Raw genomic sequence first — 127,221 nt, 5'->3', positions numbered from 1 at the left:
TAGGTGTTTGGAAAACTTGGGTCTGGGAGTTGGAGGACCCAGGCAGGTGCCAGAGTTGTGCTGGATTCAGCAGGTCCTGGGGACCCTGGCATTGATAGGTGGAAGAGAGCCAGGAACATTGTTGGTGCTAGGGCCAGACAAGAGCCAGCGTGGTTGGGTCCTGGGATGCCAGACCACCTGGCTGGGCATGCCAATAGCCCAATGTCATCATACTCCCTCTTTTAACCTCTTGACCTATTGCAGCTCCAGTCAGCCCCAATGAGGCACAGTACTTATAGAGCTGGCAAGAGGCATACTCTGTCCTCTAAAACCTATAGAGGCTGAGTAGGCTATCTGCAAAAAGGTAAGCTGATTGGTTATGAGTGATAAAGTGGCCAGCCATGTTCATCAGGCCTAGCTGGCCAGGGCCAGGTGGATCAGCATCAGATGGTGGGTTCTGCAGGCTGGAAATGAACTGTGTGGTGGGATATGCACCTGCCTGGGTCCTCTTCTATTTACTTTTAGCCTCCATTTGTGATGTATAGCTTTCTTCATCCTTTTAGGATCCACATTCATGTTTTTGTTCATAAGGTGAGTCTTTGTAAACAATTTTAATTGTAGAGTTAAGATAGTTTATATTCAGTATTGTTATACAGATGATTATTGACTGGCAACTTACTTATAATGTTTAATTCAAAATTAATTCTCTTACTTAGCTACTCTTCTAGATTCATTATTTTACAGATGTAAATTTGCTTTTAATTTCACTTACATATGATATTTCCTAAATTTTTTTCTATATCATTTGTCATTTTAGTTTTTTGTTTAACTTGAAAGAATTTTATTTCTCCTTTAATGGTGAAGGAAATATTTGCCAAATACATCCATCTTGGGTGGCAATTATTATCCATCAGAGCTTTTTATACATTATGTTAAGCTCTTCTATCTTTTAAAGTCTGGATTGAGAGATTAGCAGTAATTTGTATCGGCTTTCCTCTAACAGCAACATTCCCCCCCCATAGCTTTTATTTTTTTTTTATTGGTTGTTCAAGACATTATAAAGCTCTGACATATCATGTTTCATACATTAGATTCAAGTTGGTTATGAACTCTCCGCCATAGCTTTTAAAATATGTCTTCATTTCATATATTATTTATTTTGTATGTAATGTGTCTTAGAGTGTATTTTTTAAATTTTGTCTATTGGGAGTTCTAAATGCCTCTGCATTTAAATTTTTATCTTGTACTCAAGCTTTGAAACTCCTTCTCTTGATATATATCTGAAAGTTTTGTTTTGTCCATTAGTTTTTGTTTCAGTGTTCCTTAGTGCAAATTATTATTATTCATTCAACATCTTAATGTCTTATATAATTTTTTGAATATTTTGTTCATGGTCTCATCATCTTTGCTATGTTGCTCACTGAGCTTTTAAAATTATGCACATGTGCCTAAGAGTTAAAATGTCCATTATTTAGTGATGTTATCAAGGGAATTTTTACATTTTACTTTTGAATTGTTTTATTTCCAGAATATCTATTTTGTTTCTTTTCATAATGTCTCTTTATTGAAATATTTCATCATTTGTATTTTTTCATCTTTTATTTCTTAGATATTTAATTAATCAGTATAAATATCAATGTAGGATTTATGGGATTTTATTTATTTCAATATCTGAGGATTCAGTTGATAATAGATTCACAGAGTACATCATTCTTACTCAGCTTCTCATGTTTCCTAAATTTATATGTTAAGGTATGCTCAACTTGTAGAATAGATTTTTGCTGTCTGAAGGACTGCATTTGTAGGTCAATTTCATTTTACTGTGTGTCTCAATCCAAAAGTCTAGCCATATTTTAGTCAGCTTTTTATCATTGTAATCTAAAGACCAAATAATAACAACTCAAAAAGGAAAAGATTATTTGGCTAATTATCCAATGAGTGAGTCCATTGATGGCCAGCTATATTGCTCTCAGTTCAATATGAGACAAAGTAATGTAATGAAGGATATTTCTAAATGTATGACATCCCAGAAGTAGAAATAGAAAAAAAAAAAGGTGTCCAGGACAACATACAAACCTTATGGGTAATATCCCAGTGATCTACTTCCTCCAGTTACTGCATATAGTTACCTATTTGCATATAATTACAATAGTTAACCTGTTCAAATTGATTAATGCACTTATTATTCATTTTCTAATAATTATTACACCTCTGAAAATTATTGATTAGTCTAGTAAGCTTTAGAGCAACATCATATACCACTCCTGATCCCCAAATTTATGCTCATCTCCCAATGCAAATTACATTTCCAAGAGTCCCCTAATTTTTTTATAGTTTAAACATTGTCCCAAAGTACAAGTTGAAAATCTTATCTAAGACTCAGTAAAACTCTTGATCGTTGGTTCCTTTAAAGACTTTAAAAAAAAGTTACATATATCCAATATGTAATAGCTAAAAACAATTTAATTCTTAAACAGGAAAGTTAGAGTACAACATGAAGGGATAGAAACAAAGCAATACTGAAGTCCTGCAGGGAAAACAAGCCTGGTAGCTTCATGACCTGTATCTGTGGCACATTCATTCTGAATGAGAACTTGTGTAGCTCTCCCCTTATTATCTTGTTGGTTGCAGCACATACTCTTTCTCTCCTGGCTTGTTTCTTCTTGATTACTGCAGTTTTCTTAGCAGAGAATCTACATTATTATAATATCTTAATTTTGAAAGTGTCCATAGAAACTTCATCTTCCTCTCACATCTTCATGCATAGCCTTCTGAATGATTGACTGCTGGCACTCCAAACTATATACTTTGGCCACCTTTGATATCTCAGTGGAAACTTCCTTAACCACCTAAATCTAATGATCTGCATCCTTATAGAAGAAGCACCATATGAAAAAAAACAAGATCTACTGTCTTCTTGAATAATAGCAAGCATCTTGGAACCATGGCTTCTGTAGACTCCCAGTGCCTGAATGACTGAATAAGGTGGAACAATTTCTTAGACTTCATTGTACAAGAGGGTGCTCCCATGTCTATTCTCAAAGGAATTTTGCTTTTACCCTTGAGCCTGTGAAAGTTGTAGTCTTCCAATTTCTGAGATGCCCTTAAATCCTCTTTCCTCTTACTTACCACTTCTTTAGTGACTGTAAACCCTTCAACAACTACAACTTACCTGGATGCAGTTTTATACACATATTTTTAAGCCAACTTCAAAGTTTTTCAAATCTCCTCAGCAATATGCTCTGAATTATTTCAGTATATTTGGTTGAAAGCTGTCAGCAATATCCATGCCACTGTCTGAATTTTTGTTTCTTTAAAATATTCCCTGTCAGACCAATTATTTCATCAGAGTGAAACCTGAATGACCTCTAATTTCCATTATATCCTTACTTCCTCTCTGGTGCCTCTAGAGCAGAGTCTGGATTTATGAGCACCACAAGACTGGATTTATGAAATGAGAAATTATACCCCATCTGATTCAAATGTATGATATGTCAAGATCATAATGCTGCAATGTGTAACTAATTAAAACAAATTTTAAAAATTAAAAAAAATAAAATAAAAAAGACTGGACTTATGAGTAGCATTTTGAATTTATGAGTACCCACAAAATTAGCCAATTCTCCATTAATTGTGAAATAAAACTTTGCTGAGTATAGCAATCTTGGGTGGCAAGGTTTTCTAAGGCTTTCCTAGCTTGTTGGTTTTAATATATTCCAAACTCACCCCAAACCAGGTCCAAATTTTTTCTGACTATGTTTCAGTTAAATCACAGCAATGACCAACCTCTTGATAGAAGTTTCTATTTTAGTCAGCTTTTCATTGTTGTGACCAAAAGACTTGACAAAAAAAACTGAGAGAATGAAAGATTTATTTGGGTTCATGGTTTTAGAGATTTATCCATGTTCAGCCAACTGCATCATTCTGGATCAAGATGTGGTAAAACATCATGACAAAATTATGCATCAAAGGAAAGCTGTTAAACTTATGACGTACAGAAAGTGGTGTGTGAGGGGGTGCTGGAATATAATGTAAACCTCAAAACCATATCTCAGTAACCTACTTCCTCCAGCCAACTCTACCCACCTATGCTATCACCCAGCTAATCCATTGACCTATTGACTATATTAGAGCTCTCATAATCTAATCTTCACATTCTTGAATAGAAAGTTGCAGAAGATTTTCTAAAAACCTCATATTCAAACCACAAAAATCTCCATTTCAAATGAACTGTTGAACTACTTGTAATACCTTCATCAATTTCCTTACATCTCCCCCTGAGAGAAAATGAAGATCAACTATAACAGCAAATATTTAAGAGCAAGCCATATACCAATAAATCTTAAAATTTATTTTAAAAATAGACTCTTAAAGCACAATAAGTAAAACCAAAAATCATTGAATAGAATGCTATCAAATTAAAAAGCTTTTGCACAGCAATGGAAACAAGAATTTGAAGAGAGAACCTACAGAATAGGAAAAGATCTTTGCCTTCAAAAAGAGTGTAACTATCCAGAATATATAAAGAACTCAAAAAAAAAACAAAAAGGCCATAAATTGGCAAAATAACTAAACAGACATTTCTCAAAAGAAACACAAGTTTCTAAATGTGACTGATAATCTTCTCTTACAGTTTTAATATTCTTTTCTTATTTTCTGTGTTACATATTTTTATTTGTTTACGCTTTTCTTGGATTTTTTTTCTTTAAGCTTGTCTATTTGAGGGTCCTGTATGGATACATTCTCAATTTGTGTGTGTAGTTTTCTTTTTCTATTCATTCTTTTTAGTTACACATGAGAGCACATTTTGATATATTTATACAAACATGAAATATATCTTATGTATCTAACTAATCCTTTATATCTATATACATATATATCTTATATATCTATATCATACAAATATATCATGACATATTAGTATCACAGTCTTGTGTGTGTGTGTGTGTATATATATATATCAAACTATATTATGAAATGTATTAGAATCACTGTCTTGTGGGTGTATATGATATTGAGATTCACTGTGGAGTATTCATGTGTTTATATATGTCAAGAAGAAATCATGTTTAGATTCATACCACTATAATTCTTATTTATATTTTTCTCCCTTCTCTTCATTCCCCCTTTTTCTAATCCATTAGACTCCTATTCTTTTGCACCCTCCATGTTGTGTGTTAGTGTCCACATATCAGAAAGAGAACATTTGACCTTTGTTGTGTTTTTGTTGTTGTTGTTGTTGTTGATTGGCTTATTTCATGTAGTATAATAGTCTCCAGATCCAACACTTACCAGTAAATGTCATAAAGTCATTCTTCTCTATGGTTGAGTAACATGTAATTGTATACATAAACCATTCATTTGTTGAAGGGCACCTAGTTGGTTCCATAGCTTAGCTATTGTGAATTTTCCTGCTCTAAACACTAATGTGGCTGATTCTATTATTATTTCTTACTAATTATATTAATATGTAATTACAAATTAATCATATCATTATTTAATATAATTGATATATAATTACTTAATAATTATAAGTAGCTTACTATTACATTATAATGATTACTATACTTATTCTGCAATTATTATTATATGCTAATTTTAAATCCTTTGAGATACACAGAGGTGTGAACAAAGCTTTTTCATGTTATTATTGTTCCATTCCTTACAGGAAGAGAATAAGAATTAAAAAGAAAAGAGAGAAAAGAGACAGTGAGCACATAAGAGAGAATCAGAAAAAGATACAGTCAGGAGAGAAACATAGAACAAATAAGTTCAATTAATACAATGGTTATAGACACATTTCTTAATAAAGACCTGGGGGTTCTACATGGATTTTCAATTAAATCAAGAGCTGGGGAAATATAACCTTGGGGCTAAAGGGTGCTAGTCTACACAAAAAGACCCTATCTCAACAGAAAAATTTGAAGTTTCTAAGAATGTGGCTCACTAGACATGCATCTCTGGGATAAACCTTCACAAAAATGAAAACAAAAAAGCACAATTAATTATCATTATATGGACATTTTATATGAATTAAATATGACTTTTTATGATTGATTTTTTTTCACACATATTAAAATGTATTGATTTACCATGCACTTTTGATTATTTAAACATCCTGGACTATGATTCACTGTGGAGGGGACTAGAAAATAACTCATGATTTGAATTTTGTTTTGGGGTTTTACATAATATAATACCAGTAAACATAGAGAATAAAAGGAACATAAATCTCCTTATAGGCAAAACATCATGATTCCAATCACTGATATTTGAAAAAGAACCTCAACACTAATTATAATCATGACTTATTATTTAGGAATTTTTGAAGCTTTGTGTTTTTATTTTTAACTTTAATGAATGAAAAAGACTCACTCATCTCACTCACCTCCTTTTTAATGTTAAGAACATTTGTTTTACATTGCTCAGATTCTTTAAAACATATTGGAAAATGGTTAACTTATCACAGAGGCTCTTGTGTCAAAGGAATGATGCAACTTTCCAAGTTGTTATCTTGTAACACAAGACAAAATTTTAGTGTGAGCCCTGTTATTATTCCACTTATTATTCCACTTAATGTTCTAATTTATTCCATTTGTAAGGTTTAAATTCATGTGCCATGGTTTATGAAAGTAAGTGAAGAAAGTATAAGGCAAAAATTAATCTTAAAAATTTCTTGTCAAATAAGATTATTCAAGAGTAATATTGCTGCTTCATGACTTACCATGTTTTATTATTTAATATAAAGGTTCCCAATAAACTATAAAATTTTTTAATAACTTCATATCAAAGACAAAAAAAGAAATAAGATATTTTCTTATAGTGATTTAGCATTTTCATAGTTCTGGTCTTGTGAGATTTATTTTTCAAAATATGTATCTCAAAATGCCAATTATTAAAAAAATACAAACATCGCATTGTATTTTTGAGATTGTTGAGACATTAAAAATAAGAAATGTATCAAAAAACAAAACAGTTTTCCAGAAATTTAAAAATAAAAATTGCCACAAAATTGAATTTGTGTGATTTAAAATAAATGTGTTCCCAATTCATCTTAGAGCATTCTTTTAATACCACATATATGTTTCTACAAGACATGGCATTTGATTGTCCAACACATTTTAATTTAAATACAGCATAATATAAGGGGAACCTTTAGAATAAATGTTGTACAACATTAAAAAGTGTTTAACTCCAAGTTAGACAAAAGAATGAAAACTATAAAAACTGAATAGTATTAAATTTGATAAGGGCATTTGTTTACTCATAATACTGGAGAAATACTTTGAGAGACAAATAATTGATTGTTTTTATATCTAATATTTTATACCTGTAGACCATTTCCTAAAATAGTAAAAATGAGATATACTTAATCCCAAAAAGCAAGAAGAGTCAAATGACAAGAATTCTAGAAAATAGAATAGCCCTCCTTATAGCCCAAAATAATTAGCCAAAACATATTATATCTATTTTTTAAGTTTACTTTATTTGTAAATGAAATCATTGTACAAAAATGTCCTATAAATGTCTTTTTTCTTCTTTGAAAGGATTTAAAGGGTTAATTTTCTAAATCATCAGATGAGATTGCAAACAGGGTTATTCATACTTTATGACTCAACTAAGAAAAGGCAAATAGAGAGATCCAACATGGCGGCAGGCGAGGAGAGATCAAGTCTCTGACCTCCTTAGCTGCGTGGGCATAGGGAGTCGTAAACCATCTAAATGCTGTTTTCTCAGGATCACTGCCTAGGATCAATATTACTCTTGAATGCTGAGCTGACCTGGATCTGGGAAGAATAGTCTGGGCCTCTCAGAACACACACCGAGCCCGGATCAGCTGAATTCAAGCTCCCATTCACCTGCTTCTCGCCCACAAACTGCTGCAACTCAGCACTAAATGATCCCGCTTAAACAACTGGTCAGCCCTTCTGAACCTGCAGAGGTTAATGCCAACTGAGCCTTCATATGCAGTGGCCACAGGATTGAGACGGGACTTGGGAGAGCCAGTCAGGACCCACCTGTTGCATCGGTCACCAAGCAAAGGGAAAGAACTATCCCCATTTGCATGGGATACCACCAAGGCAGAGAACTGACGTCACCAGAATGTGGGATAGGAGATAACTTCATTGAAACGAGTGGCGACAGGTGTGTAACCCTCTAGCCTTCCTTCTCCACACAGCAGGGAAACTTTTTAAGGGCCCCTACCTCCTCCCAGTTCTCCCGTGAGCACAATAGCCAGACCGAGGGAATCAGGAGTGGCGGGACCCGCAGCGCAGAACTCCCAGCTACCACTCCCACCAGTGCTGACAACTGAGGTCTCTTGCACCAGCTACCTGGGACATGGCTACCGGAGGGCAAGCAAAATTCTCTGAGGGTTCTCAGCCCCAAGCTCCACAAATTAGGGTCTGAGGGAAGGCAAACAGGGAGAGTGTTCCCAGTCGCTCATGAAAATAGGGCTCCCGGGAGCCGCAGACCTGGTGTGTAGCCAGTATTGTGGTGAGTGTCACCAGTGAGCAGGGCCTGGCTTGAGGAAAAGTGGGGAAGTGACTAGACACAAGAGAAGGCCCTAGGCACTCAGGATTGGAGAACCGCCCAGTCTGGGAGGAAGAGCTGCTGCCCAGTGATTGGTTCCCACCTACTGAGAGGAGAAGCTTGGCCCAGTGGGCACAGCTCCACCTACTGGAAGAGAAGTGATCAAACTCTAAGACTGCATTTATTAGGGTTTTTTTATTATTTGGGTTTTATTTCTTTTTCATTTTTTTAGTTGTTTTTTAATTTTTTTTAAATTTTTTAAATTATTTTTTTAATTTTTATTTTTTTTTATTATTTTTTAAATTTTCTTTTCTTTTTTATTTTCTATTTTTTTACTTTTGTCTTTTCATTTCTTTTCAATTTCCTTATTCCCCCTTCCTTGAATTCTACCTGCTTACTCTCATTCTCTTTAGTGACTCCTTCCTGTCCCTTCTATTACCTTTCCTCCCAAGCATCAAATAAATTTATAGGAGTAAACAGTAACTCAGCAGTCAAACAGAACAAGAAGTAACATGAGCAGCATGAAAAAGCAAGGAAGAAAAGGAGTACAAAAAATGCAGGACAGCCTAAATATTCAGGAGGACCTAGAGGCATCAGAAAAATGGTCAAATAAAGAACTCAAGGAATAACTTAGACAGATGGAATGGAACCTTAAGGAGTATATGAGACAGCAAATTCAAACAGTGAAAGAACACATTGAAAATGAATTACATAAACAGATAAAAGAAGAAATTAAGCATCTTTATCAGGAGATAGAGATTATGAAAAAACCAAACAATAATTCTAGAAATGAAGGAAACGATAAACCAAATTAAAAACTCAAATGAGAGTATCACTAACAGAGTGGAGCAAATAGAAGCCAGAACGTCAGATAGTGAAGACAAAAATATATCATCTTGAAAAGAGTCTAGCCAACTCAGAAAGGCTGGTAAAAAATCACAAGAAAAACATCCAAGAGATATGGGATAACATAAAAAACCAAACTTAAGAGTCATCGGGATACAGGAAGGTATAGAGGTTCAAACCAAGGGAATGAGTAACCTGCTCAATGAAATAATTATAGAAAACTTTCCAGAAATAAAAAAGGAAATGGATATACAAATTGTAGATTCATATAGGATACCGAGCACACAAAATCACAGTAGACCAATGCCAAGACACATTGTTATGAAGATATCCAATATACAGAACAAAGAGAAAATATTAAAAGCTACAAGAGAAAGGAGGCAGATTACATTCAGGGGTAAACCAATAAGGTTAACAACGGATTTTTCATCACAGATGCTGAAAGAGAGAAGATCCTGGAACAACGTATTTCAAACACTGAAAGACAATGGATGCCAACCAAGAATTTTGTAATCAGCAAAATTAAGCTTCAGGTATGACAATGAAATAAAAATCTTTCTTGATAAACAAAAGTTAAAAGAATTTGCAGCCAAAAAAACAGAATTGCAAAGCTTCTTGAGCAAAACACTACACGAGGAAGAAATGAAAAACAATAACCAAAACCATCAGTGGGAAGTGCCTCAGTAAAGACAGAGGGCGGGGGGAAAGCTAATCATGGAGAAACAAACTAAATTTTTTTAAAAAAAGATAAATAATCAAACATGGCTGGAAGTACAAATCATATATCAATAGTAACCCTTAATGTTAATGCCTTAAACTCACCAATAAAGTGACACAGGCTGGTAAGCTGGATTAAAAAAACAGATCCAACAGTATGCTGCCTTCAGGAGACACATCTGATTGGAAAAGACATACAAAGACTGAAGGTGAAAGGCTCGGAAAAAATCATTCCACGCACACGGTACTAGTAAGCAAGCGGGGTGGCCATCCTCATATTGAATAAAATCAACTTCAAGACTAAGTTAATCAAAAGGGATAAGGAAGGACATTATATACTGTTAAAAGGAACCATTCACCAACAAGACATAACAATTATCAATATTTATGCACCAAATAATGGTGCTGCAACGTTCATAAAACAAATTCTCCTCAAGTTCAAGAATCAAATAGACCACAACACAATAATTATACGTGACTTCAACACACCTCTCTCACCACTGGACAGAACCTCCAAACAAAAGTTGAATAAAGAAACTATAGAACTCAATATCACAATCAATAACCTAGACTTAACTGACATATATAGAATATATCAACCATCATCAAGTGGATATACTTTTGTCTCAACAGCACATGGATCCTTCTCAAAAATAGACCATATATTATGCCATAGCACAACCCTCAGTAAATATAAAGGGGTGGAGATAATACCATGCATTTTATCTGATCATAATGGAATGAAACTGGAAATCAATGATAAAAGAAGGAAAAATCCTACATCACATGGAAAATGAACAATATGTTACTGAATGATCAATGGGTTACAGAAGACATAATGGAGGAAATAAAAAAATTCTTAGAGATAAATGAAAATACAGACACAGCATATCGGAATCTATGGGACACAATGAAAGCAGTTTTAAAAGGGAAATTCATCGCCTGGAGGTCATTCCTCAAAAAAAGAAAAAAACAACAAATAAATGAGCTCACACTTCATCTCAAAGCTCTAGGAAAAGAAAGAGCAAAACAACAGTAAATGTAGCAGAAGGCAAGAAATAATTAAAATCAGAGTAGAAATCAACGAAATGGAAACAAAAGAAACTATTGAAAAAATTGACAAAACTAAAAGTTGGTTTTCAAAAAAATAAATAAGATAGACAGACCCTTAGCCATGCTAACAAAGAGAAGAAGAGAGAGAACTCAAATTACTAACATACAGTATGAAAAAGGCAACATCACAACAGATACTATAGAAATACAGAACATAATTAGGAATTATTTTGAAAACCTATATTCCAATAAAATAAAAGATAGTGAAGACATCAATAAATTTCTTAGGTCATATGATTTGCCCAGATTGAGTCAGGAAAGTACACACAATTTGAAGAGACCAATATCAATGGATGAAATAGAAGAAGCAATCAAAAGACTACCAACCAAGAAAAGCCCAGGACCGGATGGGTATACAGCAGAGTTTTACAAAACCTTTAAAGAAGAATTAATACCAACACTTTTCAAGTTATTTCAAAAAATAGAAAAAGAGGGAGCTCTTCAAAATTCATTCTATGAGGCCAACATCACCCTGATTCTGAAAACAGACAAAGACACCTCAAAGAAAGAAAACTACAGACCAATATCTCTAATGAACCTACATGCAAAAATCCTCAATAAAATTCTAGCGAATCAGATACAAAAACACATCAAAAAAATTGTGCACCATGATCAAGTAAGATTCATCCCTGGGATGCAAGGATGGTTCAATATATGGAAATCAATAAATGTTATTCACCACATCAATAGACTTAAAGATAAGAACCATATGATCATCTCAATAGATGCAGAAAAAGCATTCGACAAAGTACAGCATCCCTTTATGTTCAAAACATTAGAAAAACTAGGGATAACAGGAAATTACCTCGACATTGTAAAAGCTATCTATGCTAAACCTCAGGCTAGCATCATTCTGAATGGAGAAAAATTGAAGACATTCTCTCTAAAATCTGGAACAAGACAAGGATGCCCTCTATCACCACTTCTATTCAATATAGTTCTTGAAACACTGGCCAGAGCAATTAGACAGACGAAAGAAATTAAAGGCATAAAAATAGGAAAAGAAGAACTTAAACTATCACTATTTGCAGATGACGTGATTCTATACCTAGAAGACCCAAAAGGGTCTACAAAAAAACTACTAGAACTAATAAGTGAATTCAGCAAAGTGGCAGGATATTAAATCAACATGCATAAATCAAAGGCATTTCTGTATATCAGTGACAAAACTTCTGAAACGGAAATCAGGAAAAACACCGCATTTACAATATCCTAAAAAAAAAATAAATAAAATACTTGGGAATCAACCTAACAAAAGAGGAGAAAGATTTATACAATGAAAACTACAGAACCCTAAAGAGAGAAATAGAAGAAGATTTTAGAAGATAGAAAAATATACCCTGTTCATGGATAGGCAGAACTAACATCATCAAAATGGCGATATTACCAAAAGTTCTCTATAGGCTCAATGCAATGCCAATCAAAATCTCAATGGCATTTCTTGTACAAATACATAAAGCAATCATGAAATTCATATGGAAGAATAAAAGACCCAGAATAGCAAAAATAACTCTAAGTAGGAAGTGTGAATCAGGCGGTATAGCGATACCAGATTTCAACTATATTACAGAGCAATAGTAACAATAACAGCATGGTACTGGTACCAAAACAGGCAGGTGAACCAATGGTACAGAATAGAGGACACAGAGACTAATCCACAAAGTTACAACTATCTTATATTTGATAAAGGGGCTAAAAGCATGCAATGGAGGAAGGATAGCATCTTCAACAAATGGTGTTGGGAAAACTGGAAATCCATATGCAACAAAATGAAACTGAATCCCCTCCTCCCACCATGCACAAAAGTTAACTCAAAATGGATTAAGGAGCTTGATATCAAATCAGAGACTCTGCGTTTGAAAGAAGAAAAAGTTGGCTCCAATCTACATATTGTGGGGTCAGGCTCCAAATTCTTAATAGGACACCCATAGCATAAGAGTTAATAACAAGAATCAACAAATGGGACTTACTTAAACTAAAAAGTTTTTTCTCAGCAAGAGAAACAATAAGAGAGATAAATAAGGAGCCTACATCCTAGGAACAAATCTTTACTCCTCACACTTCAGATAGAGCCCTAATTTCCAGAGTATACAAAGAACTCAAAAAATTAAATAATAAGATAACAAATAACCCAATCAACAAATGGGCCAAGGACCTGAACAGACACTTCTCAGAGGAAGACATACAATCAATGAACAAGTAGATGAAAAAATGCTCACCATCTCTAGCAGTCAGAGAAATGAAAATCAAAACCACCCTAAGATAACTTCTCCTTCCAGTAAGACTGGCAGCCATTATGAAGTCAAACAACAAGTGCTGGCGAGGATGTGGAGAAAAGGGTACTCTTCTACATTGCTGGTAGGACTGCAAATTGGTGCAGCCAATTTGGAAAGCAGTATGGAGATTCCTGGGAAAGCTGGGATGGAACCACCATTTGACCCAGCTATTGCCCTTCTCGGACTATTCCCTGAAGACCTTAAAAGAACGTACTACAGGGATACTGCCACATCAATGTTCATAGCATCACAATTCAGAATAGCTAGACTGTGGAACCAACCCAGATGCCCTTCAATAGATGAATGGATAAAAAATGTGGCATTTATACACAATGGAGTATTATGCAGCACTAAAAAATGACAAAATCATGGAATTTGCAGGGAAATGGATGGCATTAGAGCAAATTATGCTAAGTGAAGCTAGCCAATCCCTAAAAAACAAATGCCAAATGTCTTCTTTGATATAATGAGAGCAACTAAGATCAGAGCAGGGAGAAAGAGGATGAGGAAAAGATTAACATTTAACAGAGACACGAGGTGGGAGGGAAAGGGAGAGAGAAGGAAAATTACATGGAAATGGAAGGAGACCCTCATTGTTATACAAAATTACATATAAGAGGTTGTGAGGGGAATGGGAAAACAAACAAGGAGAGAAATGAATTACAGTAGATGGGTTAGAGAGAGAAGATGGGAGGGGGGATAGTAGAGGATAGGAAAGGTAGCAGAATACAACAGTCACTAATATGGCATTATGTAAAAATATGGATGTGTAACCGATGTGATTCTGCAATCTGTATTTGGAGTAAAAATGGGAGTTCATAACCCACTTGAATCTAATGTATGAAATATGATATGTCAAGAGCTTTGTAATGTTTTGAACAACCAATAAAAAAAGAAGAAAAGAAAGGCAAATAGATTAAAGCAGATGGAGGGTCTAAAAAAAAAAAAGACTCAACTAAGATATGTATGCAGGGAAAACTGAAAAAAAAGAACCACATTTTCCTCAGTAATATTTATCAAACATTATACAAGCATATATTATGAATTATAATTAACTTGCCACCTATTAAGCATTCTGTTGATCATATTCACTTTCATGTGAAATGATCCTCCTCAAAAAGAGTAGCTTCTGCTAAAAATCTTTTATTCAATTTCCTTTAAATAGAATTTTCCTTAACTATGAAATTCATCAGCAACATATTTATAAATATATATAAAATTGGGGATAAATTTGTCATTAAAATAATGTTTAAATTTTAATCTCTTCATTTTATCCTTTATAACTGTCCAATTTCTTTTTGTAATCTTTAACTTGAGAGATTTACTTTACTTCATAGGGAAAATTTACTCGCTTAAATTTGGGGTTTATTTTTATATTTTAGCTTTAAAGTTGCATATAATATTGGAAATCATTGGTATAAATATGAAATTTATCACTAGTATACTTTTTAAATAATCTTAGAAATTTTTTATATTCTTTAAACATTCACAGTAATATTTACCATATGATTATAGTAGGAAGAGTAGAAAAAAGAACTACTTATGGAAAATGTTCCTCGTGTACTTTTTATGCTAATCTGTCTACATGTCTATTATTGTCTTCTTTTTACAGATGAGAAAACAATGGCTAAGACTAAGAAAATTTTCAGTGATCCTTAAACTATGAAGAAAAATGGAATTAGGAAACACATAAATCTAGACCTCTTTATTCTTAATACATTGGTTTTCATAAGCATTTTTTCTTCAATCATCAAATGTGAGCCTTTTGTATAATTACAAATGCACTTAAACAGTTTCTTAGTTAAAAATTTAGAATCCTGTAGTAATACTAATTTTATCTGGATGTATTTTTAGCTTTTCATTTATTGGCAATATTGATAGACAACTCACCAGCTAATATTTTAATAAATAAAATACAGCAAAATATAAGTAAGTTCATGAGCTCTAGAAAGGTACCTTAAAAATAAAGTATGATTTATAATTTTCTTAGAATTTTGTGATTGTTTCTTTAGTAAAATGAGGGAGTTTCTAATATGAAGACAATAGAACTAGATACAAAAAGTTTTTTGAAAGAAAAGAAATGAGTAATTTGGTTCTTGAATGAAAGAAAGTAATATTGAGTTACAAGTGCATGGATGAAAAGCAACTTACTATGAAAAGGTTGGAGTTATGATGTAGATGTTTGTAAATAATAAAATACATTCTTATGGATAGTGGGTTTGAAATAAAGTCCCTTGCCTTGATGTTGAAATCACTAGTAAAAGTTTTTGTACTGTGATAATCTTGAGCTCATGGTTACTTGAGCAGATGGGGTCAAGAATTGTCATTTATTACCTACATTAGACACCAAAGTGCTGATAAAAAAAGTGTCCATAGCAAACAAAAAACATCTTCAAGCAAAGTAAAAACACGAGCCACAGTTATTCAAACATTTTAATACACAGAAGCATTGATGTAGCAGCTTCTTAAAAGTATGTTTGAATGTATCTGCATGTGTAATCAACTAATTTGCTGACTTAACTATAGTGCAATGAAGATACTTTAGCTTGTTGAACATATTATTATGTATAATGAAAGACTATATGAACTAATCATAATGTACAATCTGAAATATAATCATTCTTGCTAAAAATTCATGATACAGAATATTTTAGTCATACTCTAGCAATTTATTTTTCAGAAATCATGATTGGTTATTGTAGAGGTTGTGAATGATATAAATTGAGCACATACATGAAATAAATGTAAAGGATTCAATCCCTTGGATGTCAAACAGTTATTCTAAATACATTCAAAGGTATGTGCATTTCTTTTTCTTTTCTTTTTTTTGTAATTTTTCATCCTTTGCATTGTACTTGTTTGTTTGTGTTTCATTATTTTTTAAAGATAGAAATTTAGTTCACTTTTCTAACAATATTTACTGTCAACAATTATTACTTCTTTAGCTTCACCATAAATAAGATGTTTATTTCTTAAAATATTAGTGTTTAACGAATTCGTATTTTTAAATAAATACCATCTAGAATTCAAACAGGCTTTTTGAAATATATACTCACAGGACATATTCATTATTCATCAACTGAGATAAACAAAACCTTTACATGGGAATTTGTGGCTTTGAAAATCATTTTTTTTTAATTCTAGAAAATACTAGTGTACTTAATACTAGATCCATCCCCTAGATATTTTGTTCTTTTCAAAAATTCAACCATAAAAAAATTTTAGAATAGAAAAAAATGTGAGTTTAGTCCTCATATTAACAATATTCATATAATTTTCATGATAAAACCTTTTTAGTTAAATTTTAATTATTAAAATATTTGTTACTACAATGCATATCAAAATCTATGAAAATATTAAAAAGATAAAATAAAATAAAATATTTGTCACAAAGTGTTGTGACTAGAACATGGCCACATTTTTCTTTTTATACCAATTATATAATTTTTGAAGTAATTAAATATATTTAACAAAAGAATAAAGGAATAAAGATGGCTTCTTTCAGGAAAAATTATTTAAAATTTATTGATTAAAAAACCACAGAATATTAGTATTGTTCTTTCCTTTGCATTCAATTTCATGTTTTGCAATGTAGACTGTTTAAGCTCATATTATTATTCAAAAGTAATAACTGAAGTCAAACTAGTTTGCAATATACAAAACTAAATCCCTGTCACACTTTACTTCTTGATTCATTTTGGCAAGTTCATGATTTCTTCTCAAGAAATTAACCTTTGTTTTCAATATTATTAATAAGAAAATGTCCTTTGGTTCTTTAATCTAAAAATCACAAAGTACTATGCAGTAATGGATAAATATTTTGAATGAAGTCACTTCAAAAATAATGTTTCCATTATTTTAATAGCAACAGACTAATACTGATCATATATATTTTGGCCAGGAATGCTGGTACATATTTGTAATACCAGAGATTCAGGAAGCTGAGGCAGGTCAACTGCCATCAAAGGCTAACTTAGGCCACATAGATCCTTTCTTAAAATTATATTTGTTTATTTACTTTTTTATTTAAAGGTTTAAGAACATAGCTATCAAATGGCCCTGGGTTTAATTCCCTGGGCCATACATACATACATAGAAAGAGATTATCTGTGTTTTATTGAGCATTATATCCATTTTGAGAAGAGGTAAGAAGTGGGTTTTGACTCACATTTCAGAACCATCAAGAAATGGGGACCTGGATTTTGTTTGCCTTCCTGTTTGGAACAGCCTTCACTATGCCTGTGAGTAATACCACTTTCATATATCAACGAAATCATAAATTTTGGATTAAAAATCTGTCCCATAAATGGTAAATGTTATGTTTTAAAAGAGTTTAAGATCAATGTAGAAAACCTTAATGAGATAAATAAAATAATAGATTATGTGTACATTTTATTTCTCTTAACATAATGCTCTCCAAGTCTATCTGTTATTGCAAGTGATAAGATTTTATTCATGTAATGGCCTCACAGTATTCTCTTAATTAACCTAATAATTCTGCATTGTAAACATCTATCAAAATATCACCTTGTACTCCATAAATCTATGTAATTACTACTTATCAATTCAAAGTTAAATAGATTGTTATATGCTCCCAACAATGATGATTCAGTAAATCTGGGACATATGAATGTAGGAATCTACATTTAACAAACACCCCCAAGTAATTATGTTGAGACAATCAGTTTATAAATTACAAGGATAATATTTTTATATTAGGAATTCACTTCTTGGAACATATCTGTTTTTATAGTTCCTATAAAAAAGTATATTACCTAATCATAGGGGGTTTAGGTTTTTGTTTTGTTTTTGTTTTTGTTTTTTGGTATTATTATTTTCTGGTATCCTGCTTGTGTGTATATTACATTACATTCACATATATCAAATACCAACTATTCTTTTGAAACTCAGATACTTATAGAAAAAGAGTTTACCTCACACGCAGAAAAGCAAAATCCATTTTATTTTTGATGGCATGAAGAGCAGTTGATACAACCAGAAACCAGTAAACTTGTATACCTGCATCCTCTTTTCCTCTCTCAAGAGATCAAGATGCTATGACCGGCCTTCCTGACCCTGCAATGTGGCAACTTCTAGTTTCCTATAGGATCCCCTTTTTTCCATTCCACATTCAATACTCAGAAGGCTTAATATGAAGATAGTGTAGGAGAGACAGTTACCTCAGTAAAACAATTCACAATGAAAATGAAAGTTACTAAAACTTCTCATAAAATATCAGCTTTTTGAAAGAAAAGAATAGAGCAGATTCTTAATTAGTGCCCTATCAGAAGGACATTTTCTGCATGGGGCTTTCTTCTCTCACCTCCACATTAGGGCTATCCAGAATTCAAGGCAGGTATCAGTCACTTTTTCCCCTCTTTGGAAAGGACAGATAGTTATGGCATACATGATTATTCAGATTGCTTTTTATTTTGAGCTTTAAACTTTGTGCCTTAAATATACTAACAGAAAATAAAAAAGAAAAGGCCTAAGTTTCATACATAAAACTTTCCATTTTACATGGGAGGTGTTTATTGCACCATTTTACTGTATTCATCTTATTTTCACCTTAATCAGTAATTTCCACCTAGTTGTACTTTTTGTTACAGTTGATGTGTTACTTAGTTTGCATTCCAAATATGAATGTACTTAAAATTTTAAGCACGTGGTCTGCAAGGTATCTTTTATATTCTTTCCTTTTTTGGTATTTTTAAATTGCTTAACAGAAACATACTTCTCTCTTCCCATCATGGTGTGAGTTTGAAATACTAAATTGATTGGTAGTATATTATAGGATTACTTGACATCATGGGGTAGATGTTCTTGTCTCAGTACCACTGGAAAAATAAATTTATGCTGGTTGATGCCTCTATGTCTCCTTCTGTAAAACTATTATATCAGGGAAAAATCATTTACCTGTTTTGAACCTCTCTGAAATAAGTTTACTCCAGCTGGGTGTGGTGGCAAATGCCTGTAATCCCAGTGGCTTGGGAGGCTGAGACAGGAGGATTATGAGTGCCAGCCTCAGCAATGGCAAGGCAGCAAGCAACTCAGGAACCCTGACTCTGAATAAAATACAAAATAGGCCTATGAATGTGGCTCAGTGGTCCAGTGCCCCTGAGTTCAATCCCCAGTATCAAAAGTAATAATATTATTAATAATAATGTCTCCTCCTAAACAACATACATATTCGAACTAATATGTGTGTGTACATATATACCTCAAATATATCTTTTACTGTGTAGATATTTTTTGAAAAATAGCTTCAATTTCCCTTAATGTGAACAATTGAATATTGACGTAACCTGTTCCTTTCTCTTTCTCTCTCCCTCTCCTTTTGCCTTCCAATCATTCTCTTTCCATTCTGTTTTTCCTCCTTATAAAAAAAGCTACCACCTCATCCTGGGCACCCTGGTTATATCAACTTCAGCTATGAGGTAATTTTTCCATTTACCACAGCATTTACTATAACATTGTTTGATTTAACAATGCCCTGACCTCTGCAAAGAACAGTGTATTGATTTTTAATTCAACCTATTTCTTAAATATTCCTACTTTTCTGTTCCCACCAAGTTTTCTGGTTTAAACCCCCAAAGAAGGCCTCAAGCAACTTATTATGTGCCCACTTTGACTGCTTCTGTCTTCTTAAATATGGCTATCAATGTACCCATTATGAACTATATGTAGTAGGGCAAAAGATGAACTCAGCTGGAACAGTATAATTTTATCCCAGGCCATAAAATGTGAGGATTAGGTTAAAATGTTACTTAAGGTTGTTTTCCGAAATTTATAAGATATTCATACCATGTGCATATCTCTTATTGTTTCATTGAAAGATTAGTGACTCAGTGCTATATGAAAACTGCAGAGAGATAGAAGATTATGAATTATGAAAGTCATGTTTGAGGTTCTATTCAATCCCATACTGACCGCATAACATTGGGTAAATTATTTTCTCTACCTGGCACTATGATTTCCTTATCTAAAGATGTGAAATAATGATAACCAAACTATAATTTGGGGAGAAAAATTATTAATGAATATAACAAATGCTGTGTCACATATAACTTAAGCAAGGTTAATAATTTCTAATTGTATTATATATAATATATTAATATTATATACTACTATATCAAGAAAGTCTGATTTCAAATCTAAATAAATATGTATTGCTCATAAAGACCTGAAATGTTTGCTTCTTCACAGGTTCAGGTAACAATCTCTGAGTCTGTTTTCTCATACAAGTTGAAAAAAAAACGTTAGAATTTGAGACAAAATTTTCTGTTAACCTTAAAAATCTGATAAATATGACCAAAACCCCCTCATTTATATAATGAGTTTAGCTTCTCTTCTTATGAAATCAAAGAATATCAAAAATATTAAAGTAAAATTAGATTAAATTTTTTGGTACAGAATAATGAGCATGCCCTCTGGAAGTAAACATAATTACTATTTTGATAAGCCCAGTGAGGTTAATGTACTCTTTTAGTCTTAATTACCTTGTTTATAAAAGTGAGGTGATGATACTCCCCTCAGATCAAGTGAAAAAACATGAAAAGCATATGTGATGGGTGTAACACAGTACCCATTAAACAGGAAGCATCTGGTGAATGTAGTTTACCTTCTTTCTTTTGTTAAAATCATATTATCAGACTAATGTTTTCAAGATTTCATTAGTTAGTCTATATTTCATCTTTATTAGTGAGTGTATATATTGGATAAAACAATTATATTAAAAGCATTAAAATGTTCATTTGTTTTAAGGTGCTTACTCCTTTGAGGTGGTCCCAGAGCATGATAAGGCAGCCGGTAGGTAGACATTCTGTTCTTTAATCCCATAAAATATTTAGATATGCACTTAAATTCCCTTATTAAGCAAAATATCATGTCTACTCCACATATAAACACTTACTGTAATTTTAATTTATAAAAGATTCTATCTATATACACAAAAATTCTTGCAAAGGAAAAAATGACTAAAATATTCATATGGTCATAATGACAAAGAAATCATTGCTACTTCTCCAGTTGGAAGTCAACCGAGCCGATGGTAAACCTGACTCTCTGTTTCTCACCAGTATCCTTCCTATGGTTACGAACCTATGGGTGGATTGCTGCACCACCAAATCATCCCTGTGCTGTCTCAACAGCATACCCCGAGTCACACCCTTCAGCCTCATCACCACATCCCAGTGGTGCCAGCTCAACAGCCCGTGGCCCCCCAGCAGCCAATGATGCCCGTTCCTGGCCACCACTCCATGACTCCAAACCAACACCACCAGCCAAACCTCCCTCCACCTGCCCAGCAGCCCTTCCAGCAGCCCTTCCAGCCCCAGTCCATTCAGCCACAGTCTCACCAGCCCATGCAGCCCATGCAGCCCATGCAGCCCGTCCAGCCCCAACCACCTCTGCACTCCCTGCATCCCCTGCCACCACAGCCACATCTGCCTCCGATGTTCCCCATGCAGCTGCCCCCCCTTCTTCCTGATTTGCCTCTGGAAGCTTGGCCAGCAACAGACAAGACCAAGCGGGAAGAAGTGGTGAGTATACACTGAAGCCGCTAAGAGACAAATCCTGGGAAACTGGATGTTTTTGGTTCCTTACAGTTTGTGATTCCATTAGTTCATGAATTAAATTTTTATTAAATAAATGAGTTTATTTTTACATATCACATATTTATGCTGGATTTAAAACTTACAACTACTTTGAGTTCCATCTATAAAAAATTAAAGAAATTTATTCACTTTAGAAATAAAAGTATAAGATAAATTAATTCTCTTAAATTTCAATGATTTGGAAGGAACAAGACAAACTCATACTGAAAAAAATTAAAAAGTGTGATTTTGAGAGGATGGACATGCTTACGTTTGGAGAGTCTAAGAAAGGTAGATGGAAAGTCATTTTAAAGTAGTAATGCCTGTCTAAAGTTTTTTAGCATGAAGGAAGCTAAACCAGCTTCTAAATTCATTCTCATTGCTTAGATTTATCAGATTAATCTTTTGAGAATAATTTTTCACAATTCATAACAAAAGCTATTTCCATTAGAGATTTTTTTTCTAAATTAGTAGGAAACAGTCAATAGATAATCTTTGTTTCTTAGAAATCCTCACATTTTTATCTATATGAGCACATAATTTTGCAACTTATAAATTCTATTAATGATTTGTTACTGAGAAGTAAAAAGATTAAAATAACATGCATGAAGTATCAAAATAATCTGGATTCTAGTTTTGATTTTGCCTCCCCAAAAGACAATGGTATTATATAAATTATGTCAAATTTATGAGTATATGATTTTATATTTTAAGATGGGGGAAAGTAACTGCAACAGATCAAGGCTCTATTTTGATAGTTTCTCAATCAAAAAAAATATATTCATATGGGAATTTTCAATTGTGATTATATCATAAGGAATTTAAAACACAAGTTTTGAAAATTGTTTGAATCCCAGATATATATTCCTTATAGTTAATTGTTCTAATTACAGATATACTTTCACTCTTTAGATAGATAAAGCATTTATATGTATTTTCTAATAATTAAGGCCATGAACCTTATACTATTTTTACATTTAGTCAAAATTAGTATTTATTTTAAATGAATTGAATAGGTAGTTTAAGCATTGTCTGCAAATGTAAAATTAGAATATAAAAAATAACTTTATAGGATTGTCTATTAAAAATAATTATCTCCTAAACTGGTATGAGCTAAGTATTTGATGAAAAATAGCTAATTGTGATTGTATTATTAAGTCATAAAAATTAATGTCCTGAAGCAAGGGCATTTTATATCTAATCATAGTGAGCTGTAAAAGAAATTTTGGAGATGATAGATCTTGACTTAAATTGCACTAAATTTTGGCAACATTTTGTAGATATACTTGTAAATTATTCTTTTTTCTTTTTTTCAGGATTAAAAGATCAGAAAATAAAAGAAATAGATATTTCAAGTTCTTTTACAAATGATGCAAGAACAAAATGATTTGTGCCTGGTCACTTTAGTAGAAATTCTGTAATTAAAGCTAAGTGCCACTATGATGCAATAAAATGATTTAAAAAGTACTCATGTATAATTGTTTAATAAAATTTCACATCACTTGAGATAACATAATTTTTAAGCTACAGTGTGGTAGTCTGGTAACTGCCTATATTGCATTTTAAATAAATGAAGAAATTACTATAATAACCAAAATGAAAAATTCACACTTAAATAAAAAGTAGTTTATCATAAACATATTTATGTTTAAATAAGTCTGAACTAGTATCTACGTAATTTCACATTAGAAAAATTCATAATTGTGCATTTTTGTTTACACATTATGCATATTGTTTACAAAATTATGTAAACAATATTTAACCATATTTAAAAGATAGTTAAGAAATCAATCACAAAAATACTCAACTCACCCATAATGTCTCATCTGTAAATAATACACTTGATATATGTTTTGTTTTAATTTACTCACCGTTAGTAAGGGTTTCAATACATGTAAAACTTCGGGGGAGATATATTACTTCAAAATAACCTAGTAGCAATTAAAAAGCACAAGAATATAATATGCCTAAAGATTTTTGCCATTATATAAGTGTGAAAATTACTCTTTCTTTTAATTTATTAATCTGGTGAAGAATTCTGATAAAAACATGGTTTAGAAGAAAACTATTGGAAAATGTAATAAACATAAATCTATGACATGAGGCTTAAGACTAATATCTATATGATTCATAGCATTCAAATGAAGTATTTGTACATAAATTTATAAATTTACATAGGAAAATGAAAATAAAGAAAACATTCAATCCATTATTTCTACAATAAAAATAAGTACTTATATAACTAGAAAAAATAATATTTCTAAGTTCTAGGTTTTGTTTTCATCAGTTCCTTTTGGTATTGGCTTTATATGTTGGTGTGTTCACTTCAGGTAAATTCCAATGAGAAATATGTTAATATGTGCTTAATTTTATAGCAAAAATAATTGATTACACAAGTGTTAAGTTTAAAAAGCAATAGATTTTATCAGAACAAAAAGTTCAGTTCAAACTAAAAGAAACTAAGAAATTATAAAATGCAGGAAAAGAAATTAGAAAGAACAAAAAAAATAGAAAAAAAATGAACAAAAAACCAAATAAGTATACTTTGTCAAATTTGGCTAAATATAAGTTACAGTTCAGGTCACAAGTCAAATTCAAACAATTAGTTTGGATGCTATGCTAGGGAATTTTCAGAAATTTTTGTATTTACAATTTTTAGACAATTAAATGCCTGATCTATTGGTAACTTTAGCACCTTTAATGGCATATAGTGTGATTTTTTTGCATTTAATTATTTAGTAGCTGAGTCACTTTTAAGAGTATAACTTCAATCAGTAACAACATAATTTAACAAAAAATAGTATTTATTAAAAAGGGCAAAAATAAATAATCTAACAAACTAATTTTGACTATATTCTAAAACTGCCTACATTATAGCAAGTTTGATAATGGAAACTTAAAGATTATGTAGAAGTAATATTAATTTTATGTCAGTAGAGACACTAGTAGTTTTCATGTTTTTCAAGTTAGAATTCCATTATGTAGGGAAGAGGTTACTTGAAATAAAGCAGTATGCTACATGTTATGTAATTATTATATATGACTGTCCAATATAGTAGCATATTCCTCCCTAATGGCTATGTGGGTGATTTCAATTTGAATAAGTTAAAATGAAATAAAATGGAAAACTAATTTCTTTTTATTTCTTAAATTCATCTTTAAATGATAAACAAACTCAAATTCTCCTAAAAAATACCATATATACAATTTAAATACCATATATACAATTAAATACCATATATACAATTTCTGTTATGGCAGAAAATTTTATTAGACTGTGCTAAATATATACACTATTTCCTGACATAGGGAAAAATTTTTCTAGTAATTCTGATTTTGTTTTTCAGTTAAAATATACAAAAAAAACATTCACATTTTCCAACTAGTCCAGTAATTATGATAGCATATGATATTTTTCTAAGAATTAGATAAATTAATATCTACATGATCCATAGCATAAAAATTGAAGTATATATATGTAAATATATAAACTCACATAGGAAAAGAAATAAGTTAAAAATCATTATTTCTACACTAAAAAAATAAGTATTTATATACGTATTTTCCTGAGGCCAAATTGCACACATAACAGTGATTTCCTTTTTATTTTCCTTTTAAAGCAGACTAATCTAGAGTTAAATGAGTCTCAGTACAAATACGGTTGGCTTTTTCTATAACTTCTCTGAAAATAAGTTGATGAAAATATAGAAAAAAAATTTTGAAAGAACTTTTAATAAATTATTGAAATTGACCTACTAACTGCAAACATTAGAATGTATTGAAAATAGTCACATTACTTTCTATTTCTCACTAAATTTAAAGGGCAAAATGACTATTCATGTCTGTTTAATAAATTAACAGGAACATTAAGAGTCAATGATAAGAATATGAACTTCATCACCATAGCTCATCATAATAATTTCAAAAATTTATGTGTTTTCAACTACTCAGAAGCTCCTAGAGACCTTTTCCCTTATATACACATCAATGAATTCCCTACATAATGGAATTCTAATTTGAAAAACATGAAGAAACATGTCTCTACTGACAGCTAAGGGAGGGGATAAATGCAACAAGGTGATGAGACAATAATAGTCTCTAATGCTCATTATCCTTGATTGTCACAATTATCCACATATAAAAATACCAGCACAGCAGCTAAAGAAATCAGGCAAAAAACTACAGCATCAAGTGTAACAGAGAATTTTAAAAGTACATTGAAGATGGTATGTGTGTGCTCTCTCACATCCAGTGAGGAGGCCCACAGAACAGGGTAGAGGAGAGCGTGGCTGCAGAGTTGCTATTCAAGTTGCTATTCCTGGCAAAAGTCTAGTTCTTGCTGAATGACTAAAATAGTGATTTTGGACAGCTTATTTAAGTCATTTTGAATGGCAAAGGCTTCTGCCATGGCAATAGAAAAATTGTTTACTCTGAGTGAGTGAAGCAGCAGCAGTTGCTGTGATAGCTGTGGTGGCCACCAGGACAATAATTCCAGCGATGATGAGGCTAATTGCGTGCCTTGTCCAGTATAGGATCCCATTCAGAAGACTCTTCATCTCCATGTCCCATGGACTCCTCCACTCTCCAGACAGGTTCATTGGAAGCCATATTGCTGGGAACACTCTGAGGATAAATATACATTTAGCTTTCATAGCAGGGGTTAGAAAATTTGCAAGCCAGCAAGATGTATTGACTATATAAAGGACCTCTGAATGAGTGATATTTATGCCATCAGTATCATTGGTTATTAGCATGACAAAGGGTGATGTCGCACAAGCTTGTGCATAGTGGGTATGGGTATAATTTGGCACAAAGGGAAATCCATGCTCAGTGTCTGGACTCAATATAGATCATTACTCCAACCTGCAGCTGCCCATTTGATGTGTAGCAGCTAGCAATACTGGCATAATATCCATCACACTCTACTGATTTCCTGTATACCAGTTGGTAATGGCTTATCCCATGTAGCAGGCACGCAGTAGTCCATATGGTTTGGGGGCACATCAGCTACATTCCAGGGAGTTATGTTTGCCCAGGCACAAAGATATTGTTCTTCCTCCAGAGAAATTCCTCTATCAAGGAGATAATGTATGGAAGAGACTTATTGATTCCATTCAATGCTATCATTATTTGAGGGGGGCTTTCCAAAAGCATAGATGGGCATGTTGGCAGCAAGGGTTTCTTTCATTTGCCATGGGGGAGTCTATGGCTATAGGTAGCAAGAACTATAACCTAAGGTCAGTGAGAGACAGACCAACATATGACTTATTATAGTTATCTACAATAGTTCCATTGGCAAGAGCAAAACAGCAGAGACTGCCTGGATTATAGGTTTCATTGTCTACTATGGAGAAACAAATGGGCAAGGAGGGTTTAAAATGCTGGTGTTCCAGGATGTTACCTCCTAGATGGATAACTCAGGAACAATAATATTGGAATTATTAGAGAAGAGCTTAGGTAAAGCTGCTTCCCAATTAGCCACTGCTAAAAGTGGTGACCTAGTGACAAAAACTCATTTTAACTCATGGGAGGTTTCACTGTTAGCAGTGAATATTGTATACAATAGGACCATATTGTACACCATAGGCCCAGAAATGGTGTTGCCACTAGGCAAAGGGGTCAATCTGGTGGCTTGGTAAACAAGACTTTTAATGTCACCCCCCAGGTTACATTGAGGTCCATTTGCATTGTTGAGTTCTTTGCTTTTGAGGTTTCTCCTCCAGAGTTAGTTCCTTCATCTTCTTGGTTGGTGGTTCTAGATGTCCAAGGCTTAACTTTCTGGAAGGCACCTAGATGGGGCAAGGCTCCTGTTAACATATGCAAACCCCCAACCCAGACTATCCCATGCATTTGTTTTGGGATTCTTCCTTGAGAACATAGGTAGATGGGAGGACCCTGTAAGGGGGGCAAAGCTTATAGGCTGCTATTTCTGTAGACAATTTTGAAATTGAAAGAAAATTTAAAGCAAATAAGATTCTTTTAAAGGCATCATGAGAAGACTGGTATAATTTCCCCCTCTGTAGCATGGTCTTTAATTCCTTGTTGTTCTTTCTATGATGCCTTGAGTCTGAAGTCGAGGGGATCCCAGTTAAGTGCTGTATATGCCAATCATTGCAATCTGCATGAAATGTCTTGCTAGTATAGGCTGGCCCATTGTCAGCTTTAATAGACATGGAAACATCCACAATTTGGAAATGACCTTTTCTGTGGTTTCTCCTACGGAGGCTATGGCCATTACAAAGCCTGAATAGACATTAATAATTACATGAATATATGTTAAATTTTCAAAAGGATCAAATGAGTGACAATTCATTTGCCATAAATCATTAGATCTGAATTCTTGGGAACTCACTCCAGCAGGTTTAAAGGTCCAATGGGGAGAAAATGTGCACATTTTTTGCATCACTGACTAGTTGTTTGCAAGCCTCTTTAGTCCTACTTTTATGCAGCTGCCATAGCTGAGAGCCACAAAGAGGCTTGATTCTGGGAGGCCAAAGTCCAATCATCCACAGTGCCATTTTGTACTGGCACCACTGCTACTCTGTTACTTATTTAGTCTGTCCCAGATTGATTCCTTGGCTAAGGCTGCCCTAACTCCTTTATGAGACACCTTCCCTTCTACCACCTTGATTATTCTGTTATTAAACTGTGGCAAGTCCTCAATGGCTCTCTACCTTAAGCCTTGTATAGAAACTGTACCTCCCCAAACTGGCAACTTTCTCCAGGCTCTCAGAGGACAGAGCCACACCTGGTTGAAATAATTTGGTGGGCCTATGGCTTATACTTCAGAGGAACTGTAGATTCACTTTTCCTGCATGCATTTAGATGGGAGGTTAACATTCATGTGTGGTTGTGATCCCCCTGCTGTTCACATTTATCATAAAAAAATGCCTTCCACTTCAGAAATATTTCTGGCTCAAGAGCTGCTCTGGCTAGGTCTTTCTAGTCTTGAGGGCAATTAAGTTCAAGACAGTGATTTCAGCATTTGCTCTGCAAAAAGCCCCCAGGGCCCATTCTCCTTTACTGCCTTCTTTAACTCCTTTAGGGTACACCAAATGCATGTGGATACCAAGTGGCAGGGTGATGTGGTATGGGGGCTGTGTTGACTGGGAAGGCTTGTATTCCCTTATCTCACTTCTCATCTCTTATCTTACATGGCTCTTCAAAAGGATCTCTGTCCTCCTGGAATAAATTTCTGGTAGACCATGGCTCAGGCTTGTCTGGTGGCCTGGTTATTTCCAAACTGTCATAGTCCTTTACTGGCTTTGGCATTGCCTCATAAAGAGGCAGTTGCCATTGACTCAATGAATGATATTATTTGCCTGTCAGTAGAATGTACACCTGCACAATTTGTGGTCACCACTTTCTGCACCATGAAGGCTAGAGATACCATTTCCTGTCTGTCTCCCTCCTGCAGCTATTGTGGTTGCTTGTTTGGAAGTAGATTTTTGCCTCCATTTCCAGTGCCTGCTGCAGTTGCTTGTTTTAAGGTAGATTGTTGCTCCCTCCTTTTCCCTCTGTCTGCCTTTCACAGTCTCATCTTCCCTCAGGATCATCATTACATGACAAGGGTCTGTTTCAAGGCCCCATGAACTTTGCTAAATAGCTGTAACAATAAGAAAAAATGTAGTGGTAAAGTATACCCCTGTTTCACTACAAAATTCAAATATCTGAAACCTATAATTTTAGTATCCATTATGGCTGTTGAATTTTGAACCTGACATTTCCAATTATACAAGCCTGTTCAGTGTCTATATGTTATATTCTTAGTATTAAATTGGCATTTAAACAAATGAGCACTCAAAAATTAAAATTTTTAACAAAATAAAGGGATCAAAAAATTTAATTCAAATCAAATAATTAAATAAATATATAGATGTCTTTAAGGTTCTGACTCACAGGTTTTTCTAGGTGAACAAATAATAAAGTTTTGATTTCTAAAATATAATATCCATTACTTCTAAAAATTTTTAAACAAAAAAGAAATAATTAATTCTATTAACCATGTTTTTCTGATATTTTTATCTTACAATTAAAATAGATCAATTACATTTAACAAATGAAATTAATCTTTATAAGTATAATTTCTTAAAAAAATAAATAAAAATTACAAATGATACCCAACTTATCTCTCCTTTTTTTCCAATTGTTAAAAAACAGACTCTGTCTCCTTTATCTAACTTCTTCTTTAAAAAAGGCTTCACAAAGAAATAAAAAGGATTGTCAACAAAAATGGTGAATCAATTTTCAATATCTAGTGTGCCATTATTATTGAAAGTTTTTATTAAAACATCTTATAATTTTGTAGCAGTAGTTACTATTATAACTGAAAAATACACACACATATATATGTACATATAATTATATTGTCCTCATTTTTCAGGCTGTAATATTTTGCCTTTTACTAATATGCATGCTCAATTAATTGGTGATGGTCATACCAGAATTTTATCTTTAACAGGCATGCACATTCATGTTTTATATCTTACTTATATATCTTTATATCTTACTTAACTGTAAGTAAGTATTGGAGATTTAAAGTTTTAAGTATTTTATTTAAGATGTTTATGGACCTTTATTTTATTCATTTATTTATATGTGGTGCTGAGGATCCAACCCAGTGCCTCACATGTGCCAGGCAAGCGCTCTACCACTGAGCCACAACCCCAACCCAGGAAAAGCAATTTTTAGTGGTATATAATACATGTCCTCTTTAGAGAACATGTTTCATTTTTAATACACATAATAGGCATGTCTGTTACAGAATTCCATATGGCAAATGGTAGATACGTGCAGAGGTATGAGGAGCTCTGGGGTAAGAGGATTTAGTCAGAGATGCAGGAGGGGATGAGGTTAGCTGCATCTACAAGGGGTGTAGGAGGTAGCTGGACTTCAAAAGGAAGGATTCAAAGGAGAGAAGGTGAAACTTGAAGTCACAGAGTGAACATCTTACTGGAGGATCAAGTGTGAGACATAACCACCTCAGTTTTTTATCCTAAGCCTAGCTGACACCATTCATTGGCATTGGAGAAGGATCATAATGGCATCCATCCCCACTTACCTGCAGCCTTCCTAGTCTTCTCGCTTGCAGCTCATTCTCCTACTGCAGCCAATTATATTTCTGGACTCTGCATTTGCTAAAGCTATTTCGGTGACTTTCTGGTACTCCAGTGTACCGATAGAAATTCTTCCTGTGACTTTTAAGACCCTGCCTGTTCCAGTCCCATCTCTCTAGCACACTCCTTACTCTCCGGCCTCTGGGTGCTTAGGCTTACTTTGGGTTCTCCCAGTCTTTGGCAGGGCCAGGCTTTCTTGGCAGGGTCTTGACATGGGTTGGTGGTCCCTCTTCCTGGTTCAGGCTCCCTTCTTTCTTGTAGGTTCTCCCCGCCTGTTGAGCTTAGCCTATGGTCAAACCCACTTCCCCCAGGTCAGATTCCCCTTTCTTCGAGTCATGTTGGTGAGGCCTGTGTCCTAAGGACAGCATGCAGCTAAAATGATCATTGAGATACCACGTTGGAGACTAATGTACAGTCTCATTAAAACTGTGACAGCCATTTCCTTCTGGCATTGAAAGTACTGCTTTTTTCTTAATTGTAGCTTGGCAGGTAAAACAGCTGGCTTATGTTATAGGATTATGTTGTATGCAAAGTAAGTCCTGATGGCTGGAATCAGGACCAGCTCCATGAGATACTGCATGCAGGGCTTGGATCTGATTGAAGGAGCCCTAGATTTGCACATTGTGCCTCTCACTCACCATGGGAGATGGGGGGAAACTCCCCTACACTATTTTAAATTGTTCTTTTATTTTGGGCTGAGTGTGAGTAGTTATAGTACTATACACCATGTACCTCTCACCTCTCATTTTGTAGGACTTGCCACAGTTATGACTTAAGTGGCTTTATGTATGAAAGTCACACTCACCCACAGACAGATTATGTGTGTGTGGTTTGTATCCTCAGTGTGTGGCACATAGTAGGCACTCAGTAAATCCTTTTTGAGAAACAACTTTCCCATTCATCCTATGGAAAACTAGCCTTCTGTGGAGATGCTTTAGAGTTCTGCACACATTTGGCTCACATTTCATTTAAAATATGTTTTAAACCATTTAAACTCTAATAAATGGTTTACTAGTAAAACAGGCACACTCATTTGTTTTATGGTACAATATGTGCTTTTTACTACATATTGAAAGATTAGCAACTACTAGTTCTGTTAGGTTAACTTGTTCGTGGTGCAGATCTCTCCTCCACCTTCGGTGCTGGGGATTAAATCCAGGGTCACTTAACAACTGATCTACATTCTCAGCACTTTTTTTTTTTGAGATAGTGTCTTGCTAAGTTAATTGACTGGCTTCAAACTTGCCATCCTCCTGCCTTAGCCTCCAAAGTTGGTGGGATTACACAGGTGTGCACCACTACACCTGGCCGCCTTGTGCAGATCTTGCAATAAAGCAAACGGTTGAAAGTCTCTGACTTTGCAACTGCTTTTGGGGGGTACTGAGGGTTGAACCCAGGTGCACTTTACCACTGAGCTACATCTCCAGTTCTTTTTATTTTTTTATCTTTTTAAAAAAAAAAACTTGTTTATTATTTTGGTACTAGGGATGGAACCCAGAGATGATTAACCACTGAGCAACATCCTCAGCCCTTTTTATTTTCTGAGACAGTCTTGCTGAGTTGCTTTAGTGCCTCGCTAAGTTGCTCAGACTGGCTTTGAACTTGCAATCCTCCTGTCTCAGCCTCCTGAGCCTCTGGGATTACAGGCATGCATGCCACATCTGGCCATGCTTATTTTCGTTATACCTACAACAACAACACTAAAATCCTCAAACAAATGCAGAATCAGTTGCATTTGTCATAGCCTAGTGGATTAAGTGCCTGAGCTTTAGAGTCTGTCACATGTATGTCTTATTCTCGCCTTTTGCTAGTTGTGTGATCCTGGGCAAGCTATGTAACCTCTGAGTCAGCATCCTCATCTGTAATGTAGGAGTAATAAGAGACTTGTGAGGCATAAATGCAGTGTCATAGGGTAAATGGCACAGAGAACTCCATCAGTGTTAGTTGCTGCTGTTTTATCCTTAACCCTAAATGTTAGCATTTTGAAGAGTATTTTTTTCATTGATTGAATTATATATGAGTTAATAACTGATTATATATACACACACACATACACATACGGAGATATATATATATATATATATATATATATATATATATATATATATATATATATATATATATCTCCCCCACAAAAATGCTATTTGCTTTATAAAGGTGGGTATAGGGGTGAAACCATTGGTTTAGACTAAGAGACTTAGTACCAAGTACAGTTCTACATTGGCATCACTGGGAAACCTTCAAATTGAATTTGATCCTTTGGTGTCTAATGTAGGCCTGCCTACCCTCTTACTTGTTCTGCACATAGCTCTTGCTGAAATTCAAGGTAAGAAAAGGCCATTAAAGAACCTGTCTGTAAAACTGCCAGTAAAGACTTCTTCATATATTTATTCCACAGAAATTTCCTTCACTGTTCTTATGAACCTGGCACTGTGACAAAACATTTTTGTCCCATGATCTGAGTGAATCTTCCCAACAATCCTATAAGATTGGCCACTTTGTTTTTGTGTTGCTGGGGATTGAACTCGGGGCCTTGCACATATTAGGCAAGTGCTTTACCACTGAGTTACACCCCCAGCCCTCTGTTGTCACCCCTGCTTCCATGAGACTTCAAGAGGTTAAGTAGCTCATGCAGGGGCTGTGCTCCTGGCTGTTGGTACTGGAAATAAGCTCTCTTTTCTGACCTGTGCCCTTGTTCACTTAGAAGGAAGTTTTCATTTTGCCTTGGTTGCACAGGAGCTTCATGACACTGTGCTACCTTTAGCCTTGTCCACACTCTTCCTGTATCATGTTAGTGCCTCCTCCCTCCTCCCCTTTTGTTTTCCTTGTTTGTGTTGTCTTTATATTGTTTTCTAGAATGACTTGTTCTCATCCACCCAAAGTTTGGGCAAGTTTTAAAGAATGAGATATTCTCTACTTCCTCTTAATATAATTTTATAGGTATTGTGGTGTGTGAAACTTAGAAGGGTTGGCAGGCAACAGTTTTTTGGGAAAAAACAATTAAAGTGTAATATTTGATGTAGGCCTTTTTTTTAGGCTGAAGATGATCATGGACTGCACTTAGGTACGGTGTTTTAGGTTAAGAAACTGGCTGCTAATAGAAATCACATTTATTTCATATTTTAATTATTGTTTTTAGTCTTAAAATTATGCAAAGAAGTTCAAGTTGCTAATGTGAGCTTTCTAATTTTTTTGCAGGTAATGATGCTTGAATTGAACTTCTACTAAGGTAAAGTTGATGGGACTATGCTTTTCCCAGATATTTTTATCTGTAGAATTTAGCTAAATTACTGAAGTAATGTTTTTCACCTTGGTAAAGATTATTGCCTTTGGATAGTCATTCCAAACATAAGGAACATAAGGCTTTTTTTGAAGCCAGGTGTGCTTAACCACTGAACCACATCCCCAACCCTTTTCATATTTTAATCTTGTTAGGTTGCTTGGGGCCTTGCTAAGTTGTTGAGGCTGGCTTTGAACTCGCAAACCTCCTGCCTCAGCCTCCTGAATCGCTGGGATTACAGGTGTGTGCTACTGAGCCCGACACTTTTAGGTAAATTTTTTAAATGACATAGTAGGATTCTCCCCCCGCTCCCCCCGAAAGGGTACCAGAGATTGAACTCAGGGGCACTCAACCACTGATCCACATTCCCAGCCTATTTTTTATTTTACTTAGAGACAGGGTCTCACTGCGTCGCTTAGCACCTCTATTTTGCTGAAGCTGGCTTTGAACTTGCAGTCTTCCTGTCTCCTGTATCATGAGCCTCCCGAGCCGTTTGGATTTCCTGTATGGGATGACAAGTATTACACACCCAGCTAGTAGGATACTTTTAATTATTTAATTTATGTTAAAATTTCTGGTTTTAAAGAAAAACAAAGGGAACATTTTTAATGTCCATAAATTATGATTATGTTAATGTATTGATTTAGTGAAGCTGGCCTCTGTTAGATGTCAGTGGGAAATAAGATGGTTTGCATATTTATTGTATATAGGTTAGAATCAAAGAGGTATTCATATATATTATTAATTATTGTAGAAAATACTAATATATTCCTAAATAGTATCTGAGGTTGATTTCTAAACTGTAGTTAGGAAATTTGAAAAATTATACCCTATTTCCTGGTATATGGGTTTTGCATAAGCCAAATTTGTTTGGTCAGAAAAATAACACAAAGTAGGAAATGCCACATGATTATGAGAAAGGAAAAGAATTATTCAAGTGTCCTGATAAAATTATAAATTAGAAATCTCAAGGATTTAATCTAGGTGGAGTTGTTTGATTATAGAATCTGGCTTTCGGTTTCATTTAATGATTCTAAAAATGCAATGCTGTACAATAAAACTTTGTGTCTGGTCAGGCAGTTAGATTAGTAGACTTATTAAAATACTAGGATAAATGATAGAATCATGCACATCTGTTATTCCCTCATAACACACCATGGAACTTTTGTGTTTCAGTATGTTAAAAATTGTATGAAAGGAACAACATTAGGGGAGTTGCTGGAAAAAGGTTCCCAGTGGAGTTGATGACGATGCCAAGAGCAGGTCTGAAAGCATAGCAGTTCATTGGGGTGGGAGTTGGGAGGACCACCAGCAGAGGGAACAGCATATGCCAGTGTAATGAATGTGTAAGATGAGCTGTCAGTTCCATGTGACAATGCATTTCAGAATGACTTGAGCAAAGAGGCAAGGTGGGAGGTGAGCTCTTTTGCCTTAGAAATTGACTTAGTCCTGAGATAAACCATTGAAGAATATTAATCATTTGAGGAAGCATCAGATGCTTTCCCTACATTGAAATACAGTTAACAGTGGGGACACATTCTGAGAAATGCATAATAAGGTGATTTCTACTTTGTGTGACCATTGAGTATGGTTACACAAACCTCAGTGGTACAAATCAATCACTAGACATGACCTCTTGATGCCATCAGTAAACATAGTAAACATGAGGTGTATGAGACTGCTCTGATCTAACATGGCATATGTTTTGCAGTAAACTTTTTAACAAGTAGGAGTACTTGTTAAAATAATGATAGTATAGTATACAACCAAAGACATGAAAAATTGTGCTCTATTTGTATAATGAATTCAATTGCATTCTGCTGTCATATAACTAATAAGAATAAATAAATTTAAAAATATTTTTTAAAGTATAGTTTAATAAATACATAAGCCAGTAATATAATCATTAGCAAGTATTATGTACTGTACATAATTGTGTGTGCTGTACATTCTCTACAACTGGCAGCATTGTAGGTTGGTTTACACCACACATGAATAATTCATTGCACTATAATAACTATGATACCACTAGATGATAGGAATTTTTCAGCTCCATTTTAATCTTTGGGAGCACTGTTCCAATGTGGGGGTCTGGTGTTGACTGAAGTCTTTATGTGACCCATGCCTGTACAACTGATTTGCTTTTTTGGTTTTGTTGATCTTTTTTATGTTGCAGTTGTTTAAGCAAAATTCAAAATTAAGATTTAGTGAATTATTACCTGTGTTAGGAAATTAAGGGACTTGAAGTTGTTTTGTTTTCTGCTCTAACATTAGGGCATTGAGCAGAGCAACCCATTTTATACCAAAAAAGGCTTCCAGAAGGTAGGTACTTTATTTGCCTCACACTTTTGTTGAAGAGTTTAAATTGTATTTATTATCATAGTAATGAAAAGAGTAGTAATTTGAAAAGAACCAACAAGAATTAAGAACTAAGACATGTTTATCATTTTTTAATCATGTTTTCCCACTTACTTGATTTCTCCCTATACAAACTGCTACAGGTTTTTATCAGAATAGTAGAGCCTATAGTTAGAAATGGAGAATTCCACATTTCACCACACAAGCATTGATTTTTTTTTTTTCCCAAAATGTGGGGACAACCATTGAAGCTTTAAAAAAAATTTTTTTTGGTGGTATTACTTAAAAATCATTTATTACTAAACTGTTTTTGATGCAAGGTTAGGATGCACAGAATACTCATGAGTATATGTTGACCATTAATGTGGTTGTGATGATTATGTGGTGAAATACTACATGGTTCTTTAATGTTACAGAAGTGTTCGGTTACATTATACTGGGTCACATTGGCATATAACAAGGAAACAGCCAGATAATGTTAACTGCAGTGGTTTTGCAAACTTATCCTGGTCAATAATAACAATTGTCATTTGTGTCTTTATTATCTTCCTATCAAAGGATTCACAATATTTACTTTAACATTACGGTTAATGACCATCTTTACTCTTGAGCTGTGCCATCCAGTGCAGCTATTGTTTAAGTGTGACTATTTAAATTAGTCTAAAATAAATGGGCTGGGGGTGTAGTTGAGTGGTAGAATGTGTGCTGAGCCCTGAGTTTAATCCCCAGCCCAAAAAACATTTTTCTAGTCCAGAGTGGTGGTACACGCCTGTAATCCCATTGTCTCAGGAGGCTGAGACAGGAGGATTTCGAGTTCAAAGCCAGCCTCAGCAACTTAGCAAGGTGCTAAGCAACTCAGTGAGACCCTGTCTCTAAATAAAATACAAAGAAGGGCTGAAGATGTGGCTCAGTGATTAAGTGCCCGGTAAAATTCAGTTCCTTACTCCCACCAGCTACTTGTCAAGTGCTGAACAGCCACATCTGGCTAATGATTGCCATATTGGACATTTTGATCACTGTATACAATTCTTTTAACAGTGCTTCTCTACAGTTTATTTTCTTCAATGAAATGTAGTATATTTAAAAAGCCATTTAATACTGAAATATTTATAGGCTAAGTGATATAATTTTGATTTAAAATAATTGAGGACAAAGGAGAGTGGCAGTTGAGGAAAAAATAGATTTGCCGTACATGGACACTTGGTAAATCTTGGTTTAGAGTTCATGGATATTCATTATATTATTTTCATTACTTAGAAGTTTTGTGTATGTTTGAAATTTTCCATAATTTAAAAAAGAAAAGCATCAAATAGGAAAGTGTTCCCATAAGCACTTAGAAGTAGCTGTCAATAGGCATCAGAAATCTCAACTTGCAGGTTGGCTCTTTAAGTATAAGAAAGTTTTTAATCCTGCTCCAGGACTTCCTCTAATATAGCACATCTACATTTATTTCATTCCACTTGAAAACACACAAGTAACAACACAGGCTCATATTTTCTAAGAGGTAGAGTGCCCAAATTAGTCTTGTGAATAGAATATGCCAGATTATATTAATTATGCTGGGTGCAGTTGCACACACCTATAATCCCAGTTGATCAGGAAATTGAGACAAGAGGATCACGTTCAAAGCCAGCCTCAGCAACTTGGCAAGGCCCTAAGCAACTCAGTGGAATCCTGTCTCTAAATAAAATACAAAAGAGCTGAGGATGTCACTCAGTGGGTGAGTGCCCCTGGATTCAATCCCCAGTTCCTCCCTCCTTAATTGCTGCTGACATTGATTTTAGCAAGCTCAAAAAAGTGTTCCTAAAGAGGAGAAATAAACTCCCTTTACCAGTGGTTGGCTCACTTCTTTTTCACAGACAGATCAGTGAGCTTCTGGAAGTCTCTGGCTTTCCTGCTTAACAGTGCCTATGTCTGCAGAGTGGAGGGGGGTGGGCAATAGAAAAAAAAATCCCTGGCACAAGGAGCACCATTCATGAACACCATCACTGTGCACTGGAGCGCTGTTTGAAGATACTAAAGAAAGCTGAAGACTTGGTCTCTTAACCATCTTTTTAAAAAGGGATGATGTGGCTTATTGTGAGCAAGGAGGGGCTTAATAGATCAATGGTTCAGAGCCAGGTCTTTGGGGTCAGATTTGGTCTTGAATGAGAGATTTGTAGCTGTGACCCAAGAAAGAGGAAGAATGAGTCCCTGCTACCTGTTCTAGGGAATAAATAGTAGGATAGAAGTTGGCACATGGTTTAATGCTCAGGTAATGACAGTTCTTATTATTTAGATGTGCTCCTTGCAAAAAGGAATTGGGGCTATTTTAGTTCACTTAAATGCTAATATTTCTAGAATAATGCAGAGTATTCAGGTATGAAGGAATTTAATGGTACCTTTTTATTTTACAGGGTTCTGAAGTCAAAACTTGTAAGATTAACAATGGCAGGAAAATCATCGCTTTTTAAAGTAATTCTCCTAGGAGATGGTGGAGTTGGCAAGAGTTCCCTTATGAACAGATATGTAACTAATAAGTTTGATGCCCAGCTCTTCCATACAATAGGTGTGGAATTTTTAAACAAAGATTTGGAGGTGGATGGACATTTTGTTACCATGCAGATTTGGGACACAGCTGGCCAAGAGCGATTCCGAAGCCTGAGGACACCATTTTACAGAGGTTCTGACTGTTGCCTGCTCACTTTTAGTGTTGATGATTCACAGAGGTTCAAAAACTTGGGTAACTGGAAGAAAGAATTCATATATTATGCAGAGATAAAAGAGCCCGAAAGTTTTCCTTTTGTGATTTTAGGCAACAAGATCGACATAAATGAGCGGCAGGTGTCCACTGAAGAAGCCCAAGCCTGGTGCAGAGACTATCCTTACTTTGAAACAAGTGCAAAAGATGCCACCAATGTTGCAGCAGCCTTTGAGGAAGCGGTTCGAAGAGTTCTTGCTAACGAGGATAGGTCAGATCACTTGATTCAGACAGACACAGTCCATCTCCACCGAAAGCCCAAGACAAGCTCATCTTGCTGTTGATTGTTAGATTATCAGTGCTTTCTAACCAATTCATACATGCACTTAAGAGTGGATAAGAGATTAGTGTTGCAGCAGTGTATCATCTACTAATAAATTTCAACTAATGTTTATTGCTGCTTCATTAGTTGGTGGGAGAAGGGACACATCCATTCTGGAGGAAATCTATTTAATGGCACCTTACATTTATAAATTGTAATGGTTGCCTAATAATGTTTCTTTAAATATGTAAGTTAGAGCTAATAAATGAGATGACCACAATTGTAACTAATTAAAACAAAAAACTTAACTATTCTAGAAGTTATACTTGGATTGTTCTGTGCCCGTCCCCTGCCTCCCCCCCCCACCCCTGGGAAAATGGAGAACTACTTTTTATATCTGTACATTTTTATGTAATTAGCATTGTATTGTTGGTTCAGGGAAATGACTTCCTAAAGCAATAATGTTAAATATTAAAGATTAAAATCTAATGCATTTACATTGCATTGCTTTTTTGATTGTCTTCATCTCTAAAATGATTTAAATCATTCTCATTCATTCTACATATTAGAATCCATCTGACTTACAGTTGCTCATTTGTGCAGCGCATGCAACCCCATCTTCCCAACACAGAAGCCAACTTTATAGTAAGGATTGTACTTTGTGAGAGGGTAAATGAAGACATCTTTGATAAGGTATTATTTAGTGCCTTCTCTAAGGAAACACTCAATACTTTTTTGCTCTGAAGATTATTTGTTCTAAAAAGAGGACTTGCTTGGGCTGGGGATGTGGCTCAAGTCGTAACACGCTTGCCTGGCATGTACGGGGCGCTGGGTTCAATCCTCAGCACCTCATAAAATAAATATTAAAAAATTCTCTCTCTTTAAAAAAAAAAAAAGAGGACTTGCTGCAATGACCAGACTTGGTAAAGCAGATTGTGGTCTTTCATGGGTCAAGTTCATATGCTGTGCCTATCCTGTGGAGACAATTCAAATCTAGACTGCAATTAATGTGGACAAGACCCTCAGCTATGGAGCTGTGTAGTAGGGGAGACCATTGTCCTATAGGGAAGTAAAATTTGAAAAACTAGATTAATACATTTTTCCTCAACCATTGAGAATCACACATCATTGTAGTAAGCAGGCTAAGTCTGATTTCCTAACATAAGGGACAGTTTTGTCATAGGGAACATTTTAAATTTGGGGTAGTTTCTTCATATTCTCGTGTTAGAATGAGCTGTACTTTTGGGGGAGTGGGTATCTGAGGATTAAACTTGGGGGCACTCAACCACTGAGCCACATCCTCAACCCTTTTTTTGTATTTTATTAGAGACAGTGCCTCACTTTTGCTGAGGCTGGCTTTGAACTTGCAATCCTCTCCTCAGCCTCCTAAACTGCTGGGATTACATGATGCACCACGGCGCTCAGCTGAGCAGCACTTTTTAAATTTTCAATTTTTTAAAGTTGTAGTTAAACACAAACCTTATTTATTTGTATGTGGTGCTGAGGATCAAACCCAGTACCTCACACATGCTAGGCAAGCGCTCTACCACTGAGCCACAACCACAACCCCTGAACTTGTTTTTAAATCAAAAGTGTACCCACTATATGGTGCCTTGTCATTTTTTCTTAATATATATAGTTGGAGTATTTCTACTGTATATAGAGTAGTAGTAATATTCATTAACTTTATGGATATGTAACAAATCATTTCTTTGGCTTCCCAAAATTTTAGACCTGTGCAACAAAAGATGATCAAAGAAACAGATCTTTGTGTCCACAGAGAAAGGCTGAAGGGAGAATAATCCAGCTTCATGTTGTCTTAAAGAATTTTGGTGAACACTAATTTACCAAACATGATACTGAAATGTAAAAACAAGAGGAGGAAGAACTTTACAGAATAGCTTTGACCTTCAGAGAAACTGCAGCTGATGGAAAAGCACTTCAACCAGCAGCAAAAATTATCGGAGAAATCTGATTCTCTTTTGTTTAAAGAAAGTAAAAGGTACTCGAATGGCAGGTACGACCTATACAAATTAGAACAATATGGAAAAGGGAATACAAGTGGGGAACAAGTAGACTATGGTAGCAGGAGTGGTGAGAAGCAGCTGCCCAGCCTCCCAGTGAACAGATGGGAAGAACTGTAGGTCATGCTTCACAGCCCCATGGTAAAGGAGTTGCTCACCACGTGGTGTCTTATCATTACAATAGTCATACATCCAACTAAGTTCAGGCTGTATATGAATGCAGACTTTCAATAGGGTAAATAAGACTAAAATAGTGGTGGTATTGGGAGGCCCTTCAAAATTGGTTATCAAACTACCACAATTGCCAGCACAGTGGCACACACCTATACTTCAGAGGCTGAGGCAGGAAGAGTTTTTGTGTGTGTGTGTGTGTGTGTGTGTGTGTTTTAAAGAGAAGAGAATTTTTTAAATATTTTTCAGTTTTCGGTGGACACGTCGTCTTTATTTTTATGTGGTGCTGAGGATCGAACCCAGTGCCCCCGCACGTGCCAGGTGAGCACATTACCGCTTGAGCCACATCCCCATCCCTGGAAGAGTGTTTTAAGAAAAAGGCAACCTGCTGAACTTGGAACATGAGATGGAAAATTGCAATACCATCAGTGGACTAAAGTTTTTGCCACTTTTCTTCACCCTTGTGAAAAATTCCCAAGTTAAACAACACACATGTTCCTTATCTTAAAAGAAAACCTTACTTTTTACATCCCTATGCAAACTTCTCACTTTTATTATTATGACACCATGATATAAGTTCTCTCACAATATATCTTATAAAGCAGTAAAGTACTGAAGAGAAAAAAAGACAACTTCGTGCACCCAGTGAAAGGTAGAGCTTGTATAGTCAGTGGTTTCCAGGATGCCAAGGACTGTCAACCAGAAATATTGAAGTAACAGAGTTATTAAGGTAGTAGCATGGGCAGAGCAGAAACTCTTCTACACATAGGAAACATGGATGTTGAATGAAGCATCCTAGGAAATTTTCAGCTAGAGAGGACAAAACCAGATTTGTGTATTTTATCTGGGTCACTTTGGGAGTACTAATGTATATTAACAATTTAGTGCTGACATGCATGTGCCTAGTATGGTATTCTTATGACTGATTTCACCCCTTTACTCTTGTGTTCCAGAATCTTCAAGGCATCACCTACCAGATTCAGGCTAAACACCTTTGTTTTTCTAATGCTCAGCTCCTGACTTCCCCCTTAAACCAGTCCTTGTTCTATCCTGTCAGCCTCTTGTGTTTTTTTCCATGCCCCTTTCTTGAATGCTGCTTCCCTACGTGGCCCACTTCTGAAGTCCCATTCTGGTGGACGTCCCTTTGAGCTCCTTCAATGATGCAGCCACATATGAAAATTGGCATTTAACTCTGAGAATATAGTCTCACCCTCACAAGGCTTGAGAAAAGGAAGGCTATTTGCAGGGTATCACTCCTATGTAGCTGAGACAGAGCCTGATGCAGATCTTCTCAGCCCTATGACTTCCTGCTGTTAACACACTGCTCCTCCTAGCTGGCTCACTTTATAGCCCTCAGGATTATATGCTAAGGGTGGGGCAAATTATACACAATAAATACATGCTTGGGTCTCCTATTAGCGTGGCTGGAATTACTCCTAGATTTCTATGAGTATCTTTGCCTGCTCCCAAAACTATGGTGCCTACTCAGAAGTGATCTGTCCATTGGATTAGGTTATTTTACTTTGCAGATTTTCAATAGGGGAAATAGGACTAAAACTGGTTGTGTTGGGCGGCCCTTCAAAATTGGTTATCAGACTACCTCAACTGGCAGCACAGTGGCACACATCTATACTTCAGAGGCTGAGGCAGGAGGATCACAAGTTCAAGGCTAGCCTGGACAATTTTAGTAAGTTCTTATCTCAAAATACAAAATAAAAAGGGCTGGGGGTTTATCTTAGTGATAGGGCACTCCTGAGTTCAATTCCAATACCAGAAATAAGCAAAATTACCACAATATTGAACATACAGCTTTATTTAAGATATTAAATAAATAGAGTAAAAAAAATGACAGTAGCAACTTAACAGGATATTAAGACCAAGCTTAGAATTACTTGCTCAAAAGTTATTCAGATATGCTCACAATTAGCACACACACACACAAAAAGACTCCAGTTCTATTACTTGCTCTTCCTTGTATATTTACTATTTTACAGTCAAATCAGACACTATTAAAGGACAGGAAAGACCATTCCTGGTCCCCCAGTGTATAGCCAAAAAGGCCAACTGCAAATGTTAATGTAATCTAAACTTCTTTACTAACATTTCTTAAATTGCATTACAGTTTTTTACAATAGAGATCAACAGGTCCATTTAACCCTTAGTTTACTGTCTTCAGAGAGAGGAACTACAAGAACATAAGGACATGGAGGCAATGTTTCACTGTGGCCTATAACTGGTCTATTTTTCATACATGGGTCCAGGATTCTAGAACTATAGTAGGATCCTATTCCTACCCTCTGACAGAGGCAGGCATGCAACATTTAGCACTGCAAAATCTTTCTGCTTCAGCTTCTTGAGTAATACTATGTACTATAAAGTTTTATAACATCTCCAAATATACAGTCAATGTATGTGCTATCAAGCTCATTCACTTCTGGAGAAACTTTTTGTCTACCCAATCCTGACTTTTTGTTTTTTAATGAATTTTTATATCAAGATCAGGAAAGTCAAAAGCTTATTCTCGATTTATTAAGATTATTGATAAAAAGCTCTTTATAAATAACATTTCACAAGCAAATTGTTGATAATCCACATGAAACAGAATGTAACTACTTATAAAGAAATTCTATTAGATTTAGATAAACTGAGACAAGTAAAAGTTTTCCAGACTATTTAATCAAGTTACTTACAATGTACACATTTCTGAGTATACCCCATTGTGGTGACACAGTTTACTTCAGAATTTTTCTGCATTCAGCTTAAAAGATGTTTCTTCCCAAGAAACTGAACTTTTCTGTCAAATGCGCTTGATCGAATAGGAGAATTGGGTTCATAAAATGGATTCATTGCAAACTAGGAAAGAAGAAGGTATTGGTTTGTCAAAGCAAAAAGGCTGATAAATCAAGTCTCTAAATTATTTAAAACTTTTAAATTACAATTCATCAAAGAGGGGCTAGAGTTGTGGCTCAGTGGTAGAGCACTTGCCTGATATGTATGAGGCCCTGGGTTTGATCCTCAGCACTACATATGAATAAATAAATTAAATAAAAGGTCCATTGGCAACTAAAAAATATTTTTTTAAAAATTCATCAAAGATTGGTCTGGGGTTCTAGCTCAGTGGTACCCATGAGGCACTGGGTTCGATTCTCAGCACTACATAAAAATAAATCAATAAAATAAAGGTATTGTGTCCATCTAACTAAAAAAATCTATTTAAAAAAATTCATCAAAGATATTCAAAACAAGTCTGAATACCACATTTTTAGGTTTCACTGAAAATGCTCCATTGTTAAACATTAATGTCCCCTTGAGAAAATTTTTTGTTTTGGTGTTTTAGTTTTGAGAAGTACCTGTAGCAAAACTAATGGTAGTAGGATAGATATTGTGGGTATAAATTAAATTAATTTTCCAGATTCACCCTGTATGAGAAACAAACCTACTTGTATTCATACATTATAAATACATGGATTAATCTGTAAGATCCTTTGGACTACATTAACAAAGGAAAAATTTTGTCATATGTTCAGTGTTAAGAAAAGTTATTCTTGTATGGTAACATTTTTTAATTGGAGTTTTAATATTCTTTCACACAAAGCTAAATGATCAGTTCCTTAGCTAAAGTAAGCACATTATAACATATGTAGGAAAAAATTAATATTAAATGAAATTACTAATAAGGAAAGAAGCTACTGATCATCACACCACAATCACTTGATAAGGTATCATTCTTCTCCCTTTGGTGAATATAGTTGAATTTATCAGGGAAGTAGCCTACCAAGAGCTGTTTTCCCAAACACATCTTAACTTGTCAGTGAAGACTTGCCTGCTGAGAAAGTTGCCAAAGCTAGTTCTAATTGGGGAAAATCTAGTGTGAAATGAAAAACTGCAAAAAGGAGTTACTTAAAACAGTCTAGTTTCCTGTCAAAGCTAGAATCCTTTTTTATAATCAGATTTTAAAAAATTGTAGAAGATACCATACCTTTATATATAAATCATAGACATCAGTAAAGAAGTTCTTGATTCCATCTTCTTGCCTTATATCATGAAGCATAATAATTCTCATATGTGAAATAATTAAGGTATAATCTTTATTAGAAATGAAAAGTGAAAAAGCAATAATTGCTATGTTACTCAAATTAGTCACATGCATGGTAGTTTGCGATGGAAAAGTTAAATACATAAACTGGGTCTAAAGTCAACTTAGTTTTACCTTAAAGAGAATATAATCTTTAAGTCAGAAATACATACAAAATAAAATCATCCTCAATATGATTCAGATAAACCCGTTTTTCTTTTGGGGGCAGGGGAGGTACTAGGAATTTAAACCAGGGGTGCCACATCCCCAGCCCTTTTTTGAGACAGAGACTTGCTAAGTTGCTTAGGGCCTCACTAAGTTGCTAAGGCTGATCTTGAACTTATAATCGTCCTGCCTCAGCCTCCCAAGTTGCCAGGATTACAGGCGTGCACCACTGCACCTGGCTAAACCTGAGTTTTATAGATAACTTTAAAATGATCTGTTAAAACACAGTTTTTCCTAATAGAAAAGTAGCCTAGGGCAGGGTTTGTGGCTCAGTGGTAGAAAAAAAATAAAATAAAGGTATTGTGTCCAACTATAACTACAAAAACTATTTTAAAAAAGTAACCTATAAATTGAAAATTTTTACCTGATTCTTTGAAACCTATAGACTCAGAGCCTGTATCTGTGCTCAATGTTCTATTTGCTAACCCAACCTTAGTTCAGTATCTTTACTAATAAGTTAAGGATATGCCCTGCAGTGACAAATGCTGACACAAACCACTCATTGAATTTGTCCACAGTTTTCAAATACATATTATTTGAAAGCCACATGTTTTCATCCACAAGGTCAAGAGCAGCGTGAGCTATGAATTGGTTCAGATGACGATGGTCATCCTAAATGACAGAGAGAAGCAACAGATTAACATTGCAATGTGGTATCAGAAATCCCAATAATTCTATAAATTCTATATGTGGTTTTCTTGTAGGGAAAAACACCATTTGCTTTTATTTCACTTACTATCAAGAGACAAAAAAACTTGTTTTCATGTTTTAATTTGATACCTAAAACTCAACAATAACAGAAATAGCCAATAAATGTTTCCAAGAAACTATATTTTTAATATTAAAGGAAGTTACCAAATTCTGTAACCCTTTAAGCATGTGAAAGAATACACTTAAGCGGGGAGGACAGGGAGGTGGGGAGTTAGATTCTCCTGCTTTCAAGCTCACATTTTGAGGTTGGTGGCACATATCTATAATCCCAGTAACCTGGGAGGCTGAGGCAGGAGGATCACAAGTTCAAAGCCAGCCTCAGCAACTTAAGCAAGATCCTGCCTCAAAATATAAAAATAATAAAGGCTACGGGTATGGCTCCGTGGTTAAGCACCTATGGGTTCAATATCTATAATCCCAGTAACCTGGGAGGCTGAGGCAGGAGGATCACAAGTTCAAAGCCAGCCTCAGCAACTTAAGCAAGATCCTGCCTCAAAATATAAAAATAATAAAGGCTACGGGTATGGCTCCGTGGTTAAGCACCTATGGGTTCAATACCACAAAAACAAACAAAAAAAAAAAGCAGCTCAAATCTTATTAGAGAAAGACATGAAAAACATGTGTCAGGTGAATGTGGATCAAGGTGAACACATTAGGGAGGCTAGGGCCATGGAGATGGCAAAGGACAGTAGTAGAAAATGGGTGTCACACACCATCTCAAGGGCAGGAGACAGCAGAGAGGGCTGGGCTTCCTGAGCAGTGGCACCAGGGAAGCCATAGAGATAGCTGAAGAGTTAGCACTCGTGCTTACCTGCCAGAGGCCTCTTTCAGGCGAGTGGAACTTATGTGGCATGGGAATCTGGGAGTGGTAGGAGGCCACACTCAGCCTCAGCTGTGAGCAGTCATCATGTTAACAGCAGAGTATAATCCTGTCAGAGCTGGGAATGTCCAGTTGGTAAACTGAAATGGCTTAACAGCAGAGAGGGTGGGACTGATCCACCATAATGTGGAGAGGAAGCTCACAATTTGGAATGCAGCCTACTCTGGTGGAATTCTTTCTTTGAAAATGTAGTTTTTAATGAATATCTGTTATAGCCTGAATTGTATCTCCCCCAAAATTCATTTATTGAAATCCAAAGCCCCAGTACCTAAAAATGTGACTTTTGTTGGAAAGAAGGTGACTGCAGATGTGGTTAAGATGAGGCCATAATGGAGTAGGATGGGCCTCTGATCCAATATAACCAGGGCACTTATAAAAAGGGATTTGGAGACAGACATGCACACAGGAAGAAGACCACATGAACACTGGTGCTACAAGCTAAGGAACTACCAGAAGCTAGGAAAGAGACCCTGAAAAGACCCTTCCTTAGTGTCTTCAGAGGGCATATGGCCCTGCCAATACCTTAATTGCAGACTTCTGCCTCCTAGAATTATGAGACAATAAATTTCTGTTGTTCTAAGCCCCTTAAGTTCTGGTATTTTGTCACAACAGCTACAGGAAAGTAATACAACCCTTTTGCTAAAAAGACCGTTCCCATGGATAGGCTGGAGGAAGGTTGCAGTTGCCTTGGAATCCGTTGTACAGCTAAAGTATGTTTACTTCACTTATGTTGCCATGACGAAGTTAATTGAATCCTTAGAGTAATGGATGTATTTTGTGTCTGGCTCACAACAGTGTTTTCCATGACTTCACACTAATGATCACACTTGAAAGAATGGGTATGAATGGTAGAAATGCTTTAAGATAATAAGTGGTCACAGGAGAAAGAAATAAGACCAAGTGAATCGATAAAGTGTTTTTATATATGCTACTCTGTCCATCACAAGTCCGCTAGAGAGAACAAAAATTGTATAGAAGTAGCAATGTCCCACAAAGCAATTATAGCTGTAAAGATACCTCCAAAATTTTAATGTACAACATTCTCATAAGACTGTGGGAAAACAATGTTGCAACAATACCGAGGTAGAAAATACCTCCAATTTCATATTTTGGTGGCAAGATTTGACCAATTAAAAAGTATCTTATAGCTTAAGAGTGTGCATTATGATTAATTTAAAAAATCAGCTGGTCCTAAAGGACATTGAAGCCTATTTGTGGAGGCCAGGAGAAACATAGTGTATTTCTCATCAACTTATTAGGAATATGTACTATTACAAAAAGATGGAGGGGATTGAACTGCTTTCTCTCTCCTTTTTTAATGGTACTGGGGATTGAATGGAGGCCTCACACAAGCTAGGCAAGTGCTCTACTATTGAGCTACGTACCTCCCCAGCCTTATTTATTTTTGAGACAGGGTCTTTTCTCAATAAATTGCCCAAATAAGAGCTGGCCTCAAACTGGTGATCCTCTTGCCTCAACTTCCAGAGTAGCTGGGATTACACGTGTGTGCCACCATGCCCAGAAGGATTGGGCTACTCTCATCTCAAGACTCTATGACTGTTTGAATGGTTGGTAATATGTTCTTGAACCAAGTTTATTTCTTTTTCTTGGTACTGGGGATTGAAACCACTGAGATACATCCCCAAGATGAGCTACATCGTGGGGATGAGATATATCCCAAAGTCTTTTATTTTTCAAGACAGGGTCTCACTGAGTTGTCAAGGCTGGCCTCAAACTTGCAATCCTTCTCTCTCAGCCTCCTAAGTTGCTGAGATTACAAGTATGCACCACTGTACCCAGCCCAAGCTTATTTTTCAGGACCTATCCCTGACAATAAAAAAGTCAAGGGGCCTAACCTCTGGTACGCTTTCAGAATTACCTGCACACAGCCAGGTAGTCTCTGGAGAAGAGACCACACAGACACTACCCAGCACAGCAGTGCTACAGGCACTGAAAACAAGGTGCTATAGATTCAGTGACAGCAAGACATGGGAGCAAGGGTCTCATGTATATAAATTGATCTACTATGTCTGTCCTGATGGAAAAATGTGATTCAGTGAAACAGAATGGACTTCCATAGCATTTTCAGGCAGCAAGGACTATTCATCCAGACCCACTACAGGTGGATTATCTTTCCATGCATTTAAGAAGCAGCACTTCATAGAGGGTGACATAGTGAACTTAATATTATAGGAAAAAGACCTGGGCATCATGCTAGTCTGTACTAAGTGTATGCGGAATTGAAGGTTGAATAAATAATTTCAAAGACATCTCCTAGCTGGCTTCTATCAGTCTGTGGGCCTCCAGAGAGACCCTCATTTAACTGTGGTGGACTTGAGTTGCTTCATCTGTCCAGATCGATTCCATTTCTAAAATCATACTATACCATATTATTACAAGAGCATAAAAATTTTCATGTGGAATTTAAGCTTTCATACGCACTTTGGATTCTGCTTTCCCAGCTGGCAAAAATTCCATTTCAAAAACTGGATTATCATGGTGGCCAACAATTACAAAGTAGAAGCTTCCAGACATTATCTTCAATATATGGCTCCTAATTAAATTAAATAAAAAATAATATATTTTTAGTGCTCAATACTGAATGAAATCCAAAAATGATTAACACAAACTCTAGAATTTTTTAAATTTAAACTTCACATTGTAGAGGAGAATGCCACTGAGTTTGACATGCTTTCCAGTATATTATCATATACATGTGTCTTTTGGATTATACAAATTAGATATTTATGATATATCCTATAGAATATAATATACTTAGAATCCAATATACTGTATATCCAGAGGGAAACTGAAAAGCCTCTAATATGAAATCACAGAGATAACATTTTTATTATCTGAAAGTTTGGAACATTCAGCTCAAGGAATCCTGTATCTGACGGAGTTCCATTTAATTTGGACTGTACCAGTTAGCCTGCACATCAACACCTGGGAAGATTAATAGAGGGTGGTGAATAGTTAAGTACAATGGAATGTGGAAAAGATGAAAGCAATAATTAGCTTGCCTTGGAAATTTCCAGGAGGCATCCTTCAGAAGAAGCTAAAAACAACTGTATCACACACATGTATACATAAAGGAGACACTATAGCATTTGTCTACAAATTGTATACTTTGTCTTCTTTCTACCTAAAGGATGTGTGCTACAAATTTAAGTCTGCAAATGCAAGAGCCTATGATATGCCTCTTCATACACCAATTTATAAGGAAGAAACAAATCTGTATTCTAGAAAAAAATGGAAGAAATAATCCAAAAGGAAAAAATTCTGAGGCATTGAGATCTTGGAACTAGGGTTAAGGGTTGACTAAAGAAAACAAAACAAAACTAAGTAACTGGGCAGGGATAGTCAGTTATTCCAGGCTTTAGATGCACAGAAAGACAGATGATGGCTTGGTGGGGAGAGGAGTGGGGGTGGATGGATTTACACATTTGTATTTTTAGAAGAAGAGCTTTGGAGTTAAACAAAGCCAGGTTCAAGTCTAGCTCTGCCTCTTATTAGCAATGTGACCACAGGCATGGTCCTCCTTCTCCCAGTTTCTGTTTCCTCATCTGTGTAACAGGGATAACATCATAGTTTCCTCATGGTGTGCTTGTAAGGATGCCACAATCTAATGCATGCTGTCTGGTTCACAGTGATTATCTAGAACAACATGGAAGAGTATATACACACCAGGAGGTAGCATCTAGTAACTCCTCAATGTGTGGAGGGAATCCAGTTAACTGGGAGTATCCAGTCAGCATCCTGGACATCTGGGACAGATAGAGCCTAAGACTCACCAAACCTCACCAGGCCTTCTGCTGATTCACACAGAACATGCACTGAAATCAGAAATCTGAAATCTGTTTCCTAATCAGGAAATCAGGGCCTAGTTGACACTTTTAACTTGACTTGGTACTTTTAACTATGACTAATGAGAAAAGGTAGATAAACTCCTTTGGCATGATGAAGTAGGATTTTAAATGTTATTTGGGGCAGGGGCTGACATGCTATAGACTGCTAGTCAAATCTAGCCTCATGCATCCTCTTACTATTGTCTAAGGCTGCTTTTACCCTTCAATGGCAGAGCTGAACAGCTGCAATAGAGACCATCAGGCCCTTTAGAAAAAAGTTTGTCCCTGTTTTAGGGGAAAGATATGAAAAAGATTCAAATAATAAAACTGAATAACAAAGATAAGCAGGAATGATACAAAAGCTATGCAAAACTAGGGGAATTGGCAACAAATCTCCAATGGAAGTGCAGGAAGAGCAAAAGGAATTTGTAATTTGAACCAATAATGATATCATAAACTCTTGTTGGAAGAGGCTTAAAGCTGGAGTTTCCCAAGGGAAGGGCTTACTTTCTTCAGCACAAACATTTAACAGCAATAGGAGAAAACACACAAACACCAAACTTAAGCAGCAGAATGAAATACATGTATACATTCCTCTCCAGACTCTCACCCATTTATGGAATCCACCAATGGGAGAGATGCACAGTGTTTGAGCATAGCATGAAGAGTTCTGTTAAAAACCACCCAGTTGAGCAGATGAGACAGTTTTCCTTACCTACATTCTATTCTTGACTTGGGCTGCCAATAATTTGATTTCACAAACTGCTCAAGTAAGAAGGGTTGTAGTTCTCCACCCAATTCTACTGAAGAAAACCTGCCAGGTGAAGCAGAAGAACTGAAAACCTTGGGAGAAAATAACCCCATTGTCTCAGGAACAGAACACCTGCAATTACTTAGCAACTACTTGCAGGCTCACTACCACTGGGTAATAATGGGTAAAGGTGAGACAAACTATTGCTGTCCAATATACTGAACTTTCTGCAAGGATGGAAATGTTCTATAACTACACTGTCCAAAATGGGAGCCAGTAGCATTTGAAATGTGGCCAGTGTGACTGCAGAACTAAGTTTGAAAATTTAGTTAATTTTAATTAATTTAAACATAAATAGCCACATGTGGCTAATGGCTACAATACAGAAGAGCACAACTACAGATCAATGATTGTAAACTCTTATAAATATAAAAGTTCAGCAATCTTTTCTACCCACAAAGCAAGTATTACTCAGAATTCCAATATATAAAATAAATTATATAAAGCAATCGATATGGTTAAAATGCCTGTTGGCATGAGTCTGCTCAATTTTCCCATCAACTTAATAGAGGCCCTTGAATCATCTCCAAGGATGGCCAGATCTAGAGGTAAGGAGGTAGCTACACAGAATTTGGGAATTAAACTGGGGAGCTGAGGAAGAGAGAAGAATCTAGCATGGTTTCCAAATGCCTTGCTCAGGTGATCATGCTCAACAGTGCCCCTCTCTTGAGAAGTCCTAATCTATGGAACCTGTATGTCAGTATTCCTGGCAAAGAGGATTTAAGGCTGCAGATGGAATTAACGCTGCTTGTCAGCTGACCCTGAGATAGGAGATTATTCTGGCTTATCCAAGTGGGCCCAATATAATCACAAGCATCCTTAAATACGGAAGAGGGCAGCAGAGGAGGAAAGTCAGAGGGAAATGTAGGCACACAGATGGTCACAAAGCTACAGTGTTCAGGGCTTTGAAAATGGAGGATTAAGCCAAAGCCAAGGGATGCAGGTGACTTCTTAAAGCTGGAAAACACAAGGAAACAGATTCTCCTCAGAGTTTCCAAAAGGAACACTGCCCTGATGATCAGTGAGACCTGTGTCAAATTTCTATCTACAAAACCGTAAGGTAATATATTTGTTATATTAAGCCACTGAAGTTGTGGCAATATTAAGGCAGCAGTAGGAAACCTGTAGGTATGAGAAAAAAGGCAGTGTCAGCACATGGGTAGAAGGCATGTTTTATGAAGAGACAGGAGACAAAGGGAGTTCACTTACCAGGAGCATGGGTTTCAAAATACATAAAAGGTATTGTGGGAGGCCATGATATACCAATGTGAAGATAACCACAGCAACATGGGAAAGACAATGTGGAAATAAACAGAGCCTATATTTTTTTCCACCACATATCCATAATCACAAGGATGCCCAATGCTTGCAGAATGGAACTGCAGAGAAGGGGCTGTAATCTAGACTATGATGTTTTTCAGATGCTGCTGGAATGCAGGAATTAGGAACAAGGTGGGATTTCAGCATTAAGTAGCCTCAACACTGAAATGAACTGATAACTCTAGTGCTGAAATCACAGGGGTCTCAGGACTCTCGGGTGATCAACACTGTTTGTGAAAGGTTACTAAAGTCTGACAAGGGACTAGACTTGATGGCTGCTGAGGAGAGCCAGAACTCTCACTTGTGGTAGAATGGGTCCCTGGTGGCTAGGGAGACTTGATCCTCTTTTTGAGAGGGAGACAACTAAAGAAATCAACTTGGTGATATGAGGTGCTCTCTGGCTACCTTAAAGAGGACAGATAAATGATGTAGAAAGCAGGTCACTAACTAGTAATGAATATAACAGGACCTGAAATCTGTGAGCCTAGAATCAGAAGGGCAAAAGCCCACAAGAAACTGAAAAAGTGTGAAATATATTAAAATATATATTTTTTTAAAAAGCCTTTTTTAGGTTTTGATGAGGAAAGAGTAGGGGAAAAAGGTCAACTGCTTCAAGTACATGGTACATACTGAAGAGGACACAGATCTCCTTAAATTCCATTTTTTTGTTAGAGAGAATAACTTTCAAACAGCAAGCATGGAAGAAAGCAAGTTAGGCAGGATGCAAATTTCAAGGTAGGCATGTTAAGAAAATAGGCATTTCAATAAATCTACGTCTTCAGGTCCTAACAAATTATATAGCTTGGATTAACAAATATTGTGTATTAGTAACATTTGAGTAAGCCCTGGTATATAAAAGTGTCATAACCTCAGAGAAAGATAAATGCTACTACTTTCAGAAACAGGAAAAAAGTTGTCTCCTAGTCTATAACCGGGCACCTTCAAAGACACTAATACAACAGAAATATGTATTAAATTTCCATTTTTGGCCAGATACTGTGTCAGGAGCTTTTATTATAAGTTCATTAATATGAATACCTAGAAGAAATAGATTAGGTTATTATTTATTCACATACTCCACTTATACTGAGAACAAGTCATGCAAAATTTACATTTTGTTTTGGAAGGGAATTATGGTAGGTAGACAGTAAATCATTTTTTGCCACTATCTAAGAACAAACTGGAGACCTATAGCCTGGGTGATATTAGTAGTCTTGCTAGAATGATACACAGTATGAAAACAGATGCAGTCTTATTCACTGTGATAACCCCAGAGCTACAAAAGTGCCAGAGGTCCAGTAAGCATTGATTATTTGCTGAATAAAGGATGACTCACTTGAGTGTCAGGACCTGAAGAACACTGCATATTTATTCTATGTCAATTTATGGCCCAGGGTCTCTAAGGAGGCTTTGAGGTTGACCTTAACCTAGTCTAGGTCAGCATTTAAACTAACTTGGACAAAACTTACCACATTCAAGGTAACACTAAAGGCAGATAATTTATTAGATGGTAAAATAGGGAGCCAGGCATGGGGTGCATGCCTATAATCTCAGCAACTGTCACAAAATAAAAAAAGGGCTAGGGATGTAGTTCAGTGGTAGAGTGTCTCTGAGTTAGATCCTCAGTACTCCGCCCCCAAAGAATTATTTTAAAACTCCATTGCTAGGAAAGTCAGGTGAAACTAACAAGATAATTTAAGAGGATGAAAAATAGAGCCCTGCAAGTGGGTTTAAAAAATTAATAATAACTGCACGGCAACAAGAGGAGGGAAACCTAGATTAAAAGCAAATCTACCCAAAGTTTTAATTTTGCAAGCTCAGTTAATAGGTAGCAGTTTGATATGATGGTCAAAAAAACAAACAATTTTAGGCTGCACTGAGAGAAAGAATGTCTAAGCAAGGTTGGGAAAGAGATGAAGTTCTCTTTATTAATAACATCATCTTTGGGCAAGGTACTCAGTTCTGGGAATCATATTTTAAAGAGATCAATAACTCTAAACTATTTTTTGGGGGGGAGGGTGGGATCTAGGCTAGAGAATGCTCTGGAAACAAGAGGAACTGAAGATGTTGCGGTGAGGGGGAGACTGCTTGTGTGTGTGTGTGTGTGTGTGTGTGTGTGTGTGCACGCGCAGCATAATACTCTATGCTATCTAATAGAAAAGGGATTTGAGTTAGGGATGGCAAAGGGTTTCTTCTAGTGAATGAATTCTAACAAACTGGTACTATCAACCAGGAACTGGTGCTGCGAAAGAAACTAAGACAAAGTGATGTCAGCAGTTAATTGCTGTGATCAATTATTCGTGTCTGCTATAGGGAGTGCAGTGCCTACATGAGTGTCAAATATTTAGACTCTGGATTGGAAAGACATTCCAAACAGCTCTGTAGGCCAAGCTCAGGGCTACTTTGAAGTTACAAGGAAGCTAGAAATGTGTAAGGGGTGGTTTGAAGACCACCAGTATCAGAGTGGGAGGATGATCTCAACTTAAAATTCCCTTCCAACTCTTAAGAATTTTAAACTGCAGAGAAATGCAAGGCAAAACTCATGCATCCCAGTTCCAAAGCCAACCATTTCTTACAAAAAAGTTCTTTACAGCCTCTATAGAGGAACTTAACTGCCCTGTGCTCCTGAGAGCAGTGGTTTCAGTTGTTCCATAGACCTGGGGCTGCAAGACTCCAGCGGTGTGGCAAGGGACCTGATTATTGCAATAAGTGGGTTTAAAAAAAATGAATACTATTGATAAGTATCTAATGGGAAATCTTTCATTAATGTTATAAGCAATTTCCCCACCCCTAAGTGGGTTAATGCTGACTCTTAGAACATTTTACCTAATCCTATTCAACTCTGCGACCAAAAGATGGGGTTGGGAGTGTCTTCAGGCCTTTTTAAACAGTGAGCATGTGATTCTACTTTTTAACAGTAAATATCAACACTTATCAGAACACTGTTTTCATTGTTTCACTGTTCTGCTCAAAAGCCTTAATGTTTCTCAACTACAACATCATGTACTAATACCCCAAACAGATTCCCACATTGTCTTTTCTCAACTTTATTGTTCGCCTCTGATAGAGCTGAGACCGCCTACTTACTTTTCCTCTAAAACTCACTTTGGATTACATCCACTCCAGACTGTTCTTACTTCTTTGTGCTTGGAATGCTCTCCCTGATTCTATACAACCCTTTCCCATTCTTTAATGTACAACTAAGTCCCTCTTCCACAATTATTTCCAACCCAAACCTATAGGCTTTTCACCTCCTCTGAAGTGTTACTCTTGCTGGCTTTTAGATACTTAAAACTTTTCACAGCCAGGGATCAAACCTCATTATACTCTTCAGTACTGTGCAAAAAGCTGACACTGACCCAATTTTGTCCTCATAGGACTTAAATACCTTATGTCCCCAGGGCACGACTTTGGGAGCCAGGACATAATCCGCACCCCCATCCCATTCCTTTGCACATTTCCCCCTTCCAGCAAAGCTCTCCTCAGTGCTCATCATTCAAATCCTCCCTATCAAGGCATTGATTAGTTACACTTTTTCCACAGATATGTCCTTGATTACTTTCATCTTAAACTGCCTCCGCTTTTTATAAACTGTTTACCCAGTCTACAAGGCATCTTCGTTCTTCAATTCATTGGCTGCGCTATTTTCTTACTGGTGAGAGCTCTGGTTCCTTTTCTTTCTAATTAAACTTGAGCATCTTGCGGGATCGAGCTCACCTTTTTAAAATCTTGCTCAGAGCACACAACGGCGGAAATTCTATGAAAGCTCAGCTCCGTGGTTCTCAAAAACTGGGGGCGATTTTGCCTCCCAGAGGTTGTTTGGCAATGTCCGGAGACTTGGTTCTCATACCTGTGCGCGTGAGGGCCGAGAGCCACTGGCTTTTAGACGGTACAGACCGGGGACGCTGTGACTATCTTACGATGCACAGGACTGCCTCCTACAACAAAGAATTTTCCAGCTCCACATAGCAATAATGCCGTGGTTAAGAAACACTGGGTTAGCTGAAGGACCTAGTGAGAGCCAAGTCTCCGAAAAGGCGGACGTTTGCAGATCGAAACACAGTGTGGATTGCCTGGTGGGCTAACTGAATCGGCTGGCCAAGGCCGGGGCGGGGTGGAGGTACAAGACCAACGTGCGCTTCACGTGGAGCCTGGGACGTCCCCCAAGGACCCGGAGCGCCCGCCCCCCACTCGCTCCAACCCCTACCTGTAGTGAAAGGCCGATAATGGAAACGCCCAGTCAGTTCGCGCCACAGAGACCCGCGCTCCCCAGCTTCAGTCAGGACTCCAGGAGCAGTACTCGCGAGACCCTATCGGTACGCTCTCGCGAGATGTGGGTGGAACTTCCGGTGGCGCTGGGCGCGTGCGCAGATGGACGCGTGCGCCGTAACAGTCCAGACAAAGGCGGTTCAGTTTGGCGGGTCTCCTGGAGGGGTGATGTGGGCTCTGAGCCGTGAAATCTCTGGGTGCTGCCCCGCCACCCCGCCCCGGCGTCCGCCTTCCATCAGCCTTTCACAGTTCCCCTCCCTAGGGTCACGGCCCTGCCACCCTTCAGAACCGCGGAGAAAGGAAGTACGCATCGTCTTCTGAGTTCCTAGTTCGAGTGTTAGGCAGAACATTCAGCTCTCTTGTTTTTCCCTATTCCCCCCAAACAGGCCGGGATTCCTTCTTGTCCTGAGCCTGCAGCCTAGACTGAACTTTGGAACTCGGGTCCTGGCGATTGGGAGGAAGCAGATACCTGATGATGGCTCAGGTAGCTAGCTATACCTGCCACTTCCCCGGTACTGGCAGAAATGAAGTCTCTGGGTTTCCGGGGAGGCTGCTGGTCTGTTTTCAAAAATTAGTGACCCCTTTGCCCACCGAGTAACTCATAACAATTTTCTCTTCCAGTCTACCATGTCCCCCAAGTGTGATGTATTGAGTCAAGATGAGCTGCGAAAAAAGCTGTACCAGACGTTTAAGGATCAGGGTATACTGGACACGCTTAAGGTATCAGATTTAGGCATATCTGTGTCATAATTTACAAGTGTAATTGGTTAACAGTCCACATTTAAATTTATCCAGAGCTTGGGCTTTTCAAGTAGTATGATGTACACATTGTATTAATGAATTACATTTTTATATGGAAAATATTGAGTAGTCGTAAAAAGAATATTCAAATAATAGATTTATTGAACTGACATTAAGTAAGTAATACTTATATAATGAACACCTTTTAATTTAGGTTTGTTTTATAAATGTAGTTTACAGATTCCTTAACAAGTGGTTTTGTAGTAAGTTTGATTTAACACTATATAGAAAACATTAAGTGTACTGCTTATGACAGAATAGCTTAAGGAATAAAAAATTTTTTAAATATTCATATGTTTCAATATATTTTGTCAGAGATTTATTTTTCTCACAATTATACTTTTTAAATTTTTTTAAAAATTGTAGATGGTCACAATACCTTTATTTATTTTTATGTGGTGCTGAGGATCGAACCCAGTGCCTCATTGGAGCTAGGCAAGTGCTCTACCACTGAGCCACACTTCCAGCCCCAGAATATTATTTTGATAGTTATTTTTTACAAAATCAGTAAAACAGCAGTTTATTATATTATAATTTTCAAAATTAGATTTGATTTTTGGCTAAGTGGGGCAGAAAACAAAATGTCTTGGACTGTTGGCTCAGAAATCATCCTAGGAAGCCCACCTTGATGCCTTTTGTGCTTAGCTCTAATGAGATGACATAGGAGGATTGAAGTGAATAATGCAATGTTCATTAAACACCTTCCAGCTCCTATCATTTCCCACTTCTTCAACATTCAATTCTGACTACATCCATTTCAACTTTGTTTCTTTAATAACATGAAATCAACCAAAATTTTTTTTTTCTCTTTCTCTCTCTTTGCAGAGGTTTTTTACTACACTGAGGTCTGGGCCTTACAGTTTTTTGTTTGTTTTATGTTGCTGGCGATTGAACCCAGGGCCTTGTGCATGGGCAAGCACTCTACCAATTGAGCTATATCCCCAGCCCATGGGCATTACAGTTATTATAAACTGGCCCTAGTGTTTATAGGTGTGGCTGGCATTGATTTTTCTCTGCCCCACAAACTCCTCACTGTTCACACCACTACTGGGTACCACCATATTGGACTCTAATATACTTTAATATGGATAGCAAATATGTATTACTACACTATATATTTAGATTATCATCAAGGAGTAGAATTGGCTCATTGGTTTTTTTGATAATATATATTTCAGAAGTATGTTCTACATTTAAAATAACAAGAAATTAATGAAAACTGAGCCTGATTCCCCACCACCACCATCTTCCCCATTGCTTCATGTAACTTCATGAAAATACTTCACACTCATCTGGAAAATACAAAAAAGCAGAAGAGAAAAATCGTCTAATATAACCACTACTTGGTACAATGTGTGTGTATCTTTTTTTAAAAAAAAAACATTTTTTAGTTGTAGATGAACACAATACCTTTATTTTATTTTTATGTAGGGCTGAGGATCGAACCCAGTGCCTCATGCATGCTAGGCGAGCACTCTTTTTCTGAGCCACAACCCCAGCCCAATTTTTTTTATTTAAATGATTTGATGAACATTTCCTTAAATTTGTTGAAATCCTTATTTTCAGTGACAGCAGGCTAATCTTTGGATGTATGAGTAATTCGTGTAGTAGTTTCCAGTTGTTGAATGTTTTACAAAGAACTGTCAATTACATCTCTTATTTTTTTGCCTAGCATAGATTGACTTTCATTATTGAGTCAAAGGACATGAGCATTTGTAAGATTCTTTTTTTTTTTTTTTGGTACTGGCTTGATGTATATTTCTTGCTCTGGGAAGATTATAATCGTTTATATTCCACCAGCAGTCTGAGAATATTTGTTTCATAGCACTATTGCTGTCATTCTACTTTTTCATTTTTCTTTTTTAAGAGAGAGAGGGAGAGAGAGAGAATTTTTTAATATTTATTTTTTAGTTTTTGGCAGACACAACATCTTTGTTTGTATGTGGTGCTGAGGATCGAACCCGGGCCACACGCATGCCAGGCGAGCACGCTACTGCTTGAGCCACATCCCCAGCCCCATTATTCTACTTTTTCATAGTCTAAGATTGGAAAAAACCTTGTTTGTACATTTGTTATTTCACTTTTGACTATTAATGTTGTCTATCTTTTGTGGCCATTTGTATGTTTTCCATTGATTGACAGTTCATATTCCTTTCTCATTTATCTCAGTATTCAATTTTAATTTGGCTTTAAAATTGAATATTGTTATGTTTTTATATAGTCAAAACTATTTTCTTTTTATTCTCAGTACTCCACTAAGAGAATGAATCTTCACTTTTTAAATTTTAGAAAAACTATTTTTTGACATTTAACTCCTTAACCCATCTGGAATTAAGTGAAATATTAACTCACCTAGAATTAGTTGTGCTTCGTTAATAATACACTTTCTAATATTGAACAACCCTTGTATTCTTCAGCATGTCTTATTCTATTTTTTTGGTGGGTTTTTTTTTTTGTTTTTTTTTTTTTTTTGGTGGTGCTGGGGATTGAACTCAGGGCCTTGTGCATGTGAGGCAGGCACTCTACCAACTGAGCTACTGCCGCAGTCTGACTGGGCACAATTCAGGAGCCACTTGTCAAAAGAAACAAACTTTATTTTTAAAACTACAAACGCCAAACAAAACAGCTCCTCAGGAAAAACCCTCAGAGCCCAACTGCCACCACCGGCTTCCACAAGCCTCTCCTACACACCAACAACCACCTCCCACAATCCTCCTGCTCTTGAGGCCGATTGGCTAGGTCGCGTGGGCGGAGCCAAAGAAGTCCCCCAATGAGCAGTTCCGTAGTCTGAAGGGCAGGGAAACAGCCCAATGAACATGACCGCAGAGGAGCCAATCAGCTAGATGTTGCTGGGGCCGCTGTGAGCCAATCATCAGCTGGCAGTCTGAAGGGCAGGGAAACAGCCCAATGAACATCACCACAGAGGAGCCAATCAGCTAGATGTTGCTGGGGCCACTGTGAGCCAATCATCAGCCAGCAGCTGGGAGTTTGCTGGCAGCTGGAAGTTTTCTGGGGCCCCTTTGGCTGTGGCTCTCAACATCTCCCCCTCTCTGTTTAAACAACAAGCATGTGGCTTAGGGACCGTGCCTGCCTTAGGTTGTCCAATACTACATATGGTCCTTACCCGTCTTCGGATGAGCTGACCTCAGGGCGTCAGCCTCCTGTCTTAGGTTGGTATCATTGTAATTGGATCTTACCCGTCATTGACTACCGGTCCAGTATACAGCCACACCTGTGGAGAGGTACCAGCGGGGGGGGGGGGGGGGGGGTGAGGTTCTTTGCCTCACCTCTGTTGGCCCCCAAATAGCTGAACGATCATTACAAGCAGAAGGGAGGAAGATATACCAAATCAATACTCCAATACTACCACAAGTCGCTGCACCAACAGATAGTTCACAATGCATACAAGTGAGTTCACAATGCATACAAGTGACACATAGTTTAGGCAAGTTCTGTAAGCGGTTCAGTGATGGCTATTGCAGAGACTGTAGATTAGTTTTATCTTTGTCTTCACCGGTACAGGGATGAAGATAGGAATTCTGGCAATAATGGCTAAAGAAAAAATTATATAACATTCTAGAAGGTACTAAAAGAAAACAATTTTCTTAACAATTTACATTGTCTTCACTGGCACTGGGATGAAGATAGAAATTCTGGCAATAATAGCTAAAGAAAACATTGTGTAACATTCCAGAAGGCACTAAAAGAAAACAATTTTCTTCACAATTTACATTATCTTCACTGGCACTGGGATGAAGATAGGAATTTTGGCAATAATGGTTAATATTAATAATTGTGTAACATTCTAGAAGGCACTAAAAGAAAACAATTTTCTTAACAATTTACATTATTTTGAAAAGAATTATTAAATATAATGAAAAGAATAGGTGAAAGTAAACAAACAGATCTGTTAACCTTCTTAACAGTTATTTACCCAATTTAAATTAAACCATTTAAATCACGTGAATAAAAAAAAATTTTGGATCCATTTTTTTTTTTTTTATGAGCGCTCAATCATATATGATATATGGACATATGTACATTCAAACATATAACACAAAACACAAGTGTGCACACATAATATAATACATACAACACATAACATAATAGTAAAGGCCTTATAACTTTTTACAGGTGAAATCTCCATTGCAATGTTTAAAAACTCTATAGTAAAAAAAAAAAAAAAATATATAGAACTGATCAGCAAAACATTAACCTAGGTCTATATGAGCTCAAAAAACAAAATAGAATAAAATAGATATTGAAAAAAGCATCCTGGTTCTGTTGCAGATGTAAGGATAGCCAAATTGGAGTTTTGAATATCAGCTGTTATGGATTTGAGCCAAATCATCTTCTTTTTGGTCTGTAGAAATTGCTTTAATTAATCTCTCTGGAATCCAAATCGGCTGCTGTTCTCCCTGTGGAAACACAAAAACAGGCCCCCGACTCCAGACAATCACTGGGTTAGGACTTTAGTTAATCTCTCCGGAATCCAAATCGGCTGCTGTTCTTCCTGTGGAAACACACAAACAGACCCCCGACTCCAGACAATTACTGGGTCAGGACCTTTCCATTGTCCTGTTAGAATATCTTTCCAAAGTACCTTGGGCTTATGTACATTTTTTGGACACATATGCCTTTCTGCAGCACTAAGTCCTGATGAATCCAAATTTTAAAAGTTTAGAGTAAAAAGGGTTATTTTAAGTTTATCTTTGGGGAATATATACCCCTTCCCAATTCCGTCTTTTTGCTTTAATAAGTACATTTTAATAGTTTGATGAGCTCTTTCAACTATGCCTTGTCCCTGTGGATTGTATGGGATTCCTGTTATATGAGTAATGCCAAATGATGAGCAAAATTGTTTAAAAGAAGTAGACGTATAACCAGGGGCATTATCTGTTTTTAACTGTTTTGGAATGCCCACAGTGGCAAAATTTTGTAAGCAATGAGCTATAACATCTTTAGTTTTTTCTCCGGCATGAAGGGAGCCCATCAAAAATCCAGAAGAAGTATCAACTGTAACATGCAAATATTTTAATTTTCCAAATTCTGGCAAGTGTGTGACGTCCATCTGCCAAATATGGTTAGGTATCAATCCTCTAGGATTGACTCCAAGATTAACTTGTGGTAAAAAGGTCACACAATTTTGACATTGTTTTATTATTTGTCTAGCTTGTTCCTTAGTTATTTTAAAACGCTTTTGTAAAGTATTAGCATTGACATGGAACCTTTTATGAAAATTTATAGCTTCTTCTAGTATAGAGAAAATATGTACGTCATGTGTAGTTTTATCTGCTAAATCATTGCCCAAACTAAGGGCTCCAGGCAATCCTGTATGTGCCCTGATATGTCCTATAAAGAATGGATCTTTTCTGTCCCAGATTAAACTTTGTATAGTGGAAAACAAAGAGAAAACAGTAGAAGAAGGGGAAATCCTACCAGCATCTTCAAGGGATACTATAGCATTAACTATATACTGACTATCAGAAAATAAATTAAATATAGAATCTTTAAACATCACAAAAGTTTGTAATACTGCATTAAGCTCTACCTTTTGAGCTGATTGTTTGGGTACTAAAAATGTAAAAGTTCGATCAGGGGTAACTATTGCTGCTGTACCATTATTTGATCCATCAGTGAATATATTTGGAGCATTCATGATAGGTGTTTTTCTTGTCATTTTTGGAAAAATTACAGGATGCAATGACCAAAAAGACAATAAAGGATTAGATGGTAAGTGGTTATCAAATGAAACATTAGATTTGCACATGATTATTGCCCAAGTATTTAACTCATTAGCTAATTCATCAATTTGATTCATAGTATATGGAGTAATAATTTTATTAGGAGAAATTCCAAACACTGCCTTTGCTGTTTTTATTCCTTTGAGTATTAATTGTCCTACAGCCTCAGGATACCTAGTAAGAATAGTGTTAGGAGAATAAGATAAATGTATCCATAATAATGGACCTTCTTGCCAAAATACTCCTGTAGGAATATTTTTTGTTGATAGTACAATAAATAATAAAGGCAAACTTATATCAATTCTATCCAAATGCATATTTTCCATATATGTTTCAATGATTTTTAATGCCTTTCTTGCTTCAGGCGTCAACATTCGGGGTGAATTTGGATCTGATGGACCTTTTAGGATATCAAATAAAGGTCCCAATTCTCCTGTTGGAATACCTAGATAAGGCCTTATCCAATTTATGTCTCCTAATAACTTTTGAAAGTCATTAAGTGATTTGAGTTGATCTACTCGTATTTGAATTTTTGGTGGACGGACCATGGTTGAGGATAATAGAACTCCCAAATAATTAATTGGAAAATTTAATTGTACTTTATCTATTGCTATCTCTAGATTATAATTTTTTAATAAGTTTGTAAGTGTGGCATAACATTCTAGCAATGTGTTTTTAGCTTTGTGTGCTAATAATATGTCATCCATATAGTGAAATATTTGTAGCTCAGGATTTTGATTTCTAAGTGGCTGGATTACTCTGTTAACATAAATTTGACACATAGTTGGGCTGTTAGCCATCCCTTGAGGGAGTACTTTCCATTCATATCTCTGATCAGGACCTTCATGATTCAGTGCAGGGATAGTAAATGCAAAACGTGGACTATCCTCAGGATGAATTGGAATTGAAAAAAAACAATCTTTAATATCTATAACTAAAACATACCAAGTTTTTGGCAAAGCAGACAACTGAGGAATCCCCGATTGAGCAGGTCCCATAATGACCATTTCATAATTAATGGCTCTTAAATCTTGCAATAATCTCCATTTACCAGATTTCTTTTTGATGACAAAAATGGGAGTATTATGGGGAGATACAGAAGGTTGTATATGTCCTTCCACTAATTGTTGTTTGACCAGATCATGGGCTACTTGTATCTTTTCTTTAGTCAAGGGCCACTGAGGGACCCATACTGGTCTTTCTGATTTCCAGGTAATTTTTATTGTCTCAGTGGCCCTTTGTGAAAATCCAACCCATGTCTGTCTGTTCCTTGATTTATTTGTATTGGTGCTGCTATACCTTGTTCTTGTTTTTCTAATCTTTTTCCTTTCCTAAAACCTTGTCTAGCCATAATAGTGGGTGCATTTTGATTGATATTATTTGTTAATGTCAAACCTAATTGATCTAAGACATCTCGTCCCCATAAATTTACAGGAAGATGATCCAATACATATGGCTGTATAGTTCCTTCACATCCTTCAGGATCCTTCCAATCTAATACCATTGCACTTTTATCGGGATTATTCGCCACTCCTAGGCCTCGAAGTGTTTGAGTGGCTTGTTGTAATGGCCAATGTTTTGGCCATTCTTGACGAGAGATAATGCTAAGGTCTGCACCTGTATCCAGTAGCCCATTAAATTCATGTCCTTGAATATTTAGTTTTAGCATGGGGCGAGAATCTAAATTTAAAGAAAGCATAGCCCAATCTACACCTGTGGAGCCTAATCCCTTGGAACCTCTTTCTACAACATGACTGGAAAATTTATCATGTAGGCTTGGTATTATTAGTAATTGTGCTATTCTATCTCCTGGTGAAATTACTGATATACCCTTTGGAGAACTGGCTATAATTTTTATTTCACCTTCATAATCGGGATCAATTACCCCAGGACTTATCAAAAGTCCTTTTAGAGTAGAAGAGCTGCGTCCCAATAATAAGCCTACTGTTCCTTTGGGAAGAGGTCCTTTCACCCCTGTGGGAATGATTTGAACTCCCATCTCTGGAGTTAGTACTGCTCTGGCAGAGGCGCAGATGTCCAACCCTGCGCTCCCTCTGGTTTGTCTGATGAGGGATCTGATGCCCTGGGCACTACCCTGATGGGGTTGCTGGGGTTGCTGGGTTCCTCCAGAGCTCCGTATATTTGTGGTTTGGGGCCCCGGAGCATTGGGGCCCCCTGTCCGTTTTTTGGCAACGGAGCCCGATGCCTTTGTCCACGATATTGTGGATAAAAACCTTGTCCTTGTTCGTTTTTTGATAATGGAGTACCCTCTATGGTGGTTTGAGAACGGCATTCATTAGCCCAATGTCTCCCTCTACGGCATCGTGGACAAATACCCGGTATTCTATTCCTTTGATACCTAGTATTGTTAAACCCTCCTCCTATGGGGCAATTCCTTTTAAAATGTCCTGCTTGTTGACAATTGTAGCATGTTCTTAGCCCAGCATCTAAAGCCTGTTTTACTGCAGCTGCCACAATTTGCCCTTGTTCATTAATGTCTCTGGCATCTAAAGCCTGTTTTACTGCAGCTGCAACAATTTCCCTTGTTCATTAATGTCTCTGGCATCTAAAGCCTGTTTTACTGCAGCTGCCATGACTTGCTCTTGTTCATTAATGTCTCTACACAATTTAATATATTTGTTTAAATCTTCCTGTTCCCATGGTCTAATGATATCTCTGCACCAACGATTCGCTTGGTCATAAGCCAGTTGTTTTATTAATGGCATTGCTTGTTCTGTATTCCCAAAAACTCTGGTAGCTGTTTGAATAAGCCTATCTACAAATTCAGCATAAGGTTCATTAGCTCCTTGTATTATCTTAGATAATTGACCTTGTAAACCTCCATGTCCTTGTAAAGTCTTCCATGCCTTAAGTGCATCTATAGCAATTTGTGCGTATACACCAGGATCATATGCAAGTTGTTGCTGCCGATCCTCATAAGGTCCTAACAACATATCTAGATTTCTCTGAGGATAACCAGCTGCTGCATTTCCCATAGCTGTCTCCTTGCAAAATTCCTCATTAGCAACCTTCCATAACAGGTATTGTCCTCCAGTTAGCACAGCTTTACACATATTAGCCCAATCTGCTGGCGTCATGTTTAAGTTGGTAATGGATTCGATCAAGCTTACAGTGAAGGGTGCTTGAGGACCATAGGTTGTTACAGCCTCTTTTAGCTCCTTCACTGTTTTGTAAAATAAACCCTGGTGAATTCGCTGCCCTCCTACCTCAAATACAGGGCATACTTGAGATCCTGTCTCAGGATCCCAACTATCAACTGCGGGGGTTGGGAGTCTCTTAGCATATGGAGGTGGTGCTGTTGATTGGACACTTATGCCCTCTGGTGATAGAATGCTGTTAGTAGCAGTCTCCTGTAGAGGTGGTGCTGTTGGTTGGAGACTTTCGCTCTCTGATAGAAAGGTGTTATTAGCAGTCTCCTGTTGTAACTTTTCCCCTGATGGCTTTTTCTGCTCTAAACTTCCTTCCTCTGTCTCACTAGCTTGAAAGACCTTCTCTTGTACTTGAATCTTTTCCTCATTCTGACTAACTTGAGAGACCTCTTTTACTTGAATCAATATGTCTTCTCCTTCCTCTACCTTTGTCTGATCTGAAGGCTTTGGACTAAGCAAACCAGATACGTTCGCCCACAATGTCAATGTGCCAACTGGCAGAGTCCCTGGGTTGTACTTTTCTATTCTTTTTAAATCTTCACCATGATGGTTCCATTGTGATATATCTAACAACTCCTCCTTAAAAAGCCATGGGCTATATTTTTGTATTGTATCAACGTATGCCCTGAGTATTCTTGATTTTACTGAGATGCCTCCTTCGTCTAACAATTTACTTAACACTCTTTCGGTTTGTTTTTTACTAATTGCTGATCCCGTATTTCTACTATAATACAACCCAGCAAGATAACACCAAACCAAACCGAGACAGAATCCAATAAAAATGGAACAACAAAATTTCATTATAGCCTTTCTATCCTCCTGACATGTGCATCCGTCCTTTCTCCCTATCTGTTCCTCAGACGCAAATAGTTTTTCCTCAGTTGTGAGCGGTTTTTCTTCCGTCTCACTCATCTCCAGGGACTGAAATGTCCATCCGACCTTTCTCCCTATCTGTTCCTCAAACGCAAATAGTTTTTCCTCAAATGTGAGCGGTTTTTCTTCCGTCTCACTCATCTCCAGGGACAGGCAACTTAAAACAAAAATGAAGCAAAACAAAAGAGTAAACTTAGAATGGCTACCCATCCTCTCGCCCTGCCCTCAGGGGCGAGCAGTTTACTTACCCTCAGTCGCTCCCCGTGCGAGCCACCAAATGCCGCAGTCTGACTGGGCACAATTCAGGAGCCACTTGTCAAAAGAAACAAACTTTATTTTTAAAACTACAAACGCCAAACAAAACAGCTCCTCAGGAAAAACCCTCAGAGCCCAACTGCCACCACCGGCTTCCACAAGCCTCTCCCACACACCAACAACCACCTCCCACAATCCTCCTGCTCTTGAGGCCGATTGGCTAGGTCGCGTGGGCGGAGCCAAAGAAGTCCCCCAATGAGCAGTTCCGTAGTCTGAAGGGCAGGGAAACAGCCCAATGAACATGACCGCAGAGGAGCCAATCAGCTAGATGTTGCTGGGGCCGCTGTGAGCCAATCATCAGCTGGCAGTCTGAAGGGCAGGGAAACAGCCCAATGAACATCACCACAGAGGAGCCAATCAGCTAGATGTTGCTGGGGCCACTGTGAGCCAATCATCAGCCAGCAGCTGGGAGTTTGCTGGCAGCTGGAAGTTTTCTGGGGCCCCTTTGGCTGTGGCTCTCAACAAGCTACATCCCCAGCCCATGTCTTACTTTAGAGTAGATCCGAAAGTGTTTTACTTTGATGTTGCAGTCATAATTGGTATGAACCAATCATTACTCTTTTTGAGCTGTTCTTCTTTGACTTTGGTGTCTGGATAATGCTAGCCTATTCACTTTATAGCCACAGTGTAGTCATGGGAGAAATATGGTTTCCCATTTGGTTTTCTATGATTTCAACTTGATCAATGGCAGGGCAGATTTTTTACTTTCTCAGTTCAATAACTAGCATAGGTGAGTTTCTATTTTAAAAAATTTACTGAGTTTTTTAGTGGCCTAATTATCATTCTTTTGGGTATTTGAAGATAATTTGTATCTATGGTTAAATACAAATTACTTACATATCTATAGATACTTACATATCTATAAAATTACTTACATTTCAAATCTTCTGATTCATTGTTTTGGGTCTGATTAGTCAATTTTGGAGATGTGTCTCTTCTCTCCCACTTCCTTCCCTCATGCCCTGTGGTAGTAGACCTTTTATACTATTCGATTTTTTTATCTTAGGGATATAGCAGAATTTAATTCTGAATAGATTTCCCTCTTGAATTGGCCGCTGAGAAACTCCAGGCCAGTGTTGTCACTTCTTTTAGCAAGTATTAAATGACATGCTTTTTTCTGTCAAGATGGAAATTGGTCTATAAATGTCATTTCATTTTTTTTTCCCTGTTCTTATTTTCCTTTCACTATGTGTATGTGTATGCAAGACACTCTAAGTATTTTTATTAATTCAGCTGGATCTAAATATACCACTTCCTCTGTATGTTATAAATGTAATTAAACTACTTCGAAATTTTATTTGTGGAGTATGCTGTATTCTTTGTTATTTCAGGTAATGAATTGTCTTAAATGAGGCTGAGCATGTATATTTTGTTCAGTATAAATGTCTTTTTAAATATAGGATTTCAGGTGTATAATAAGTCCTGATCTATCCTAGTAATTATATATTATTCTCCTGTAGTTAAAGGATGTAAGAAATAGGTAAAACATAAACTTCATTTGTTGCTTGCTAGTATTCTATAGATAATTTGAACTATTAGATATTTTCTGCTAAACCCTAAGAATCTAGGCAATTTACTCTTAAACTTAGCCTGTTTGTGACTGTAGCAAGATTGTAATCCCAGCAATTCAAGAGGCAGAAGTAGGAAGATTAAAAGTTTGAGACCAGCCCTGGCAACTTAACATAGCCCCTATCTTAAAATTAAAAAGTGCTGGGCATGTAGCTCAGGGGTAAAGCACTTCTGGGTTCAATCTCCCAAAACCAGAAACTTTGAGAAAATAAATTTTAAAGTAGATTAAAACAAGCTTCCATTAGTCTGATAATTTAGGGTATTTTCTGAAAACCCAAATGACTAGTAATGCCAGTGTTATGATCTTGAGAAAATTACCCACTTTGAGTCTAAATGTCTGCATTTATAAATTGTGAGAAAATTGTCCTTCATAATTGCTTGAGGTGCAAATACTGTGAAAGTGCATTCTTTTTTTTCCTTCAAAATATTTTATTTTACAAGCTATATCACATTGATCCAATGAGGAATGATATTGGCCAAGTTATTTTGTGTGCATACAAATATGTAACAATAAATCCCACCATTATGTACAACTATCATGCACCAATAAAAAAAATACGGGAAAAAACAACACATTGATTCAAGATGGTATGGCAAAGTAGCAAAAAAAAAAAGCTTTGGAGTCAGATTTCCTTGATTAAATTCTGTATTTAATGTTCATATTTCCTTGATTAATTTCTGTATTAATGTCAGGTGCTTCAATTTCCCTATCTGTAAGTTGGGAGTAAAGTATCTACCACTTAGGGCTGCTGTAAGGATTTAGCAAATCAAAATACAAAGTACTTGGGACAGTGGCAGACTACTAATGCTAACATTATATGACCTCAATGGAATGGTATAAAGAAGATGACACTTTTTGCTCTAGGACAAATCTCACAATGACCACACAGCACCATGGAGTTGTAGAGGCAAGGTCATCATAACAGCCCTTCTAGACTCACATTAACTTGGAGTACTGTGGGAGCTACATCATAAGCTAATACCTCTGGGATGCTTCCCTATGATTAAACTCTAAGGACAGGCTCAGGTATTGTGGACGGATCTTTGTGCATGTGTGTGTGCAAAGTTAATATGTTAGTAAGGTGTTCTAATGGGCTTTTATCTTCCAATTTATAAGTTGCGAAGATAAGGGGAGAGGGAAAGAAAAAGAGGAAGATGATCAAGAAAGGAGATAGAAAAATGAAAGGATAAAGATGAGAGAACTAATATAACTTCAAATGATATCTTCTTTTTCACTAATTTTAGTTCAATGTTACTCTAGGGGAAAATTTTTATGATGAAATTTGGATCTATGGAAAGTGTATCCTTAATAAGCTGCCTTGGGGTTTATTTAATTTCTCTTGCATATGGTATTTCCTTTAAAAAAAAAACAATTTTGGGGCTAGGGCTGTAGCTCAGTGGCAGAGTGCTTGCCTAGCACCACATAAAAATAAATAAATAAAGGCATGCTATCCATCTGCAACTAAAAAAAATTTTTTTTTTAAGAGAGAGAGAATTTATTTATTTATTTTTTAGTTTTTGGCGGACACAACATCTTTGTTTGTATGTGGTGCTGAGGATCAAACCCAGGCCGCACGCATGCCAGGTGAGCGCGCTACCACTTGAGCCACATCCCCAGCCCCCTAAAAAAATTTTTAAAAAACAATTTTACTTTGATCAATGTGCCCAATAAACTGGTTTGATCCAATATTATTTTTATAGCCTCCAATAATCCAGAGGTTTGAAGTGGCAGAATTTTCTCCTTTACTTGATATCCTGATCATAAGCAGCTGAAATGGGCTTCTAGGGAATTGAAGTTAGAGTCTATAAGTGGTCTGGCTGACCACCAGTTTACTTGGGAGCTGGGGAAAGAAAGCTTTTGCTGGTCTCACAGGGCAAGACAAATGGTTTCTAACTTGTGGAAACATTTATAATGTGAGAAAATTGTTCTTCATAATTGCAACAAGTACAACATGTCCATGTATCTCTCCAGTAAAACAGGCTACTGAAATTTTTTCTCTTCCCTTTTTTTTTTTTTTTTCTCATTAGACACAACTCAGAAACCAGCTAATTCACGAATTAAGTGGAAAACTGCAGCCTCATTCTATTTCAGTGGAAGGGAGTGCTCTCTTACTAGGTGCCTCTAACTCTCTAGTGGCAGATCACTTACAGAGATGTGGCTATGAATATTCACTTTCTGTTTTCTTCCCAGAAAGTGGTTTAACAAAAGAAAAGGTAAAGTCTTTCTTGTTTTTGAATTTTCTATTAACAGTTTCTTCCTTTGATAATTGTAAAGTGCCGAATAGTAGCTAAGTGTTCCTGGACTTAATCCATTTCTTGTTCATCTTTGAATGCACATCAGTCTTGCACATAATTCATTATATAATAAATGACTACTAAATTTGATTGGTAGCTCATTTAGTCTTTTGTTAAAGAGTGATACATGGAATCACTAAATGTTTTGGAGCTAGGATTGATCTTATATTCAACGTAGTCTAATTAAACTCATAAATGCCATTTCTGTTGAATATTTACTGTGAATTTGGTACTGTGCTAGGCCCAATGCAGGTGTCACATGTGTTACAGATAACCAACTGGACCCTGGAGAAGTGATTTGCCCACAGTCATATAACTTATAATTGGCAATACAGTTCAACTAAATCTATAGATCTTTAAAATGCGCTCTTTTTTACTATGCAATAGGTTCTTCAGATATTTTTCTTTAGAATTACATAAGAGAAGTGAGAAATGCAAAACTGAAGAAAATCTGTAAAATTCTGAAACATTTGAAATACATGTTGTATCACTTTAATGATTGTAACTATTTTTCCTCATTACTGTTGAACATATTAGTCATATTTTATTATTTCAAAGGCAGACATAACAAACTTTCCATGTTTGCACATGCTTTTAAATAGAATTTTTTTTCCAGAGCAGTTTTAGATTCTCAGCAGAATTGAGTGAAAGAGTTTGCATACACCTCTGGCCCCTCCCCATAGCCTTCCCTACTCTCAGCATGTTGCACCACAGTGGTACATTTTGCTGTAGTCAGTGAATCGACAATGACACTTTGTGATCACTCCAAGCCCATACTTTACATTAGAGTTCACTCTTGATGGTGTCCCTGTGTTTTTACTCTTTTATCTATTCTTGACCATAATTTTAATACTATTAAATTTTAAAGAAATAAAAACAATGTCAGTATTTGAATGAAAGCCTGAAATTTAAACATGCTACATTTCTTCATTAGCAACAAAATTCTAACATTAAGAATTCATTTTTAATTCTGTTAACATTAATTCATTCTCTAGCTTCCTAATGATACATTACAAATTTGTTTACTATGTAGTCAGCTATAGCAGTAATTAATCCAGTTCATACATTTAATGGTTTCTGCTAATATAAAATGTCATGAAGGATAGTTCTTTTTTTTTTGTATCGGGGATTGAACTCAGGGGCACTCAACCACTGAGCCACATCACAAGCCCTGTTTTCTATTTCATTTAAAGATAGGGGCTCACTGAGTTGCTTAGCACCTTGCTATTGCTGAGGCTGGCTTTGAACTTGAGATCCTCCTGCCTCAGCCTCCTGAGTCGCTGGGATTACAGGAGTATACCACCTTGCCCAGCTCAGGATATTTCTTTTAAAATCACACCATTTGAGAAAAATTATCAGGAGATATATACATGCATATATATATATATAAAGTGTAGAAGTATGTATGAAGTATAGTTATCCAGCCGGGCATGGTGGTGCATGCTTGTAATCCCAGCAACTCTGGAGGCTGAGGCAGGAGTTTCATGAGTTCAAAACCAGCCTCAGCAAAAGCAAGGTGCTAAGCAACTCAGTGAGACCCTGTCTTTAAATAAAATACAGAACAGGGTTGAGGATATGGCTCAGTGGTCCAGTGCCCCTGAATTCAATCCATGGTACCTCCTTCCCCCAAAAATAAAAAGAATAATTATACAGCCAGGTGTGGTGGTACACGCCTATAATCCCAGCAACTCAGGAGACTGAGGCAGAAGAACCATGAGCTCAAAGCCAGCCTCAGCAATTTAGCAAGACCCTGTCTTTAAATGAAATTACAAAAAAAGAGCTGGTATTGTGTTTGAGGGCCCCTGAGTTCAATCCCCCGTACCAAAACAACAACCACAAAAAGTTACCCAAGGGCTGGGGTTGTGGCTCAGCAGTAGACCACTTGCTTAGCACATGTGAGGCCCTGGGTTCGATCCTCAGCACCACATATAAATAAATAAAATAAACATGTTGTGTCCAACTAGAACTAAAATGTATATATATATATATATATAAAGTTGTCCAAAATATCTTTTTAAAAACATTTTAGATACAGTAGTCATTTATAGTTATAAGGACTATAAAAAATCTAGTTCATTTACATTTTTAAATAGTTGTAAAGACTCTAGAATTTCCTCATATTCTTTGGCCCATCAGATATTTGTCATCTAAGGTATTAATCATTTCTGTTATTTCAAGTATGCCATCTTTAATGTAAAAATATTTGGAAGTTAATTATATGATTTTAAAAATTTATCCTTTTAACCTCAATCTATTGTTTAAGAAACAGCCTTAATTTTGCATTTTACTATATTTATAATCTTATTTAATCTGAATCATAATTCTTAATTTTATATTCAAAAATATATCCCAACTTGCCACTTAAACATTGGTGTAAAAATATGACTAATTAATTTTCCCCCTTAAGGTATATACTATGCAGGATCTATTACAACTCATTAAAATCAACCCCACGTCCAGTCTCTACAAATCACTGGTAAGATTATTATTTTTTTTAATAACCTGTTTTTTGTCTTGTTAATTATAACTAGATAGTTGAATAAAAGTAAAATATTTTCTTTTTGCAGGTCTCAGGATTTGATAAAGGAAACCAAAAAGGTAGGAACCTTCATCTTTGTAAAGAAGAACAACATTTTTGTATGTACTTTTTCCTATAAAAGTATGAAGTTGTTAATTTTTAGAGAGAAGAATAGGAAATTTAAATTTTTTTTGTTTTATTTGTTTTGTGCTAGGAATCAACCCAGGGCCCTGTGCATGCTAGGCATGGGCAGTACTGCTTAGCTACATCCCAGCCCTAAGAAACTTAATTTGAATTAAGTCATTTGATTTTCCTTGCTGACTGTATCTTGCCTTTAAAAATAAGCAATGGTTCATAAATTGTTCCGAAAAATGCAGGTCATTTTTTCACATAGTGCCTTTTTAATAACTCCTAGATACTCAAATAAGTAAACTAGTGATGGTAATCAAGAGCCCTACAAATATCCACTGTTGAGGGCTGGGGTAGCTTGGTGGTAGAGCACTTGTGTAGCATGAAGCACTGGGTTCAGTTCTCAGCACCGCATATAAATAAATGAATAAAATAAAGGTTCATTAACATCTAAAAACTATTTTAAAGAATCCACTGTTTGGAACATTATTGGCAGGGAGGGGGGTACTCCAAAAAAAAATAATAGCATTTAAGATAGCTATCTTTGTATACTAGGTATTCCATTGAAGTACAATTGATAGAGTATTAAATGTATTAACATGTATGTAAAGTATTAAATGTATTAATTTTTTATCACTGTATCCTTTTTTTTATTGGTGCATTGTTGTACATGATGGTGGAATTCGTTGTTGCATATTTGTGCATGCACACAATACAATGATATAATTTGGTCAGTATAATTTCCAGTATTTACCTTTTCCTTCCCTTTGAAAACAATAAGATTTTTGATTCTTAAAATTAGCAGAAATTTTTTTACTTGAATACCCTAACCCTTTTTCATTTTAGCCATGACACTGAAACTAGTTTGATGTCTTTTGACTTTGACTTTTGAGCTTCATTTCAAATAAGTATTTTATTTTTATTCTTTAGTGTTTATACAGACCTGATAAACTGCTTTGTAGTTTGAACATAAGCTGAAAACTTACCTTTGATTCATAGTTAATCTTTTGGTCTTTTTAAATGATTATGATATTATATAATGATCCTTCTGTGTTAGTTTGCTTTTGGGTTTTTGTCTGTTGCCAGAACTACTGCCATCTCCAGTAGGACATTCATTCATTCCATTCGTTCAATCAGAATGTATTCAGCAAACATTTGAGTCTATGACTTAATGCCAGGGCTCTTGGGAGTAATGTTTGCAGAAGATAACTAAGTTGGATCATGGGATGCTGCCTGCAAAATAAATCATCCCTGCTGAAGTACGGCATGGTAAATGATCCTGTGTTCTGGACTCTTAAAGCAGGACCATACAATGTCACTCTCAGTAATCATGGAAATGTCTTACTCTGTGCTGTCCCACGTGGTGGCCACTACCCTCATGTGACTGTTAAGCACTTGAAATGTGGCTAGTGTGACCCAACAACTAATTTTTAAATTTAGTTTAAATTTAATTAACCACACTTGAATAGTTGCTACTGTATTGGACAGCACAGGCCAAAAATAGAGAGCTAATATCTGGTGCTTTACTGTTATTTAAAAATGAAATTTAGGGCTTGAAGGGATCTTAAAACAAATAATCCACTTACTTAGATGTTTGTATCATTCAGCCCTTAGTAGCTTCACCCAGCATCCCACTAAAACTTCTGGAAGTCAGAAAACCTGAGTAGCAGACACATTAGGCATCATAATGCCAAAGTTTGGATAGAACCCTTTGCTAATTGTAAAACAGCTACTATTAATATGATTTTAAATGTTGGTGGCTTCTAATTAGGAGATTAAGAACATCAAAAAACTGGTAGGAAAATATTTTGTATCTGTTGTCTGTCCCTGTCTTATTTTAAAGTGTCTTTATGCAGTAGGTGCTGATCTATTGAATGGCCATAATAGTTTTCCCCTAGAGTCTACTCGCTCATGTTTCCCACCCCTAATTTTTCCTTTCAAGATAAAGATGTCTAGGAATCATGGGTAGAAAATTTGGACATTAGTCCTTTATTTTCTGGAAGTTAAATCTTTACCTATCGCAAAAGAATAGAACATAGATCAGTGCAGAAGAGTAATTCAGAAATAGATCCATAAATATACAGTCAACTAAATGTTTACAATGATTCCATGGAGGAAGTATATTCTTTTCAATAAATTGTGCTATAATAATTCGACATTCATATGAACAAAAATGAACCTAGACACAGACTTTGTACCTTAAACAAAAACTAACTCAAACCCAAGAGAATCACAGATGTAAATGTAAAATGCAAAACTATAAAACTTTTGAACAAAAACAGAATCTGTATGACTTGGGTTTCATGGTGAGATACGTTACCCCCGAAGCATGATACATGAAATAAATAAGTGTCATTTTATTAAAATTAAAAAACATGATAGGCAGTGTTATTAGAATGAAAGCCAAGCTGCAAACTGGGGGAAAAAATTGCAAAACACAAATCTGATAAAGGAATTGTATTCAAAATATGTGAAGAACACTTAAAACTCAACCCTAAAGACAGATAACCCAATTCAAAAATGGGCAAAGGGTCTGAACAGACATCTTACCAAAGAAGATATACAGATGGAAAATAAGCATATGAAAAAATGCTCAGCATCATTTGTCTTTAGAGAAGTGCCAATTAAAGCAAGGAAATACAACTACACAACTATTAGAATTGCTAAAAATCCAAAACACTGATAACACAAATGCTGGCAAGGATGTGAAGCAAAAACAACTCTCATTCGTTGCTGGTGGAAATTCAAAATGGTACAGTCACTTGGGAGACAGTTTGGTTGTTTCTTACAAGGCTAAACACAATCTAAGATCCATTAGTTGTGCTCCTAGGTATTTCCATGCAGATTTGAGAATTCATGTCCACACAGACACCTGCATGTGAAAGTTTATAGCAGTTTTATTTGTAATTGCCACAAATTGGTAGCGACCAAGATGTCCTTCAGTAGATGATTGGATAAACAAACTGTTCCATCCATACAATGCAACATTAGTCATCTCTCAGGATTGTGTTATGAAACCACCCAAAAAACGTAAATGAATCTTAAATTCATATTGTTCATGAAGAGGCCATTCTGAAAAGGCTACATATTATGATTGTATGTATGTGCATGTATGTGTGTGTGTGTGTGTGTGTGTGTGTGTGTGTGTGTATACATATACATATGACATTCTAGAAATGGCAGAACTCTAGACATGGTAAACCGATCAGCTATTGCCAGGGATTTGGAGGGAAGGGAAAATATGATCTCTTTGGGAAATCGAATAGGTGAAGCTCGGGAGATTTTTTAGGATAGTGGGAGTGTTTTGTATGATGCTGCAGGGGTAGATGTGTGACATTGTACATTTGTTAGAAACTTACGGAACTTTACAGAACAAAGGGAACCTTAATTCAAGTTTAGGAGGTCCGGTGATCCCAGGATGGAATACAGACTGTGACAGATCAAACTGTTGGAGTGAGGGACACTGGGCTAACTTCAGAAATGAGTGGAGAATAAAGGCAAACAGAATTGGACCTAACTACTCTAGGTGATAGTTATTTCCCATTGAGGGACTGGTTAACAATTTTGGAACCACTGTATGTTAGAATTGACAAGACAATGGATAGTAGATGATAGGGAAACAGGTTTCTCACTGTTTGGGAATTCACAGATATAAACAAGGAGGGAGGTTAGAGTGATCCATGTGGTTGGTGACATCAGTATATACTCATATTTAGCTTAATATAGATACAGATGCTATATATAGAAGTTTTCAGAAATGTGTTTATACATGCTTTAACATACATGGCTTTATTCTCTTGCTGTGTCAGCTGGGAGGGCCTAGAAGCAAATACTCCAGTAATAGTGAGCAAGCACATTAGTGCCCTGTTTGAGGATTTTTTTTTCTTTTTTTCCTTTTTTTTTTTTTCTTATCAGTCCTTAATAAAAGGAACCAGGACTCCTTGGAGAAATGGCTGATTGTAGAACTAGAGCAGAAAATATACAAGATGAGCCTGGAGCATCTTATAATGCCAGATTATAAGGAAGAGCTTTTTAAAAAATTCCACAGTGAAAGGGTTCCCAAAGGCCAAAGCTGGAACAATTTGTGCAACAAAATAAAATTCTGGGTTATCTAAACAAAAGTGAATTATAACATAAAATATCTGTGAGTCATGCTGATACAAGCAAATGATTGAATCAGTAAGTAGGAGAGGCAAACCCTTAGAGGTTCACTGTGTGCTGGGAGGGGGCTGAGGAGGAGGGGGACTTATCAGAGGCCTGTGAAGAGTACCACCAACCTGAGGAAAGGTAACTGCACTAGAAATACTCCAGTGGAATAGCACATCTCTAAAGATTAGTCAAGTATGTTTTTAGTGGAAGAAAGCTTTCCTGAGAGAAAGATGGTTTTGTGGATTAGAAAGGGGAGCCTTGGGTTTAAGCAAACATCAGTGAATGTCATTAAGTTTTTGTATCACAAGTTTTTAAAACTTAAAAATCCTAAACATATTATGGAAGAAAAAACAAAGAAATAACTGACCTGGAATTTCTGAGGAGAAATCAGGATTAAAGATTTCACACTAAGGCAATGTGGCCAGTACATGCAGTGGTTTGTGACACATCAAGTAGCCCAGCTATATGTGATTGTTACATGGGGTTTGGGATGAAAACTTCATAAGAAGTTGAAAATTTGGGGTGATTCTGCCTATGTAAGGGAAGCTAAAAGTATAGGAGTCGAATTTTAAAATCAAGCAGAAAAGAAAGACCTGTAACTTAGTGGATGTAGAATCATGAGTCTTTTCAACTATCTACCGTGGTATATTTATACTGATTATTTTTCATGAATGTATTTAACTCCCTATTGATGGAGATAAGGTTCATGAGGGTTTTTTGTTTGTTTTTTTTTTTTGCCATTAAAAGTGATCAGTGTGCACCCTTTGTGCCTTTGTGAAAGAGAATCCAGCTGTGTAAATTCATGGAAGTAGAATGAGTAGGTTAAAGGACATATGCATTTTGAATATATATAAGCACTGAAATTTCCAATATGACATTTGTCCTTTGAATTTATTTCATGCCATATATATTTTTAAATTTTATATGGTTATATTGATAAATTTCCTTATTCCTTCTAGGTTTTATATCATGTTTGGAAAGACATTTTCTTAGAAATTTTTTTCCCATATATTGGCACACTATTATATATAATAGTGGGATTCATTGTTATATGTCTGTAAATGCATACTCTTCAATCATTTTTAAAGAGGCTGGGGCTGGGGCTCAGAGGTAGCACACTTGCCTGGCATATGTGAGGCTTTGGGTTCAATTCTCAGCACCATATATAAATAAATAAAATAAAGATCTATCAACAACTAAAAAAAATTAAAAATTTTTAAAAAAGAAATTAGGGCTGAGGATGTGGCTCAAGCAGTAGCGCACTCGCCTAGCATGCTTGCAGCCCGGGTTCAATCCTCAGCACCACATACAAACAAAGATACTGTGTCCGCTGAAAAACTAAAAAATAAATATTTTAAAAAAATTATTTTTAAAAGATAAATGTAAAAAATGTTGACATTATAAAGCCAAGACTTTAAAGAGTAATTGAATAACTGAGGAATGGTTGAATGAAAGTTCTGAAAGAAAACTATATGTTGGTGTTTTCTAGGTTTTCTCATTAATTTCTTGAAAGAATTGGCAGAATATCATCAAGCTAAAGAGACTTGTGATATGGAAACTCAGACAAGTTCAACATGTCCTAACAAAGACTCACTTGGTAATTATAGCCTTCTTAATTTTTGTTGTTTTCTTTTGGAATAAAGGAAATGACCTCATATTGTATGGTTCTTCCTTGAACTGGAGAGATGGAACCTGTAGGTGACAAGGAAATTCATTTCTTCTGGAATCATGTTGCTGGAAGGGACCAGGAATTGCTCTCTGGTCATGTTCTCTATCATGAATGCCAAAATCATGCAGGGATCCCAAGGTCCACATTCTTCCTTGTTTGTTGGATTTAACCTCTCTTAACTGGGAGGTTCTTCCTTGGTTGTTGTCTAGCTTTGAGTTGGACTGTCATAGATTATTGAGTTGGACTGTCATTGAGTTGGACTGTCATAGATTATTTGCTTTGCCAATGGCTAGAGATATCATTGGTCCATCACTTCCCTTTATAGTTGAGGAAACCAAGGTCTTCAAAGAAAAAGCAATTGGAAACTCCCAGACTGGGTAAGAACTCCAATTTTTCCAGTCCATGATCTAGACCTTTTGTCACTATGCAGCGTTTCTGCAATACCATCCTGTCCTTTAGTTTGGTACTTATTAGTGATGGAAAACAGCTATTTAAACTGATGCATTCAATCAGCTTCTTGGTCCGTCCTGCTTACCTTGTAAGAAGATAAGAAATTCATTATTTGTAAAAACTGTATTGTATGAGTAAGCCTTTAAATAAGTGTAGGTTTCATTTCATTAGAAACACCTTATAAAGCAGTACTGTCTGATAGCATGAGCCACATATGTAATTTTAAATTTTCTAGTAGCTACATTTACAAAGTAAAATGGGCCAGGCATGGTGGTGCATGCCTGTAATCCAAGCAGTTCAGGAGACTAAGGAAGGAGGATTGAGGGTTCAAAGACAGCCTTAGCAACCTAGTGAAGCCGTAAGCAACTCAGCTAGACCCTATCTCTAAGTAAAATATTAAAAAAGGGCTGGGGATGTGGCTGTGGTTAAACACCCCTGAGTTTAATCCCTGGTACAAAAAATAGAATAAAATTTTTTAAAAAGGTAAAATTCATTTTAATAATGTATTTTATTTACCCAGCATATCCAAAATATTTCAACATGTACTCAATATAGAAAAAATTAATGAGATACTTCACTTATTTTACATGTGAATTCTTTGAAATCTAGTATATTTTTTACACATAAAGCAAATCTCAATTTAGCTTGGTCACATTTCAAGTACTCAGTTGCTACACATGGCTAGAAGGTCCTGTCTTGGACTTTTAAGTTACAGAACATTTGGAAAATACAGAAAAGTAGCTGGAAAAACATGTCTAAAGATATGCCTATCAGAGATAAATACTGTTGATATTTTTATTTATTTCTGCCAGCCTTATTTCCCCTGTGCATGATTTTTTGGTGCTCTTAGGACCTTACAGGGGTGGGATTGTACTCTAGGCTTCAGATTTGCACTCTGCTGTGTTGCTGGTTTTGCTCTATATTTGATTTGAGGGCTACAGGCCTTGCTTTAGTCCCAGTTATACTATAGTTGCTTAACCCTCTGGAAGTCCCTTAAACTATTTGGGCAGTTGTTCCTTATCTATAAAGTGGACGGGACAAAATACATGATCTTTCATTCTTTTTAAGTTGCTGTTTTAAATGTGTATGTCAACTTGAATCAAAAGTTCAATAAAAGCTCTCTGCCTTGGCACATAGAAACTAGAAAAAGAATACAGTAATTTCTGACTTACTCTTTGCTCCCCCCCCCCCAGCATTTTACACTGAACACTTGCATACCCACGGTCTACCAAGAAATCTATATTATACTTGCTTAATATCGTTTATTGATCTATCTCAAGTTTTTTATGTGTTTCAATGTAAATGTCAGCATCCCTACATTTATACTATTTGTTTTTGGCTTCTTGCACACCTGACCAAGTTTATGTATCCTAATCTGATGTGTTGTTTTTTTAATAGCTGAGAAGCTTCAGCTTATCGATGATCAATTTGCAGATGCTCATCCTCAGCATCCAAAGCTAGAGTCTTTAGAAATGAAGCTAAATGAATATAAAAAAGAAATAGAACAGCAACTTCGAGTAGAGATTGGTCAAAAGGTAAGCTGCATCTCTTGCTGCTTTTAACAAGCATGATGTTTTTGCTTGTCTTCTAATGTCTTAGGTATGTGGGGAAAACATCTAGAACCTTTTGGAAAGACTGGGATACTATCCCATTAGGCATATTATTTTTATTTCCAGTTGATGTCATTGGTTCATGCCTTTTGACTGACTCCTACAGGTACAGTCATTGAATAAAATGAATAAAACTAAGTATGTTATAGTTTGGACAGAACATTAATGTTAAACCTAACCATTAAAAGAATTTGTTACTATTTCCTTAGGATAGTAACTGTATTTTTTATTTTTTTGTGATCAATTTGCAGTTGAAGTATTTTAAAGAAACTGAAATAGCAAAACTTAAAATGGATGAGAAAAGGAAGTACGAGAAGGAATTATCTGAGTTCCGAAACGAATTTAAGAGGACTTATCATGCAAAAAATGAAGCCCTCATTTCTCGAGAAAAGAGTGCTCTTAAAAGAATTCAGAAGCACCAGGAGGTAATATTTGAAAGTAGTTTACCATGTGGCTATTTCCTGCAGCTGTTGGTAGGTTGGTTCAAGAGCGAGGAACAAGGTGGGGACAGTTGATGGAACAAGGCCCTAGATAAGTAGTGAGGACCATGACCAAGGGTGCAAATGGAAGCACCAGCCTTGTCAAGCTACAGAGACTTTTTCCTCCCAGATGGCAGATAGGAAAGAGTTGCAGGGTGAACATCCACTCTGAGACGGAGACACTCATCTTCTCAGGCACAGTGTAGGTTTAGGTAGGAGTTCAAGGAGAGGCTCGCGTAGACGTTTGCGTGGGTAAAGGGGAGCAGCTATTTAAAGCAGGGAGGACTGGTTTGTGTTGTCCAAGACCCAGCTGAAACAGGAGCCTGGAAGTGAGAGAGACCAAAACATGTGCTTGGAGGTGAGTTTTCTATTCTAGTTCTTTAGAGGGTTTATAATTTATGAGCACCTTTATTTTTCTATGCCTTTTGGTGAAGATAGAAACAGAGGCGTTTGTGCAGAGGTTAATTTAATTGACTTGAGAAAGGCAGCCTGTTGAATTAAATAAAGATCTTGTGACTCTACTGGGTGGTGAAGGGAGTCAGGATAATTGGTGGCTTCTGACCTAGGGGAAAAGGGAGGGCTATGATGCATTCTTGAAGTGATCCAAAGAATAGGCCAGAGAGACTGGTAGGTGGAAGAAGGGTAGACCAAGTGTTCAGATTTGCAAGGTGAGGTTTCAGGTGGAGACTAGAAACAAAATGCAGTGTGCAGCCATCAGAGGAAGCTACAGAAGTGAGCAAAGGTGAAAGTCCTTGGAGCAGAGTCATCCAGGGCTACAAGGTCATCCATGCAGGAAAACGGGGAAAGTGATGGGACAGGAGGTGAAATTAAGGAATGGCAGGAGTGTGTGTCTGTAGGAGGGATTGGATCTGCTTCTTTAGGAAAACATGTTCCTTTCTTAAGGTCATGTCTTAGGCCAGTCCGGATTTGCAAAACTGTTTGCAGTGTGCATCCAGAACTGCTGTTGTCAGGAGACAAGTAGGATAGGGTCCACCCTGGCATCAGGCTTGTCTTTAGGCCCCTGTTATTTAGTACTAAGTGGATTCCCTCTACAATTCTGTGCAGCATTTCTTGAGAATTGGGCTGTAATAATAAATGTTGGAAGCACAGATTTTTAAGATACTGGATTGGGTTTAAGACTAACAGGTTCCTTTTGTAGACAGGTAACTGACTAAATTCCCATTTACTTATTATCTGAGGGTATTGAGGAAGATTGCCATTCACATTAAAACATTGTGCCTTTATTTTTTTCACCTGGAATGCTGTCTACTTTAGTCTCTTTGATCATTCTGTCCTTCAGAGCCTTAGCATGAATGTCACCTCATTATGTCTTTCCTAACTCCCACTGAATAACTCGTTCAGGCCTCATTCCTGTATAGTTCTCATGTATTTCGGCTTTAAGATCATCACATCCTCAGTGACTGTCTCTCTCTCCTTGACCAAGTTGTGAGATTCTTAAAGATGGGAACTCTGTCTGCCTTTTTTATGTCCAGCTTCTATTACACTGCTTGACATTTGATAGGCAAATGGTATATCCTTGTTCAGTGAACTCGTAAGTGGAAGGATGGCCCATTCATTTGGAAGTTCATATGAACTTGCACCGAGTCAGAATGACCCATGAACTGAAACATTCAGATGGCTCTACCATCAGCAAGTTACCATGGGATTGTACTCTTTGGGAGTATCATTGTTGAGTGTACATTTGTTTTAAGTTTTTTCTTGCTTGAAGAACTTATCCAAATTTTAAATAAGGGACTAAGAGATAATAAAGAACTAATTAGACAAGGGATATTAGAAATATAGGGTAATATAGTTTAACAGTCATTAGGGGAGTAGTTTTTATACAACTAGAACAAACATACCTTGAGATGAAATCTATCAAAGGTGAAATTGTCAACAGGAATGTCTGTACTTTCATTGTTTTCTGGAGTTTAGAAAGCGGTGTATGAGTTTCAGTCTATTTTCTTTTGCTTACTTGCTAAAAATTAATGTTTTCCTATACAGACTGAAGCAAAAGAAATTTATGCTCAAAGGCAGCTTCTACTAAAAGATACAGATCTGCTAAGAGGCAGAGAAGCAGAGCTGAAGCAAAAAGTTGATGCTTTTGAATTGTAAGTAATGTATGTTAATTTTGGATATTCAGAATGAGACGAAAAAGATTTACAAGTGTATATATCCACATATTCTAATGTTAATTGCAAGTAGATTTCTTGGTTATAAAGGTGATATTATGTAGCTTTAAAAGGTACAAGTTAAAGACTAGGGTTTTGCTTATGAAATATTAGACCTTAAGGTGAAAAACAGGATGAAACACCATCATCAGGCTGCCATAAGACCAGACAGATACTTTGGAGAAGGTAATAATGCTTGAACACATGGTATGTTTTGCAGTTACTCATTCATTCAAGTCTGGTAGTTTAATGAATGTTGTGAATCCCAGATATCCAGACCTTCCATATTTCCCTGTTGTGTACTCAGGAAAGGAAATAGGCAATCTGACTTGATTTGTACTAGGTGAAACTGTATCTCAAAATGTATGTGTTAAAATTACTTTTCCTAAATGTTCACAGTGTTTCATCTTTTAGATATTACATGGGATTGATAGCAAGCTGAAATAACTTTTTTCTCCATTTGGAGTCTGCTGTTAATACTTGTAGATAATCTAGGAATCTTAGTACATTGAGGAAATTGTCTCCCTCTTCATTAATGTTGTTTTCTCACTTCTGTAGGCTAAATTCATTTTATTTCTATCTACCTTACTCTCTTTGCAGCAATACTGAAGAGATAAATTGATCAAAAGAGAGAAAAGGAACAAAATTTGGGCAGAGGGAGTTCATGATTATATAAACCCATTTTTTTTAGCTGGGGATTAAATCAGGGCCTTTCGTGTGCTGGACGAGTGCTCTACCACTGAGCTGTACCCCAGCCCCTATAGTTATTTCTTTACCTCCACTTCCTCCACCCTTCCTTTCTAAGCATCTAAGTGAAGTAAATGCAGTTCACTGAACTGTGTCTTTCCAAATCAGCCAGCAGAGGGAGCTAATATGTGGCGCCTTTCCTGTGTTCTTGGACCAGTCAGGGTTCTGTAGTATGCTCAGTGGTACTTGTGAACCCCACCAGTTGACTCAATAATTTGTATTACTATTGACTTAAGGTCTCACTATGAAGACCATGTTGAGTAAAATCATACAAGGAGATAACTCTTTAGCATTTGAAAGCCCTGATCACTCTGTCTTGCTCTTTTGACACATTCTTCAGTATTCAATTGATAGATCATTAAATGATAATACAAATCTACCTGGGGCTAAGGTTGTGGCTCAGTGGTATTGCACTTATCAGGCATATGTGAGGCACTGGGTTCGATCCTCAGCACCACATGTGAGGCACTGGGTTCGATCCTTAGCACCACATATAAATAAATAAATAAAATAAAGGTATTGTGTCCATCTACAATTAAAAAAATTTTAAAAACACTGTTTTTAATAAAAATAAATGATATACCTTTATTATCTCTGGGCTAATGGATTAGATCCCACAGTTAGAGACAATATTATAGAAGAGACAAGCACTAAACTTGTGTTTGTGGGTTTTAGAAACATATTATAGAAGAGATAAGCCCATAAGCACAGTAACAAGTTTTTTAACTTTGTAACTAATAATATCATTCTTCTGTCCCACTAAGTTGGTTACAGCTGTTTATCAGTTATAACCAGTTTTTAATTTTTTAAATGAGTTTTAATTAGTTATACATGACAATAGAATGCACTTATGCACTTTGATATATCATACATAGATGGGATTTAATTTCTCATTTTTCTGAGTGCACATGTTGCAGAATCATATTGGTCATGTAGTCACATATATACATACAGTAATAATGTCTTTTCATTCTACTCTCTTTCCTATCCTATCCCCACATCCCTCCCCTCTCCTCCCATCACTTCCTTGTACCTAATCTAAGGTAACATTAGTTATTCTTCCCTAGTGCACCCCGCCCCCGGGCCTAACTGTGAATTAGTATCTGCATATTAGAGAAAACATAAAACATTTGGCCTTTGGTTTTGTGGGATTGGCTTATTTTGCTTAGCATGATATTCTCCAACTCCAACCATAGACTGGCAAATTCTATAATTTTACTCTTCTTTAAAGCTGAGTAATATTCCATTGAACATATATAACATATTTCCTTTATCCATTCATCTGTTTATTCAACACCTAGGTTGGTTCCATAGTCTCACTATTGTGAATTGAGCTGCTTGCTATAAACATTGATGTGGCTGCGTCACTATAGTATGCTAATTTTAAGTCCTTTGGGTATAAACCAAGGAGGGTATAGCTGGGTTAAACGGTGGTTCCATTCCCCACCCCCAAAAGTGAACATATAACCCACTGTAACTGGCTTTTTAAGTGTTAATTACCTTCTTTGAGAAACTACCTTGGTCTTGATTCTTTCCCACTCCCCTAGCCAGGTGCCATTGTGCAGCTCCCTTTGCTAGTTCTGATGCACAGTAACTAGGTCAGTTTGTAAATATAGGGAGAACTTTTGGCTCTTTGCTTTTACTTTCCAGTAGTGAGCACTACAAAAGAGTTTGTCTGTTGAACTATAAATATGTCTTATTTTTTTCTTAAATTTGTTATCCTCAGATATTATAGTTTTTTTGCTTTGTATATTTTTATTAATTTCAGGACCCAGAAACTCCAAGAAGAAAAAAATAGAAGTACTGCTGAAGCACTTAAGAAACGAGAACAGAATATAAAGAGTATTGAAGAGAGCTATGATCAAAAGCTCAAGAATGAACTTCTAAAGTAATTGGCATTTTTAAAGAAATAATGTTTGAATTAAGTTGGTGGAGATGTTGCAAATGCTGATGAAAAAGATAAAGCTGACATTTTATGACTAAATTTAGTATTTTTTAAAAATGTCCTTTTTTTTCCAATTGACTAATCCTCTCTCATGAGTACTCAAGTTAGAATAGTTTTTAAAACACACATAAGCCAGGTATGGTGGTGCATGACTGTAGTCCCAGCTACTTGGGAGGCTGAGGCAGGAGGATTGCAAGTTCAAGGCCAGCCTGAGCAATTAAGTGAGACTTATCTCAGTTTTCTTAGAAAAGGGGTGCTGGGGATATAGCTTGATGGTAGAATGCTTGCCTAGCATGTGCAAGGCCCTGGGGTTCTATCCCTGGTACCAAGGCAAAATAATATGAAATAGAAAGTTACATCCTCTCCCCTTCTTACTCATGGTTTCTCTAACAGTTGTTGAAGGCCTTTGCTTTATTCTAAAGGCACCTTCTGACTTGCTCAGCTTATATTGCTGATCTGCAACAAAATTGGAATTATAATCACTTTTAGTTACCTTTGCCTTTACCTTACTCAGACTGCCACTAAAGTAGAAATTTCTGATGATTTAGAAATTATTCTACGTAGAGATTATAGAATTTGTCCATGAACATGTTTTATATTCCTTTAAGATTCTGCTATGTCAGAATTTTTAAAATGAAGCAAAAAGTGATAGGAAGCAGGAAATTATGGGCACCTGTGGTTACTTTGAGTTTTCTGTAGCCTGAATCTTGTGTACCAATAAATGCTATTTTAGTGCCAGGACATTACACCCATGCGATAACTTTGCTCAGGGGTGGTATTACAATTGGCACATAACTGTTTGGTGAGTATTTATTGAGTAAACATGTAGCAAGGAGACAATTCAACATAGCTGCTTGAGGTTTTTCTTAATAATTGGGCTCTTTTTACCACCTTGCCCATAATTTGTCATCAATAATCTCTTATATAGTGTTTACAAAGGCTTCTTGTAGTTGTTCTTTAAATGAATTCTGTTTAAAAAATACAGCAGATTTCCATCTGTTTTTTTTTTTTTTTGTGTGTGTGTGTGTGTGGCGGGGGGATGCTGGGGATTGAACCCAGGGCCCTGTGCATGCGAGGCAAGCACTCTACCAACTGAGCTATTTCCCCAGCCCATCTTTGAAATGATAGTTTCTCCACATATTTTGTTAGCTCATTTACTAAAATAGGAAGCACCGAAGTGTCCGAAGTTGTTGAACATGAAGAAAAGCATGTATATTGATTTTACATAGGAGACAGGGAACTGTGTGGTATCATTTTGGTATATTTTGTGACTTTGGCAAGTGTGGGAGTTTGGAGAATGTTTCTTTGCTCTCACATCTCTGAACCAGGAATGCAACTGGTAATGGCTGGTGAAGATAGGTAAAACTCCATGAAAATGTGCCTTTTGGTATCACTGATCTGGATGTAATGCTGTTAGGGGTCTCTCAATACTATGCTTAGAGCCTGAGGGCAGAGTGCTTATTCTGATTGGGGTTGGGAAGATGGAGCAGGTGGATCAGAAATAACTGCCTTGTTATCACTGGCGAGTTGGTTTGTTGTGTGCTTTGCAGGTTTAATTTAGTTTACTTCTTTGCTGTCTATGCTAGTCGAGACGAACTGAAAGTGATTGATTGCAGTAATCTCCAGTTAACATCCTTCATTTTGTGCGACTGAGTTTTGGGACCCAATTTACAGAATTAAGGCAGGGTTTTTACCTGACCTTTTATGTTTAGAATTCACATCCCTGGCCTTAATGCTGAGACACTTTGAAGTTTAGCATTGTCATGTTCAGCACCCTTAGGTGCTCTGTGCCAGAGATGATCTCTTACATTCATAGCAGTCCTCCTGGGGAGATGACAAGAAACTCATTTTTAGTCATTCTGATTCTCAGGTATCAACTTGAACTAAAGGATGAATACATCAATAGAACTAACAGACTGATTGAAGATGAAAGGAGGAATAAAGGTGACTCTTGGGGAGCAGGGAGGGGTTTTATTTTTCAGTTCTGATGTAGTCTGTTAGTTTCCTTAGTAGGGTCTGTTGTATATTCTAAAAATTTCTATAGAATTACATTTTTTGTCTTTCTAGCTTTATAAAATTTTTTAAATAATCATTGTCCTTCACTGACTTTTTGGAAATCTTCATGTTTAACATTTTGTGTATTCACAAAGATCACTAATATATCTTTAGTACTATATCTGATTTTATTTCAATATGTTTTGATCTGTGATTATCAAGAAGGTGACAGCAACTTATTGCCACCTGGTAAACATTACTCTTAACCATGAGAGACTTTAGATTTTACTTATGGAAATTTTTAACTTCTCTGTCCTCTGTGACCAAGGTTTGTTTTTGTTTTTTTCTTTTAATATATTTTTACACTGTATGGTATTTTTACTTGACATTCAACCTTATGAAACCTCATTTACATTGATCCAAGACTGTGGAAGTTGAATAATTTTAGAATTTTCAGATATTTTTCATTTCAGTGTACACCCAGGAAATTGTATCAAGAAGTTGAACTTTTGATGAAAATTTCATACAGTTTCTTCAGAGTAAATCAGAACTGGGTACAGGGTTTATTTCTTGCCCACTAAATTTTTACTCCTACATCTGCTAATTTTATTTATGAAGTAATGGTCATTAGGTCTGGCAGAGTGCCTTAAATTATTAAATGTCTTTTGGATTCATTAGGAAAGCATTGTTTAATTGCTGGGCTTTTTCTTTCAGAAAAAGCTATTCATTTGCAAGAGGAGCTCATAGCTTTTAATTCAAAAAAGGAAGAACTAAGTCAATCTATAAATCGTATAAAAGAACTTGAGGTAATTGTTATCCCCTTTTTTTGAAGCAGACTTTTGGCAGTACATGAAATTTTAGTTTTAGGCATGAATATCTTATCTGGATAGGTTTGGCCTGATTATTCTAGGACCAAGAAGGTGATGACTGAAGTTAATTGAATATTTCTTCATTTCAAAGTCCCATAAAGAAGTGAAGAAAGAGCTTTGGGTCCTAGAGTTCTGTGCAAATCTGTTTCTCACTGTAGACTTTAGGATATTTCCCACATCATATGGTTTTTGAGGGAATTCAGTGAGCTAACATACATCTAGCCCATAGCATATAACTAATACATATCTGTTCTACCTCAGCCTCTTCTATTCCATTAGCAGCAGGTAAAAATTCCTATCATTATATCATTATCTTCCAAATTAAAACAAAATGAGGCATGTTTTTCGCATGCCACTGTTTCTTCTGTTCACTGGTATGCTTGCTTTTGGCAAGGTAGAACTGGAACTTTAGGTGAAGTATATTCTGTATATAAAATTTGCTTTTGTAACCATGATGATTTATTTGACAGTTGTAGGTTTCTATATCTTAATATCAGATATATTATACCAAGGAAAGGAAAACACTTCACAGCAAGTGAGAGACTACTACTGTCTCACCTCTCATAGTAAAGATGTATTGCTACAATGTGTGTGATTGTCTCTGGGTCCTGGTTGCACTGGGAAAATAGAGTGATAACTTTCCTCAGAAGCACTGGCTTTCTAGGGTCTATAGATACAATTTATGAACTTACCTTGTTCCAACTCCGGTATAGAAAATGACTTTTTTACCATAGTTAGGTCTTATGGTTGGAGAGAACTCAACCTCTAAGTTGTAATGCATAGCCTAACTCAGTCTTCTGGCTTTGACTTTTGTAGTAAAATCATTCAAATGTAAGTTTTCTTTTTTCATTTAAGCTTGAATTAGAGTCTGTCAAAGCCCAGTTTTTGACAATAACACAACAAAACCACTTGCTGAATGAAAAGATTAAAGAGATGAATGATTACTCAGTACTAAAAGAAGAGAAGCTAGAACTTCAGGCACAAAATAAAGTACTTAAACAACAACTGGAAGAGAATAAGAATGAAAATTTGAATCTCCTAAACCGTATGTCCTTTTTTTCTTTTTCTGATTTACCTATTTCTGTAATTAACATTAGGTCAGTGTTAAGAAACTCTGCATTGTATCTATAACACAGGCATAACTTGGGTAGATTTGATAAGATTCTGGCATTGGAATTCCATTGCTTGCTGTTGCATAGCAGTGTCACTTTAAGAAGGAACATTTTTTTTAAGCTGTGCTGCCTTTCTGGGTGGTATCATGGGTGACTATCAATTGGGTTTTGCCACTGGGGCAACAAGCTGCAACAAGCACTTGGAGGAAGGAAGAGGAGGTCGAGTTTGTTGATATCCCGCTGCCACCCCAACTTCTGTACAGCGGCCCTAGACTACCCACTGCTCCTGTCAGCTTATCGAGGTTCAGTGTACCTATGGGTAGCCTCTCATCAGTGCTCTGCACCTGTGCCCACTCACTCTATCTACTTCTGTGAATGTCTTCCTTCCTTGGCCCTCCAGGCCCGAGGGGGTGCTAACAATATGACCCTGTTTCTAGTCCAGTGAACCACAGTATCCTTTTTGGTTACCTTGCATAAAGTGACCTACCTAAACATCTGTTTGCTTTCTGCCTGGACCCCAACTCACTGACAGTTGCTCAGGTCGAATCAGAGCTTAAAGTAGTTAGTCATCATTGGGTAGACAGCTAGAGGGCTTCTTCTAGGCGTTGTGTGCATGGCAGAGGATAGAGGCAGGCTTTCAATAATTCAAGGATTTGAAAGAATTCTTTCACTTGCAATAAAACTCCAAGAGTAATGAAGTGTGGTAACATTTATTAAATTCTTTTGTTCTGAAGCTTGTGAATCCGGATTGGTCTTGGTCTGCTAATGGAATTGATAGAATATTAACTGCATGAGTACAAAGAAAGGAAACAATTTAAAATCTCTTTAGCTACTTTTGTTAAGTGAAATAAAGTTGATAATGACCAGAATTTTTCTACCTTCTTAGGCATAGCTCAGCCGTCTCCTGAGCTTCTGGTTCTTCAGAAAGAATTGAAGAAAGCAGAAAGTACTATAGCACTTGAGCATAAGGAGTTTGAAACTCATAGACAAGTTCTGCAAAAACAGCTGCAAAGTGAAGTGAGTATTGTTCTTCACTCATGCCAGTGTTACACCAGTCTACTTTATAGATACCTAAACTTTGCACAAGCCACACCAGCACAGATCAGATCTTTTAACTCTCAAGCTGGTTGCAGTAGCACACATCTGTAATGTCAGCTACTTAGGAGGCTGAGGCAGGAGAATTGCAAGTTCAAGGCCAGCCTGGGCATCTTAGTTCCTTTCTCAAAGTAAAATAAAAGAGCTGGGGGTGTAGCTCATTGGTAGATCACCCCAAGGTTCAATCTCCAGTACTACAAAAAGCAAAAAAAAAAACACAACATCAAAAAAAATTACCCTCTGAATATGATAAAGGGTTCTTTCTCATCTGAGAAAATTCTCTAGTGATTATATGACTTCATATTCATAACTGTCTTTCATAATTGAAATAAAAGCTAACTCAAACATAAAATTTTCTGAGTGCATGATAGTACCATGTTAGTGTCTTGATTCCCACCCTGAGACTTACAAATGTTCACTGTGTCTTTCTGATTTCAGCCTGCATGCCCTAAAGTAGCTGTTCTTTGAATGAAAAAGGTAGTGAAAAATTCATTTGTGTGTTGTATTCGTTTTTGTTTTTGTTTTTTTTAAACAGAGACCCATTGATTACTTGGTATAAAGCTTCCCAGAATTGGCAAAAAATAAGAGGATAAACACAATAAGAGATTTTTTTTTTCCTTTTGAAGCAAGCTGTGATGTGTTCTACATTGATTTCTTTTTTTTCTCTGAACCTTTTCAGATTGAACATTCTGCACAGCTAAAGGCCCAGATATTAGATTATGATGCTTCTGTAAAGAGGTTAAATATTCAAGTTGGTGATTTAAAATTGCAACTGAAACACACTCAGACAGGTTAGAGACATTTGTAAACCATAAATATTTTGGTGCATGAAAAGCTTCTGACATTTGTGGAAATGTAATGATTGTAATTTATTAACCACATAGTATTTCTTGTATTTCGGGGGAGGGGTTCTTAGGAATAAGTATCATCCTACAGTGGGGGTGTGGCTTGGTGGTAGAGAACTTGCCTAGCATGTATGAGGTCCTGGGTTCCATACGCAGCACTGCCAAAAAAAAAAAAAAGATGTGTACATTCCTTGAAGTAAACTTTTTATCTCAGAAATACCAGCTGATCACCAGAATGAGTGCTTTCATAGGTGCCCCAAATAGAAAAGTTGTGGTGGTAACACAGAAGTCACCAAATCCATCATAGGCATTCCTTTTTTTGTTACCCTGATAAGATTGATTGATAGTTTTGCATATGCCTTAACAGAAATGTATATAAATATATGGGAGAAGCAGTTTGGCTTGGCAAAAAGAACACTGCTGCTCTTTTAGAGAATTGTTTTGTTTTGGACCCCAATTTTGAAGGTAATTGTTTGATTTTAGGTACAGTGCTCAGTTCCCCCATTTGTAATGAGGATGATAATACCTACCAGGCCATAGTAAACAAAGATGAAATGAGATGGGTTCCAATTCAGCTCATGGGACATAAAAGACACTCTGAAAATAGTTCCTGCTCTTTCATTAAAATGCCTTCTCTGTGGATGCATAACTGTCCCTACTTCCTAAGAAGGATATTGAAGCTTAGATACTTTATTTTCCAGTTGTTTTCAAACTCAAAGTGTGTGTGTGTTACCAGTTCAGCTGGTTTCTCATGGTCCCTTTGGTCTGAGCCTTCCTTGCTTCCCACTTGCAATCTTTCCCTGTCAGTCCCTAGTATTTTCTATCTTCACTAATTTTATTTCCATCTCTCTACTTTTTCCTATTTCTCATTTTTGCTTATCAATTCTGTTTGCCGCAGTGTCTAGAGCAAACTCATAGAAGTCCTGAATAACGAAAAATAATTCACTGAGCATAGAGCCCTTCTGCATACATATATTGTCTATTGCAAGCTTCTGTCTCATAGCATCATAGGGAGGCATTGTAGGAGAGGAGCTGGTACATGCACTGGCTTTGCTTTAGGAAATCCCAGTGGTTCTAAAACTTGCTAACTGTGTGATCCAGCCTCCAACCCCCATCTGTAAATGGGAGCAGTGAGAATTCCTTGGCCATAGTGTTGTCATGAATGAAATTCTTTTCCCTTATCTGAAACTCGACCATATGCTGTGAATTTTGCTACAGCCCTGGAAATTCTGGACCCACATCCTATTGTGAAGCACATTAATTACTTTGAAGTCAAATCTATGAATATTTATGCTGGTTGGGATTAATAAAGATTATGAATGAGTTTACATTGGTACAGATCAAGCTTTTCAACCAAATGAATTCAAATCTAGTTGTACTTTGCCACCAAATAAATTGTAAATAGATTTTTTAATTCTCAGAGCTTTTTGGCTTTCAAAATCATGCATAAAGAATTGTGAAATTCTATCTTATATTATAAAGGAACACATATGAATCTGTGACTGGTACATATAAGCTCTCAACAAATGTTAACAGTTCTTACCGTGGCCTCAGAAGTTGTTTAGTGTGAAGTTTGCCCTTTATTCTCAAGTATATTTTAATTTTGCTCACTGCCTTTTGTCCTCATTTTATAATCTGCAGCCCTGGAGAATGAAGTGTACCGCAACCCAAAGCAGTCTCTGAGCCATCGGTCTGTGAGTGGGCTAATAAGTGGCAAAATGGTGCCTCACAGTGGTGATACAAGCAGGGATTTCTCAAACAGCCCTCTTGGCCAGGAGAAGGTTATGGCAGTTGCAATTGTACCAAGAATCACAGGTTATCCAAATACAGGAAAAGAGGCTGGTTCCCCAGACTCTGACCTTGAGTTTGTGACCAGTACAAAAGCCAGGGTAAAAGAGCTAGAGCAAGAGGCCGAACGCTTGGAGAAAGCTTTCAGAGATTACCATCGAAGAGTTCTTCAAAACCCGGTTAAGAGCCCACCACTAGCAAAGAGTCCACCATCTTCGCACTTACAGGGAACCCTCAAAACTGTCACTTCTAGCTCCCTGGAAAGATGTGCTTTTACAGAAGACCAAGTTATCCCTGAGCACCCAGAAAGACGGATGTTGGCAGAGGACAGAGTTTTCTCTGGGCAACCTCAGGTGGGCACACCTAACGAGGAAAAGAGTGCTGCCTCTGAGGCACAGACAGGCAACACAGCTTCGCGGGCACGCAAGAGTACTTCTTCCAGACGTCTCTCCTCCACGCCCCTTCCAAAAGCAAGAAGAAGCCTCAATAATGAAATGTATTTGGAAGGTAAGCTACTATCCAAAGGGTTACAGGATGCTTGGGAGTTGGGCAGACCTGGTCATCATGGGATGTCTTTCTTGAATATTTATACAGGCCCTAGACAGCAGGAAACAGTAGATAGCACATGTAGCAGTAAGCCTGGGGAGCCCTTGCTGGAGCAGCTGTAATTGCTCTGAACCTACCATCTCCTGGTTAATAATAGTGGCATCCCTCCCATGTCCCAGGGTTGTTATGGGAATCAGTGTCATAAAGGATATTGAGATCAGGCTGGGGATGTAGCATGCACAAGGTCCTGCCTGGGTGCAATCTCAATACAGCCAAAAAAATAGTCAAGATCTAGTGTTCACTTAGCATGTAGAGGTGTTCAGAGGGTGAGAGTGGCCATTCCTTTGCTGCTGGTCAGTTTTGTACATTTTAGTATTAACTCGAGAGTTATAATTTAAGTATTCAAATTGTTGCCTTTATGATCTGAAACATCGTACTCATATATTCAGAGATGATAACCTATTTTCACTAATAGAGCTTTTTAAAATCTACGTTGGTGTCTTCTTCATGCAATTTTTAATATTCTTGCCCTGATTCTTTCTGCCTTGTAGGTGTGGGCAAATCACTTCTTGCTTCCCCCAATTCTTGTCCTGACAGAATGTCCCAGCCATCACCCGTGGAATCTGGGCATAGCCTCTCTGCCCCTTCCTCCTCCAGCCCTCCAGAACAGAAGGCCAGGTATGTACCATTGTTTGATGGCCTTCATTTGAATCATGTTACCTGCTGTCTCAGCCCTTTTTTTTTTTTTTTTAAGGAGATCTTAAAGATGATGTGATACTATAGAATTTGTAGTCAGATTGTAAAATCATGTGTGATCTTTGATAATCATTTGAATTCCGGGGGGGGGGGGGTGTTATGTAATACCTTCCAAGTTCTGTGAATAGGCATGGTGTATAAAGAGATGTCTGAAATTTGTCAAAACAGCTAAGTTGGTCTATTTTTAAAGTTGGAACAATTTCATACATCATTAAAAAGCCATTTTTAAAAAATGACATTTAAATGTAAACAGATAAGGTTCTGATTTATGTATCATTAAAACAAATTACGAAGTGATAGTGGGTTCTAGAATATGATTATTGAAGCAGGAAGAAGTGGATGGTTTTGGAAATTAGGCCAGTGGGGGCAGGACTCCCATCCGTGCCTGGTCCCCACAGTAGGAAATTTGACTCCTTAGTTTTGGGTTTGAGCCTGGGCATCTGATGTTTATGTAGTTCTCCTGTATAAAGTTGAAAACTTACATGTACCTATCATGGACCTAGGGCATTTAATTTTTTAAAATATTGTACTGTCTTGTAATAAAGGCAAAAGGAAAGACCAGACCCACACGTACCCTGAGTTGGTACAATTTGACACACACAGGCTCATGGTATTGTATCTTCAGTTGGTTTGAGCTGGTGCTGTATGAAAGGTTGTCTCTTGTAGTTATTAGAAAACTAAGAGAACAATACCTTATGCCTGGTGAGTACTCAGTGCACTAGGGCTATATTTTAATAAGCCATAGAAAAATTAATTTTGTAAATTATTTTTTTGAGTCACAGACAGCTTTTTGTCATCCTCTGCTGTTAGGTTTTAACATTACTAAGAATTCACATTCATGAATTTTATTCTTCCAATCCAGTCTTCATCAGAAACAGACTGAAACTCAAGAAAAAAGTGAATTTTTGAATCTGGACAAGCTAGCTTTTAAGGATAATGAGGAATTTGAATCATCTTTTGAATGTAAGTTCAAATATAAGTACTGTTTTTTAAAAGTTAAAATTGTAGAAAGTTTAGTTTTATTGAAACAACCATTATTATAAGCAAAGTAATTACAAACTAGGACATTTTTATTTTGTGATAAGACCAAAAATATGGATATATATCCTCATTTTTCTGTCATGAAGATTTTCAGGGGTTCAGCTGAGTTCTCTTTTTAAAAATTTCAGGATGACTCATCATTTTGAGATTACAGGCTTAAGCCCATAAATGAATACTTAATTTACGCACTTTGGGATTATCTCAGATTTAAAATAAGTAGGTTTTTTAAAAAAATTTTATGGAATATAAAGATGTTGATTGCTCAGATTAAGAAAATCCCATCCTTAGTAAAAGAATGGAGGTAAAAGAATATTAAAATAAGAGTCCAGGAACATATGTCCTGGCTACAGCCTTTTCTTGGACTGTCTCACCACATAGTCCACTTTATAAGTATAAAATAGGATGTAGGGTCCATCTTTTCTGAGGCTTTCTCCAGCTTGGGAAATCTACTTGTATACAATCTATCATTTAACCTTATCAAACTTATCATCATCAAATCTGAAAATATCATATTTTGAACCATTAAATGAGATGCTTAGTAAATTTTGTGAAGTTCTTTTAACTGGCCAGTTGAATCTTCAATATTTAAATTGAATGGAAATGGTTTATCATCAATCAAGTGAACTCTTAAAACTGGATTGATTTTCCTGCTAGGTAATGAATCCAATTTTGTAAACAAATTTAATTTTTTTTTTTAAGATAAAGTGAGAGAGGAGAGAGAGAGAGAATTTTTAATATTTATTTTTTAGTTTTCGGTGGACACAACATCTTTGTTGGTATGTGGTGCTGAGGATGAAACCTGGGCCGCACGCATGCCAGGAGAGCACGCTACCGCTTAAGCCACATCCCCAGCCCAATTTTTTTTTTTTTTTAACATTTATTTTTTAGGGGTTGGGGTTGTGGCTCAGCAAGAGAGTGCTTGCCTAGTACCTGCGAGGCACTGGGTTCAATCCTCAGCACCACATAAAATAAGTAAAATAAAGATATTGTGTCCAACTACAGCTAAAAAACTTTAAAAAAAAATATTTTTAGTTGTAGGTTGACACAATACACTTATTTAATTAATTGATTTATTTTTTATGTGGTACTGAGGATCGAACCTAGCACCTCAAGAATGCTAGGCAAGCACTCCACCACTGAGCCACAACCCCAGCCCCAACAAATTTAATTCTTTAAGGTATAAGAACCCTTTGGGCCCAATCACTAACACTGCAAAACAAAAACTGCCTCAAGAAGTAAATATGTTGGCAAGTGACTGAGAATTTGTTAGAATCCTGGCCAGCCACAGTGGTGTGTGCCTGTAATCCCAGCAATTGAGGAGGCTGAGGCAGGAGGATCGAAAGTTCAAAGCCAACCTCAGCAACTTAGCAAGACCCTGCCTCAAAATAAAAAAGGGCTGGGGATGTGGCTCATGGTTAAGCACTTCTAGGTTCAATCCCTAGTACCAAAAAAGAGAAAGAAAAAAAAAACATGTGGGAGGCTGAGGCAGGAAGATTGCAAGTTAAAAAAAAATTATTAGAATCCTGTAGGCAGGGCTCCCCTAGTCACTTTAGCTGTAGTTCATGTGTTCCATGGTTTAATCCCCCTGCCCTCCCTTCTCCTATTACTTAAGGACTCATGACACAATTGCTTGTACCTCCCATAGATGCAGGGAACAGGTCAAGACAGTTTGAAGCAGATGGGTTGCACCCTGCTGGTGATATGCCTCATGTGGATGCTGCTACAGCTACTCTGCCTACAAGACCTGTCCCACATCATAACTCAAGTAAGTTTTTCTTGTTTTAAACTAGCAGTTAGCATAGCCATATATTGAATGCCAGCCTCTGTGCTATATAAATTATTTCCTATATCATTGAAGGATTTTATAAGCATGACTTACTCAGTCTTAAAGTTGGAGTGTTATCATTGTTGATGGAGTTTTTTTTGTTGTTGTTTGTTTGTTTTTGGTGGGGTACTGGGGATTGAACTCAGGGGTACTCGACCACTGAGTCACATCCCAAGCCCTATTTTGTATTTTATTTAGAGATGGGGTCACACTGAGTTTCTTAGTGCCTCGCAGATAACTGAGGCTGGCTTTGAACTCTCAGTTCTCCTATCTCAGCCTCCCAAGCCTCTGAGATTAAAGGTGTGCACCACTGTGCCCAGATCAAGAGAGTTGCCTTTTTTTTTTTTTTTTAAGTTGTAGATGGACATAATATCTTTATTTTATTTATGTGGTGCCAGGGATTGAACTTAGTGCCTCATGCATGCTAGGCAAGCGCTCTACCACTGAGCCACAACTCTAGCCCTGGCTCAGGAGAGTTGCTTTTTAAAAATGTATTTTTTTACCTGTTCTGAGTCTGACAGAACAGTTACACTTTTCCATCATACACTTCTGCAAAAATCATTCTGTAGGAGCCTTAGCATCTTGGGAAACAATGTTGAACAACTGAAACAATGGTCAACTCACGTTCTCTATCTTTATGTGTTTGTAACATTTTAATATTATTATTTTTCTATCTGGTTGCCTCCATTATGTCTTAAGAGATTAGAACCTAAAAACTATATTTCAGTCTTGGGGAAAGCTGATAACACTAAGGTGATTGTGTTGTGGGGCAGGTCACTCAGAAAACACACCAAGTCCCAGTTTTGTCCAAATTGAAGACTCTTTATTTAGCCGGCCGGCTGGCAAGTATTTCCCACAGGGCCCATAACTGTCTCTGCAAGGAACAGGCCCAAGCCTGAGCATTTTAGGATATTTAATGGCAAAAACTGCATCTGGGTTGACATAGCTGCAAGCAAGCAGGTACAGAAGCTGAATTGGGCAGTTGGCAAGACAATGCATTGTGTATGTACATTGGTATTTCCCACGGAACTTTCCAGGTTAGCATAGCAGCAAGCAAGCAGAAGGGAAGTGGGTCAAAATGACTCTAGTTCAGTACAAGTTAGAGAATGGTTACTAATGTGTAGATAATCAATCTCTGACAAGGTACATTGCCCAAGAGAAATGGAAACCAAAGAGAACAATTTTACATTGTATAAGAATTGCTATTTTGTGTTGCCAAGTATGTTATGCTAGGTAACTATTAATGGGTTCAGAGGCGGGGCTTTCCCATGGGAGAAGCATTTCTTACATGATATGGAGTCTCAGGATAAAATGGAGTCTGTTTGGTCACTGGCCCATAACAATTGGTGCTGGAGGAAAACTGGCCATTAGACTTCTGTCTGCCCATGTCTCTCCAGCTTACCCACCTGCCTCTCTGGTGGAGGGATCAGGGAACAGTACAGCCTGGGCCTTTTCTCCTTAGTCCAAAATGCTTAAGCCTCATACCTGAAAAGAAGTGTCTCAAGTAAAGCTACCTTTTAGTCCTTCCCAAACATATTCAAAGCCTCTGGTTAGCAGTTTCTCAATTTAAATCACAGTGCATATGAAGAAGTACTGAAAGAAGCAAGACTTCAAGAGGGTTGATTTTGCTGACTCCTGAGTAAATCTGCTTTGAAAGGCATTCACTCAACCAGAATTGATCCAGAGCAATCTCTCTGTGGCACTACTCTAGACACCAGGCATAGAGCAGTGAACCAAACAGAGCCCCTTCCTTCATGGAGTTTCTAGGGGTTGGGGGACCCAGGAAGTCAGCAAGCCAATACTGCGGCTCTGAGGAGGAATTGTACCAACTGATGAGGGGCAGTTCCATATACACAGGCCTGAGTGACGGAGGAAATCAGTGAGCACTAAGTGTTCTGCCTTGAGACACAGTGGTGATCATAATAGTTTTTGAAATAATTAGTAAGCAGCATGGTTGTTTGGGTTATTCCCCCCTCCCCTGTGGACACAACATCTTTATTTTATTTTATGTGGTGCTGAGGATCAAACCCAGTGCCCCACACATGCCAGGAGAGAGCGTTACCGCTTGAGCCACATCCCCAGCCCCAGTTGTTTGGGTTATTGAGAAATACTCTTATATTCATCATTTTACCTCTTTAGTTCAAGCAGAGGGAAATGAAGAACCTGAAACTTTGTGACTTTGAGGTGCCCAGTGAACATGCTTCTTGTCCTGGCTTTTGCGTCCACCCTGCAGCTACAAAATACACCCCCAGAACAGAGAGCAGCCCTTTTTCTTCTTTGTTAATTGGCCCCAGACAACATTCCTATTTTGACATCACAACTGTGTATAGGAAAGTGGTAGCATTTAGAAGTGACCTTTCTTTCACCAGCAAGGAGGACACTGAAGTTCTATCTGTGGAAATGATTAATGGCCTGCTCTCATATTTTAATTTCATGGCAAGGATTGAGAGATGCCCATGTTGCCTTTCCACCATTAGTAAAACTAACTCAGTTCCTGCTGACAACTTCAGGACAAGGCACAGCAAAAAGCTTTGAAGTCCTCTAGTGAACCTGTGGGTTTTTCTGCTTGTTGGCATTGCTTGGGTAAAAATATGTAGGTTGTGGGCCAGAGTTAGAAGAGAAAGACCAGCATGGTCATCTGTGGGATTGAGATTTAATTAAAGCTTCGACATGTAGGGACTTATGCCAGGAGCTGGAGAGAGGGGCCAGACTAGTAATTAAAACATGGGCTTTGCCGGGAAGGAACTTAATGGGAGGAGAGAAAAGTACTCGTGATTTTTGACAAAGCTATGCAAGAAAGGTGCTGAACTGCTTACTTGTCCTCCTCAGAGGAGGTGGCATTTAAGTTGGTTCTCAAACAGCATTGTGGTTTTGTGGGAGAGGCAGGGGTTGGGGGAAGGGTGTGCCTCAGGTTAAGGAAACCGTGGGGTGGGGGCAAAGGCACAGAGAGAGGAGAACACAGCTGCAGTTCGGGTCCATTGTGTGTGTCCATACATATACTGTTCTCATGCTCAAAGGCAGTAGTAGATGGGAAGTAGGCCTGAGAAGAAGGAGGCAGGTTTTTCTTGCCCCTAGACTGTCACGGGTTTGGACTTTGCCAGAGTAGAGACATTACAGGCAAATCCAGGGCTTCCCTGAAGGAAATGCCTAGTGCTGAAACTCACAGTAGGTTGAGTGTTGATTGCATTATTCAGTATTCCCTGGAAGTGGTGAGAAGGAAGGACCCTCTCTATCAGCAGGATGAGGAATTTGATTCTGCCAGCCCTGGTGGCTCAATGGACAGACAGTAAGAAGAGCATGTCTGCTTGCTTGTTTGTTTTTACAACACAGGGTCTTGATGTGTTGCCCAAGCTGACTTCAAAGTCATGGGCTCCTACAGTCTTCCTGTCTCTTTGCCACCCAAGTAGCTGGGACTACAAGCACATGCCACTGCTCCTGGCCTAGAAAGGGCATGATTAAAGGGCTACCAGTACTTCAGGATGAAGCCCATGCTGTAGGATTTCCACATGCTTTGGCAGGGAATCCACTGGAAACAAGCATGTGAGGCTGGGGAGAGTGTGGGGCTAGAGAAAGACAAGGGAATGATCAGTGCTGATGTGATCACTAAAACACCAGGAAGGGCCACCATCAGTGTAGAGCAAGCAAGGACTGAACAGTGTAACATGGCTAGAACAGCCAGGGGAGAGTGGGGGGTTTGTTGTTTCCTCTTTGGGGTATCAGAGACCTGAATATGTTTATGGGAAGAAAAAAGAGTTAGGAAACTGCTGCATAAATAAATAGAGGCTAGTGGTTCAGTCTGGGTCCTGAAGATAGGGGTGGAATCCGAATCAAATGCAGAGGCAGAAATGCAGGATTGCAGGAGAAAGGCCGAAGGAGGGAGATAAGTAAAGGAAGAGAAAACATGGCACTCAGGGAGGACAGTTGGAGTCCTTCATGGTGAAGGTAAGTCATACTTGTCTTGGGCGAGTAAAAGGTGAGGTGAGGGGCTAGGAATGTGCAGGGGTTTGCAAATCATGAAAGTGTAACAGCAGCAGCTTGAAGCAGGTCAACAGTCCACGAGAAATCCAACAAAACAGTCCCATAGTCATTAGAAAATCTGATGCTGGAAGCTACTCACTATTTTATGTTCTGTTAGGTATTGATCAGAAAGAACTTGGAGAACAAAAGGAAGATGAAAAATCATGGGAGCAGCAAATGAAAGAACGAAGGCAAAGAGAAGAACAAAGGCAGAGTGAACGGCAAGAAGCTCTAGAAAGGGAACGAAGAGAACTGGAAAAACTGGATCAGGAAAGGGTAATATGTTTGGCTTAAGTCTCTGTAGTAGTTTCTCCATTGAATGCCTTCAGAAGGTACCTGGAGCTCAGAGGTGAGCCAATGGTGTCCAGAAATCCTAAGTGGCAGGTAATGGAAGAGGCCTCCCCTCCTCTCCTTGTCATACTATCACGAGAAAGGCTGGAGAGCATACACCTTCTGAGTGTGATGATAAAGGATGGCTCTGTGGGGGGGGGTTAATGTTTGTTTATTTATTTATTTATTTTAGTAAATTTAGTAAATTATAGTTGGGCACAATACCTTTATTTTATTTATTTTTATGTGGTGCTGAGGATTGAATCCAGGGCCTCATATGTGCTAAGCAAGCACTCTACCGTTGAGCCATAACCCCAGCCCAAGGATGGCTTTTGAAAGCATTTTTTGCATACGTGCTCATCTGATCTTTAAACTCATAGGGCTATGAGGTGGACTATGTTTTGCTGTGGAGCTTCCCTTTATAGATGGGGTTTAAAGAAGAGGCTTCCTAAGTCAGCTAGCTAGGACTAGAAGAACCAGGGGAGACAGGTGCCAGGCCCCAACTGCTTCCAGACATACATAATTCCCATAGTTCTCTTTTTGCCTTCTGTGGCCTGATTTTAGTCCTAGGCAGATGGATTACTCTGGCCATTTAGCATGCTTGCCAAGTCTTGCTTAAATTAATCTTCCATATGAATGTTCCCTGGACTCCTGGTTAATTTGGGTCTAAAAGCACAGTACACTTTAGGCAAATTAATGCCTTCCTTCATTGGGATGTGTTCATCTCCCTTTGATGGTAGCAGTGACTTTAAAGATATATATTTTATAGATATAATTATATTTATATATTTTTATAAATGGTACTCTAGAATGCAGTTTTACTTTACAGGATCAGGTTTATAGTACTATGGTTTTTAAACACTGAAAACTTTTAAAATATATCTATTTCCTCTTTGGGCCCCCATCTATTTTATAGAGAATGATTGAAGAATCACTGAAGATTGAAATGAAAAAAGAATTAGAAATGACTGTTCAAGATGTGAGAGACAAATCTACTCATGGAGAAAATCCTTTAGAGAAATATATGAAAATCATCCAGCAGGGGAAAGACCAAGAGTTATCTGCAGATAAGGTGCCTATGCTTTGGAGGGGAATGTAGGTGACAGAGGGGTTGGGGGATGGCACCAAGGGCTTCTGTGATTTAACTCCTAGGGACAGGAATCTGTTTTCTTTACTGAAGACAAAAAGTATTAAAAGTACAGAAAATCCACACTTCAAATGGGCCCTCAACCCTTCAATATATTATGCTCTTTTGGCAAAATTTCATAGTTTGTGTTTAGGTAGAACATTGAAGAGATTTTGCTTTAAGATTGAATTATAGGTATTGAAAGTGTATACCAGTTTATTTTGATGTGCTGCTAAGTTTCCTGTTTAAAAGTCAAGTCTTTTGAGACTCAACATTGCAAAAATACTTCAGAGAAATCAAAATGTTTAATAAAATTAATTCATATCTAATTTCAAAATTCTTTTGTGTCAGAGCTCAAAAAAGATAACCGGAGAATGCTCAGTAGTGGACACACTGCTATCCAGTGACAAGGATGAAAGGTATGGTTTTCCTAAACATTGCTCTTTAGCAAACCATTAGTGCTCATTTTGTCAGCCCAACAGAAATGGTCAGATACTTGAACTTGCCTTTAAAAAGTTGAACTGGGCACTGTAGCCAGGGGAGGCTGAGGCAGAAGGATTGAAGCCAGCCTCAGCAACTTAGTAAGACCTTGTCTCAAAATAAAAAGGGGCTGAGATGTGGCTCACTGGTTATGTGCCCCTGGGTTAAAAAATGATAGTGAATTTTTTGTTTTTTTTTTTAACTTGTGATGTTGATCCTGACACAAACTCTGAGAGCAAAAACCTTCCTCGAGGAAGGATGAGAACTTTAGGAAGGAATCATAAAAGTGTCTAATTTTTGTTCTTTCCCTAATTTAGTTCCACAGGCTTTTCTCATGAAGAACCAGATGACATTTGGTAATCATGTTAGCTGCCCAGACTTCCCACATACAACAATTATGTAACCCCTCATCCTTTCCAAATGTTTCTCTGTAACCAGATAAAATTCTTAATAAAAATTGTATTAATCCACTGGAGTGGTTTTTTTTTTAAACTAATCAAGTGAAATCTCTTCTCCAGCCATAGTTTCTCATTCATTACACTAAAATGAACTCTTTTCCCCCCTGCTCCCCTTTTTTGTCTTGGGTTATACTTATCTTACTGTGGTTGAACTACAGGCCTACATTTTGGAAGTTCAAGTCCTCTCCAAAGTGAGGCTACCACATATAGAACAGGAGGCTATCTTCCCCAATATGCTCAGGTTTTTCCTCTGATATAAAGTCATACTTTTCCATTCTGGGGTCTAGAAATTACACATCTACTATGGTTTGAATGTTTGTCTCTCCAAAATTCATATGGTGGAACTTAACCCCAATGTGATGAGGCTAGAAAGAGCTAGAAGGAACTAAGTAGGCCCTTCCACAGTTTGAATATGGCATTCATCCCCGTTGGAGGGGGCAGCTTGGAATCTGAGACCAGACGGCGAACATGCAAGCCCGTTGATCTTGGACTACCCAGCCTCCAAAAGTGTAAGAAATGCATTTGTTCTTTATAAATTACTCAGTCTACGAGATTTTGTTACAGCAGTAATAGAAGACTGAGATAACATCTTTATTGTGGAATCTTTGGTCTATTTTTGTTGGGGGAAGGGGTACTAGGAATTGAACCCAGGGGCACTGAGCTAAGTCCCCAGTCCTTTTTGAGGCACACTCTTGCTAAATTGCTAAGGCTCGAACTTGCAATCCTTCTGCCTTAGACTTCCAAGTTGCTGGGATTGACAGGTGTATGCCACCATGCCCAGCTGGTCTTCATTTTTAATGAATATACTTGTTGGTTTTTAAATGAGTAGATTCTCCCCAGTAACTCTAACTTTTCATCTCCTAAAAGTCAAGTTTTACAAGATGTAATTAGAAAAATCTGTCCCCCCAGAGGTTTCTACGTTTGGTGGCCCGATTACTTTGAATAATTAAAGAGACTGCTTGTGATCTTATCAGACCATAATTTAGTTTATTCAGGAGACTCACGTGACTTATGTTAATTGTACAAAATGCTGTTTAAACAGAAGGTACTATGTACGGTGACAAATAGCAAGCTAATTGGGCTCCCACTTGTTCTCTGCCTAAGCCAGGCTTGAATGAAGGGTGATGATCCAGAGTCAGCACCTCATTTAGAATGTCAGTGTGTCAATAATGACAAAGGCTGGTCCTCACTGAGAAAGGTCAGGTGTAGAATATCCAAATGCATAAGCATGCTGACAGATTAGTTTTAAAAAATTATAAAATGAAATCCTAGTAACAAATTTAGCTCTGCTGCTTCAAAGAGTAACTGTTACAACTAGATTGTTACATTTCCAAATAAATTCTTCTTTCACTCAACTTCCATACTTTGGGTTTGAAAATTAGCCAAGGGTACATGGACCCTAACAGGATCCCCATTTCTACTTTGCCCAAGAGTAAGCCTTGTGTTAATCTTATCAGTAGATGGCTTTTATTTTATTGAAGAAGCTAGTCAGAAAAATTCTATACTTTTCATTCATAGAACTCTATAAAGTGCTAGTGGCATTTTATGCAAAATATAGCCCAATGGATTCCAATGTTTTCTTAAAATGCTCTCGCTGAAGAGTTTTGTCAGAAATAAAACAGCATTCTTAGATTTCTATGCAAATGTGAAATCTTGATAATGCATATTTTAAAATGACACCATACTGAGGACAGAGAAAGATAGGATTTATGTATGGTAAAAAGGCAAGCAAATGAAGCCATAATTTTATTTCATTATTCTTAGTACATCCACAACTATTTCCACCTAAATAGATCTTTAAAATAAGCATACACAAGTATTGACTATTATCTACAAATATTTATTGTAACACTTGAATAGAACTACAGGAAGCCCTTGGCATGATAGAAAATATTGATTCACTGTTAGGTTACAAAAATTTATACATAGCAAAATTTAATGCTCTTTACATAAAAAATATTAGACTACTTCAACAAAACTTTCAAAAATTCCTGGTAATAGCTACCAGAATTAGAAAAGTAAAATTAGGCTTTAGACACTGCCTCTTCTAAAACACTGGACTCTAACAGCACCTCCACTGCTGGAAAAAAAAAATATATTTAAGTCTGTCATGCAACAGGGAAACAAAACACTAAGCTACTTTGGAACTGTTCTACACAGAAGAGAGCTTCTTCCAATTTAAAAAACAAAAATCCAAATAGGCATTTTTAGGCATGAACCAAAAAAAAAAATCCAAATGAAATATTATACTTGATGTTCAATTTTAATAGCATCTTGATAAAGGTATGCTTCCTTTCATTTGAATACATTTCTGCACATGTATGTTTTTAAATCCAGGAAACAGCCAAACCACAAGTTAACTCTTAACATGAATATACATAGTTAACCCTATAGTATGCAGCCCCTTTGAAAAGCACTGATGCACCCAACAGCTATATGGATCATTTCAAAAAGAACAACACAAAGTTTACCATCACTAAAACCCAGGACCTATAGTCACTTAATGTTCTGGAACACAATGACTTAGAAGGCAAATTTCTTTTGAAATGGCTTAAACTCAAGCAGTTTTCTTGCCGAACATTAAACATTATTCCAGGAAACCAAGATAAGAATTGAAATAAAATAAATACCAACCCTAACTTAAATTATGTATTCAAGTCTATAAAAGTAGGAGGTTAGAGGTCAATTTGCAGTTAGGTTTTTGATAGTTGGTATGAAACTGTAAACTCACCATTCAGACCACTTACAAATGGTTTAGAATGGTGATCATTTTAATAAGGTAACACTTCTTAAAAATATTTGTGGAACAAAATTCTGAGAAGGAGTTTGGGGCCTCTGGTTATATAAATTCTTAGAAATTTCAGGCAAGTACTCATTAAGGCAGAGCTGATGCTTATTTCCCAAGAAGAATGAAAACTGTCATCATTGTGTAAATGAAATTATTATAAAACTGATTCTGGAAAGCTTGTCACCAAGTCCGAATTCAGCTTCTTCTGTGTTAGGTTCAGCACAATTGTTGTAAGCTCTCGTTTTGTAGTATTTTTGAAAAATAGGTTTCTCATTAGCTGAGGAAATCAATGGGTCCTGGAATTGAAGAGTGCTAATTTGTTTTTTAAAGTCAGTCATAGGAATCACATTATCTTTGAGCCCAAGTTAAATAAATGTCAGCTGTCAGAACTGGAACTTTACACCAATTCCATTTTATTTCCTATGTAGATTTTATTTTTTGAGGGCAGATAGCATGTGTGAATTTATGGTCACATCCCTTGATGCTGGCATGTCATAGGTCCCTATCAAGGAGTATGATGTATTCCCATTGCCTGTCTTGATAGAACTGCTCTAGCAATAAGTACACACATGCCACAAATTTTCAAAGGATGAACAGTTTGTCAAAAGTGTTGCCTTTTAAAATGGCTGACATGAAACCTCCAATATTTGTCCTAAAGAAAAAGATTTACCCACTGGAAGGTTTTCCTAGAGTACATCCCAGTAGCTTGAGACAGACAGTGAAATGTTGGTACGTCTACATTAGTTTGGTGGGATACACATCTGTACTGCAGAGCAGCTGATGATTTGTCAGAGCTGTAAAATCGTCGGCAGAAACACTCTGGCAAACATTTTATGTGTAAGAATTGAGTTGTTCTTTTGACCGAGACTGGATATCTTGCAGTTCCTGTTCTTCCTTTGCTTTGATATCCTGGTAAGCCTGCATTTTGCTCGCATCCTTTAAGTAAGCCCAGTTAGAAGACAGTATCATGAGGAAGTGGATCTGGAAAAGAAGGGTGAGCATGATGGCTAGTGAGCACGTGAGAAGGCAAAGCAAGCTGCTAGTCAGATTAGATGGACTCAACTGTAAAGGGGCAAGGGTTATTCGGTATTAATACTCATTCTGCTAGCAGAGCTGTCAGACACAGAGCATGCTCTACTAGTTGGCTTCATATTAAAAGGCTGAAGAAAAGTTAGTACACAAATATAGTGAACTTGGGGGGGGGAAATGGCCGAAGTTATTGTTAAGAAAAAGCAAAAATGAAACAAAAGAGTGCTTTTTACCATTTTGAGGATAACTGTAAAGACTAATGCAGAAGTTCAGAAACCCGTTGTGTTTATTTTAATTAAGTATAATGCAAAGATCTTTTCCACCTGTAGATAAAAAAAAATCAATTCCCCCAAAGACCTAAAAGTGTGAACAATGTTTATTTTGAGTAATTAAACTACATATTTAACATGGAAAAATTAAATGTCAAAACCGAAATTAAGAACTATAAGCAAAGCATGCAGTTTCTTAATTAACAAATTTTTAGTAGTGAAACTATATTTTTCATTTTATAACTGCCATTATTTCATTTCACAAAATGTAAAAATCCTCATTATCCTTCTTTACAATTGATGTGGCACATACTTTCCCATTTTCACCATATTTCCTGCAAAATAAATATTTCAATTTCCTTGTATTTCTTACTTCCTTCACAACATATTTGAGACCTTCAGATTCAGGCCCAATTTCTCTTCCCATTAAAATCTTACATGCCATTTGACAACTAGCTATGAGGAAACAGTTACTACTCACCAAAGGACAACCATTTAAGGTTACCAATTTTGTAGGCTCTAAAGGAATGATTGTGTTATGAAAAAAAATAATAATTCATAGATCCTTTTTCAGAGAAATCAGATGGGTGACACCCTTTTTCTTCAAATTTTCATCTGCTTTATTTGTGGGGGCATTTATTTGGTAGTGAACCATATGATCATAAAAAGTTGTTTTAAGTCAAATTTAAAATTTGCAAAATATCTTCTACAGTAACAAAACAAAATCCAGATTAAAACATTTCTTTTCATCTTCAGCACTTGTTCGCATTTTCATCACTGAAAGTGGTTATCAAGCAAGCATAAGTAACGGAAAATGCAGGTATGTCAAAGCATTAATACTTCACTTAGATACTGCTCAACGTTTCTTTTCAAGAAAGTTTTTGAAAGGATGCTCACCAATGTCAGTAAGTAACTGAATGCTTTTCAAAATGTGGAAATAGCCACATCATTATTTTGTAATTCATGTATAGTAAGTCATATTATTCTAACATGCGAATGAGTTAACTGAAGCTATTTACAAATTACTGTAACAAAACTGCAGAAACAGACTCTGCTTTAGTCTGAAGTGTCAGTGATATTCACGCTACACAGTAGAGCTCTCTAAAGCTCCTTATTGGCCTTATGCAATTTAGAACTTAGTGCAGCAATTTTCCCGACTCTTAAACTTCAAAACCGCATAGTTATATGTGGTAGCCATCATGTAGATCAGCTGGTGGAAGAGAACAAAATAGGACAGTAAGATACAGGCAGTGAGGGCCGATGTCCCAACACTTCTAAGCTTGGGCAGGAATGGATGCCAGCTCATAGTCTACGGTGTTTCTTTTTGCCCCACTTCCAATCACAACAGATGGTTTCCACATCTAGCACACAAACTTTTTCTCATCACACATATACAATCTTAAGTCCTTGGCTCTACCCTCAGTAAGCTTATTAAAAAGCCTTGGATGTGTTTCAAGAATAATAAGATGAAGAGCTGGGTCAGCAGCATGAGAAAGATCAAGTTCAACATCTTATTTCCCCTCATCTTTCCAAAACTGCCTGCTCAGCAGCAATTAGTTCTCTTCCTGCCTGTTGCTCAGCCAAGAGAACAAGTCACCACCATGAATTCATAAGTTGTGCTTTTCTTAGTATATCATGGGAATGAATGACTTAATGGTTAGAATAACTGGGAATGAGTCACTTCTGAGCATCTGAGATCTCCCCTTGCTCTACCAATCTTTTTTTTTTTAATTTATGTTTTAGTTGTAGTTGGACACAATACCTTTATTTTATTTAAGTTATTTTTATATGGTGCTGAGGATCGAACCCAGGGCCTCTCATGTGCTAGGCAAGCGCTCTACCGCTGAGCCACAACCCCAGCCCCTGCTCTGCCAATCTTAATTGGTTTTCTTCACATCACAAACCAGGTAGCATCCCAAAATTACACACATAAGGCCTATGTGTTTTATACAGTTGATTTTTATGAGCAGATTCCTAAAAATAAAATTTGCCTGCTGACTAAAATTTATTTGTGACCAAAACAATAGGCACTTGAGGCACTTCCTTAGTCAGTGGACAAGCACAGAGCAGTATAAGATTTGAGCTGAGGTTGAACAAGGTGACACTCTGCCACCTTGTTTCAGCTCAGACTGTAAGCAAGTGTCCTTGTGAAGGTCTAGCAAGTGCTGCCATTTAAGATGGCTCACAAGTAGACTGTGCTGTGCCTCAGAGATAATCTGCGTGTTAGACTTCATTCAGGCATGAGTGGTGGTGCTGTTGATTCATTAATGTTGAATTCATGGCCAACAATATATATATATATATATATTTTTTTTTTTTGGAGGGGTACCGGGGATTGAACTCAGGGGCAGTCAACCGTTGAGCCACATCCCCAATCCCCAGCCCTATTTTGGATTTTATTTAGAGAAAGAGCCTAAGTTGCTTAACACCTCGTTGCTTAACACCTTAACCGAGTTGCTTAACACCTCGTTTTTGCTGAGGCTGGCTTCGAACTCTTAATCCTTCTTCCTCAGCCACCCAAGGCACTGGGATTACAGGCGTGTGTCACCACGCCCAGCAACAATATATATTAAATAAGGTGTCTTTACACTAAAACACACAAAACAAGGTTGTGTACTGACAAGTTGGTGAAGATATGACCAGAGGCTTATATCAACCCTACTCTCTATATTCCCCCTTAGGGGCCTGGTTCAATATTCAATATTTCAATGTTTGAAATGACTTTATAGAACAGAACTACCACACATATAATGAGATCAATCATATATGTATACATCTGTATATATATGCATATTTCCATATGCAAGTGAAGATTTCTTTACAAAGAAATGGGCAGTGCCTCACTTGAACAACTGTCCATGAATGAAGTCATGATACTAAGTACTAAATTGAGCATGCTAGGCCCAGTCAACCAGTGTTGGTACCCTCTCTTCTTTCCAGAGTCCAAATTATATCGCTTACAATCAATACCAAGGCAGCCACTACTACTTCCTATAAACTAGACATGAGGTAAGTTTATACGAGGTAAGTTTACCCAAGGCTGAGTGCCAGGATCCTTTGCTTCAGTAGGCTGGCAAAAGCTGGAAGGGAAATCTGTCATTTAGAGGCTTAGGGGAGGGGAGCTAGACTAGGGTGGTCCTGATGCACTTACTCACCAGGGCAATGACGGTGGCGCCAGCTCCAGCACAGGCCACAATGAACAGGTGATAGGACATGTAGAACTAGGAAAGAACAGGCAAGAGCATAAGCATTTTCTGTGGACTGCATTGTCTATACCCATTTTGGGATGCTGCCTCATCCTTCTCCTTGGTACCTATTCTCCAAAAGGCTGGAAGCAAGCCTGTGTTCCCTTTGAGCTCTGGCTGCACGTTGGAATCACCTGGGAAGCTTTAAAAACTTTCTGATGTCCAGGCTGCACTCCACACCAATTGAATGTGAACACCTAGGGGTTGGGCCTCAGCCATCAGTATATTTTAAGGCTCCCTGGTGACTGCAGTATGCAGCCAAGGTTAGGATAGGAGACTCTGCTTTGAGCCAATCCATTTTAGGGTAGGGGCTGACTATTCCCTTAACTCATTGTCTTTCAAAAACACATCACATTGGTGTTTTCTTAACTATGCAAGTTCCCACAGGTGCATTTAAGAATTTTGCTTTATTAACAATTACAAGCCCATGTCTAAAGAATATTGTAGGATCAAGATAATTTAAAACCAAAGTCTTATGATATATTGCCAGTTAAGGATGAGTGTATAAGGAAATAACAGCAAGTTGTTCAGGAACCTGAAATGATTAATGGTGAACTCTAATTAAAAACTTGGTATATGCACAAATTCAGGAGAAATTTTCTATGAAAATTAATTGGTATTTTTTCTGTGACAAGTATTCTTTTTAAAAATTTTCAGAAAGAGAAGAATCAATTCTCAGATTTGTAGATTTGGGATCACTCCTAAATTACTGACAGAAGGGAAAGCTCATCAGTTCCTAAGGCCCTTCATGGAATGGGCTGGAACATATGAAATGACCATTTTTGTAGGCCAAAACTGATTGAATAGTGATGGTAACAGAGTTCACTAAAGAGTCTGCATAAAAGAGCTGTCCATGATAGCATGTTGACCATCTCTCCTGCCTTTTACAGCTGGGAGAAACCTTTATCTCAGTCTAATCTATGAGGCCATCACCTATGAGCCCCCTAACCCGTGGCAGGTTTACCTCATTTGTGTTGCAGATGTTCTCTAGGGCAGAGCCACATATTTTTCCTGGGAAAGCATTCCAAGGAATGATACCTGCAAAGTGAATCCCAATAGAAAGTTAGTGCCAATTAGTGTCTTGGGTAGGTTTTTGTTGTTTTGGCTTTTTTTTTTTTTTTTTTGGGGGGGGGGGTGGGGGCTGGGATGGAACTCAGGGCCTCACACATGGTAAGCATGCCCTCTACCATGGAGCTACATCCCCAGCCAACCTCATGTTCTTAACAGACCCCACCACTTTGGCTGCCAATTGTAACAAAATTGTAGACTGTTCCTCAGCAATAGCTGAGGTGTCTGCTGTCTAGAGAACAGGCTTTTTGGAATAGAGTAAGCCCTATTTGGACAATAAGCCAAGAGCAAAGTCACCTGGTCTCTAAGAGATTTAAACAGCTTGGTGTTTTTTCCTCCTACAAATTGTGCTTTGTTCAATTTTGAGTTGATATTTGTAAAGATTGTTTCAAAACTAGGTTTTCCTTATAGTGAATTTATTAACTGTATCTGCAAGGTGACCCATCAGAAAGCATTACATTAGATAAATTAGATAAATTTCCATATGAATGTTGTGGTGTGGCCTGACTATTCAAGCTCTTGGCTAGTGGTCTACCTGAGAGAAGTGCCAAAATTGAGAGTACAAACTTGGAAACTTTAAGTTTATTGAAATCTAATAAAAAGTTTTGGATGTGTATTTTGGACGCCTGGGCTGAGGATGTAACTCAGTGGTGGAGCAATTGCCTACATATACAAAATCTAGATTTAATCGCCAGCACCAGGAAAAAGAAAAAATTGTATATATGTGTTGGGAATATTTTTAAATTGAAAATCAAATTGGAAACTTAAAAAAAAAAAAAACCACTAGTGCCCCTCATCCCAGTGGATGGGACAAACAGTCTAGTTCTGTGATATCTCTCTTATAATCCTGAGTCCCTTCTACAGTGACAGTTGTCCCTTGAGATACTGCTCTTTCACCTCTTTAATGCGTTTAAGTGTGTGCTTAAAAATTAAGTACAGTTCAATTTACACTTCTCCCAGGAGGTAAGGAAAGAGTATTTAAAAAACATAAAAAGTCCTTATTTCTTCCATCCCTGTGATGGCCCATAGTAAATCTTCATGCCTTAGAAGGATGGGAAACTATCCGTGAAGCCAGTGATTGCAAGGCTAACTGGCTGGGCAAATACAGAGGACTTAAAAATATAATTATCGACCCACAAAAATTTGTGGTGAAAAGTTATTTTTAAGGAAGAGGGAAATGATGCACATTTAAATATTTTTCCACAAATGCTTTAAAAACCAACTTCAGGATCTGCTTCTAAACCCATCATAAAGAACAGTATTGTTTGGCATGGGACTTTGTGAGAAGAGGTTAGTGTGATGGGCAGTTTTAAGTTATTTCCATATTATGTTGTAAAACAAGGTGTTGAGAATAAGACACGTGAGAAAAACAAGCAAAAATGAAATATTCATCTGTTTCCAGAAAAGCTCTAGAAGGATAGTTACTTCTTCAGTTTTAATGAAGATCTCTTTTCCTATTTCTGCCAGGGAACAGATTTCCTAGCATCCTGGCTAGAAGCAGTAATTAGACTTCTTCCTTGAGTTAACTTTCTGCTGTGAGAGAAGGCAGTAAGTCTCAAATTAATTGACCAGAGGAACCCATGGCCCCTTCTGTGGCTTGTCACAAGGAACCAACCTTCATTCCCTATTTTGAGGATCCCATTCATGAGAATAAGCCATTTAAAGCAGTTTCCACAGCATATACACTGATGATTTAAAAATACATCTGGATTTATGTTGTGTTTTGGTATAGATAAAGTTTAAACAATTAGTCATTTTAAAAAAGACTTTTAAGAGTTGGATATAGAAATTAATTTGATTGTACAGTATGTATCATTTTAGATAAAAAGTCAGTTATAAAACTGAAAGAAAAATATTTTTATAGTAGATACCCAGAAGTCTGACTAAATTGCATTATAAAGTAATATTGCATTAAAAACATCTTTTACTGGGGCTGTGGCTGTGGCTCAGTAGTAGGGTGCTTGCCTTGTATTATGAGGCACTGGGTTTGATCCCCAGCACCATATAAAAGTAAATAAAGATATTGTGTCTCCATCTACAACTAAAAAAAATTTTTTTTAAAAACATCTTTTACTAAACACTTTAAAATATAAAACTATTGAATGACATCCTTTAGCAAGTTAAAAACCTCAGTAATGCTTCCATCCAGAAAACAGTATATGAAGGGAAAGAGTGTAAACTATTCAATAGATGAATGTGTGAAACAGGTCATGGGTAAAGGGGATGCCTCTGTAATAATTAAGGTCCAGATATATGCAACAAGATGACAAAAACTTAAGGGGGAGAAAATTAAAAAGAAGTACCATATTGCCGGACATCCACGCAGATCTGCTCCACACCCGCAGTCCCGTTGGTCTGCGGTGACTTGATGACTTCACAAGTTGACCATATGTTATAGAACATAAACACAGGCACTGCCGAGAAACCAAACACGCCCAGCCAGGCCACTCCAAGCACATAGGTGAGGAAAACAAACTAGGCCAAAAACAAGAGGAAGGAGAAAGAATCATCCTTTGCACCAGCGGGTCATCTCCCAGAGGAAGGACTGTGAAGTTCTTCTGTACTGGGCCCACCCAGTACAGAAGCCACAGATGCAGGATGCATTCTGGGAACTACACCCTGCTGTGGCAGCTAGAAGAAATGGCCAAGGTAGGGGAGCAGGGGAAGCTGGGGCTGACCATTCCCCTACATACAGGATTTGAATGGTAATCCCCAGAGCCACCTTGGGGACTTTTTCAGGTCTCTGTCTTAACCCCAAGAGGTGACCTTACTTATTCAAGGTCACAGAACTAATTAGTGACAGAGCCTCCCATGAGGCACTCTTTGTGAATTTGATAAGATACCCATTTTCCTCTAGTTTTCTAAGATTCACAGCAACTTTACAAGCAAAGCAATTGGTTTAGGAAAAAAGCTTCATGGTCCTCACCCACAAGTCACCATGGGCAATTCCAGGAAGAGGGTAATTGCAGTACTCAACTTTCATAACCTGTCTTGACTACCAATTTTCAGACAGCTTTGAAAGGCTGCCTCAAACATCTTATGGTATTTCTATTCGCAGAATGTGCACCCAGAGGGTGTGTGGGCAGGTTCGAGTTCTACTTTGACTTAAATTTTTTAAGCTCAAGGTGAGACCTGAGGATTCTACCTAACTTTTTATACTGCAGGGAACACCTGGAAAGTGAGAGGCTGGCCTGGGGGTCAGGCTCAAAGGGGCTACCTCCAGTTGGTCAGCCTGGTAAACTGCAGAAACAAGGCCTTTTTTCAGTATAGTTCCAGAAACATTTGCATTTGTAAAAATACTCAAAAAAGCCGATTTCAGCAGTTTCATCTTCCTCCCCAGTGCCTAGGATCTGGCTGCTTCAGACTAAGGTTTCTTTTTCTTTCCCCTTCAAAAGAAAACTTTACAATCTTTCTAATAACACCACAAGGACTCAAAGGGGACTGTTGATTCTTGGTCTTGGTGAGTCTTTCCTTCTGGAGGAGGTCAGGGCTCCAGAGAGAAGGCCAGTGCCCTGCTGGGAGCTGTTCCTGTCACAGTGGCCTCCAGCATTCAGAGCTGCTTCCTCAGTGAGCTATTGGGATAGCCTCCCACAGAGACTGAGGAGAGCAAAGCCTTCTTGAACAGGGTCAGAGCTCATTTGTCTCCCCAACCTCATACAACTTTCTGACCTCAGCCTGTTGCTTCAGTGCCTGTTACCAGCCCTATCTGTATTGTGAGCCTAACCTTAAAAAGCCAAAGTGTGCCAGACACACACCTGTAATCCCAGCAACTTCTGAGGCTGAAGCAGGAGGATCGCAAGTTCAAAGCCAGCCTCAGCATGTTAGTGAGGCCCTAAAGCAACTTAGCAAGACCCTGTCTCAAAAAATAAATAAATAAACAAAAAGGGCTGGGGATATGGCTCTGTGATTAAGCACCCCTGGGTTCAATCACCGGTACCAAAAATAAAAAACAAAAAGTGTCACAAGAATCCCATTTGGGAGTAGAGATGCTCAGATCAACAAAGGACTAAACAGTCAGCAGATGAGTGGTTCATCCCTGCAGGAACACAGTTTTCAGAAATACTTCTGAATGACACTCCCTGTGGAGACGGACTTGTCCTTGCAAGTGCTGTAATTCTTGTTCAAGCATTTTCACACAGGAGATTAGGCAAACAGATCCAAAAGAGGCCCAGCAGAGCCATTCTGAGGTCTCACAAATGGTGTCACTCAGGACAAAATTACAGGTTGGCATGTAGCCCCAGGCAGCTTAGGTTGTATGCTCCGCTCCCTGTGGGGCCTATTTCTCATAGAAGGGGCAGGTCTGGGTGAAAGGCAGATTGTGGAGTTAGTCCCTGACCTGTGGGTGTGAGGGAACCACAGAGACAGGCAGGACTGGGAGGGGCTGCATCTTTAGTCTCCAGCAGTAAACTTGATGTTCACAGCCTTATCTTACTTGTGCTATGGGATATTAAGGACTTGGCAGGGTCCCTGCTGGAGGACAGTGGTACAGGAGAGAGCAGCAGCCTGAAGCAAAGTAGCTCAAGATGGCAGAAGGCAACCTGCCTAAGTTTGGAGCCTAGGCAGAAAACCAGCAGGTCTGGCCAAAGCACAGGGACCTATGTGTAGATTGAAGCAATGTGATAGGCTGCCTAGGCTTTTCCAGAGATCCTGGCCCAAGTGCCATTTGCCACAACTTTTGAGACATTGGCTCAAATTTTTAAAGGGGGCATTTAAAGGAAGAATGATATTCTGATAGGACATAAGGTTACATTAAATTATCTGGACCCTTTGGGAGCATCACCTTGGCCAGGGCCTTCCTTCTTGAACTCAAGATAATACTTACCTCTCTGGCCATTCTTCCTTAGTTCCCTGCCAGGGCTCCTTCTCCTTAGCCTAGCCAGTAGACAACATTGTGCCCCAGCAAACCTCCTTGATGTCAACTTGTTCATGGCGACCAACTCTTGGTCACCCTGGCCTAGAGCATTCTCAGAAATCCCATCCTAACCTTCTACATGACGTATTAGGTAACTCCACCTGTTTCCTGGTGGTTACACCAAGCCCTAATGTGTCACGTTGAATCTGCTTTCCCCATCTCTAATGACACACACAGCCAGAGATTGGGCACTCATTACCTCCTCTCCTCCTCACTTCTCCGACCAAGCCCAGAGCCCACCTCCCCTGTCTTTGCATCTGCCCGTTCACCATCCTACTTCCTGAGCCAATTTCACATCTCTACAGTGCCTCGGCCCTCTTGCTTACCTTCCTCTCTCAAATCTACCCTCCACAGGGAGATTGGTGATCTATGCATAACCCTCCCTCTCCCATGTCTTTGTCAATTTCATTCCTATCCTTGAATTTCACTCAAGGCCCTTCCTCATCTGATCCCTGGCCCTCCCAAGCAGTATTATTTCCCTCCTCCTCCAACAGACCCTTCCCTTCCAGCCTGGTCACAGGACTGGCTCCCTGGAGCCCCATCTGTTTTCTGGACCTCCCTGTCCTGTTCATGCTGGTTCCTCTTCCCCCATTTCTCGTGTACGGTGTCAATTTCCTCTGCTTTGGCTGGTGCAAAGCCCTCCCCGAATCTGCACTGAAACTTAAGGTATTCTGCGTCCCAGACCCAACACACCCCTCATGCCCGTGCTACTGGATCACAGAGAATTCCACCCCAACTAGTGTGCCTCCCACAGGAGGACTATTACCAACAGTGGGCTCTCCCAGGCTTTAAGCCAGACCCATGACAGTGGCACCCTCAGTCAGTGCTCCCCCTACCAGGGAACTTCTCACCCTGTGGTGACAGCAGGTATTTCCCTTAGGGGAGGCTGAACACTGAGACTGACATTTATTCCTTCGCATTAGTGCTTCTCTTGATTCCCAAAATGCTCTTACACCTGACTGTTCTTTCAAATGCCACAAACATAGCCAACTGCCTGTGAGACATTTTGACATAAGCACGCCATTATAAACATATAAATATTTTATCTTCAAAAAAATGCAATTTTGCGTGTCAAAAATGAAACCCAATACTGGCTTCTTCCCTCCCAGCCCCCCTACCATCACCAGGTTACCTTTTGTGATGTGGCACTTTCTAACCTTGTCTTTCCATTATTATTTTTTTAAGATTTGTCCTCTAGATCAAAGGGTATAAAAAGTCAGATAGGAAACGGTCTAGATTTGGGGGGCCTCATACAGTCTCCATTACAGCTACTTGGCTCTGCCACTGGGTAACAGGAAAGCAGCCAAAAGCAAACAAAACATGGTTATGTGCCAATAAAACTACATTCACCAAAACTTGAATTTGTGTAATTTTCACATATCATGAAATAAAGATATAAACATTTTTCTCAGCTTGAACCATATAAAAACAGGCAGTAGGCCTCATATGGCCCACAGGTCATTCTTGGCTAACCCCCTCCTTTCCCTGTACCCCTTTAGATTATAAATAAACTCCTTGAGGAAGAACCTGTTTTAACCTTTGTACTTCCCAGTGACTAGAGAAGTACAGCTAGGTGCTTGGTACAGTCTGTTCTGATAAATATTAATAGAAGGATCGTGACATTTATCATAGAACATGTCTTCTTTTTGTATTAGGGATTGAAATCTGAGGCACTCTACCAGTGGGGCTATATCCCCAGCCCTTTACATTTTTTATCTTGAGATAGTAAGACCCTGAGCAACTTATACTAAGTTGCTGAGACCGACCTCAAACTTGTGATCCTCTTGCCTCAGCCTCCTGAGTCATTGGGATTATAGGCGTGAACCACCACACACAGAAAACATGTATGTCTTTAGGGCCTCTAGTCATATTCAAAGACAAAAGGGAACCTTGGCCGATCTGAAAGTTATCTCCTCCTATAGTGGAAACACCACATGAATCTTCAGTACCCTTATCTGCATGTTCATAAAGGAAACATTTTACCATTACCAGCCATAAATTTTCATTTATCACCAATGACATGTTGAAGGTTTTCATGTTCCTGACTCTACATTGGAAGAACAATATTTGTGTCACAAACCCCCAACCACTCTCAGATAGCTGGTCAATTTTGCCAGAATGGCAAGGTTCACACTCACCATTCCACTGATGCATCGGCCACAGGCGGTGGTTTTAAACTCCCCGTGTAGTTCTTTCACTGCACTGGTGGTGTAAAAGCCTTCTGCCAACAGAATGATGCCATACAAGAAGAAAAAGGATGCGATTCCATAGATGACATACTGCATCAGTTGTATCCTAGGAAAAGAAGAGATCTTGAAACATTCAGTTCACAACTAGAAATTTTGTTTCTTGATTCTGAAGAGAGGACATGAGGTGAAGTTGCCTCCTTTGGCCCTAGCAGCCTCGTTGGGCATCTTGGGCAAGCACTTCCGCCCACCCTCATCAACCTGGGCCTGCCTGCCTTCCATAATGGGCTTATAGGTGAGGCATGGGAGAAATTTCGTTTGGTCAGGAGCAGGGCCCACTCAGAATCTCTGACTGCTTTCCAAGTCCCACGCTGTGATTGATTAATTTTGAACTTAACCATAGGCATTAAAGAGTTAAGTTACTTACCTGAGGATACACATGACAGGGCCCGCATTTGAACCCAGGCTCAATGGACAGCATGTTCCTTCCACCATCTCAAAATGCTTCCTACCCAGACCTAGTTACTCATAAAACTCAGCACTCGAGGCCTCTTTTTATTTTATTTTTTTAATATTTTTTAGTTGTCCATGGACCTTTATTTATTTATTTATATGCGGTGCTGAGAATCAAACCCAGTGCCTCACACTTGCTAGGCAAGCGCTCTACCACTGAGCCACAACCCCAGCCCTCAAGGCCTCCATAAGGAGGAACTTGGGCAGGTTTTTTTTTTTTTTTTTTTTTTTTTTTACTGAAATACTTGGTATACGAGTGATAGTACGTCGAGTGGACTTAAGTTACAGAAAGTTAATTCACTACTAAGCTTGTCCTGTGAAAATTGAGAGACTGGAATGACAGTTCCTCAGCTTTGGCCACCATTGTAATCACCTGAGGAGCTTTAGAAAATTTAGATTTAGATCACATCCCTAGAGATGATGACTTGATTGGTCTGTTGAGGCATTGGGCATTTTTTAAAGCTCAGAAGTTTGAGAATCATGGATTGAGATCACTGGCAAATTAAATCAATACACATTTCCCAGGTTCAGTCTGGGCAAATATTTCTTCTCTGCACAATAGTACACAATGAGCCCCTTGTCCTGTTTGATCCCTCCTTATGACCCACCCCACTCCTGCTCATTTCTTGGGAGGACATTCATCAACACATAATTCCCTAAGAACTCTTCCAAAATGGTTTCTTTATTCTACAAAAATTTAGCCATCCCTTTTTTCATTCTGCTGGACAGGTTTCTTACAAGACAAACACTGAAACTTTGGAATTAAAGGAAAGAAAACAAAAATGCTAAATGAATGGGAAAGGCAGAATGTATTTCAAGGTAACATGTATATTGCTGCTGAGCTTGACAGTTATGAGAGTCTATGCTTGGGAGTTATTAAGACTCCATTGAAAATTATTCCAGAACAGGAAGGCAGAGATTTGGGGCTAAATCCTTGGCATATCTCCTTTTCTGCATTGGAGGATGCCCTGGGATTTATTCTTATACCAGAATAATTAACATTAAAATGTTACTCCTGTGGACTTAGAGTTGGGGTTAGTCCTCAGTGGAGCTCCTATCATTCCAAAGATGGCAGTCATCTATGACAAAACCAGATGGTATCTGTTACCTAGGAACAATGTCAACTCTGATAAGATGATCAGCAGCACCAACCTGTCACTTTGTTACAGTGCCCTGTATCCATTGCTGTGTAGAATTCCCTGTGTGCTTACCTTGCTGTTTCCAGGTGAGATCCCACCCTGGGGCCCATATGCCCCCCTTCCATGGACTTTATTCTATCTGCCTATAGTAAACTTGAATTTAAAAAGCATCAGTTTTCTTTCAGAAGAGTATGTGGTATCTTCCAGAAAACATGTTGAGGTAGTTACATCTCACATACATTTTGCAAGGGAAGCAGACACTTACTTCACTCAGCAAGGCATGGTCACTGGTGTTGGTGGAGAAGTGTTGCTCCAGAATGGCTACCGTGCCAGCAAGAGCCACATGCCCGCAGCCGCAGAACAAGGTGACTCCAGAGAAGCACAGGATGGTGGCCACCAGGGAGGCATAGGGGACTCCTCCCAGACACTTGATGCAGCATTTGAAGCAGCCTGGACCCAAAGGAGAGAAAGGGAGCTGTGATAGGCAGGGACACCTCTGGTCTTCCAGACCACCACCGATTAGCACTCAAGTTTCTACTCTTCCATCTCCCTCAGGCTCTACAGCTAACATCTCAACATCCCAAGGACCAGAAAAGAGGTTCCCATGGTCTCACATTCTCTGGGTGAAGACCCCAAGGCTCCAAGTGGAAACAGAACTTGATTTGTTCGGAGTCTAGAAGGGTAGTGAGTGGCAGAGCAGTTAGCTGATCAACAATCACAATTCTAGAGATTTCTGACTCATTGGGGTTGGAAGGACCCTGCCCAAGTGGCAATGAGGAGCACTTATTCCACTAACAAAACCAAGGAGAACAGCAGTGAAGTCACAGCTCTGGGGAAAAAGTGACAGTTTTTTTTTTCAAAACTGCCTTTTGGGGTTTCAAGTACACAGATTGTTGTAGTAGCCAATGGCCTTCCCTAAGCCCTTGACCCCTTGGGAAGCTGGAAGAAGCCCATACAGAAATTATATTGTCACCAGGTTTGGAATAATATCAACAGGATTATTTTGGGAAAGTCATAGGTATTTGGATACCTAGTTCACTGAAGTAGAAAGTCACCAAGATCCACTCAAGGGGGTCATATTTTGTTCAAGTTGGAATCAGAAATTACCCCAACTTTAAAAAAAAAAAGTGCTCCCCACCCCAGCTCGCACAAGCAACTCATTCACAATCCTCCTCCCCCTCCCCCAGCTTCCATCTGCCCCTTCCTTGACACACATTCAGAGTCAAAACCCAGAACTGGTGGGTGATAGTACTTGAAGGGGGAAAAGGAACAGAAGGAGGGGAAGGAAAAAAAAAAAAAAGACAAAATGAGCATCCATGAAGTGAAATGAATGAGATAGAGCCAAACTTCTTAATATGGAGAAGATAAGACTCTTGCTCAAGATGTCCATAAAGGCCTCTCTGATAGGCAGAAAGGTAACATTTTCAGTTTGGAGACATTTATGTTTCAATACAGCAGTGTTGGCCTCCCTCCCGATAATGTCAGGATCTCTCCTGATGGCCCATCCCTATTTATATTAGCCAAACCCTTAAGTAAATGGCTTGTGGGGGAAATGGAACTTTAAACACATTATTATGTTTAAGAGCAATCAAGCAATTTCATTACTCAGGACAAGCCAGTTAAATTTTCTTCCCCCAAATGGTCTTCATAGTATCCAGGAAATGAAAACCCTGTGCGTGCAACACACCAGAGATGAACTTTTCTGTGTAGATAAGCATCCCATCTGAAACTACTATCTGCTGAAACCCAACATGGAAAGTGACTATAGACCTTTCTCTTTAGTTCATTGGGGGGCAGGGGTGGGGAGTCAGGACATCATGAGAATTTTGTGTTTCCTTCTATTTCAAAAGATGATCAGCAATTTTCAAGAGAACCAATCTCTCTATAGATCGATGAAACCTTGTTAAAGTGGGGAGCAGTACACAGTATGGTTCAGGTTCACTAGCAAGTCAGTACCTTAAAGAGTTTTAGGCATTTCAGATTTGTAAACAGTAATAGGAGCTTCATATAGGATTCATATAGGATTGTCATATGACTTTCTGGGATCTGGGGTGAGAAGAATGCAACTAAAGTCCAAATTCTTTCCATGCTTCAAAACCAAGAAAAACCAACATCCTTAGCCTTGATGTACCCCATTATGTAAAGAGAAAAAATCCCTGTGTGTCATCATTCACACTCTCCCCCCATTCTCAGTCTCTGATGATAAGAACAAGATGAATGCCTGCCTGCTGGCTAACCCAATTGTATCTGGTCCTTCTTGGACAGAGATATGTGGCCTTGGGATGGTACTGTTCAATAAGGTAGCCACTTGCACATGACTATTTTAAATTAAATAAAATGAAATATTCAGGTCCTTGGTTGCACTAGCCATGTTTCATGTGTACAGTAGCCACTTATGCTAGTGGCTCCCATGACAGACAATGCAGATACAAAACAATTGTTTCGTCATCACAGAATGCTGCTTTAAAAGACACATTTTAGAGCCAGGCACGGTGAAGCACGCCTGTAATCCCAGTGGCTTGGGAGGCTGAGGCAGGAGGTTCTCAAGTTCAAAGCCAGTCTCAGCAACAGCAAGCAACTCAGTGAGATCCTGTCTCTCTATAAAATACAAAATAGGGCTGGGGATGTGGCTCAGTGGTTGAGTACCCCTGAGTTCAATTCTCAATACCAAAAAAAAGACACATTTTGATTTGGCATATATTCAATTTTCTATAACATAAATTGGATCATAACCAGGTTTTACTTTGGATTTCATTACTTGAGTACTTTTGAAGACCTACTGGGTGGGTGCCAAATGCTGCTTAGCACCAAGGGATACACATCTGAAATAAGATGTCTTTGCCTTCAAGATCAATCTAATGCAGTCAGCAGACAAGGAACAAATTCATAGTATATAGCATGATTAATGATGACCAGGATACAGACCACTGGAGAGTCAGGGGAGGAGAGAAAAGGACAGAAGCAAATAACTCACACTGGAGGAGGAAGGAGGAAAGGCTTTCTATTGA

At 37.4% G+C, this 127,221-nt stretch overlaps 5 protein-coding genes and 1 non-coding gene across 7 annotated transcripts; 3 read left to right on the top strand and 3 right to left on the bottom strand.

The window, feature by feature from the left end:
• The first annotated feature begins 17,650 nt into the window (after nucleotides 1-17,650).
• LOC113177905 (amelogenin, X isoform-like) lies at nucleotides 17,651-22,018 on the top strand. The gene is made up of 4 exons (XM_026382415.2): nucleotides 17,651-17,704; nucleotides 19,853-19,900; nucleotides 21,228-21,272; nucleotides 21,542-22,018. The coding sequence occupies exons 1-4, from the start codon at nucleotides 17,651-17,653 to the stop codon at nucleotides 22,016-22,018; spliced, it is 624 nt and encodes a 207-aa protein (XP_026238200.2).
• A 12,351-nt stretch (nucleotides 22,019-34,369) lies between these two features.
• LOC144251105 (ras-related protein Rab-9A-like) lies at nucleotides 34,370-39,835 on the top strand. Its single transcript, XM_077794215.1, has 3 exons — nucleotides 34,370-34,402; nucleotides 34,609-34,723; nucleotides 39,208-39,835. The coding sequence occupies exon 3, from the start codon at nucleotides 39,239-39,241 to the stop codon at nucleotides 39,833-39,835; it is 597 nt and encodes a 198-aa protein (XP_077650341.1). The 5' UTR covers nucleotides 34,370-34,402; nucleotides 34,609-34,723; nucleotides 39,208-39,238.
• A 4,429-nt stretch (nucleotides 39,836-44,264) lies between these two features.
• LOC113187397 (trafficking protein particle complex subunit 2) lies at nucleotides 44,265-58,177 on the bottom strand. 2 transcript variants are annotated; one of them, XM_077794177.1, is made up of 6 exons: nucleotides 58,086-58,177; nucleotides 57,596-57,816; nucleotides 50,342-50,453; nucleotides 46,777-46,920; nucleotides 45,988-46,074; nucleotides 44,265-44,861 (listed from the first exon to the last, which is right to left on the bottom strand). In XM_077794177.1, exons 3-6 carry the CDS (start codon nucleotides 50,432-50,434, stop codon nucleotides 44,763-44,765), a joined length of 423 nt encoding a protein of 140 aa, XP_077650303.1. In that variant the 5' UTR covers nucleotides 50,435-50,453; nucleotides 57,596-57,816; nucleotides 58,086-58,177; the 3' UTR covers nucleotides 44,265-44,762. The 2 variants fall into 2 exon arrangements, with proteins under 2 accessions (XP_077650303.1, XP_077650302.1); XM_077794176.1 differs by lacking the exon at nucleotides 57,596-57,816.
• Nucleotides 58,178-58,266: 89 nt separating this feature from the next.
• Nucleotides 58,267-107,073, top strand: LOC144251041 (centriole and centriolar satellite protein OFD1-like). Its single transcript, XM_077794170.1, has 24 exons — nucleotides 58,267-58,450; nucleotides 58,534-58,631; nucleotides 58,769-58,867; nucleotides 72,648-72,833; nucleotides 75,322-75,390; nucleotides 75,482-75,512; nucleotides 81,200-81,307; nucleotides 83,228-83,364; nucleotides 83,691-83,864; nucleotides 85,923-86,029; nucleotides 88,605-88,724; nucleotides 90,652-90,725; nucleotides 91,491-91,582; nucleotides 92,501-92,690; nucleotides 93,644-93,774; nucleotides 94,532-94,643; nucleotides 96,339-96,992; nucleotides 97,583-97,709; nucleotides 98,650-98,750; nucleotides 100,474-100,593; nucleotides 104,789-104,946; nucleotides 105,917-106,072; nucleotides 106,478-106,545; nucleotides 106,924-107,073. The coding sequence occupies exons 2-24, from the start codon at nucleotides 58,620-58,622 to the stop codon at nucleotides 106,964-106,966; spliced, it is 3,069 nt and encodes a 1,022-aa protein (XP_077650296.1). The 5' UTR covers nucleotides 58,267-58,450; nucleotides 58,534-58,619; the 3' UTR covers nucleotides 106,967-107,073.
• On the bottom strand, nucleotides 89,811-89,892 carry Trnaa-cgc (transfer RNA alanine (anticodon CGC)). Its single transcript has one exon. It is a non-coding gene; the product is annotated as a tRNA-Ala (tRNA).
• Nucleotides 107,074-110,198: 3,125 nt separating the features above from the next.
• Nucleotides 110,199-124,819, bottom strand: LOC144251151 (neuronal membrane glycoprotein M6-b-like). The gene is made up of 7 exons (XM_077794244.1): nucleotides 124,783-124,819; nucleotides 124,479-124,663; nucleotides 122,514-122,687; nucleotides 117,767-117,938; nucleotides 115,360-115,433; nucleotides 114,306-114,371; nucleotides 110,199-110,833 (listed from the first exon to the last, which is right to left on the bottom strand). The coding sequence occupies exons 1-7, from the start codon at nucleotides 124,817-124,819 to the stop codon at nucleotides 110,684-110,686; spliced, it is 858 nt and encodes a 285-aa protein (XP_077650370.1). The 3' UTR covers nucleotides 110,199-110,683.
• Nucleotides 124,820-127,221: the final 2,402 nt, after the last annotated feature.

Source organism: Urocitellus parryii, chromosome Y (assembly GCF_045843805.1).
Source record: "Urocitellus parryii isolate mUroPar1 chromosome Y, mUroPar1.hap1, whole genome shotgun sequence".
Lineage (NCBI taxonomy): Eukaryota > Metazoa > Chordata > Mammalia > Rodentia > Sciuridae > Urocitellus > Urocitellus parryii.
Note: the sequence above shows the minus strand (reverse complement) of the source record. Positions and strands in the feature narration are given on the sequence as shown.

What these genes read in the sequence shown, in the direction of transcription:
- LOC113177905 (XM_026382415.2), top strand. Translation starts at nt 17,651, where the DNA reads ATGGGGACCTGGATTTTGTTTGCCTTCCTGTTTGGAACAGCCTTCACT. An exon ending in GAACAGCCTTCACTATGCCT is followed by an intron (nt 17,705 to 19,852) that starts GTGAGTAATACC and finishes TTATAAAAAAAG; the next exon opens with CTACCACCTCATCCTGGGCA. An exon ending in ATATCAACTTCAGCTATGAG is followed by an intron (nt 19,901 to 21,227) that starts GTAATTTTTCCA and finishes ATTTGTTTTAAG; the next exon opens with GTGCTTACTCCTTTGAGGTG.
- LOC144251105 (XM_077794215.1), top strand. Translation starts at nt 39,239, where the DNA reads ATGGCAGGAAAATCATCGCTTTTTAAAGTAATTCTCCTAGGAGATGGT.
- LOC113187397 (XM_077794177.1), bottom strand. Translation starts at nt 50,434, where the DNA reads ATGTCTGGAAGCTTCTACTTTGTAATTGTTGGCCACCATGATAATCCA. An exon ending in CAGCATTTGTCACTGCAGGG is followed by an intron (nt 46,075 to 46,776) that starts CATATCCTTAAC and finishes TTAATTATTTCA; the next exon opens with CATATGAGAATTATTATGCT. An exon ending in TCTATGATTTATATATAAAG is followed by an intron (nt 44,862 to 45,987) that starts GTATGGTATCTT and finishes CTTCTTTCCTAG; the next exon opens with TTTGCAATGAATCCATTTTA.
- LOC144251041 (XM_077794170.1), top strand. An exon ending in GTGGTTTAACAAAAGAAAAG is followed by an intron (nt 72,834 to 75,321) that starts GTAAAGTCTTTC and finishes TTCCCCCTTAAG; the next exon opens with GTATATACTATGCAGGATCT. An exon ending in AGATGAAAGGAGGAATAAAG is followed by an intron (nt 90,726 to 91,490) that starts GTGACTCTTGGG and finishes TTTTTCTTTCAG; the next exon opens with AAAAAGCTATTCATTTGCAA.
- LOC144251151 (XM_077794244.1), bottom strand. Translation starts at nt 124,819, where the DNA reads ATGGGAACCTCTTTTCTGGTCCTTGGGATGTTGAGAT. An exon ending in CGTGGATGTCCGGCAATATG is followed by an intron (nt 115,434 to 117,766) that starts GTACTTCTTTTT and finishes TTCACTTTGCAG; the next exon opens with GTATCATTCCTTGGAATGCT. An exon ending in ACATCTGCAACACAAATGAG is followed by an intron (nt 114,372 to 115,359) that starts GTAAACCTGCCA and finishes GTTCTTTCCTAG; the next exon opens with TTCTACATGTCCTATCACCT.